The sequence below is a fragment of the Macaca nemestrina genome, chromosome 15 (genome assembly GCF_043159975.1).
Source record: "Macaca nemestrina isolate mMacNem1 chromosome 15, mMacNem.hap1, whole genome shotgun sequence".
NCBI classification, from domain to species: domain Eukaryota; kingdom Metazoa; phylum Chordata; class Mammalia; order Primates; family Cercopithecidae; genus Macaca; species Macaca nemestrina.
Genome location: NC_092139.1, coordinates 39,406,621 through 39,550,799, shown reverse-complemented (window position 1 = coordinate 39,550,799; position 144,179 = coordinate 39,406,621). Strand labels below are relative to the sequence as shown.

General features: G+C 43.2%; 1 protein-coding gene and 1 non-coding gene across 6 annotated transcripts; both read right to left on the bottom strand.

Moving 5' to 3' along the window:
- Positions 1-932: 932 nt before the first annotated feature.
- LOC112426638 (U1 spliceosomal RNA) lies at positions 933-1,094 on the bottom strand. The gene has a single exon (XR_003018012.2). It is a non-coding gene; the product is annotated as a U1 spliceosomal RNA (small nuclear RNA).
- Positions 1,095-26,858: 25,764 nt separating this feature from the next.
- SHLD1 (shieldin complex subunit 1) lies at positions 26,859-139,834 on the bottom strand. 5 transcript variants are annotated; one of them, XM_071079641.1, is made up of 5 exons: positions 139,727-139,816; positions 139,527-139,643; positions 137,030-137,075; positions 119,605-119,786; positions 26,859-27,777 (listed from the first exon to the last, which is right to left on the bottom strand). In XM_071079641.1, the coding sequence occupies exons 3-5, from the start codon at positions 137,053-137,055 to the stop codon at positions 27,338-27,340; spliced, it is 648 nt and encodes a 215-aa protein (XP_070935742.1). In that variant the 5' UTR covers positions 137,056-137,075; positions 139,527-139,643; positions 139,727-139,816; the 3' UTR covers positions 26,859-27,337. The 5 variants fall into 5 exon arrangements, with proteins under 5 accessions (XP_070935742.1, XP_070935743.1, XP_070935741.1 ...); XM_071079642.1 differs by lacking the exon at positions 137,030-137,075; XM_071079640.1 differs by lacking the exons at positions 137,030-137,075; positions 139,527-139,643 and having other exon boundaries at positions 139,727-139,833.
- Positions 139,835-144,179: the final 4,345 nt, after the last annotated feature.

Sequence of the window (144,179 nt, the reverse complement as noted above, 5' to 3'; positions counted from 1 at the left end):
CATGCCACTGCACTACAGCCTGGGCTATAGAGCCAGACTCAGTCTCAAAACAAACAAACAAACAAAAATGTTAAATCCGTAATAATGAGTAAGTAACTTCTGATTTCTCATTTCCAAGTTCTAAGTATTAATATTTATTGAGAATTTGAAAACACTACAAAGAATGAGAATATAAAAAGGTGAGAAAGAGTCTGTTTTGAAACTTTGCCTCAGGCCAATCTTGTTCCTGGAGGAAAAATATTGGTCTCCAGGAGGCAAGGGTTTCTACCAGGAAGCAAAGTTATTGAGTAAATGTCACAGGCTAAAGAAGCCACAGGGATTTGCTCTTGTTTGTCTATCCCCCGTGTTCTCAATTTCATCTAGAAACATCACTTGACTTTTGCCTTGGCTGACAAATCAACTCATGTACCTAAGGAAGCTTAACTGAACGTGGCAACCTGAGCTGCTGTTTTGGTCATGGAATCAGATGTCTTTTGCTATTCTGAGACCCAAAGAGCCCAGCCTGAAATAACAGTATCTGCGGCTTCCCATGTGTCAACTGCATGTTTTCCAGCCCAGACCAGTTCCGGTGGAACAAGATGTGATCAACCATATCAGGTTCTCCAAGTGCAGTGATTGCTCTTTTGAGAAGAAACTATTCCTTATCACCATTGTGATGAATTGTGAGACAAGTGTCTCTGCATCTGATGCCCTCTCATCCTGAGAGGCTGGCAAGCAAAGACAGAGCAGGAATGAAATTTCACATGTTTCACTTCTCACTTCAACCCAGATCAAAATGGAAGCCTCCTTGGTTGCTTATCAAAGCCCATAAGCCAACAATATTGAGGTGTTTGCAAGCAATAACAGAGTCGGAAAAGAGCTCGTGCTTCTTATACTTCAGGGAGTATAGTAGACAACGATTGGCCTCTGTTCTACTCCCTTTTTAAAAAAAACAGGGAATAGTGAGAACATAGTTCCCACTGCCACAAATTATGCAATTGAGTTTCCCACATTTGGGGAAATCACAGGGTCAGCACGTCTGGAGTGCAATGGATAAACCTCACCCTGGGAAAACCGCCTTCAAGATCATGGTATCTCCCCTGCCAGGTAAGGATCCGTTCCACTTACGTTTTATGTGTGAGGCCAGGGGAGGGAAAAATTAAAATTAAAATTTCCTTCTAGTCTAAAAGGACCACTCATTTTGATATAACAAACATGTGTTGATTGTCATATCATGTATATAATTAGATATAGATGTGCATGCAAAGTTTAGATCCTGTAGATGTGGATGATGTAGGTGGAGTGAATGATGTCAATGTAGTTGACATAGATATTGTAGATGCTGTCGAGGTAGCCGTCAATTACGTAGATGCCAATGTAGAGTGGATGGTGTAGATATATACACAGATATAGATAGAGTAGATGCAAATATAGATGCAGATGTGCATGGTATAACTGTAAATATGGATGCAGATGAGGAAGGTGATGTAGATTAGGGTTTCTCAACCTCAGCACTATTGATATTTTAGGCTGAATATATCTTTGTTGTCAAAGACTATCCTGTGCATTGCAGGATTTAGCAGCATCCCTGGGATTTAGCAGCATCCCTGGCCCAGATGCTGAGGGCATTTCTCCCCCCAACCCTGAGCTGTAACAATAAGAAGTCTTTCTGGAAGTTGCCAAATGTCCCTGGGCAAAGCTGCCCCAGTTGAGAACCACTGGTACAGATGGTGTAGATCAAAATGTTGATGTAGATATTGATGTAATGTAAGCATAGGTATAGGTGATGCAGATAGTAAAGATGAAAATGGGGCTGGAGATGATAAAGTTGTGAACACAGATGTAGGTGGAGTATGTGTAAATATAGAGGCAAATGATGTTATAAGATATAGCCTATAGATAAATGATATAGCTGTAAACATAGACGTAGATGACATATTTGATATAAATAAGATAGATGCTGTAAACTTTATGATCTGGGCAGAAAAATACAGGTGCTAATAATGCAAATGGCATTTCTTTGACCCCTCTTTTGTTTTGTTTTGTTTTGAGACGAAGTCTCGCTCTGTCACCCAGGCTTGAGTGCAGTGGCGCGATCTCAGCTCACTGCAACCGCTGCCTCCCGGGTTCAAGCAATTCTCCTGCCTCAGCCTCCCGAGTAGCTGGGATTACAGGTGTGTGCCACCATGCCTGGCTAATTTTTGTATTTTTAGTAGAGATAGGGTTTCACCATGTTGGCCAGGCTGGTCTGGCATGAGCCACTGCACCCAGCCTGACCCCACTTTTGGAAAAATGTCCAGACTGTGGATAAGCAGTGTCCTGTTAGGAATAGTTTAAGCATGGTGTAGCCTGGAGACTGAGGGGCTACCCAGGTGACCTATTAAGGTCCTTTTTGATGAAACCACCTGATCCTGAGCTATCACAATTTCTATTAAAGACTGATACTCAGGGTGAAAAAGAAAAAAAAATGAATGATGAAAACCAGCAAGACATGAGACTCAAATATATCCCTTCATTAATATAAGATCACATGGCAAACCCCAGATGGTCTTTCAATTCCTTCAATAAATCTTAGTAGGATGTTCATACACCAGACAAAACTAAGTGTTTCTGCTTTCACCAACGACCCAGCCTCTCACAGACACCCCCAAGTTGCAACTCACAGCTAGCTGACCCACAGTTTAAGCAAATTCTATCCATAGTGCTGAAGGAACCCGACCTATGTCCCAGAGAAGAGAAACGTTCTATTCTCCCAAAGTCATGGTTCTCTACCAATCCCAGACTCAACACATTTAGCAAATTGTAAACCTCTCCAAATCATTTTTCAGGACCTGTTGAAAGTGCATTGGCTGTGAACTGTGGCATTTCCAAATATCCAGGACATTTACTGAATGGAAGGACATGAGAGTGAGTCAATTGGTCAGCATTTGTTCAGTTATGCCAGGGCTGTGGTCAGGGTCTGTGGGCTGCTGATGAGTTTTCTGGTAGGGCTGAAAGAAGATTAAACCCGAGTGACTGTAACACGGGTGGAGAGTTACTGAGCAGCAAATAGTGAGATAAGCAACCTGTACCAATTAGAAATCTGGTTTTGTGGATACTGGAGGATATGCACCTCCCGATTGATTCTGGGAAGAGTTTTTTCTTTTTTCTTTTTTTTTTTTTTTTTGAGACAGAGTTTGTTGCCCAGGCTGAAGTGCGATGGTACGATATTGGCTTACTGTAACATCCGCCTCCCAAGTTCAAGCGATTCTCCTGCCTCAGCCTCCAGAGTAGCTGGGATCAGGCATGCACCACCAAGCCAGGCTAATTTTGTGTTTTTAGTAGAGACAGATTTTCTTCATGTTGATCAGGCTGGTCTCGAACTCCTGACCTCAGGTGATCCATCCACCTCGGCCTCCCAACCTGCTGGGATTACAGGCGTGAGCTACCATGCCTGGATGATTCTGGGAAGATTTATGCTGCACTTTGAATGAGTGATGAACAGGAAGTTTGTCCACAGTCTGGAGGATGAGAGTGGACACAGTACAGCAGATGCTTTGGGTGCCCTGCCCATGCCCCCTCGGGCCTTAGCATTTTGTGGCACAGCACCTGACTTATAACAGCCGGCATCTGCCTCTTTGCCCGAGGGCTTTGTCTGGTGACCAGAGCTTGCTTTGCCCATTCACACAGCAAGCTGGAAGCGCTGGGAAATTAGTGCCCTCCCAGTCTCAGCCTTCAACCAAAGACGGATGGGGACCGATGTTTAAATACCCCAGCTGCCTTACTCCTTGTACAGGATAACCTTGAGGCTTCCAGTCTGCGCTGGCTCCAGTAGGATTAAGTTCCAGGTGCCCACAGTGGTAAGTTGCTTGATAACGTACCTTTTACTGCTTTTTTTTCCCTCTCCTGTCTCAGTTCCTTGCTTTCCCACTCAAATAAACTCCTTGCACTTGAATTTGTGCCTGAGAGTCTATTTCTGGGGAGAACCTAAGACACACAGGCCGTGGATAGATTCTCTGAAGGTCCTTCTGGCTCCTTATTTTCTATCTTGTAATCCATTAAGGCAATCAGAAAGCAGAGAAGGCAGGATCTGCCAAACTTTCTTACCTCAGCCCAGAAAATTCAAGGGCATCTTTTCCTGGCAACAAAGAAAACTCTGTGCCTTTGGGAGCAGCTGCCACAGTGTCAGCTCTGGCTTCATGTTACTTAACCACACACATCAACACCTCCCCTTGTGGAATTTGAGAGGCATCAGAAGTACACTGAAAGAACAATGGCAGAATCCTGGCTGTCACCTCAACACATCTCTCATGTTCCAGTTCATCTCTGTCCCAGTCTGATACGTGGCAGCATGACATACTTTAAAGTGCGCGTCTAATCACTAATGGAACCCTTGGAGAAGAAGTTTCAATGCCCCTGGAAGCTGATGTGCTGCACACTAAGCATCTGAGCAAAAGTCAAGTGGACAGATGGATCTTTAGTTTCCCCCCAGATATTGGGCCAGAAGGAGGCAATCAGTGAACTAGTGAGACAGAAGAAATTCTTTCCCCTGGCCGGGCGCGGTGGCTCACGCTTGTAATCCCAGCACTTTGGGAGGCCGAGGCGGGCGGATCACAAGGTCAGGAGATCGAGACCACGGTGAAACCCCGTCTCTACTAAAAATACAAAAAATTAGCCGGGCGCGGTTGTGGGCGCCTGTAGTCCCAGCTACTCGGGAGGCTGAGGCAGGAGAATGGCGTGAACCCGGGAGGCGGAGCTTGCAGTGAGCCGAGATGGCGCCACTGCACTCCAGCCTGGGCGACAGAGCGAGACTCCGTCTCAAAAAAAAAAAGAAATTCTTTCCCCTTCAGTGAGGTGAAAGCCTTTGCAAACTCAGCACTTAGAACAGTGCTTTTTGTGGGGGGTGTAACTCATTTGAGGAGTGACAGGAAATGCCTCCATATTTTGTAGAAATAAAGTAACTGCCGTGCACAGTGGCTCATGCCTCTAATCCTAGAATTTTGGGAGGCCGAGGTAGGAGAATTGCTTGAGCCCAGGAGTCCAAGACCAGGCTGGGCAACATCACAAGAGCTCGTCTCTACGGGAAATTAAAAAAATAAAAAACTAGCCAAGCATAATGGCTCATGCCTGTAGTCCCACGTACTCAGGAGGCTGAGGCTGGAGGATTGCTTGTTCCCAGGAGGCCAGAGGCTGCAGTGAGCCATGATAATGCCACTGCACTCCAGCCTGGGTGACAGAGTGAGACCCTGTCTCAAGAAAAACAAAGCAAAGACAAAACTGTTGGTGATGTCTATATGCTCACAGAAGTCCAAATGGGGAGGTGAAAAGTCATTTGCGGTTGTGGGGGTTACTTAGCATCCTAATGCCCTTCCCTCTGTGATGTGATCATGAAGGCCGGCAGGATCTACTTCTTACTATAGAAAGGAGCCAAGCCAGATGCCCTTTCCCTGGTCCCTGGTCACTAGAGGAGAGTCATATTATCTAGCCTCGGCCAATCAAATGCTCCCACCCAGGATGAAGGGTTGGCCGGCCTGCCCCTCCACACCTGTGGGTATATCTCGTCAGGTGGGACAAGAGACGGAGAAAAGAAATAAGACACAGAGCCAAAGTATACAGAAAGGACAGTGGGCCCAGGGGACTGGTGCTCAGCATATGGAGGACCTGCACCGGCACTGGTCTCTGAGTTCCCTCAGGTTTTATTGATTACTCTTTTCAGCAAGAGGAATGTGATAGGAGAGCAGGGTGATAATAGGGAGAAGGTCAGCAAGAAAACATGTGAGCAAAGGAATCTGTGTCACAAATAAGTTCAAGGGGAGGTCCTATGCCTGGATGTGCATGTAAGCCAGATTTATGCTTTTCTCCCCGCAAACATCTCAGTGGAGTAAAGAATAACAGCAGCATTGCTGCCAACATGTCTCGCCTCCCGCCACAGGGCGGTTTTTCTCCTATCTCAGAACAGAACAAATGTACAATCGGGTTTTATACCGAGACATTCAGTTTCCAGGGGCAGGCAGGAGACTGTGGCCTTCCTCTATCTCAACTGCAAGAGGCTTTCCTCTTTCACTAATCCTTCTCAGCACAGACCCTTCACGGGTGTCAGGCTGGGGGACAGTCAGGTCTTTCCCATCCCACGAGGCCATATTTCAGACTATCACATGGGGGGAAACCTTGGACAATATCTGGCTTTCCAGGGCAGAGGTCCCTGCGGCTTTCCGCAGTGCATTGTGCCCCTGGTTTACTGAGACTGGAGAATGGCAATGACTTTTACCAAGCACACTGCCTGTAAACATGTTGTTAACAAGGCACATCCTGCACAGCCCTAGATCCCTTAAACCTTGATTCCATACAACACATGTTCCTGTGAGCTCAAGGTTGGGGCAAAGTTACAGATTAACAGCATCTCAGGGCAAAACAATTATTCAGGGTACAGGTCAGAATGCAGTTTCTTATGTCTTCCCTTTCTACATAGACACAGTAACAGTCTGATCTCTCTTTCTTTTCCGTACACCAGGAGTTTTAAGTTAGACTCAGGGACAGTTTAGAATTTCAAGCAGCAGTGGCATCTGACTCTGGTGTTTAGCTGTGTTGATGTCCAGCAGCCAGAGTGGCAGCAGAGCCACAGTTAGGGACATCCTACCCAGACTGCCCCTGAAGCATGGCCTAGGCTGTGTCCTTGCTGCCCAGCCTCCCTCAGAGCCTGCCCAATTTCAAAACCTGGTTACCCATCCTGTCAATTCTGCTAGCCACCTACTATCCTCCTATTAAAGTCAGCCAGAATCGTTTTCTGTTATGTGCAACTGAGAACCCTGAGTGGCATAGAAATTGATATCCCATATACACAGAGCCTCCTCTGGAAGCCAGAGACCAGGGCTCTTGTCCAGGAGGCATCTAGATAGCTGTGGGGGCCTTTGTCTCCATCCCTTCAGGGGGCTTGACTGCATAGTTGCTCAGATTATTTTTCTGTTCTATGATTTTTCTATGATTCTTCCTGAAGTGTTGGCCAATGAAGACCCAAAGCTACCTGAGCTTCTGTAGCCTTAGTGGTGAGGGGTATGGAAAAAGATGTCATTGTGTGACAGCCACAGATGGATCTGGTCCAAATCAAATCACTTGAGTATCTCAAGTCATATTAAGCTCCTCACTTTCCCACTAGGCCCACTATATGTCTGCATAGGTCCCCAAAGAAATGAATGTACCTGGTAAACACTGCTTTGGCACATCAAGGGCAAGAATACCCATGGTTCATTTAATAACATTCACAGTATCTGCTGTATGAATGGACCCATTGGAGACAAAGAGAACCAGAGATGATAAGACAGCGAGAGTGACTGGCACTTTTTTAATATATGGTAATCTAAATCATTCTGGTGCCCTGGCGAAAAGTCTGGGGAATGTGAATGTGCCTCTAATAGGCATAGATAATGGGTATCTTTAGGGGGAGGAAGTAATTTGTTTTTAAGCCACAGCAAATGCATGGGAAACCACTGGAAGCATGATGGGTCAGGAAATTTTTATAGTTAATGGTAAACCAATCTATTTGGAGAATGGCTTAAAAACAGCTTTTAAAGGAGAGAGAGACTACTATAGTTTGGCTTAAAAGGTATGTCAACCAAATGCAAAGTCCTTGTTTGAATCCTGATTCCAACAAACCAACTGTAAGAAGGCATTTTTGAGATAATTGGGGAAAATTGAACATGGACTAAATATTAGGTGATGTTCAGGAATTATTGATTGTTTTCTTGGGAGTATTATATTCTGGTTGTTTTTAAAAGTGCAAGGCCGGGCACCGTGGCTCATGCCTATAATCCCAGCACTTTGGGAGGCCGAGGCAGGCAGATCACTTGAGCTCATGAGTTCAAGACCAGCTTGGGTAACAAGGTGAAATGCTTTCTCCACCAAAAATACAAAAAATTAGCTGGGCATGGTGTTGCATAACCTATAGTCTCAGCTACTCGGGAGGCTGAGGTGGGAGGATCACTTGAGCCCGGGAGGCAGAGGTTACAGTGAGCCAAGATCGCACCACTGCACTCCAGCCTGGGTGACACAGCAACAACAACAAAAACGTACTTATCCATTAGAGATACATGCTGAATTTACAGATGCAATAAAATAATGCCTTAGATTTGATTTTAAAATACTCTAGTGCAGTACTACTCAAAGTCTGAGGATTGGGGCTAGTTTGCAAATTGTGTGCTCTTGGTCTAATAAATGCAGAAATTGACAACAAGTATTTAGAAATGGCTATAGTACATTGACATTGCCAGGGCATCCAAGTAGTGATCAGTGGACTCTAATGAGAATAGAACTTAGTTTGGGTGTTGTCGAACCTGCTTGGTGTGTTATGTGTGGCTTGGGTGTGAGCTGTGTGCTGGTATTGGTCCATGGTAGAATGGAGATCTAACAAAAGAGTCCTTAGCTTGAGGAGCAGTGTCTTGGCACACACACACACACACACACACACACACACACACACATATACACAGACACACATACACACACATACACACACGCACACACACACAGGGAGGTGATGCTGGGATCTGCTGAAAAAGAATGGCAGAAAGCTGATGGCTGTTGAAGGTATGTGATCAGTACATGGAGTTCATAATACAATTCTCTCTTTTTGTGTATATTTGAAAATTTACATTATTTGATATATTGAAAAGTTTTAAAAATCAGCCTGTTGATGGAGATATTTAAAATATACACATTTTAAATGCATATATTTACATTGAAACATACCGTGTGTGTGTATTTCAAATAAAATAACATTGAAACGACACATAGAACACACAGCTCCCGGGGGATTATACGTATGATTCAAGTAAAACTTTCTTATTTTACAAAAGAAGCCTTAGGTAAACAAACAATGCCATTTGCTGGATCATGAGCTTGGTGAGCTTTTATTATATAATAAACTCTAATTACATAATAAACTTTTTGAAGCTATGGATCCGGTGAGATACAACTTCTGTGTCTCCATAGCACTCCACCCGTGATACTGCAGAATAAATAGTGCCTATTAAACATTGGTTGATAAACAAACTCAGGAAATGAACTGTTGTGGACAGCAGTTTAATTCTCCATGCAATAACTCCACACTGCTCAATTAATTTGAAAATTAGTTTCCCAAATCCACCCTCTTAGAGATTTGTCACAGAATGTTTAAGCCTGAGGAGGACTGGGAGCTTTGTTAATGTCCTCATTTGCAGACACGGAAATGAGATTCAGAGGAGGTAGATGAGCCTCACTGTACATCCTGCTTGTTAATGGAGGTGCTTTAGCCTCTCACACCTGCAACTGGACTCTTCCTTCCACCATGATGTCTTTCAGAAGGTACAATCTCATCTCCCACACTGGCCCCTTGCTCTTGGTTTTACAATTATAGTTTCAGTTGTAGGAAAGAGAAAGATGTTGTCAAGCTGGCTCCACCGGGAAGCTGAAAAGGAAGTGTGAATACAGGAAAACATTATGTCTTGGTTAGTATTTACCCAGCACTAGTCTGTGCCTGGTATGGGTGGTATAAGCTCTCCAGCCTTCAAGAACTTTCTGTCTATTCAAGGAAGACAGATGTATACATGTTAACAGTTAAAGGGCGGTCCTGCTATGCAGCAGTTAAAGTGCAAATGAGCAGTTGGGTAAAGCTGTGGGAGCTAGAGAAGGAATGGAATGGTTTGGCGGGTCCAGTCTCAGAAATGTGGAGAGGGCAGAACATCTGGGTTTGATCAGTGTGGACCTGTGGTGGGGCTTCCTTTTGTTGGCATTAAGGAGCTTTCTGTGGGGGATGAGATAGGATCCCCGCAGTGATTTGGGGAAATCAACGTGGTAGCAACAATGTGTGGAAGAGGCTGAAAAGGGGAGAACCGGCAGCAGGGAGAACCTTGAGGAGGTCCTTAAGGAGATGAAAATGATACAGGTGATGGTGTTGGGAAGAAAAAGAAAAGCCAGGTGTAAGAGGTTGTGAATCATGACTCACTGCACCCTCTATCTCCCAGGTTCAGGTGATTCTCCTACCTCAGCCTCCCAAATAGCTTGAACTATAGGCACTCACCTCCATGCCCAGCTAATTTTTGTAGTAGGATTCAAACCGGCTGGGTGGGGTGGCTCACACCTGTAATCCCAGCACTTTGGGAGGCTGAGGTGGGCAGATCACCTGAGGTCAGGAGTTCAAGACCAGCCTGACCAACATGGAGAAACCCCGTTACTACTTAAAATACAAAATTAGATGGGCATGCTGGCGCATGCCTGTAATCCCAGCTACTCGGGAGGCTGAGACAGGAGAATCGCTTGAACCCGGGAGGCGGAGGTTGCAGTGAGCCGAGATTGTGCCATTGCACTCCAGCCTGGGCAATAAGAGCAAAACTTCATCTCAAAACAAACAAACCAATTTAAAAAAAAACACTATATGCTAGGTGCTGTTCTGAATATTATGTAGATGTTCCTTGATTTAACATGAGGTTATATCCTGATAAACCCATCATAAATTGAAAATGTCTTAAGTCATTTGATTTAGAATATTTTCAATTTATGATAGGTTTATGAAGTTGTAATCCCATCAACGTTAAGGAGTATACTGAATGATTTTATGCCATTGTTAAGATAAAAAACCTTAAGTTGAGCCATACGTCAGGAACTGTCTGTAGAAATCTGAACTCATTTATGCCTCCTGAACTAAGCATTATTGACACTCCTGTTTTACAGTTGAGGAAACTGAGACACAGTAAGGTTAAATAACAGGCCCAAGAACATCTCTAATAAATGTCCAAGTCAAAATTCACACCCAGGCAGGCTGCCTCGTGTGTCTCAGCTCTTAACCACCACTTCTTGCTGTATACAGTGAGACATTTCGAAGTAAAAGTCATAATGAATCCACACTTCGTCAAGCCTGAGTGACTTAGAAAATGCTAGTGCCGTGGATAGATTAGAGACATCAAATGAGAATGTTAACTTGTGGGAAAGAGGATACATTTGATTTTCTATACATTTTCTTTAAAGTGACAAGGACACATATGAGTAGAATGTTCCATGGGAAATTATATAGGATAGAGACTTGGTAAAGACTTGAAAATTGGCAGATGGATAAAGTTGAAGTTTTGAGAAAAGATAAATTCAAAAGAATGATGATATGGTTTGGCTGTGTCCCCACCCAAATCTCGTCTTGAATTGTAGCTCCCACAATTCCCATGTGTAGTGAGAGGGACCAGGTCGAGATAATTTATTAATAGGGGCAGTTTCCCCCTTACTGTTCTCATGGTAGTGAATAAATCTCTTGAGATCTGATGGTTTTACAAATGGGAGTTCCCATGCACAAGCTCTCTTGCCTATCACCATGTAAGATGTGACTTTGCTCCTCATTTGCCTTCTGCCATGATTGTGAGGTCTCACCAACCATGTGGAACTGTGAGTCAATTAAGCCTCTTTTCTTTGTAAATTACCCAGTCTCAGGTATGTCTTCATTAGCAGATTGAGAACAGACTAATACAAATGGCAAGTGTGAAGTTGAAGACTATGGAATTGCTAGTTCTTGGCTATTTTGACCAACAAAAATAGTGGTTTCATATGGATCAAGCAGGGCTCAAGATTGCGCTTCAGGGAAAAATGAGAGGTTGAGGTCAGGAGAGAGAGGGACTGCTTGAGAGACAGACATTAAACAGGGATTGGGAAAGATTCAGATCACACCCTTTTACATTATTCATTTTTAAATTACATTTTTGTTTATTTTGAATAGGCAAGACTGACATATAACTGATAATTCAAAAAGAGATTTTTATCCACCAGCATTACCACCTGCAGACAACAGAATCCACTGTAAGGGTGAAGGGAATTTTTCTTCCCCCTGCTTCTGAAGGTTCAATAATTTGGGTCTATAAAACAAATGGACAATAGACAGATTAATAGGAGAAAAAGCATATAAATTTATTTACATGCCAATGCACAGAAGCCATACAAAGTATGATACTCAAAGAAGAGCCAGATGACTGAAGTTCTTATACCATATGGAAAGAAATAGGAGTTTGGGGCTCCTGGGGGTAGGTGGTAACAGGCTATAGGAGGGTGAGGGGAAGAAAGGCAAGTCAAGCAAAGCCTGTCTTACTATGCAGATGAAATCTCTCAGGTAGCAGTCCTGAGAACAAAATAGATGGCAGCCTGTGGTAAAGGTTTCTCTGTCAGACCTTTAAAAGTATCAGGCTGGGCATGGGGGCTCACACCTGTAATCCCAGTGCTTTGAGAGACTGAGGTGGGAGGATTGCTTGGGGCCAGATGTTCAAGACCAGCCTGGGCAACATAGCAAGACTCCATCTCTAAAATATTTAAAAGAAAATTAGCTGGGTTTGGTGCTGTGTGCCTATGATCCAAGCTTCTCAGGAGGCTGAGGTGGAAGGATCACTTGAGCCTAGGAGTTCAAGGTTGCAGGGAGCCATGATCATGCCACTGCACCCTAGCCTGGATGAGAAAGTGAGACCCTAATTAAATAAATAAATAAACAAAAATAAAAGTGTCAGACCATCAGTCTCATTTTCCTGTGAGTTACTCTTTCCTACATATGGATAAGAGAACCTCAGAGAAAGCCTGTGCCTGCATCTCCTGTTTGCTTTACTAATGTAGATAGATGTAAATTTCTTTTATAAGAGAATAGCTTTTTCAGAGCTATTCCCATCTGCAGCTTTTCTGAAAAACCAACCTGAAGTATGCCAAAGAAGTATATTTTGGGATGGCATATTTTGGTTTCCCACACCACTCCAGATAATTTAAGGAAGAGGGATTTGCTAGAAATGCACCAAAATGTTGAAAGGGCTAGAAGAAAAAGCTGTAGGCTGGGATTATAGCAACAACTTTCCAGCTCACACCACAGAACTAGAATGGCAAGGGAGATATGGCTGCTTTTGACTTCTGTACGAGGCTTCCTTCACCCTGGTCAGGAAACCACCCTCGCCCTCACTGAGCCCTGAATCACACTGCCTCTGCCACAGTCAAGAAGCTGTTGTTGCCACCCGTCCAGAAATATGCTATTTCCAATGCTTCAGCTTCAACAAAATGGATGCCCAGATGCCCTGCCTGTTTCTTCACAGGTCATCTCTGAGCCTCACCCTTGTGTCTGGTTGGCAGAGCCAAGTCCTGTGTGTGCAGCACTTTGACAAGGGAAGCTGGGAAAGGTGTATTCCCAAGGCTGGGCAATATCTAAATGTGGAAAGGTGTTTAAAAATATATGAGCAGGCTGGGCGCAATGGCCTGTAATCCCAGCACTTTGGGAGGCCGAGGCCGGCAGATCACCTGTGGTCGGGAGTTCAAGACCAGTCTGGCCAACGTGGCGAAACCCTGTCTCTACTAAAAAATACAAAAATTAGCTGGGCGTGGTGGTGGGCACCTGCAATCCCAGCTACTCAGGAGGCTAAGGTAGGGAGAATTGCTTGAACCTGGGAGGTGGAGGTTGCAGTGAGCCGAGATTGCGCCACTGCACTCCAGCCTGGGTGACAGAACAAGACTTCGTCTCAAAAAAAAAAAAAAAAGAAAAGAAAAAGAAAAAAGAAAAATATGTGACAGATCCAAGTGATAGATATCCATGAAGAAATATGATTGAAAAATATTCTCGGCCAGGCATGGTGGCTCATGTCTGTAATCCCAGCACTTTGGGACGCCGAGATGGGCAGATCACCTGAGGTCAGAAGGGAGGCCGAGGTGGGCAGATCACCTGAGGTCAGAAGTTCAAGACCAGACTGACCAACATGGAGAAACCCCGTCTCTACTAAACATACAGAATTAGCTGGGAGTGCTGGTGCATGGCTGTAATCCCAGCTACTCGGGAGGCTGAGGCAGGAGAATCGCTTGAACTGGGAGGTGGAGATTGCAGTGAGCCGAGATTGAGCCATTGCGCTCCAGCCTGGGCAACAAGACCAAAACTCTGTTAAAAAAAAAAAAAAAAAGAAAAGAAAAGAAAAAAGAAAGAAAGAAAAACATTCTCACCCTTTGTGGGAGATCATGTTAGAAATGGCTGCCGATGAATCATGTCTCTTGTGTTACGTGCCTGTGTGTAGTGATTTCCCATAATGACTCTGAGTATGGCCATGTGACTTGCTTTGGCCAATGGGGCATGTGATGTAAGTAGAGTCTTGAAGAGTGCTTGTGTGGTGGGATGTGCCCTCTAGGAACTCTACCTCCATGTAATGCCCCAGTCAACACCAGCCCTAACTACCAGAAATGCAAACAAGGCCATCTTGGAGCATTCAGCACAAGGTGATATACCAGATGACTGAAGCTACATGAGTGACCCCAACTGCTCAGATGAAACTGGCCCAACTTGTTGACCCTCAACATTTTAAAATTAAACTTTTTATTTTGAGACAAATGTTGATAAATGTGCAGTTGTAAAAACTGGCAGAGATCCTCTTTATCCTTTACCTAGTTTCCTTCAATGATATCATTATGCCAAACTGTAGTATAATGTCTACAACCATGATATTGCCGTTGATACTGATAGATCTTATGCCAGTTTCTCCATTTTGACTTGTACTCATTTGTGCATATTTAGTTCTATGCAATTTTGTCACATTCATTCACTATCATACAGAATAGTGATATTGGTGATTTTTAGTTTCTCTGTTTTTGAAGAACCACCTTTTGGTTTCATTGACTTTCTTCTTCTTCCTCTTCCTCTTCCTCTTCCTCCTCCTCCTCCTCCTCCTCCTTCTTCTTCTTCTTCCTCTTCCTCTTCCTCTTCCTCTTCTTCTTTTTGAGACAGAGTCTCACACTGTCAGCCAGGCTGGAGTATAGTGGTGCACATGTGGCTCACTGTAGCCTTGACCTCCTGAGTTCAAGCAATCCTCCCTCCTCCGCCTCTTACAGTGCGGAGATTACAGGTGTGAGCCATTTTGCCCTGCCTGATTTCCTGTATTGTTTTCTTTTCCTCACATTTGTTGATTTCTGCTCTTATTTTTATTATTTCCTACTTTCTGCTTACTTTGGATCTATTTTGCTCTGCTTTTTCTAATTTCTTGAACTAAGAACTTAAATTTGAATTTGTTTTCCTAATTTCTAATACAAGCATTTAGTGTTATAAATTTCCCACTCAGCACTACTTTAGCTGCGCCCTTCTTTAACATGATGCATTTTTTCATTTTAATTCATTTCTGTGTGTCTCCCCTACAACCCTTTCAGACTTCACCTTTGACTCTTGGGTTTAGAAGTTTGTGCATTTGTTTAGAAGTGTGTTATTTAATTTCCAAGTGTTTGAAGACATTCCTGTTATATTCTGTCATTGATTTCTATTTTGATTCCATTATGGTTGGAGAAAATCTCTGTATGATTTCAACTATTTTAAATTTATTGAGCTTTGTTTTATCATTCAGGTTATTGTCTGTCTTGCTGAATGCTTTTTGGAGACTTGTACAGAATGTATATTCTGCTACTGCTGGATAGAATATTCTATAAATATCAGTTAAATCTTGTTGATTGATGGTGTTGTTCATTTCTTCTATATATTTGCTAATTTTATGTCAAGGAGTTATATTAATTGCTGAGAGTGGGGTGCTAAAGTTCCCAAACTATAATTGTGGAGTGCTGTTGTTTGGCACATATACATTTAAGATTGCTTTGTCAGATTGATTGTTTCTTAATTGTATAATATGTTTTCTTTGCTTTGAAGTTCAATGTATATGATATCAATATAGCCACTCCTGCTTTTTAATTAATTATTTATTTATTTAGAAATAGGGTCTCACTCTGCCACTCAGGCTGGATTGCGGTGGTGCAATCATAGCTCACTGTAGCCTTGAACTCCTGGGCCCAAACAACCTTTCACCTCAGCCTCCCTAGTAGCTAGGACTAACAGGCATATGCCACTATGCCCAGCTGATTAAAAAAAAAATATTTTTTAAGAGACAGAGTCTGGCTTTGTTGCCCAGGCTAGTGTCAAACTCTTGGCTTCAAGCGATTCTCTCATCTTGGCCCCCCAAAGCACTGGGGTTACAGGCACCACTCCCACTTTTTTACAGTGAACCATTACTCCCATTTTTTTTTACAATTAATTAATGTTAGTATAATATATATTTTTCCATTCCCTTATTTTAAACCATCCTGTTGTTATATTTGAAGTTAGTTTCTTTGAGACAGTATATAGTAGGGTCGTGGTTTTTTGTTTTTTGCGGGAGGGGAGTATTCTGACAATATCTATACCGTAATTTACGTATTTGGACTGTATACATTTAATGTGATTATTGATATGTCAGGGCTTAAGTCTGCCATTTTAGTATTTCTTTAATCTGTTTTCTTTATTTGCCTTTCTAGGAGTCACTTGAACATTTTTAAGGGTGTCACCTTGGTGTTTTATTTATACGTGTTTGAATAAATCATTTTGTATAGTTTTTTTTTAAGTTGTTGCTCTAGGTGTTAAAATATACACACATATCTTACTGCAGCCTACTATTTGACATTTTATCACTCAGTGACATACTGAAACACTACTTCCATTTAGGTCCCTTTACCTGTGTGTTTGGGAGGAAAAAATAAACTGACTGCTTTCTCTTACTCTACGCTCATACTCAACACACTACACACTTCTGTGATCAGATACGAGAATGTTTTTCCTCATACCAAGCAATTCTCCAGCAGACACCGAGTATGCTACAATTTAACTCAATTCTGACACTATTTACCTAGAGATAGCATCAGATCCCATAGGTTAAGTGCCTAGTCACGCAACACTGACCCCCACTTCAGACACCAATCTCATGCCCCATGTTGTCACCTATACTTCTGGCTATGAATTGGGATTTCCAAAACCCCCTCTCTAGGTTTGATAATTCGGCAGCATGGCTCACAGAACTCAAGGAAACACTTTTATCTACTGGTTTATTATAAAGTATATGATAGACCGGGTGCAGTGGCTCATGCCTGTAAGTCCCAGCACTTTGGGAGGCCGAGGTGGGTGGATCACTTGAGGTCAGGAGTTTGAGACCAGCCTGGCCAACACGGTGAAACGCTGTCTTTACTAAAAATACAAAAATTGGCCGGGCGTGGTGGTGCGTGCCTGTAATCCCAGTGACTTGAGAGGCTGAGGCAGGACAAAATCGCTTGAATCCAGGAGGCAGAGGCTGCAGTGAGCTGGGATCATGCCACTGCACTCCAGCCTGAGCAACAGAGCGATACTCCATCTCAAAAAATAAAACAAAATAATATTAAAGTAAATGAAAATAAAGTATATGATAAAGAATATAGATCAGCAGCCAGATAAGAGAATAATAGGCAAAGTCTGTGAAAAGGGGTGTAGAGCTTCCCTGCCCGCTCTGGGTACATCGTTTTCCTTGCACCACCATGTGTTCAGCAGCCCAGAAACTCTCTGAACCCTGTAGTTCAGGGATTTTTATGGAAGCTGCATCATGTCTACATGATCTATTATTAACCCAATCTCCAGTTCCCCTCTCCTTCCCTGAGAATGGGAGGTGGGACTGAAAGTTTCAAGCTTCTACTTATAGCTCTGTCTTGCTGGTCACCAGCCTCCATCTAGGAATCCACCAAGAGTTGCCTCAATAAAACAAAGGACCCTCCCATCCCCCAGGAAACTCCAAGGTATTAGGAGATCTGTGTCAGGACCTGGGTTTAAAGACCAAATATTAGAACAAAAGACGCACTTATCATCCCTTTTGCTCAGGACTTTACAATGGTTTTAGCAGCTCCGTGCAAGAAACTAGAGCCAGAGACAAAATACGTATTTTTTATTACATCTCCATATCATAACCTGCCTCTCATTTTAAGTATAATTGCCTCGAGTATTTCCTCTGCATCTATTAAGCACCACAATTGATGTTATAATTTTTGCCTCAACTGTTAAATATGAGTTAAGAAACTCATAAGGAAAAGAATAGTTTATTATATATTCTTTTGTGCCTTGTGTTGTTCTTTCTTTTCTGAACTTCCAACCTTCTTTTAGCATTTCTTTTCTGTTTGGAGAGCTTCCTTTAGGCATTCTTTAAGCGTAGGACTGCTGGCCACACATTCTCTTATTTCTCCTTCATTCTTAAAATACGGTTTCACTGTATGTAGAATTCATGGTTGACAGTTCTTCTCTTCCAGCACTTGAAAAATGTTGAACCACTTCATTCTGGCCTCCCTGGTTTCAGATGAAAAATCTGTTCTCATTCAAATTGGTGTTTGCCTATAGATAATGTATTCCTCCTTGGTTGCTCTTAAGATTTTTTTCTTTCAGCTTCAGAAGTTTAATTATAATGTGTTTTGGTGAGGATTTCTTTTGATCGGTCCTATTTTGGGTTCACTCAGCTTTGTGAATCTGTAGGTTTCTGTCTTTCACCAAATTTGGGAAGTTTTCAGGCCTTATATTTTGAATACCTGTTTAGCCCTCAAATCTTTCTGGAGTCTTTCTGGGGCTCTGAATGTTAGGTCTTCTGTTATTGTCTCGTAGTTCCTTTCTTCTCCCCCTCCCCCTCATCTCTCTTCTCCCTGTTGATCAAATTGAATAAAATTCAATGAAATTGTCCTCAAGGTCAGTGACTTTATCTTTTATCATCTCCACGCTACCATTGAGCCCGCCCAGTGAGTTTTTAAATTTTGTTGCTGCACGTTTCAATTCTGTGATTCCCATTTGGTTTTTTTTGTAACTTCTATTTCTTTGCTGAGGTTTTCTATTTTTTCATATGTTTCAAAGGATTTTATAATTACTTACTGAAACTATGTTATGGTAGTTGTTTTAAAATCTTTGCCAAATAGTTCCACCATCTGATTCATCTCACTGTCAATGTCAGCTGATTGCCTTTTCTCACTCCAGTTGTGATTTTCCTGGTTCTTGGTATGACAAGTCATTTTCAGTTGTATCCTGGACATTTTGCACGTTATGTTACAAGAGTCTTGATTCTATATAAAGCTTCTATTTTAGCAGGTAGCCGCCCTGTTTAGGTTTATTGTGTCAGTTTTGCCTCGTTTTGTGGGCTATAGTTTTAATGTCAGTTGCGTTTTCTGAGCCTTCGCAATGCTATTCTGGTCTGCCTTGTTCTTGTGGCTCTGCTTAAGCTCCTACTGGGTTGCTACATATGGTGCCTACAGAGACAGGAGGCACTTCTCTAGGTTGACTGGAGTCATCATGTGGGTGTGGGGGATGCCCTAGGTCACCTTCTGCCTCTGCATGAACGGCTGAAAGATACCAGACCTGCCGGCACCGCTTGTGCAAGTGAAGGAGCCTACTGCTGTCACCTGGTGTGGAGCAGTAGATCACCTGGCCTGCATGCGTTTCACTGTTGCCACTGATACGGGCAGATTGAGCTCACTGCTGCTGGTGGGGATGGGATGTGAAGTGGGTTGGCCCGTTTGGATTCTTCTGTTGCCACTGCTGCAGGCATACTGGCCTGCTGCTGTCTGTGGCTGTGGAGTAGGGGAGTGGTTGGAAACTCATTTCTGCTGGTGCTAGTGCTGTGAGCAGATTGGGTCCACCATGCCACTGGGTGTGGATCTCCCCACTGAGTTCTCCCTTCCTGGTCCCTTAGCCAAAGAGAGAAGACCTCTCTCTCTCTCTCTCTCTCCCCTCTCTCTCTCCCTCTGTGTGTGTATGCGCACGCGTGCGTGTCTGTCTCTCTCTCTCCCCTCTCTCTCTCCCTCTGTGTGTGTGTGCGCACGCGTGCGTGTCTGTCTCTCCCCTCTCTCTCTCCCTCTGTGTGTGTGTGCGCACGCGTGCGTGTCTGTCTCTCTCTCCCTCTGTGTGTGTGTGCGCACGCGTGCGTGTCTGTCTCTCTCTCCCCTCTCTCTCTCCCTCTGTGTGTGTGTGCGCACGCGTGCGTGTCTTTCTCTCTCCCCTCTCTCTCCCCCTCTGTGTGTGTGTGCGCACGCGCGCGTGTCTCTCTCTCCCCTCTCTCTCTCCGTGTGTGTGTGCGCACGCGTGCGTGTCTCTCTCTCTCCCCCCCCTCCCTCTGTGTGTGTGTGCGCACGCGTGCGTGTCTGTCTCTCTCTCTCCCCTCTCTCTCTCCCTCTGTGTGTGTGTGCGCACGCGCGCGTGTCTGTCTCTCTCTCCCCTCTCTCTCCCTCTGTGTGTGTGTGCGCACGCGCGCGTGTCTGTCTCTCTCTCTTGCCTGCCTGCCTTCCTCCCTTCCTTCCTTCTTTCTTTCCCCCTTCTTCCTCTCCTCTCCCCTCCCCTCCCCTCCCCTCCTCTCCTCTCCTCTCTTTCTCTCTCCTGTACCTGTCCGTGGTTTCAAGCTGGCTGGTGCCCAGGATACGTGGAAGATAAAGAAAATCCAGAAAACCAACTGTTGTGTTATTCTTCGAGTCCTGAGTCCCTAGTCCGTCCATCTTCTTTGTGCTGTTCAGAGTCGTTTTATGATTGCTGAATTCTTTCCATAGTACTTGGTTGTGTTTAAAGAGAAGAAGCCAGCAAAAGTGAGTCTATATCATCTTCTCCTGAAACTGGAAGTTGCCTCACATTTTTACCAAATGCTTGTTGGTTTAAGCCAGAGATTCCCAACCTAGGTCTTCCCTGTCTCCAAATTCCAGCAGCTTCTTGTGTCTTAGCTGTGGGCCTAGAAGATGGGACCAAAGGGGACAGGAGAAGCTGAACAGAAGTAAACCATGATTAAATCAAGTTTTTGTAAGTGCATGGATGTGTGTGTGTGTGTGTGTACCATTTTTTTTTTTTTTTTTTTTTTTTTAATAATAGGCCAGGCGCGGTGGCTCAAGCCTGTAATCCCAGCACTTTGGGAGGCCGAGATGGGCGGATCACGAGGTCAGGAGATCGAGACCATCCTGGCTAACACGGTGAAACCCCGTCTCTACTAAAAAGTACAAACAACTAGCCGGGCGAGGTGGCGGGCGCCTGTAGTCCCTGCTACTCGGGAGGCTGAGGCAGGAGAATGGTGTGAACCCGGGAGGTGGAGCTTGCAGTGAGCTGAGATCCGGCCACTGCACTCCAGCCTGGGTGACAGAGCGAGACTCCGTCTCAAAAAAATAAATAAATAAAATAAAATAAAATAAAATAATGAAGACCTTTAGATATATGGTGAAAAAGAGAGAGGAAAAAGGAGAGGGTTTGAGGATATAAGACAGTGGGAAAATAATGTGAAAATCAGGACAGGGTTAGGCATTTTTGCATCCAGGGATTCTAACCAGAGCAACTGACAGTTGCACACCTGACATCCTAATGGTCCTCACACCTTCTGGAGAAACAATGTGACAATAATTAATCAGGATCCCAGGAGGAGCTTGTAAGGGCAACCAGAAAAGTCCCACAGTTTGAATACACATGAATTATCTTCTCATGAAATAATAATGTGTGCTTAAGGCATCTGACATTCAGCTGCAAATGCTGAAGGAAGAAGAGGAGAAAATAACAGAGGGCAGGAATGCTAAACCGTGTGCCTTCGTCAATGCACTGCCTACTGAGACAGCAGATGGAAAGGATTCACTTGGGAGGATTTGGAGAACTCTTGGTTCAGTTGCTGGTAAAACTGCTATCTCTGATGCACAGCTTTCAGGGATTTAAGAAAAAGGCAATGAGAGAATAAGGCCTTTGGGTGTTAAACAAGCAAACGGGCCTGGTCTGGTCCACAAGCACATTTGCAGATAGAGTCATCTATCCCAAAGGGGCCATCATTCAGATGGCCTTAATATGTTCTTTCTCTGACTGTGACCTAGCTCATGAGGACTGAGTTCTCAGATACACAGGGAGGGCGATTTTCCACTAGAGAAAGAAAGCAAAGTGAGAGAGAGCCATGCACTGTGAATTGACCTGAGAGAATGGAAATGGAGAGGGGAAAAGGAATAAACAAGTATTTTGAGACAAAAGGCACATGCCTATAATCCTAGCACTGTGGGAGACCAAAGCAGGATGATCACTTGAGGCCAGGAGTTCAAGATGAGCCAAGGCAACAAAGCTAGACCCTGTCTCTATTTAAAAAAAAAAAAAAAAATTAAAAAATTAGCAGGGTATGGTCGCATGCAGTTGTGGTCCCAGCTACTTGGGAGGCTGAGGCAGGAGGATTGCTTGGACCTGAGATCAAGGCTATAGTGAGCTGTGATCATGCCACTGCATTCCAGTCTGGGCAACAGAGTGAGACCTTGTCTCTAAATAAATAGTTTGAAAATTTCATACGTAGAAAAGTGGAAAGAATAGTGACCCTTCATATACTCGCCATCTGGATGTGATAACTTGTTAACATTTTGTCCTGTCTGCTTTATCTTGTTTCTGTTGAAATATATTTAAAGTAATTTACAGATGTTAAGATATTTTGCTCTAAATATTTCAGTATACATTTCTAAGAAATAAGGATATCTTCTCACAAAACCACAATGCTATTATCACATATTTATGATATCTTTCACTCTAAATTTCAAATTTGGCCAGGTGCAGTGGCTCAGACCTATAATCCCAACACTTGGGAGGCTGAGGCAGGAGAATCACTTGAGCCCAGGAGTTCAAGACCAGCCTGAGCAACACAGTGAAACCCTGATCTATTTAAAAAAATAAGTCTAAAATTTTTATGTAGTTAAAACTGTTGGCCGGGCATAGTGGCTCACGCTTGTGCAACCCCAGCATGTTGGGAGGTCGAGGCGGGTGAATCACCTGAGGTCAGGAGTTCAAGACCAGCCTGACCAATATGAGGAAACCCTGCCTCTACTAAAAAAAAAAAAAAAAAAAGCAAAAATTAGCCAGATGTGGTGGTATGCGCCTGTAATCCCGACTACTCAGGAGGCTGAGACAGGAGAATAAATTGAACCTGGGGAGGCAGAGGTTGCAGTGAGCTGAGATCTCACCACTGCACTCCAGCCGGGGCAGCAAGAGCGAAACTCCTTCTCAAAAAACAAAAAACTGTCAATCTTTTATTATTTTGCATTGCCATCTGTTTTAGGAAGGCCTTTCTCATGCAGGGCTATAAAAACACTTAGGTATATTGTCATCTGTAACTTTTATGGTGTTTTTTACTTTTACATATATATTCTTAACCACCTGTTCATGTCCTTTGTCAATGTTTCCATTAGTTGTTTTTCTAATAATTTTTTTGTACTACTTGTTTCTTGAAAAAGTTCTCTCTGTTAGATGTATTCTAAGTATTTTTCCTAGTTTTGATCTTGCATATGGCTAGGCAGTCATTTTCATCAAATTTGTCCTTTATGATTTTTAGGTTTTGTGTCAGTCTTAGAAAAATCTTCCCTGTTCCAATATATCTATACATAAATATCTCCATTTATATATCCATATCACCTGTGTTTTATTCTAGCATTTTTGTGATTTTTATCTTATTTTGAGTCTTTAATCCATCTAATATTCATTTTGATATGAAAAATAAGGTGGGGAATCCAGCCTTTTTCACTCTCCCTCCCCCAATGTGGGGAGCCAGTGTCTAACAGCAATTGCTAAAACCTCTACCTTTTCCTTATGGGTTTGCAATGTCACCTTCACCATATACTCAATTTCCATAGGCATTTATATCTATTTATGGACTATACGCTTTTCTTTTGATTTGTCTATGCCTTTTTTCCTGCTTTAATTACTATAGAAATAAAAATGTTTTCACATTTGAGAAGGCTACTTCCTTCTTTTAAATTTTTTGGCTATTCATGCATGTTTAGCTTTTTAAAAGAATTTGCTTTATGGTTCCAGGGTAAAGGGAGGCAAAAGTAGATATGGATTGACCAGAAGGAAGTTTCTTGCAGTATTCCAGGAGAGCAATGGTGGAGACTAATGGGGTATGATGGATCACCTATCCCACTTGATGTGGTTTGGCTGTGTATCCACTCACATCTCATCTTGAATTGTGGCTCTCATAATTCCCATGTGTCATGGGAGGATCCATGTGGGAGGTAATTGAATCACAGGGATGGGTCTTTCTCATGCTGTTCTCATGATAGTGAATAAGTCTCGCAAGATCTGATGGTTTTGTAAAGGTGAGTTCCTACACAAGCTCTCTTGCCTGCCACCATGTAAGACGTGACTTTGCTTCTCATTTGTTTTCAGTCATGATTATGAGGCCTCCCAGTCATGTGGAACTGTGAGTCAATTAAACATCTTTCCTTTATAAATTGCCCAGTCTCGGGTATGTCTTTATAAGCAACATGAGAACAGATTAATACACCACTTAATTCCAAACCTCAGTCATTTTCACATATACCACTTTTATACATTTGGACATATATGTTACCTGCACTATTGTTAATTTTTAAATTAATTCAGTCCAGTTTTAAATTTCAAATACTTGTATTAGATTTGTTCTATGCAATACATCTGAAAGCATGGACCAGATGTAGTAGTTCTATTTTTCTAACATTTTAAACTGAATAGATCACCAATTAAAATAAACATTGTTTTTCCTTGTAGTATCTAAAACTATTTGTGCTACCAGCAGTTTGAGAAACACTGGTCAGAGCAAACTGTTCTCATCAGTTCTCTACTTAAAAGGGGTTCTGGGCTGGTTGGTAATGTCTGTTGCTTGATCAGGATGCTGGCTACACAGGTCGGTTGTTTGTGAAAATCATCAAGGTGTTCACTTGTATGATATATGCATGTTTCTGTGTAATTATTATTATCCAATAAAAAGTTTTAAAAGCTTTAAAAAGTTAAAAAAACTGGCCAGGCACAGTGGCTCACACCTGTAATCCTAGCACTTTGGGAGGCCGATGTGGGAGGACTGCTTGAGGTCAAGAACTCAAGATCAACCTGGCCACCATAGCAAGATCCCATCTCTATTTTTTAAAATAAATTATTTAAAAATAAAAAAAGTATAGCTCTATTGTTTTGTGCTAATTACTGGTAATAAGATTTGTTACATGGGCTCTTACATAGGTTATGCAAAGAAATAGGCTAATGAAATGAGAAATAGCACACTAATTTAAGACATTGGTAGCAGTTCTCTTCTTTAGGGTTCTGATGTTTCTGCACTCTTAGTTCTGATGTCTCACAAAGACCTGAAAAGGGCCCCAGGTCTGAAACAGACCACAGATGATATCACAGGCCAGTCATGACATTCATGAGATGTTATAATGTTGGTGAATTTATCTGTAGGGCAGAATTAGACAATAATGCCAAAGGCCAAAGCCTCAATATCCTTATCTGTTAGTCTTTATTAAAGGTTCACAGAAATAAATGGAAAATGCCATCCTAACCTCACAGAGATCAAATTAAGCAGTGAGTTTGCAGGGAATCAAATATCTTGTATTGACCTGTCACAAACACTTATTCAGATGCAAGTAAACACATACCACACTCTTTTTAAACCTAAGGTGATTCTGGCTTTGAGACTTCTAAATTCTCTACTTTTGGGGTTAAACTCTCACTGGGCACCCTTGGCACACATATTAATAAAGGTTACGAAATGTTTGACACTAAAATCTCATTGCCAAATAGAAGTTGCTGCTTCCCAACATGAAGATTCAAACGGCTTGTATTTTTTGTCCTTTTAAAAACAACATAAAATAATCCAGTTTCCTCCTGCAGGTAGCCATGGAGACTAAGTGCAAACATTGCAGTGACTGAGTCATACTAAAAGTGATAGCATTCATCAAGGACATCTATTAATATGCTTCTCATTAAAAAACAATAAAGCTAACTACCTTAAAATTTAATTGTCAGGTTTTCAAGTATAAGTCCCCTTGGCTTCATGATTATTTGAGGGCCAGTTCAATAGGAAACGCCCACGGAGAAAGAAGCAGATGATTGCTTGTCAGAGGAAAACCTGAAGTCTTGTTTCCTCCAGTGTTTCTCAAAGACCTATTCATTTCCTGTTTCTACCATTTGGGTCTCCTTCCGGGGGATGCCCCTACACTTCAATCTGGAGCACTGTTTCTTACACTGAATCTCCCCAGCACTGGAAGTCTGAGTGTGAGTGTGTCATTCCTAACCTTTAAAAGGCTTTTCTCTCCATTCAGGAGTCCCCGGGAGACCTTCCTGAGATGGCACACTCACTCTCAATTTTAGGCCAACCCATTCGCATAATCTGCTTTCTGGAAAGCTTTTGGAATCTTAGGCCAATTAAATTGCACCTCAAGTGTCTCAAAATCTAATTGCTCAGGGCTGCCAGCTTCTTTTGTTGTTTCCCCCCACCCAAAAGCAATATAACCCTTTCTACCAATGCAATTTGCTGAAAGCACTGCTGAGGTAGGGATTAGCATGAGGCTTCCAATTGCAGCTTCAGAGATCCCGGTGCCAGGTGATGTAATTCTACCAACTGAGTCTCAAATGGGGGTTCAGGACATGACCCGCAGAGTGGAGCATCTGCCAGTGCAAACCTGCACTGGCTATTTAAAGAGCTCCCTGGTGAGGAAGGGCTCAGGCCTGGAGGACAGGGACAAGGTGGCCAAGAAGTCCTGCTCTGGACAAGCCTTTGCAAATGGAGCTCAGGGTATTGGAGGCAAGGACAGGGCAAGGGTGAGGGGCCAATCGTTCACAAGGTGACAGAGGGTGCAGGCAGGCAGAATACAAGAGGAAGTAGGGCCCCACCTGGGCAAAGGATTATTTATTCTCTTCAACTACAACTTGACAAGGCCACATGGCATCAGCCTAGCGTATCATAATAGTGCTTACATATACTGTGGTGGGTGATGCACGTTTGTTATCTTCTCACCTTTCACATTTGCAATCTAAAGACAATGAGATTTTTTTTTAAATTGTGAATTTTAGCTGTTATTTTAGATTGTCCAAATGTTCCCTCCACACTCAGTTAGTATGATAAAATACGGATTTCTAGTTTTGGAGAGGAGGCAAGGGTGTGATCAAGATGTGATATGCTTTTCTAAACTGTATTTCAATCTTTATATTATTTTAGGACATGTATTCTCACTTACTTGGTCTCAGTTTTACAACTTGATATAATTCCTTATACCTGATTCAGTGTAGAGCTTTGTATCCTTCTAAAACCTCATCTCACAGAAGTATGTTCTCTCAGGTTGAATTCTCCCAGAGGTAGACTCTGAGTCAAGGATTCAGATATAAGAGGTTTATTCAGGAAAGGCTCCCAGAGACACCAGTAAATAAATGGGAGGAGGATAGGGAAAGGGATTAAGCCCAGCAAGGGCGTGATTTCATGTAACGTCCCAGCCTCAGGCTGATCTCAAGGAAAGGGAGCTCTAGAGCATAAATTACACCTCAGAGAATGTCCTTCTCCTTGAGGCAAGGGAGCTGGGTTTTTGACTCATAGCCCAGTCAGTCAGTGGCCTTGGCCAAGGGGAGTGGTGGGTGGGGTGACCATGGGGACAGAGAACTCCCAGACCCTGCTGGCTCTCCATATGGGCTGACTGGCTCCAATACCAGGTCACAGGTGCCAGCCTTTAACCACAAAGCACTTAATTGGGATTGGGCACACAGAGCTGGCCAGAGACCCTAGGGGATCTGGGTGGCCACCAACAGTGCTGGCCATGGCGCAGCACCTCCATTACTAGCCTGCACACCGCCCGGCACCAGTTACAGGTCTTTCATTACATTCTGCTGCAAGAGGAAATGAATAATATCTTTTGACAGTCCTGGGTTTGGCTTTTCATCATTCAAAGATGTACTTCCTTCCTCCAGTGGATAGAAGTGGGTGTCCTTGGAATGCCTCTGTAAGACTGAGCAGCCATCCCGGTTGAAGATGACCCGGGCCATTTGAAAACTGCGGAGAGCATACTTTTGGCTCTCCTGGCCTCTTAGTTGAGTGATTTTCTGAGACAGGCACTTGCAGACAGATGCAGAGAGTGGGTTCGCAGAGCCTGGCTGTGGATGGCCAAACATTTCATAGAATCTATCCAGGGATTTCCGAAGCTCATCATCCTCTTCCTTCTCTGACTGGCCTTTCACAGCCGGGTCAAGCCAGAAGTTCTCAGAGGCCCAGGAGTTACTGTGTTCTGTATTTAGGTTACTGGTATCTGCAAGACAAAACATATTCCAATACTCAAACACACAATCAAAAATATCAGAAAGCAAGCCAGGAGCAGATGATGTCTATTTTCAGTTCCACATGCTTACTGCTCCTGAGTAACTGGCAATGGGAAGAATCAGCTGATTTCAAAACCTGTTCTCACCATCCGGAGGTTATGCCACTTGCTTGCTCGCAACAAGAACATATTACTTGTGTGGACCAAGGATTCTTAGCCCGATGTCCCTGTATAGAAATTCAGGGTGCCTGTGAACTTGGATGGAAAAAATATACACATGTATGTAGTTACTTTCACTAACCACAACCTGAAATGAAGCATTTCCTCCCACGATGAATGTAGGCCGCAAATCACAGTATTAATAGTAGTACCTGTAACTTTGTCACCAATAGATCTCAGCTGTTACAGGAAAAACTTGGGACTGTAGTGCCCACCCCCAAACTGGGAAGGTGTTGAAAGACCAAAGAATAACATGGACAAGTCCAGCTTGATGAGTAGATGAGTTTATTAGGACTTATAAACAGGGCACTCCTGGATGGCAGCAGGATAGCTCCAGAGATCCGTGCGTGTGCACGATGGGACTGTTTTCCTTGGTAGGTTCTCAGATTCTCTCCGGGATATGAGTTTTCAAGGACACCTACTCCTCAGCTGGGCACCATGGCCTTGGCTCACTGCCCAGTCTTCAGGGTTCAAGCAGCAGACATAGACTCTTAAGTAACCTGGTGGGGGACCCGTCACACTACAAAAACTATTTTCATATTATATAGTATGTCGAAGGCGTTTAAAAATATTTACACTATCACTATGCTATGGACTGAATTGTGTCCCCACAAAATTCACATGTTGAAGCTGTAACCCCTACCATGACTATATTTGGAGACAGGGCTTTTTAGGAGGTAATTAAAGTTAAATGAGGTCTATAGGTAGGATCCTAATCTGATAGGATTGGTAACCTTATAAAAGGAGAAAGAGAGAAGGAGATTTCTTTTTTATTTCTATTTGCAAGCACTAAGGAAGAGCCATGTGAGCACACAGGTGGCTGTCTGCAAGCCAGGAAAGGAGGCCTCACCAGAAGCTGACCATGACAGACCCTGATATAAGCTTTTGGACCTCCTGCTCTTGGACCTCCATGACAGACCCTGATATAAGCTTTTATGCATCACTAGCTTTGACATTTCCCTGCCCCTACGAACTCAATCAGTAGCTATAATACACATATCTGTACTTGCCAATGCTGAAGGAAGGTGCATGGTGCAGTGGGTGGAGCTTTAGGAAAGTAGGTAGGATTTTGGTTTGGGTGCTAATTTTGCTACTAGCTGGAAATGACACCTTGGACAAGTCATACAACCTTTCTGGGCTCCAACTTTCTGAACTTTAAAATGAGGATTTCACTAAACAATCTTTCTTCTAGAATGTCTATGGTAATATAAAGATCAGAGAAATGGATTATCCAAAAGTATCAGCACATTCTAAAAGAATATGGACATGTATTCTTTGAGTCACATGCAGGCCTACACATGGACAAGCACTCAACCATTCAACACATATTTACAGAAAGCTGATATCAACGCAACTCATTACAAGTTGTTGAAGATATACAGATGGATGCCGAAGACCATGTCCCTCATCTAAGGTACTTGGAACCTAAGTAGGAAGAAGAGACATTGTTACAGACATTACACAACTGAAATATAGTCACAGCATGTACATAGATATGAAATGATGTAGTGACATTAACTGGGACACTGTGGACTCAGTGGAGACATGCAGTGCAAGGGTACCAGAATGAGTGCATGCTCCCTGTTCGGAGGAGGTGTCCTGCAATCTTATTCTGAAAGGACCATGGCCATAGAGAAGCAGGGTTGATGAACAAAGGCCAAGTGGCAAGAAGAAATAGAAACTAAATTTCTCCATGGCTGGTTCCGGTTCTCCTCCTCTGCCAGCTGGCCTTTCTTCAGTAGCCTGAGACCCAGCCTAGAGGCTCAAGGAGAGAGAGAACTCAGAGTGGCCAGGGGGGACCCAAAACAGAGACCACACTTTGTAAAGAATTCGATAGCAGGGGCAGTATTTCCACTACACTAGTTTCCAGAAAGCTTAAGGCTATGTCCCAGGCCCCTCCTTTTTTTTTTTTTTTTTTTTTTTTTAAGGAATAGTAAAGAAACTTTTCTTGACCTTGCTATGCCCAGAGCTTCTGCCCAAGTTCTTCCCAACAACCCTATCACTAGACTGAAGCCTCCAGGATGGGTGGAAGGGGAGGGAGGCAGATGCTGGTCTCTTTCTGGTCCTGATGGCATAGAAGCAGCAGGAGAGGAGTTCTTGGCCTGTTCTCTTTAGAACTGCCAAGTTTGTGAAAACCAAGGAAGGACTGAGCTACTGTCCCAGACTGAAGTACGCTAAAAACAGCCATGACAGCCAAACACAAAAAAAATTTTTTTAAACTGCGTCTTTTCATTGTAAAGCACATTACTGGGGCAACTGGAGAGCTGTGAATGGGGTCCAAGGATTAGACAGTAGTAACGCATCACTGTTAATTTCTTGGTTTTGATGATTTTATTGTATTTTAGAAGAGAATGTCCTTGTTTGTAGAAAAATCAGGAGTGGTGGCCTTCAGGTGAGCAAATCTCAAATAATTCATGAAAAGGGGCTCTTTGTTTTAAAAAATTGTTGTAAAAAAATTAAAACAAACCTCTGCGGGGACAGATGTTAAAACTTCCTTTGGTGGCCTACTTTAATATCAAGCAACCAAATAGGAAGCCTTAGCTCGGGTAGTTGCCTAACAAATCATGTTGCTGTTAGAAAGCTGAAGGGAGAAGGAGAGGGAATGGGGTCCCGTGATGGCAGGATGACGGGTCCCTTCCTCCCTTCTTCCCCGCAGATGACCTTGTCCTGGGTAGGGGTTGGGGGGTAGTGGCTGGAAGACAGAAACTGGGAAGGGCCAATGGGGTGGGTGGGAGAGAGCAGGGGATCCCCAGAAGCAACACTGGGAAAGTTGAACCCCCGAAACTGTCCACGTATACAGAAAACGCCAAGCAACATGGCACGTACTTGTTAAGTAAATGGTCTTAAGTAAGTCCATTACTTACTTAATGACTTACTAAGTAAGCCATTACTTAAATGACCATTAAGTAAATGGTCAGTGTACTTTGATATGCAGGATTTTAAATTTTCATCTGTGTTTCATTTAATTTTAAAATTTTGAAATCCAGTGTCCACAAAAGAGCCTAAAAGCTACCTGTCTCCTATATTTTTCATGCACATGTCAGGCAGTCTGCCAGAGAAACAACCCTTTCCCTTCAGAAGACCAATGACATACAGGTTGAGTCATTTACTATGTCAGCTCTTTTGAACACTGACTGAAGTCCATTTCAGTCTTTGATTTCCTTTTAAAATTTGCTTTACTACCAACTATAAAGCCTCCTCTCTAATCATAAGGCTGTTGTAGCTTTTTGGATGTCACCTTTTCTTTGCCAGCTTTTCTTTGCCAGCAAATAGAGCTAATTGCTCTTCCTTTCCTGATGTGCCCATGTGTGGAAAGATGGGTACTAGTCAGTTCCTGCTCAGTGACGCAACCTCACAGCTACATTCAAACCCCACCTTCTTCTCTCTGTTGGTGCATTCCAACCTTGCAGAGCTGTCAAAGGGGGATAGCAATGTCTTCAGGGAGAGTCTAGGGATGCTTTTGTGTCAGGGATTGCAAAGTGCTACTTGCATTTAGTGAGTGGGGTCAAGGATGTAAACATTCCACAGTGCACAGGACAAAGAATGGTCCTTCTCCCAAATACCAATAATGTCCCCCCACCCCTCTTCCCTCCCCTGGCTCAAAGGATGGATCTTGAAAGGAGTGGGAACTCAATGTTGAATCCTGCTGCACTATAATATTTGATTTGCCTTGAGCTCCCTAAGAGATTTTGCTGTTCCCATTCCCTGCACAGCACCCTTCTTGCTGGTACCTATTCGAGTTACGCATTTACCCTTCTCAAACCTTGAGATGGCTTTTTTACCCCACAATGGTTGAGGGGAAAAACCACTGGCCCTGGTCCTAATGATTCCGGTATTATTTAAATTGAATGGAACTTCCCTTTTTATTTCAATATATTTTCCATCATGAGTAGGATTTCTTTAGAAATTAGAAGAAGAAAAAGAGGAGGGCAGGGCTTGATATTACAATGCTTTTGCATGCATCCAATTGTTAAATTTTCTCTTTGCCAACAAGAAAATAGATAACATATACACACTTCAGATTCCTTTTGAGGTGAAGTCTTATTCTGTTACCCAAGATGGAGTGCAGTGGCATGATCTCAACTCACTGCAGCCTCCACCTCCTGGGCTCAAATGATCCTGTCACCTCAGCCTCCTGAGTAGCTGGGACCACAGGTGCATGCCACTATGCCTGGCTAATTTTTTGTATTTTTGGTAGAGATGGGGTTTTGCCATGTTGGTCAGGCTGGTCTCGAACTCCTGGCCTCCAGTGATTTGCCCACCTTGGCCTCCCAAAGTGCTAGGATTATAGGCATGAGTCACCACGCTCAGCCTGATACTTGAGATTGTTATACACCTAAAAATATTTTTACATCTTTAGGAGTTGTAGGTGCTTATTTGAATTCAGAAGACAGTCAACTGGCATGGAGCACTTGAGATTAATGATTGTGTTCTGCGAGAGATGCCATTAGCCTTTGGAAACCCAGATATCTAATGAGGGATTCTTCCAGAGAACTTTCCATGGCTATTTCTGTGGTTCATAAATGCACAGCAGGGTTTCATCTCTGTGAAACATTTTTGCTTTCAACTGTAACAGGTTTCTACTAAATAGATTTGATACTTAGAATTCTGCCTTCTGCATGCATCTGAATCAATAGCCACCCACCCACGCTGCTTGATTTGTCCAGAGTTTCTTTTACTAGCAACTGCTCATTAAGAGGCCATATGTATGGTTTTAAGGATATTACAGAGCTGAAAGAAATCCAAGACTTTGTTTTGTTTTGTTTTGTTTTGTTTTGAGATGGAATCTCACTCTGTCGCCTAGGCTGGAGTGCAGTGGTGCGATCTTGGCTCACTGCAACCTCTGCCTCCGGGGTTCAAGCGATTCTCCTGCCTCAGCCTCCTGGCTAGCTGGGACTACAGGCGCCTGCCACCAAGCCTGGCTAATTTTTTGTATTTTCAGTAGAGACAGGGTTTCACTGTGTTAGCCAGGATGGTCTTGATCTCATGACCTTGTGATCCACCTGCCTTGGCCTCCCAAAATGTTAGAATTACAGGCGTGAGCCAGGGCACCTGGATTTTTTTTTTATTTTTTATTTTTTTTTAGATAGGGTTTTGCTCGTTGCCCCCAGGTTGGAGTGCCATGGCGCAACCAGAACTCATCGCCTGAGCCCGTCTCCTGGGCTCAGGCGGTCCTCCCACCTCAGTCTAGAGTAGCTGGGTCTACAGGCGCACGCCACCACATCCGGCTAACTTTTTTGTATTTTTTGTGGAGAGGGTTTCGCCACGTTGCCCAGGCTGGTCTGGTCTCAAACTCCTTAGCTCAAGTAATCTGCCGGCCTCAGCCTCCTGAAGTGCTGGGATTATAGGTGTGAGACACAGCACCTGGCCGAGACTTAAGTTTTTAAAAATGAAAAAGTATCAGGATTTAAGGAAAGAAGGAGTATGTGGCTTATTCGGTTTCCTTCTATGCTGCTTGGATGGGAAGCTGTCCCTTTTTCAGGGCCCTGCATGACACAATCCTAAATTCCCAGGCCCCGCTTCCTTGGTGGGTCTGTTGGAGGCTCCCTGGGCTTGTGTGGCTCTAAAAATAGTCATGAGTCCCCTTTAAACTAATGTTCATAATTGACTTATATGTTTAAAACATTTTAATTTGGCCGGGTGTGGTGGCTCAGCACTTTGGGAGGCCAAAGCAGGTGGATCACCTGAGGTCAGGAGTTAAGAGACCAGCCTGGCCAACATGGCGAAACCCTGTCTCTACTAAAAATACAAAAATCAGCTGGGTGTGGTGGTGGGCGCCTGTAGTCCCAGCTACTTGGTAGGCAGGAGAATCACTTGAACCCAGGAGGCAGAGGTTGCAGTGAGCCAAGATTGCACCACTGCACTCCAGCCTGGGTGACAGATGTCTCAAAAGAAACAAAACAAAAACAAAAAAACAAAACAAAACAAAACAAACAAAAACAAAAACAAAAAAAGCAAAAACAAACAAAACTTTAATTTACAAATTAAATTGCAAATGGGAACATAAGATTTGGTTTACACTTAGGTGAGTAGCAATACCAGTAAACTTAAATTACGTAACTTTTTGCAACCACAAATCCTGTAATACACTCTACTGGCATTATCAGTTGACTGTAAATATAAAATGCTTTTTCCAATTAAAAAATAAAATTAAAAGAAAAATTTTCTTTAAAGTCCCAGGCATTTGAAAAGAACAAGGTGAACAGGAAGTAGCAGGGGATGTCCTGGTCATCAATGATCACTTATCAGCAACTCTTGATGCACTATTCATCTTATGACAGAAGTTAGACTTCAGAAGCCTCACCATGCCCTGGATAAGGTGGCTTCATGGGGGACACTACCATTTTAAGTATACGAGGGGCCACGGGCCATGGATCTGGGCTAAGCTGCATCTTCCTGCTCCACACCTCACTTTTTTCTCCTTCATTCCTTCTTCTACCCCCTCACTACAGCCACCCATTTCACTCTCCATGGAGGAAAGGAGGAGGGAACAGAATCATTGGGTGAACAAAATTCAGTCCCACCTCCAGCCCAGCCCTAAGGGCTGCATGAAAGTCTGACTAGCACCTACCACTCTTGTCTGTTTCACTGCCTCCTTCATAAATCTGGCTTCTTTCCTGAGCCTTGAAACAAACTTCTCTTTAGAATCTTTGCACTTGCTGTTGCTCTGCCATCGAACATGCTTGCTCCACATATCACCTCCTCTAGGTCTCTGCTCAGATGTTACTTTCTCAGTGAGGGCTTCTCAGTCAGAATGGGCCAGGTTATGCTGCCTAACAAGTAAGCCCCAAATCTCAAGGGCATTAAACAGCAAAGGGTTACTTCTCAATACCCAGAGATCTGTGTCATACTACAAGTATACACATATATAAGTAGATCTGTTCATCCTCACCCTCACTCCAGAACCCAGACCAACAGAGCAGCTACTATCTCAACATTGCCTAGTGACTGTAGCAGAGGAAAGAGTATGGGGAAGCCAGCAGTGACTGGGAAAGCTCTATTACTTCTGTTCATATTTCACTGGCTAACGTGAAGTCATATGGCCAAGCCTGATTTCAAAAGGATGAGGATGAAAGATTATCCTGTAGGGAGAGGCAGAGAATATTGGGGAACAATAATTCAGTCTACCACACCTTTCCTGGGCACACTGTTTCAAATTGCATTTCTCATATTCACACTAGCCAAGAGTTAGAAGCAACCCAGCTATCAACAGATAAATGGATAAATAAAATGCGGTTGGCAGGCCAGGTGCGGCGGCTCATGTCTATAATCTCAGCACTTTGAGGGGCCAAGGAAAGTGGATCTCTTGAGCCCAGGAGTTCAAGACCAGCCTGGGCAACATGGTGAAACCCTCTATCTACTAAAAATATAAAAATTAACCAGGTGTGGTGACATGCACCTGTAGTCCCAGTTACTCAGGTGGCTGAGGCACAAGAATCTCTTGAATGTGGGAGGTGGAGGTTGCTGTGAGCCAAGATCATCCCCCTGTACTCCAGCCTAGGTGACAGAGCGAGACTCTGTCTCAAAAATAAAATAAAATGTGTAGGTATGTGCACACAATGAAGTATTATTCAGCCTTAAAAAGAAAGGATACTCTGACACATGCTACAACATGAATGAACCCTGAGGACATTATGCTAAGTGAAATAAGTCAGTCACAATAGGAAAATACTGTATGATTCCACTTAGATGAGATACCTAAAGTGGTCAGATTCATAGAGACAGGGTTGGGTGCCGTGGCTCACACCTGTAATCCCAGCACTTTAGGAGGCCAAGGCAGGAGGATCACCTGAAGCCAGGAGTTTGAGACCAACCTGGGCAACATAGCAAGATCCTGCCTCTACAAAAAAAATAAAAAATTTAGCCGCCATGGTGGTGAATGCCTGTAGTCCTAGCTACTTGGGAGGCTGAGCTGGGAGGATCACTTGAGTCCAGGAAATCAAGGCAGCAATGGACTGTGATCACGCCACTGCCACTGGACTCCAGCCTGGGTGGCTGCACAAGACCTGTCTCTTAAAAAGAAAAAAAAAAAGTCATAGAGACAGAAAGTAAAATGGTGGTTACCAGAAGCTGGGGAGAGGGGGAAAGGTGAAAATGCAGATTTAGTGTTTTTTTTTTTTTTTTTTGAGACGGAGTCTCACTCTGTCCCCCTTGCTGGAGTGCAGTGGCTGGATCTCAGCTCACTGCAAGCTCCGCCTTCCGGGTTCAGGCCATTCTCCTGCCTCAGCCTCCCGAGTAGCTGGGACTACAGGCGCCCGCCACCTCGCCCGGCTAGTTTTTTTGTATTTTTTAGTAGAGACGGGGTTTCACTGTGTTAGCCAGGATGGTCTCGATCTCCTGACCTCGTGATCCACCCGCCTCGGCCTCCCAAAGTGCTGGGATTACAGGCTTGAGCCACCGCGCCCGGCCGATTTAGTGTTTAATGGGTATAGAGTTTCAGTTTTACATGATGAGTTCTGGAGACTGGCTGACAACAATACAAATGAACTTAGTACTACAGAACTATGTGCTTCAAAATGATTAAGACTTCACGTTATGTGCATTTCATCACAATTTTTAAAAATTACCTTTCTCCCACTCCCCTGAGTCTTGGCTATCGCTCTCTCCCTTCCCTGCCCTATATTTCTCACAAAGCTAATATCTAGAGTCCCACTCATAGCTTGATTGCCTTTCTTGGGTTTCTGTATTATGCTAGTTTAAGGCCTTAGTAACTTAAGGAGGAATGCTTCTACCAAGGAACGCAATTTTATCATAGCAGAAGTGGAGGCTGGGCACTGTGGCTCACACCCGTAATCCCAGAACTTTGGGAGGCCAAGGTGGACAATCACTTGAGCTCAGGAGTTTGAGACCAGCTTGGGCAACATGGTAAAACCCTGTCTCTATCAAAAAAATACCAAAAAATATAAGGCCCGGCACGGTGACTTGTGCCTGTAATCCCCCACACTTTGGGAGGCCGAGGTGGGCAGATCACTGGAAGTCAGCAGTTTGACACAAGCCTGACCAACATGGTGAAACCCCGTCTCTACTAAAAATACAAAAATTAGCCAGGTGTGTTGGAATATGCCTGTAATCTCAGTTTCTTGGGAGGCTGAGGCAGGAGAATCGCTTGAACCCGGGAGGCAGAGGTTGCAGTGAGCTGAGATCACGCCACTGCAATACAGACTGGGCGACAGAGCCAGACCTTATCTCAAAAAAAAAAAAAAAAAAAAAAAAAAAGGAAGTAGAAGTGAAGACTTTGCTACTATGAACAGGCAAATAAAAGGAAATAAAAGGTGGTTGCAGTGCCGTGCCAGCTAGGGTGTTTATCAAAGATCACCCTGAGCAACAGAGGCAGGGGACATAGTCCAGGGAATCCCCAGGCAAACTTTCTGACGCTAAGGGGCAGGTTAGTAGATGACAGCAGCCCAACCCTGGCCACACTACTGAGGGTATACTTTACATGAGTAATAAAAGTTTGGATCACTCTGCCACCTAAACAACCCAATCAGTCAAAGCTTTAGATTAAGGAAAAAACAGATAACCGTGGCCTTGTGACTATTCTAATAAAAGGTCTTGAATGAAAAACAACAAACCTAATACCACCTAAATACACACACACACACGATTTGTTTATTATTTATTTATTTAGTTTTGAGATGGAGTCTTGCTCTGTTGCTTAGGCTGGAGTGCAGTGGCTTGATCTCAGCTTGCTGCAAGCTCCGCCTCCCAGGTTCACGCCATTCTCCTGCCTCAGCCTCCTGAGTAGCTGGGATTACAGGCGCCCAGCACCACACCTGGCTAATTTTTTGTATTTTTAGTAAAGACAGGGTTTCGTCATGTTGGCCAGGCTGGTCTCGAACTCCTGACCTCAAGTGATCCACCTGCCTCGGCCTCCCAAAGTGCTGGGATTACAGGCATGAGCCACTGTGCCCGGCCAATTTGTTTATTTTCTAACTTCTCCTACTCAAGGATTTTTGTCTCTCTTGTTACCTGCTGTTTCCCCAGGGCCTAACACAGTGTCTGGTATATTTGGCCTAACACAGATACCCAGCATATTTAAAAATTTGGATGTTTTTATTTGATGAGTTTTATTTTCATAGGCATAATAAACCTTTAATACACAATAGACCTCTTTCCTGTATGTTTAATAATTCCGGAGCCCAGGAACTTGGTACATTTGCGGAATGAATAAACAAATGAATGAATGAAACAAAGGTTAACCACTTCCAAATGAGAAACATAAGCAACAAAAGTTAAAAGTATGAGTAGCCAAACTCCTCTCTAGTCCCAACACACATACTACTCGGGGATATTTCCTAAAGACTGACATAGTTCAAGGATTAAAAAAAAGAACTTTATAATAGCAATAAAAGTAAGGAAGTCTACACAGTCTAACGAAAGTGATTTGAGGCCAGATGCAGTGGTTCACGCCTATAATCCCAGCACTTTGGGAGGCTGAGGCACACAGATCACTTGAGGTCAGGAGTTAGAGACAAGCCTGGCCAACGTGGAAAAACCCCATCTCTACTAAAAATACAAAAGTTAGCTGGGAGTGGTGGCATATACCTGTAATCCCAGCTACTCAGGAGGCTGAGGCAGGATACTCTCTTGAACCCAGGAGGTGGAGCTTGCAGATCACACCACTGCACTCCAGCCTGGGTGACAGGGCAATACTCTGTCTCAAAAACAAAAGAAAGAAAGAAAGAAGGAAGGAAGGAAGGAAGGAAGGAAGGGAGGGAGGGAGGGAGGGAGGGAGGGAGGGAGGGAGGGAGGGAGGAAGGAGAGAGAGAGAGAGAAAGAGAAAGAAGAAAGAAAAAAGAAAGAAAGAAAAAGAAAGAAAGAAAGAAAAGAAAGAAAGAAAGAGTGATTTGAGCAACATAATGCATCTAGTGCATCTAGATCTGTACTCTCCACTACAGCAGTCAGCCACTAGCCATGTGTAGCATTGGGCACTTGGAATGTAGCCAGTCTGAATGGATCCATAAGCAGAAAATCACACCAGATTTCAAAAACTTAGGATGAAAAAATAATATTGTATTAGCCTTTTCTTGTGTTGCTATAAATAAATACCCGAGATTGAGTAATTTATACAGAAAAGAGGTTTAATGGGCTCATAGTTCTGCAGGCTGTACAAGTATGGCGCTGGCATCTGCTAGGCTTCTAAGAAGGCCTCAGGAAGCTTTTATGAATGGTGGAAGGTGAAGCTGGAGCAGGCATGTCACACAGCCAAAGTAGGAGCAGGAGAGAGAGTTCTACACACTTAAACAGCCAGATCTCGTGAGAACTCACTCCCTATTTCGAGGACAGCACCAAACCATGAGGCATCCACCCTCATGGCCCAAGCACAATACTACTCAGGGATATTTCCTAAAGACTGACATAGTTTAAGGATTTTTTTAAAAAACTTTACAATAGCAATAAAAGTAACGAAGTCTACACAGTCAAATGAAAGTGATTTGAGGCTGGATGCGGTCCCAAATTAATTAATTTAATTTTAATTAAATTAAAAACGCCCCCCCCACCAGGCCCCACCTTCCAACACTGGGGATTACATTTCAACATGAGATTTAGGGGGGACAGACATCCAAATGATATCAAATATTTATCTCAATAATTTAAAAATATCAATTACATGCTAAAATGAAAATATGTTGGATATATTGAGTTAGATAAAACATATTATTAAAATTAATAGTTTAGGTTTTTATTTTTTCTTCTTTGTTTTATGTTTTAAACTGTAGCTTCTAGAACATTTAAAATGACCTGTGTAACTCACATAATATTTTTATTGGACAATGGCTGGTATAGACTTCTCTTTTCTTTCTTTCTTTTTTTTTTTTAAGAAGACAGGGGTCTCACTCTATTACCTAAGCTACAGTGCAGTGGCATGATCATAGCTCACTGTAGCCTCGAAGTCCTAGGTTCAAGGGATCCTCCCACCTGAGCCTCCTGAGTAGCTAGAACTATAGGCATGCACCACCATGGTGCCCGGCTAATATTTAAATTTTTTGTGTAGAGATGGGGTCTCACTGTGTTGGTCAGGCTGGCCTCAAATTCCTGGGCTTAAGTGATCCTCTGGCCTCAGGCTCCCAAGCAGCTGAGATTACAAGTGTGAGCCACCATGCCTGGCTAGACATTCTTTATAGTTGTGGTTTAAGAAAGCTTTGGTTTCAATAATCTTTCCTGAAGGTTTATGTTGAAGCTCTCAGAAATCAGGTGGCATTTGGATGGCAGCCATGTTGATTTATGCTGTGCTACGATGTCCCTCACTGTTAGAGAAGCACGAGATGTCCATACTGGTTGGTCTGTGTGCTGTATTGTCCTCCTTGGCCAGCTGCCCCTGGAGACCATGCCTGTGAAGAAGCAAGGACCAGTCTTCCAAAGTGGCCCAGTTGTCCCTCCCTTTCATACTCAATAATTACGGAGCATCCCACCAGCCAAGGCACAGGTTCAGCTCAGTGAAGGATGCCAAGTTCCGGGAGGCAATGCAGAGTAAAGCCGAATGAGAGGTAAAGCTGGGACTGGGCTCCGGGCGCAGTGGCTCATGCCTGTAATCCCAGCACTTTGGGAGGCCCAGGCAAGCAGATCATGAGGTCAGCAGTTTGAGACCAGTCTGACCAACATGGTGAAACCCCTGTCTCTACTAAAAATACAAAAATTAGCTGGGTGTGGTGGCGCACGCCTGTAATCCCAGCTACTTGGGAGGCTGAGGCAGGAGAATTGCTTGAACCCAGGAGGTGGAGGTTGCAGTGAGCCGAGATCTCGCCACTGCATTCCAACTTGGGCAACAGAGCAAGACTCCAACTCAAAAAAAAAAAAAAATTAAAATTAAAAAAAGCTGGGAGTGGGAAGGCAAGTCATCCTTAGACAGACCAGGCCGAGGAAGAAAGCTACTTCAGGGAGGGGAAGCCCAGTGCTAGATGCAGACATGAGAATGCCCAAGAGCCTAGTGAGAGGTGGTCTGGAAGGTGCAGAGAATCCTTACAAGAGAGGAAGAAATGGGGTAGGCTCTGGAGGGCTTGGGGGCTAGGCTAAGAAGCCAGGTAAACAATTCTGCTAACCTTTTAACTTCAGGCATTCCTTTCTATAAAAGTGTGCTCTTACTAGAGGGACTGGTACTCACTAGAGTGACTGGAAAGTTTGCCCAGGACAGTCCTGGTTTAGGCCTGTTGTCTCAGTTAATTATTATTATTATTACTATGATTATAGAGGCGGGGTCTCACTACGTTGCCCAGGCGGGTCTTGAATTCCTGGGCTCAAGTGATCCTTCTGCTCCGGCCTCCTAAAGTGCTGGGATTACAGGCATGAGCCATCACCCCACCCTCAATGAATTATTAATAGCACCACTTTTCACTTTCTAGAGGGCCCTTGATCACACAATTCATTACATGTATACATGCATGATGACACATTATGCAACCTGGTGCTGGAGGAGTGGGGCTGATATACCTGGGTTAACAGTGGAAAGTTCCTACCACACAGTTATGTCCCGGAGGGCTGAGATTTGATGCTGGAAATCATCCCAGTCCATGTTATAAACAATAAGGTGTCTACAGACTTTTGTTTTTGGCTAAACTTCCATGGATTTGTCCTATGACGCTCCAAGCCAATCCTCCTTTCCTTTTCCCTGTTTTCACTACTGGCATTTCTTCCACTTCCTAGCTGTACAAACCTTTTGGTTACTGTTCAGCAAGTGAGCTGGCCCTGATTCACTCCGACCCATCGGCACCTCGCTTGAGTTCTCTTTCTGGTCTAGTCTGGGTTTTCCCTACTGCGTAATAACACCAGAGTTGGAGTTCTAGGGCACCTTACATCCTACCTTATTAATCCCATAAAATTAGTGACAGAAAAACAATAAGCTTAAGCTTCCTTTTTCCTGATAGCAATCCTGCCATCCACGGTTCATATATTTTAGTATTTGTAACTGTTCCTCCAAAGGACAAAACCACATCCTCACAAAGTGAGAGTGTGTGGATATCACGATATTTAATCCAAATTAACATTTCAAAGGGATGGATGGTTTGGTCAGGTGCTTTTGAAACCACAGTTTCTGTGCTTGTTTATATCTGAAAGTTCAAACTGGATGAATCACCCAGAGGGCAAGTGGCATATGCTATCACCCTTCATCCTAATGACAAACAGATGCCATGAGCAGAGGACGGGGTCCTCTAAGAGGCCACCACGGAGGAATAAAATGAATGCCGGAAAAAAAAACAAAGACAGGTATGATTAGTAAATAGTTCTAAAAGTAGGTGCCAGGGCAATTTAATAAGACCAATGTTCTGATTTGTAAGCAATCTTCTACTTTGGCATTTTAAATTTTTCTTGAAAAATTCAAATGTTCTAAATACAGAGAACTATAACATCCAAGCTCACACCACTTCAAATTAGCAACTAACACATTGTCCTATTTGCTTCAAAACTTTCTTTTTATTAAACATTTAAATTAAAGTTGACTGCTTTTTCACAGATATTATAGGTTAGTGCAAAAGTAATTGTGGTTTTGACATTGACCAAAACTACAATTACTTTTGCATCAACCTAATAATTTGATTGCTTCTAGCCCCTCCCCCGCTTTTAAAAAATTAATCTCAGCTCATTGCAATCTCCGCCTCCCAAGTTCAAGTGATTCTTGTGCTTCAGCCACCTGAGTAGCTGGCACCCAGCTAATTTTTGTATTCTTAGTAGAGAGGGGGTTTTGCCATGTTGGCCAGGCTGTTCTCAAGCTCCTGGCCTCAAGTGATCTGCCTGCCTCAGCCTCCCAAAGTGCTGGGGTTATAGGCTTGAACCACCGTGCCCAGCCCCCAGCCCATTTTTCATCATATAAATATATACACACATACACGCACATATATATGTATCCATATGCAAGAGTGTTGCTTTGTGTGTGGTAGTCATTTTAACTTTCAATATGCAAAGTTTTGCATTTTGTTTTCAAAATACAAAGTTTTGCATGCTACTTTATGATTTTTTTACTTTTAGCCCTTGTTGATTACGTAAAACTATAGTATTCTAATATAGGAACATGCTACATTATTTTTCATCCATTCTCTTCCTGATAGATAGGTAGGCTGTATGTAATTTTTCACTATCACAAATAAGGCCTCAGTGAGCCTCCTGATACATACCGCCTTGTGCATATGTACCAGGAGGAGACTTTCTCCGGAAATACATCCAAAAGTAGAATTATGGAATCGAAGGGAGTGGGCATTTTCAACATGACTAGATCCTGCCAAATTGCTCTCCAAAGTGGTTGTACAATAACAATTACACCCCCACCAGCAGTGTTCAGGTTTTCCTGTTTCTCCACATCTTTGCCAAATTCTGATATTGTCAGACATTAAAGTTGTATCTCCACTTTGGGTTTGCATTTCCCTGGTACCTCGTATGGCGGGGATGCTTTTCATACAGTTACGGGCCACTTGCGTTTCCTTTTCTGTGAACTGCTTATTCATATTCTTCACCACTTTTCTACTTTGTTTTTTCACTATCTCTTTTTATCTTATTTCTTTTTTAATGGCATACAAAACGAATTACAAAGAAAACATTTTTGTCTGATTTCTCTTTGATTAATCTCACAATGAGATTATTCCCGTCTTTTTAATGACATACAAAATGAATTACAAAGAAAACATTTCTGTCTGATTTCTCTTTGATTAATGTCACAATTGGATTACTCCCATCTCTTACATGGAAAACGATGAAAAGAAGGTGAGAGTGGAACAAGGACCTCCTGAGAAGCCACAGGGTTTGTTTTGTTTTCTCAAGCAAAACAACCCTCACAGCGTCGGCTTATCGTTACCAAAAGGTGATACTGTTTTTCTATTCTATTTAATAAAGAATTCACGTACCAAGCTGGATCCAAGAGCACGGAAAATATCCGGCTCTACTGTGTCTTATTTTCCAGATAAGAAAATTGAGACCAAGACTAAGTCTCCAGAATCACTGGGTGAGGGGGTTGGCAATTAGAACACAGAAAAGGTTTATCTGCTCATTAATTTTCTTCATTAATATGATCTTCATACCAAAATATGCAATAATTAACAAAAAAGAAAAAAAACCTCTAATATGATCTTCATACGGCTATCATTTGACATCACTAGAACCAGTGCTAGTGATGATGGGCCAAGCAGGGGAGCTCGAGGGCTTCCCTAAAGGATTCAGATAGTACAAATTTAGGAACTACTGGCTTACAGCATAAAAATGATTAATAATCCTCTGTCTTCTTTTCCATGAAATTGAGGCTTGCCCTGAGGCTTGTTTTAAAACAGTGTGGTTTTGTATTTTGCTTAGGAAAAACCAAGTTAAAGGATCACTTTATAGCTAGAAAAGCCAGGGAGGATTATCTGGGTCAACTCTCCCACTTCCTGGACCTTGCAGCTTGATCAGCAATAAAACTATGATTCCCCTGATCCCGTCCACGTGTGGGGAACAGCTCTCAGGAGGCAAAGCTGTCAGACAAGAGAACCGGGGAGACAATTTCCTTCAGGAGTCATTTGGAGCCAGGAGCGTCACTGAAACACTTAAAACAATCATTCAAGAATGTTTTTCCCCAGCGGTTTTTAACTTTCATTTCACACAGGAGGTTTCAGCAGATTTGTTTCATATCCTTGCCTAGATGGTAAGCAGCACTTGTGAGCAGAGAGGAAAAGAAATTGAGTTGGATCTTGGTTGCTACGGCAACATCGCTATTTTGATTATGACTGTTTACTGCGGCCCAGTTACATTAAATGTGAGCAGCTAATTAAGATGATGCTTCAAACGTCAACCTTACCTGTAAGAAAAATATAAGCACTTTAAAAATGACACCAGAGTGTTGCTTGATGCATATTCAGCAGAGAGATAATTTCCCGTTTCCTGGGGAAGCAGAAACCTGATCCTTTTTCCTTCAAGAGGAGGCTGTGGGGCCTCCCACAATCTGTCCAAATCAACAAGTCAATATTTGGTAGTTTTAAGATTTAAAGAGAAACAGAACAAGATTCCTATCAAAACAGAGCCAGTTTTAGTGTTGACATTTGCAATAAGCCTTTCCCAGAGAAGGCAACATCTGTAACAGATGAGGAAAGTCTGGCACTTTTCTATATGCCATAGAATTTTTGTTAGATGTGGATTTTTGTAAACAGATTTCACTCCATATCAAGTCGACGTTTCAAGTCGACGTTAAGTATACCTATGAAGTCAGAGAATGGAGTGTATTTGTGTAAACAAATACACTAGAATATACTGATACAGCCGAGCGCTTCCCCTTTAAAGTGATCACTTAAAGGGCTGAGCTCTTATTTGTAAAATGACTTCGCTCAGAACCTGTTGGAGCCCCTTAGGAATCATCTTCACTCCCTCTGGAAGCTCCTTCTGAATGTCCTCATTGCTGACAAATCTCCATCCTCAGGGGACAGAATTTTCTTTTTAGAAACTGTCAAGAGGCATGAGGAGTGAAATCTGTAAATAAGGTAGGTGATCAAGCTGGATAACACAGCCTGGGGTGAAAAGCAAGGTTTGTCTACAAAATAAAATTGATTTCCTTATATTACACATGCTGGTTCTCAAAGCAGTTCTGGCAAAGGTATTCTAACATCAGTTCTGTGCAATGCAGGCAACATAGTTTTACTTTCAAATATGTTACCTTGTAAGGTAGGTTTAAGTTCTGGCCTTTGCAAAAATTCATTGCCATAGATCAGAAATCTGGTTTTATCCTAAGAGAAGAGATATCTGTGAGCATGGACTTGGGAAGAAGCCTTGAGTTTGAGTCCTAGCAAGCCCTTTACTGGCTATGTGATCCTGGGCAAGTTACTTTACATCTCTGAATCTCCATGTCCTCATCTATAAGATGGGGATAATAACAGCTCCTACCTCATAGGACTCTTGTAAGGATTAAATGATTTATTAGCATAAAGCCCAGCACATAGTAAGTGCTCCATAAATAAAAGATACTTTATAATTATTACCTTAGTAACAAGAATAGTACCCACAGCAGAGTTGTTACAGTATTCAAGTACTTGTTCTTTAACATCTGGGATTTTTCAAAGTGAATAGTGAATGCTTCTATTAATATGTCTGGCGGGGCGCGGCAGCTCACACCTGAAGCTCACCACTTTGGGAGGCCGAGGCAGGCAGATCTCCTGAGGTCAGGAGTTCGAGATCAGCCTGGCCAACATGGTGAAACCCCATCTCTACTAAAAATACAAAAAAAATTAGCCAGGCATGGTGGCGTGCATCTGTAGTCCCAGCTACTTGGGAGGCTGAGGCATGAGAATTGTTTGAACCCAGGAGGCGGAGGTTGCAGTGAGCTGAGATCGCACCACTACACTTCAGCTTAGGTGACAGAGTAAGACTCAATCTCAAATATATATATATATATATATGTATGTCTACTACACAGTGATAGACATTGTATTAAAAGGAAACTCCAGACAAACAAGCATTTATTTGTAACTGGAAGGAACATCAGCCTTACCAACAGCTACTGCCCCATCCTGGCATTAGAGCTGAAGGGATGAATCATAGTGAACATTACCCATCTCAAAGCAGGAGGACTATGACTATACAGAGGTCCCTGGTGCACCCTCTGCAAAGTAAATATGATCCTAGTGTGGGCCGAAACAGCAGGTGCCTCAGTGTGTGGGAGTGTCAAACACAGAAGCCCAGGCTGGTGGAGCCCTCCAGCCATCCCCAAACACATCCCTCCAAGGGGGACCAGCACCAGGATGTGGGTGGGACTGAAATGACTCAACCTCCAGAGAGCCTGATGGTGGTGGTGGTTTTTGTAAGTTGATGACAGCTATAAATCAAGCAAAGAGCTTCAGGAAAAGTTTGAGTTAGTAAATACACCGAAGAAGGAGAAACAGGCAGCATTAAATATAAAACAAGACTGTGAAAATAGGCGGAGAAGATCTAGGGTTCACAGAATGACTGCTAGTTGAGTCAGAATCGCAGTGCTGAATCAAACAGGCAAGACGAGAAGGAAACACAATGAAATCAGTTATAGGAGATCATTCTCAACACCCATACCTCCCATTTACACTTGAGTTTAAGGAGAGCAAAGCTTTGAGCCTTCTCTCCTGAAGCACATAACATTGGAGAACACAGAAAACTCACAGAAACTGGAAAAAAGCCACAAAATTTAAAATTTTCATAATACAACTTATGCAGAAAAGGAATATAGACAGAAGAGAGTGAAAACTGAGGCTAAGTGACAGAGAAAGGCGGGTTTGGGATGCATTTGTTTTGGGAGATTTTCTAACATGAGTTATTAAGGGCTAGAAGTGAGGCACATAGGAATTGAATTTCCACCTTCGCGAGGATACCTCTAGTGTGGTCACGGAAATAGTTACTTATTTTTGACAAAATAATATGGTGGACAAGATATTCTGAAAATCTTTCCTGTTACCAAACATGTAAAAATGCTGGATAAAATATTTTTGAAAAATCTTTTAAAATGAATGACTGAGCTGGTAACAAAGCAAGGAAAGCCCATAGAGACCAAAAGCAAAATGAGAATAGAAGTTCTGAGAGGTCAGCAAACCCTGAGCTGGTGTCTAGACCCAGCACGTCAGCTTCAATGTCCACATAGGTTCAGGACACAGAGCCTAGGGCCATGGCATGGTGGGGGTGCTTAACAAGAAAACACCCCATAAAGCCGAGAGCCCTGAAGTTAGGCCCCCAGAGAAAAAGTGAACTAGAAAAAAAAAAAAAAAAACACTTTGTAAAAGGTTATAGTAAAACAAAACAAAAAAAACTTGTCTTGGCCTTGGCTCTGGGTAGAGAGAGAGAAACAAAGAAATATCTGCCCCAAGATTTAACCTGATAAAAGAAAATAAAAGGAAAAAAAGAAAAAGACAATTTATCATGAGCCAGAACTCACATGTGTTTGTGCTCAAATTGGAACTATTTTTGTGGTCTAAAAACCTCCAAGCCAGGTTATTTATTTTAATATGGTTCCAGACTGACACGCCCTCATATGTCTAGTAAAAGCAAGTGTAAACCTTAGAGGGATGTACTTTCAACCAAACAACAAAAGAAACCCTCCACACAGGGTTCCATTGAACATGAGCTCAAAATGCATAGGAGAAAAAAAAAACCTACCGTTAGTGAGTGGGAGTAAGCAAACAAGACCCATAGAGGCTTCAGATATCGGCGTTAACGCAATCAGGATATAAGGCAAATATGCTTAATATGTTAAGGAAATAAAATAGGAAGTTGAAAGTTTGAGTAAGGAACAAGAGACTACAAGAAATGAACAGGTAAATGAGAAAAACAAACAAAAAGCACAATGGAAAAATGTTAAATTACAGGAAAAGAAAAATTACAGTAATAGGCATTTATACCTCAGCAAACAGGTAAAACAAGACTAGAGTCCAGTGGAAAGATAATTAGAAAATGAAATCAGAGTTGAAGATATTACTTATAATTTAGCATAGAGAGAGAGATGGAGAAAAAAAATAAGAGATATGGAAGTCAAAGTGAGATGGTCCAACATGCATGCAATTGGAATTTCAGAAAGAGCTAACAGAGAGAACGAAGGAAAGACAATGCACAATGAGACAATGAGTTAATGGGTGGAATTTCTCCGAACTGATAAAGCACAAACCCTCAAATTTATTAATCACAATGTTCTGTAAGCAAGAAGGCAATGAAACAAGACCTTCAAATTTCCAAGAAAATAATTACCAACTTGGGGACATGCAGTGCAGGCAATGGTGAGGGAGTTAAGACATCAGTCTGGCCAGATCAACCAAAATAATAAATGTCATAGCCAGATTGCCCTTATATCTAAAGCTCATTTTCTAAAAGTGCTTGAAATAGACAATATTCATAGCACTTAGGCTGATGTACAGTAATTTTATCTGAAGGTAGAGGAAGGAGCTACATAAAATTTCAAGGTTTTCTATTCCTTTGGTGACACGTCTGTTTAATTCACCAAGGTAGTCCAGCTGTCCTTGAAATAGTATTCCAATGCTAGACTTTGATCTCAAATCACATGTGATCATCTTAAAAGTACAGTTCACCTCGGTCGGGCGCGGTGGCTCACGCCTGTAATTCCAGAACTTTGGGAGGCCGAGGCGGGCGGATCACGAGGTCAGGAAATCGAGACCATCCTGGCTAACACGGTGAAACCCCGTCTCTACTAAAAATACAAAATATAAGCTGGGCGTAGTGGCAGGCGCCTGTGGTCTCAGCACTCAGGAGGCTGAGGCAGGAGAATGGCATGAACCCAGGAGGTGGAGCTTGCAGTGAGCCGAGATGGTGCCACTGCACTCCAGCCTGGGCTACAGAGCGAGACTCCATCTCAAAAAACAAAAAAAGTACAGTTCATTTCCATTCTACATTTTGTTTCTGAAAGTTTCATTCCATAATAAGCTAATTATGCAAAGTCATTCAACTTCAAAGTTGTTCTAGGTTGGTTTTATAAAAATTGTAAAGGCTATTAATGTTTTGTAGACAATGTTCTCTTTCTCCAGTCAACTATTTATTTCCATTTGCTTTTTAAGTAACTTTATCTTCCTAACTCAGCTCATGCGTGCTGCTCTAATAGCCTCTGCACTGCAATACTGCGTGTTCTGCCACTGGCCCACAAACGAAGATGTCTATCTCTTTTGGAAAAAAGGGAAAATAATTATTTCTACTCTTTCATGATATTCACTCTTTGAAGAGATCATGAGGAAGAAGCTGTTTAAGCTTAAAGCAGTTAAATGTTCTTTTAGTCAATAAATTATGCCAATCATAAGATAAACAGAGGCAGAAATTATGAGTCATGGAGTTATTACTGATAACATTTACTGCCTTATTAACATTTTAGAATTTTCTGTTATCTAAGGTTCTCCTTAAATTTCATTTCACATATAAATGCATAAACCTAAAGAGGAATACAAATTTGAAGGATGCTATGAAGAAGAAAAAGAAACAGAAAAATAACCTAATTAAACTGGTCTTTCTGGATGACTAAATTTTTTTGACGTCTAAGTGGCAAAACCTCAAATGTATTTGAAACTTTAGCTCCTAATGGGGCCCCCAAAACACCCATGCACACAATAAATCTTTCACGCAAATTTCTGTTTTTCTATATCTTGATCTAGGTAGCGGTTATGTGGGTATACACTCACATATGTGAAAATTCACCAAACTGTAACACATAAGATTTATGTACTTTACGTAAATTGTATTCCAATTAAAAATATGTGTATGCACATGCACGTGCACACACACACACACACACACACACATTCCCTGTTTTCAATAAGTTATGGATGTGGCATAGAAATTAAGTTTTTTCAAAAAGATTTCTAGATGGTTCTCAAGTCCAGCTAGGTTGGTATCCACTATCCTAAGGCCACTGAAGCATGCCTTGAATAGACATTCAGTAAATATTTGTTTCAGTTAATGGATAAATGAATGAATGAATGAATGAACAAACTAATAAATATTTTTTATTTATGGTTGTACGTGTTCCATTGACTAAAGCCAGAACAATCCCTAAGAATATTAAAAAAAAAAAAAAAAAAAAAAAAAAGAATAGCAATCCCGATAATGTTCTAAGCACTTTAAATGCCTTACCTTAATACATCTCACAAAAACCCTATTAGGTAAGTTGATTCTTCTGGGTTTTTAGTTACAAACAACATAAATCACTTTGGCTGCTTCAAGCAAAAAGACATATTAGGAAACATATAGTTGACATCATTGTTAGAAGGCTAAGAAGCGGACTTTAGGCCTAGCTTTTAGGAATTACTCCTCAGGCTGGACGCGGTGGCTCACATCTGTAATCTCAGCACTTTGGGAGGCCTAGGCGGGCGGATTGCCTGAGGTTAGGAGTTTCAGACCACCCTGACCAATATGGTGAAACCGCCATCTCCACTAAAAATACAAAAATTAGCCAGGCATGGTGGCGTGCATCTGTAGTCCCAGCTACTTAAGAGGCTGAGGCAGGAGAATTACTTGAACCTGGGGGGCGGAGGTTGCTGTGAGCTGAGATTGTAGCCTGGGCAACAGAGTGACACTCCGACTCAGAAAAAAAAAAAAAAAAAAAAAAAAAGAGGAATTACTCCTCAAACCACTCAGCAGAACTGAATGGCCAAAGGCGCTGTTGCCTTGATCACTATTAATAACCTAAAGAATTAGGAAGCTGCTGGTTCAGATATTGCTCCAAACTAACAATCTGGAAGCTTCCCAATAAAAAAGCTGACTGTTAAATCAGGACACTATCACTACAGTGACTAGTTCCAGAACCATGCTGCCTCTGCCACTATCCATACCAGCAAAAAATGAAGGTCCTATGTCCCATCTCTCATTCCACACAATCTGGTCTGAATTCAAAGGTTTATGGAAATGCATTTGGTTAACAAACCCTGAACACTAGCTTCAACGGATTCTGGAAATGGAAAATTTCTACTCTCTGTAAGATTTAAAAAAAAAAAAAAAAGTCATGCTAAAAGGGGATTGGAATAGGTATTGAGTGGACTAATCGATAGATTCACAAATTATGAAACTGAGGCACACAGATTAAGAAACTTGTTCAAAGACATGCAGCTAGCTAGTTAAGTGGCAGAACCAGGATTCGAACTCAAGAAGTATGGCTCCAAAGACTAATAAAGCATGTAAGAAAATAACAATATGGTGAACAGGCAAGCTCATGGGGATGAAGTCTCTAGTCATGCATACTTTTGCTCATAAATAGCAACTTCTAATTTACTGTACTCAATTATCCTGCTATCACCTCTAGGAATTAAAAGTCTCACAGTTTCTCATTTCAAAATGCAAACAGATGTCATTAATTTACTTGAGCATTTTATTCTGGTCTAGAAAGTGTTCTCAAGTATTGTGGGGGTACAGGGGCAACCTGAAAAACGTTCTTCCACCAAACAGTGACTGGAGACATCCATTCCCAGGCTTCGATAACCACCTCCAGCTCCCAGCTCCTCACATTAGTTCCATGGCACAAATGAAAAGAATACTTAAAAGTATCCTGAAGTTATTTTAGGACATCTTACTGGAACATCTTACTGGAACATCTTACTAATCCTACATCAACAAAGTTTGGGAAGCTATGTTGGATGCAATAGAATGACAGTTATGTAGCCTCTGCTTTCGAAAGCTGACCATTCTATAAGCTTTTATAGTCTAGGGGGCTTGAGACTAAAGCTTGTAGTGTATTCTGTGTTATCTGAACCTGTACTTCCACACATCTGTGGTATACTTTGGTCTGCTTTTCTATCTCTCTTTCTCTCTCTCTCTCTCATCTATCTAATTTATCCATTCATCCATTTCTCCATTTACCCATTCATCTCTCTATGACCCAGATATCAGAATAAAAACACTAAACTGTATCCAAAATAAATATATCAATATGTATAGGCTAAAGCTGGAGAGGAGTGAGAAGGGTCAGTTTCAATCACAGGATAGAAATGTTGAATGTTCCTCACAAAGGAGAATGTGACAGCTATTTTTTAAAAGATAATAATTTTCAGCAGAGATCCTTCTAGGGGCGAAGAAAAGAGAAGATGTTTCATCTGACATGACAAGTTATAAAATGCAAATCTGCCAGTTTTGGAAGGGTAAATATTTGCTGAAGATTAAGTACATGACAAAGGTACGTCATTAAATCTAAAGAAATTAAAAAGCTCAATTTAATATCACATGCATCTACTCCATTTTTAATAAGCATACAACCTCAACAAGCAGGAGCCACAGTCCAATCTATCTCCACGGTGTAGGAGGAAATGATAAATATCTTCAGCATGACTTCCAACAAGGTGAGTCTGAGTTAATTACTCCAGGAGCAAGTTAAAAGGGATTTAGTTAAACAAATGAGCCTGACAAGGACGTCAGCCACACGCTGGACAAAATTTAATATTAATCAAATGTACATCAAACTATCAGTGACATGTACACAGAAGCAGGGCTGCTTAAAATTTATCTTATTTATTTATTTATTTATTTAGATGGAGTCTCACTCTGTTGCCCAGGCTGGAGTGCGGTGGCACCATCTCGGCTCACTGTAAGCTCTGTCTCACTGCAACCTCCACCTCACAGGTTCAAGCAATTCTCCTGCCTCAGCCTCCCAAGTAGCTGGGATTATAGGCCTCTGCCACCACGCCCAGCTAATTTTTGTATTTTTAGTAGAGATGGGGTTTTGCCATGTTGGCCAGGCTGGTCTTGAACTCCTGACCTCAGGTGATCCGCCTGCCTCGGCCTCCCAAAGTGTTGGGATTATAGGCATGAGCCACTGCACCCTGCCAAAATTTATCTTTTAATTCATAACTAATTTTTACTTTTATCTACGTAATATATACTCACAGCTTTTAAAAGTCAGATGAGACTAAAAGTCTGACAGTGAAAAAAGAATAGTTTTCTATTCCTCCCATTCTCCTTTCCATTCCCCAGAATCTACCACTCCAACGTACTATTCCTTTTGGCTTTTAAAATCTTTATATGTCTAATTAATATGCTCATATATGATAATGTATCAGCTTTAGACATTATGTGTTGACATCCTATTACAACAGGTAAGAATTTAAGTCTCAGGCACACACATGCACACAAACTCATATACACACAGATACCCAGGTGCTTCCCTTGTCCCATTCTCTAAATATGCTCATATCCAATTTTCATCAGAGCAATATTCAGTGTTTATACTATTATAACGATACAAAGATTGATCACTACTAAATGTACTATGTTTCATTTATTGTACGACGTTATTGTTTCTGTGGTAAATAGGTATTTCTGTTCAGCCTTTGCCTGCTTTGTTTTGTAACTACAGCTGATCCTTGAACAACGTGGGTTTGAACTGTGCAGGTCCACTTATATGAGAATTCTTTTCAATAAATATATTGAAAAATGTTTGGAGATTTGCAACAATTTGAAAAAACTTGCAGACAAACTGCCTAAAAATATCAAAAAAATTAAGAAAAATTAGGTATGTCATGAATGTGTAAAATATATGTAGATACTACTCTTTATGTTGTTAATCCACTGTCATATTAGCTGTAAGGCCTCTGGTAAACAGTAGGCTATTAGTAGTTAAGGTTTCGGGGAGTCTATACAGCCATAAAAAGGAACGAGATCATGTCCTTTGCAGGGACATGGATAGAACTGGAAGCTATTATCCTCAGCGAACTAACGCAGGAACAGAAAACCAAACACCGCATGTTCTCACTTACAAGTGGGAGCTGAATGATGAGAACACATGGGCACATGGAGGGGAGCAACACACAGCGGGGCCTGTCGGAGGTAGCGGGTGGGTTGGGGGAGGGAGAACATCAGGAAGAATAGCTAATGGATGCTGGGCTTAATTCCTGGGTGATGGGATGACCTGTGCAGCAAATCACCATGACATACGTTTACCTATGTAACAAACTTGTACATCCTGCACATGTAACCCTGAGCTTACAATAAAAGTTAAAGACAAAAAAAGGTTTTGAGGAGTCAAAAATTATTGCAGGTGGTGGGTGGAGGGGAGGCCAATACTCCTAACCCCTGTGTTGTTCAAGAGTCAACTGTATCCTAATTTTACCCATATCCTCCAATAGCCTCTCAATACAAATTTCTGCATGTCAGCCTGTTGGGATAGTTCCTCAGGACCCCAGCCCTCCTGGTAATGTCCCCCTGAGAATCTTGTCCTATTGCTTCAGTTGGCCTGGCTGCCCTCCAGGCCTGCTCCATAGCCGCTGACTTGGGCCCCACTCGGTTCCACTCCTACATTTCTTGTATGATTTCTAGGATGCCTTCCTCTGCCCCATTGCCCCATTTTCCATTTTTTTGTTTTTTTTTATTTTTTATTTTTTTATTTTTTTATTTTTGCAGATTTCTCCTGCTCCATCCTTGTCTCTGTTTCTTTCAAGTGCTTTACTTATTAGTCTTGGTCTTTATATTTTTTAATAGAGGATTTCCTCAAATAGCTGGTGATTTTTGGCTGTTGAGTTCAGATCTAACGGTGAGGCATTAAAATGCTCATTGGAAGCTCTTGCTATGGGTAGGGCTTATGGTCTGGGGAGTTTCATATAGGATAACTGAAGTGTTTTTCCAGAGAGGGATCCTCTCACATCCTGACTGGCCAGTGACAAGTAAGGATGGTGTTTTAGACAGGAAGGTCCAGGAGGAGAAAGTAACATTGAATCAGAGACATAAATGCAAGGAGGGAGCAGGCAATGCGAATATCTGGGGCAGGCAGGTTCCAGGCAGAGGAAATGGCAAAGGCCATGAGATGGGAACAGCTTTGCAAGGATGAGAGACCACTGTGGCTAGAGCCATGGGAGCAAGGGGAAGTGCAGGAGGGAGGACGTGCACTTCTGGTATATGGAAACAACTTTCACACAGACCTTGTCAGGGACATTAAAAAGCAAAATATTAAAATATTCCATGATATTTTGTAAAAATGAATTGGAATCATTTTTTACAGTATTTGACATCAGACATGGAAAATCACTGCTGATTTGCCTTGGTTTGGTTAATCAGGCAGGCTAACAGTTTTGTGCAATTATCTACTCTGCTCAACACTGAAGATGCTGAAAAATAAAAAATCGGTATCTCATAAACATTTATACTAGAGACTCTCTGAATAAGACGTAAATCCATACACACGTCTCGGTTCAACCAAAGGAAGCAGCTCATGTTGTTGAGAAAAATCAACAGCTTAAAAAAAAAAAAAAAAGTTGTCAAGGCAACAAGGAAAAAAAGACAGAAAATAGTTTCTATCTCAACTACTGTAACATAGAGAAGCTGAATAACTCCTGGCTCTGCTTTGGAAGTTTTATTTAACCTCTGATCATTTTAGTAGATGAGGCATGAATGGAGAATCCAGGGGCCACTTGGTAGCGTGAAGCCACTTAGGAAAATGTGAGCTCTATGGTTTACAGGTGAAGACAGGAGAATGATTTTCTTTCTCTAACAATTTTTCTGCAACTTTTCCTGTATGACACAATTTTGCAGAGAATTTCCATTTATCAGCTAGATACCAAATGGTTATTGAGAGACCAGAAGGTCAAATAACTTGTTGGAGGATTTCCAGATCCTTCTCTTTGAATTTCTGTAATTTCAGAGAGTGACTCAGAGTTGACTTTAAAGGCCATCTGTGCTCCTCCACCAGCCCCCCTGCTGAAAGCCCTGGCACTCACATGCTGCCAAACACATTCTCAACTCTCCGTTTCCCTGTTTTCTTCACCTGGAGGACTCCACTGCTCCCTGGGGACACTGTGCCCATCCCCTCCCCTAGGAAGCCTTCCCCAGTTCCCCAGGTAGAGCTGGCCAGCCCCCACCCCAGCTCCTGTAGTGCTCAGTAGATGGTACTTGGCAGGTCTTACCTCCCATTGAATATCTGTGTTTGTCTGGTTTCCTATGGCTGGGACTTCCCAGAGGCAGGGACCCTGTTCTAGCTATGGTCTCCTGGCACAGTGTGATGGTAGGCATTTTTTAGTGATTGAGAATGAATGAATTAGTGTATAGCCCTAGCTTTGAATGGGAAAGAACAAGCCCAAATCACCATCAACACAACTAGTGGGAAGAATCTGGAAAGCTAGATAGTACAAAGGGGAGGCAAATCTGTCTGTTCCCGCCTCAACCCCTAGCCAGCAGTGTAGAGCTAGACTTCTCTTATTTCCCAAACTGTGTCTGCAGAATACCACCTATGTCCTCAGAGACGGTTGTGGGGGTTCCATGAAAAAAAGGGATTCCATTTTCTTTTTTTTTTTTTTTTTTTTTTTTTGAGACGGAGTCTTGCTCTGTCGCCCGGGCTGGAGTGCAGTGGCCGAATCTCAGCTCACTGCAAGCTCCGCCTCCCAGGTTTACGCCATTCTCCTGCCTCAGCCTCCCGAGTAGCTGGGACTACAGGCGCCCCACCTCGCCCGGCTAGTTTTTTGTATTTTTTAGTAGAGACGGGGTTTCACCGTGTTAGCCAGGATGGTCTCGATCTCCTGACCTCGTGATCCGCCCGTCTCGGCCTCCCAAAGTGCTGGGATTACAGGCTTGAGCCACCGCGCCCGGCCAGGGATTCCATTTTCTAATAAGCTTGAGAAGAGTGGCCTGCTATCATCTGAATGTGTTCCCCCATTCATATGTTGAAATCCTAACCGCCAAGGTGATGGTATTAAGAGGTAGGGCCACTGGGAGATGATTAGGTCACGACGGAGGAGCCCTCATGAATGGAACTCATAAAGGAGACCCCAGAAAGCCACCCTGCCCCTTCCACCATGTAAAGGCACAACTAGAAGGTGCCCTCTGTGAACCAGGAAGTGGTCTTCACCAGATGCTGAATCTGTTAGCACCCTGATCTTGGATTTTCCAGCCTCTAGAACTGTAAGAAATAATATTCTATTGCTTATAAGCCACGTTGTCTACAGTATTTTGTTATGGAAGCCCAAATAGACTAAGACACAGGGTGAAAAACATGGAACAGATCTTTATCAAAGACCTTTGCACAACAGTATCTAGCCCACAGAACTGTAAGAGGATGGGATGAAGCAATGCAGGCAAAGTGCTACTAAGCTTGAGTAATACTAACTACTGTTTTCATTACCATTACTCTTCTCCAACATCTATACTTTTGAAGACTGTTTTTTCACATTGAGGACAGAGTACTTTTAATTAAAAAAAAAACAAAAAAAGAATGTTACTTGACTCAGCTCATTCGTCAAATTAGAATGCAACCCAGCTGGATGAGTTTGTAACATTTTTTGCCTATATTATTATACGAATAATCTCTTTCCTAAGTTCCTCAGCATAAACGTCACACATGCTAATTTCTCTATTGAAAAAATTAACTTGGAAAAGTTATACTGGAAGAGAAGGACTCACAGGATAGGAGAACCCACTCCCGGAGGCAGGAAGCCTCTTCCACAAACCTTTCTCCTGGAGGGCAGGGAGCTCTGTTTCCGGCTGCGTCCTGACACCCTCCCGGCCTCCAGGAGAAGGCTCAGACAGGAAAGGTAGCTCCCAGTCTGCTTTCCCCAAAATTAAGCACTGTTCACTGACAATCAGCAGAACATAAATATCACCTTTACAAACTAGGCAGGTATCTGGATCGTAAGGGTCACAAAGCTGAAGGGAATTAAATGTAAATACCACTTGAAGTTTCGTCTCCTCAGTGCCAATGACAGAAGTATTATCTGAGATGAATGGGGTTCCAGGAGAGAGGGTTATAGGACCACTTTAGGTAACTGAATGTAGGCCAAGCGTTAGACCAAACGGAAATGACAAAGATGTGAATGTAAATTATGTTTCTTTTCTCTTTTCTGGACAACTATTTCACCCCTCGCCTGCCCCCTCTCTCTTTCTCTCTCTTTTTCTCCCTATCTCTGTCTAGACGTGAATCCAAATTATGTTTCTTTTCTCTTTTCTAGACAACTATTCTCTCTGTCTCTCTCTATTTCTTCCTGTCTCTGTCTCTCTGTCTCTCCCTCTCTCTGATTCTCCCTGTCTCTGTCTCTCTCTATCTCCCTCTTCCTACAGGCAGCAGGACACTAAGTTAGATGGACTCTGTTCAGGACAGACAGTAATTTATAGCAACATAATTAAGCAGAGGCCTAGAGAGATAATGCAAATGTCACATTGCCCTCAACCAGAGCAGAGCAGAGCAGAACAAACAAAACAATGTACCCATTAAGGTCTTTTAAAGGTCAGGAGAAACAGTCTGTCGGGGTTGCAGGAGTGATTTTTCTTCTTACCAATGAACAACCTCATCTAAATGAGTATTACTTCAATATTTCGGAAGTCCGAAATAATCTGTACACCAAACCCCTGAGTCATGAGTTTACCTATGTAACAAACCTGCACGTGTACCCCTCAACCTAAAATACAAGTTAAGATATTAAAAAACGAATAAATATTTCAGGAGTCTAAAGCAAAACTGGGGACAAGCTCAGAGGAGGCTAGAGGAAAAAAAAGTCAAAAAGGAGAGAAGCCGAGGAGTCTATTTTAGGACTGTTTCAGGAGTCTATTTTTAGGAGGAAAGAACAAGAGTACTAGCACTGTATGGTGTCTGCACCAGGAGCAGAGGACACGTCAGCCATGCAACACTGGCCAGGAACCACATGGTTCCAGAAACGTAAGCAACAGCAGAGCCTTGCACAACTGCTCAGATACCCTCTACCTGGAAAAGCAAATCTGTTATAACCTCAGGAGAGGACTAGGATTAACGGGATTTTTAGGTCTAAAATATGTTGGATACCTGCTTTTCCCCCCATTGTTTATTTATTATTTTGATTTCCAACTTCTAAGTTCAGGGGTACACATGCAGGGTGAGCAGGTTTGTACGATCCCTGCTTTCATGATGAGACTGAGGATGATTATGTGAGTAAACTGCATGGTTTTACCCCAGAAGAATACTACTTTTCGTGATTTGGAGCATAATGTATATACCAGCCAAACTAATCTTAAAAATTTAAGCAGTAGCTGGGTGTGATGACACATGTCTACAGTCCCAGCTATTCAGGAGACTGAGGCAGGTGGATCACTTGAGCCCAGGAGTTTGAGACCAACCTGGGCGACAGAGCAAGATCCTGTCTCTAAAAAAGAAAATTAAATAAATAAAATTTAAGTGGTGAATAAGAGGAGCTGAGTTACAAATTATGGCATACTAGTTTTCAGCAAGACATGAAAGCCCCGATCTTAATCCAAGTTACACCTTTGTATTTGGAGTAAAGAAAACCAAGGGGGCAACACGTGCAGTTCCACTCTGCACGAAGAGCTTTTAACAATGTGGAGAAGTTTGTCTCCTGGATTCACTTCCATTGTTCTCAAGAAATGAAGAGAGGCCTGGCGCAGAGGCTCGTGCCTGTAATCCCAGCACTTTGGGAAGCCAAGGCGGGCAGATCACTTGAGGCCAGGAGTTTGAGACCAGCCTGGCCAATATGGTGAAACCCTGTCTCTATTGAAAATACAAAAATTTGCCGGGCGTGGTGGTACACGCTTGTAATCCCAACTACTTGGGAGGCTGAGGTGGGAGGATCACTTGAACCAGGTAGGCGGAGGTTGCCAAGATAGCTCCACTGCATTCCAGCCTGGGCAAAAGAGCAAGGCTCCGTCTCCAAGAAAGAAATGAAAAGAAAGGGTGGGGAACAGGGGGCAGAGAGCATGAAAGCACATGTATTATAGGAAAAGCCAAAGAAGAAGAAGAAAAAATAATACAACAAAATAGTAAGACCTTCCCTCTGTAGAAGGATTATGAGTGTTTATCTTTTTCTTCTTTGTGCTTTTTTCACATTTCCTAATCTTCTACAATGAACTTGTAAACAAGAAAATTGAGAGAGAGAGATCAAAGGGATTTGAAAAGTTGAATGGAGACAACTCCAGGGAAACAACACAACTACTGTCACTTAAAAGCAAATCTTTGCTGCTGCCTCAGGTAGGGCCTCTGTTCATTTTCCTATTTCTTCAAGGCCACAGTCCATCACTTGTCCAGTATTTATTAAATGTTTTCCAAATGCTGGACCCTGAATGGAGACGTGAAAGGTGGGCTGTTGGCTTCAACAAACTTGCGGTCAAGGAATATTCAAAAGAAATACAATACCTGGAGGGCTATTAACTGCTAAACTATGTACTTTTGATGATGGCTGTAAATCAGAGCTTACAGAGAACAGAAGCTAGAGGTGCTATGAAGACTTCACTGAGCCAGGAAACCAGGTGACCCCCAAAGGAGGTGGGGAGTTGGATAAATGCTTACGGTTCTTCACAAAAAGACCATGGCTAGGCTGAAGTATCTCAATAGTTTCTTTTGGTAGGTAGTAAAGTTCTGCTTAAAGACAATTAAATAGTGGTGTGACCTTTAACCTTGGATCACTGTCATTTTAAATGGTGTACACTGCTATGGTGTTCTTTTTCTCATAAGTCAGCACAAAACACCCACCTAGGGGTGAAGCACAGAAGGATGGTGACCCACTCTTCCTTAAATTATCGCAATGCCTTATTTTCAAACTGATTTTTTTTTTTTACTTTTTATTAAATTATAACATGCATACATCAAAGTGCCTAATACATAAGGTAGTCTCTAAAAAATTCAATAAATAAAATTTAAGCAGTAATAAGAGGAGCTGAGTTACAAATCACGGTATATACTATTCATGGTATACTAAATCATAAGCTCTATCAATTTTCACAAACTGAGTATACCCAGTATAATCAGCACTGAGATCAAGAAACAGAATAGCACAGAACCCTAGAAGACCTCCTTGTGCCACCTTTCAACTATTACCTTCTAAGAGTTACCACCATTCTAACACCAAAATTGCTTTGCCCTTTTTTTTTTGAGACGGAGTTTTGCTCTTGTTACCCAGGCTGGAGTGCAGAGGCACGATCTCGGCTCACTGCAACCTCCGCCTCCCGGGTTCAAGCGATTCTCCTGCCTCAGTCTCCCGAGTAGCTGGGATTACAGGCATGCGCCACCATGCCCAGCTAATTTTTTTGTATTTTTACTAGAGACGGGGTTGGTCATATTGGTCCATGTTGGTCAGGCTGGTCTAGAACTCCCAACCTTAGGTGATCTGCCCGCCTTGGCCTCCCAAAGTGCCGGGATTACAGGCGTGAGCCACCGCGCCTGGCCACATTGCTTTGTCTTCTATATTTTATATAGATGGAATCATGCAGTATGTACTCTTTGCTATCTGGTTTCTTTCACTCAACCTTATATGCATACAGTGGCAGTCTGTTCATTTTCAGTGATGAATAATATTCCATGATGTGAACACACCACCATTAATTTATCTGATGTTGGGTATGTATATAGTTTCTAGTTAGGGCCGTTATAATGAGTGTTGCTGTGACTATTTCAGTGCATGTCTCTCCATGAACATACGGATGCATCTGAGGTACTTACCTGGGAGTAGAACTGCTGGGTTGCAGGGTATATATATGTTCGCCTTTGAAGATACTGCAAATAGGTATAACGGCTTATCCGAGAACTGAGGGCCCAGTTCTGCTTTTGCCTGCTTTTTGTCCTAATGATGGGGTTCTATACCATATCTGCACCAAATCTGATCTTCTATCACCCAGACAGAAAGACCCCCAAACCATTCTATTGCATCTACCTTAAAAATATTATCTTCACAGATATTGTCGATTTTTTTTTTTCCTAAAGAAGAGGCTGTTAACCAGGAAGGGTAGAATAAATTATACTGTAGTTCAAGGCAAATTCTATTATAAAGGACAAGCTCCCTAGCAAAACACAACTTATAATTACATTTAACTTCAAAATAAATCAAATTATTCATACAAACCCAAGCACTCACTGGTAAATTAATGAAAAACATGAGAGTACTGAGCTTTTAATTGCTTTTATACAAACCTCCAAACTTAAATTTAGGTTATTAAGGCCGAAAAGAGGCAATTAATTTGCAACAAATGCATCTGCAAAAACCTGTTACGACATGGCTACAGAGTATATCTTCTCCAAGTTTATAAAGACCATCTGCCCAATTTTTTGCAGGTTTTCCTTTAGATATCCTATTTAGACAGTCCCTCCAAACTAATTGCTTTTTTGCTTTTTGAGGGGAGAGGGAGATTAGTATCTTTTTCCAATATCTCCAGTATATAAGCTTCATAAGAGCTCTGTTATCTCAAATTCTGAGTTTAATTTCCTTTCCAGAACATATTTGTCAGAATATTAAACCTCAAATAAAAAGATTAGTGAGCAGTAGGTAGGGCTTAAATAAATTAAGGCTTGTAGGCTATGTTGCTACTTTCTGTTTCCAAAAGATAATCTTTTTCATGCTATTAAACATCATTTGTGACCTTTAAAAATAACTCCCTGAACTCATTAATTAATAATAAAATCTGGCCGGGCATGATGGCTCACACCTGTAATCCCAGCACTTTGGGAGGCCAAGGCGGGCAGACAGATTGAGCCCAGGAGTTGAGACCAGCCTGGGCAACATAGTGAGTCCCTGTCTCTACAAAAATAATTCAAAAAATGAGCCAGGCATGGTGGTGCATGCCTGTAGTCCCGGCAACTCGGGAGGCTGAGGTGGGAGAATCACCTGAGCCTGGGGATGTTGAGGCTGCAGTGAGCCAACATTGCACTGCTGCACTCCAGTCAGGGTAACAAAGCGAGACCCTGTCTCAAAATAATAATAATAATAATAGAATCTGGCTAGACTATCACATTAGTGAAATGATATAAAATGACATAAAATCATGCCAATTTTCAATTTTAAGACCTGATAATGCCTATTACACATTTTCAAAATTACTAAATCGATTTGAAATGGTACAAACTACAATCAAATATATTTTACTTGGCACCATCAATTTAAGAAACTGCAGATCAGCACAATAAGGACAGTGAAATGGGAAGCAAAATAATTGCAGAAAAAGAATAATTCCTCCAATATTACTATATTCCCTATGGTGACAGAAGGAAAAGGAAATTTGTTCTTCTTGGTGCAAGACCTACTTCCACACAAGTGGAAAGGCTGGCTGCTCTAATGATGGGGGAATGGGGTCCTCAAGAAATGACTCCTCCCAGCAGTAGGAAATGGTTTGAGAGGCATGGAAAGGAACGTCATAGGCCCTTCCATGGCACCTAGAGTCCCCACTCTACAGGCCTCTAAGGTTACGATATGTTATAACATATTATGACCGACATATTTATTCATTCAACAAACAGCTATGAAAGACCTATTACGTACTATACACTGTTCTAAGTTCTGGAGACTCTGTGATGACTAACACAGATATGGCCCCTGCCCTTATGGAGTTAAAGATCTAGAAGAGGAGGTAGAACCCAGGATAAATAATTATAGAGATAAATTCTAGTAAGTGACACAAAGAGTGTCCCCAGAGGAGACAACAGTGACTAAATCCAGATGTATGTTGGGGGAGGCATGTCAGGGAGTGACTTGGTTACACCACCTTTAACCAAGTAAATTATATTCATCGTATCCTTGCATCAGTCATTTCAATGCAACTAATTTTTTCAGCACTTGTTTTTATTTCAGCTACTTGGAGGTACCACAAAGGAATGCAGAGATGACCATGGTGTAGTTTCTGCCCACAAAGAGTGAATGCTCTGGTCTATAGAGGAAGCAGTCCACAAATAACTGGCAAGACCACGGCATGAAGTGCACCCTAGTGAAGTATGCACTGTAATGAAGTATGTGTCGAATCAGCCGTAAGGGAAGCTAACTGGAGGCAAGGAAAATCTGCAGAGAGCAAGGGGATTGGGCTGGATCCTAGGACTCTGTAGCATTTCTCCAGGCCTAGGACGGAAGGGCACTCCTGGGAAAGGGAAGAGGCGTGAAAAGTCGAAAAGAAGTGCAAAGGTCATTGTGTATTTGGTGAGCAGGCTGCAGACTGGCAGAATGGCAGGGGAGGAGGGTGTGGGGACAGAGATGGGGGGCCTGCGGGTGAAGGCAGGTGGGCCAGACTGCAGGCGGCCATGACTCCAGGCTGAGTGGCGGCTGCAGACCAGGGGTGCCATAGGGAACTGTGCAGCGCTCTTCCACTTGACCTCCGGTCTACATCCGCTCTCCCGGTCTCCACCCTGCTCTGCCCTTGGGAGGTGGACTACGTGGACTACGCTGATGGCTGCCCTTTCCCTCTGGCTTCAGGTTGGGAGCCAAGAGGAAGCCTGGCAGGAGGTGGAAGGAGGGAGGAAGGCAAGGTTGGACTATTTACGTCCCTGGCTCCCTTCCTGGGCTGGCGGCATCCCTCCAGCAGGCCCACAGTTCCCGTCAGGCAGCCCCTCCACACAGCTGCTGCCAGCACACACTCTCATGGTGGCGGGCTCCAGGCTCTGTGCTTTCCCTGTGGGTGCCCACACCCGCTCACACCTTCGTACAGAAGCTCTTCATTAAGCTCTCTTCGCTTTACCTGGTTGGACTGTTTTATCTCTTCTCTACCAGGACTTGAGCTGATACAGTCAGGCAGCAAGGAAATGGGGTGGGAGGGGGACTACTGAAGGCATTAGGGGCAAATGCAGAGAGGGAGGGTGTGGGAGAAGGAGGGGATTGGGGGATGGTAGGTGGTGATGTGGTGAAGCTGGGGATATGAGGGAGGGGCGATGACGGACTAGACACAGACCACAGCACTTATGTGAAACCTATGTGTGTCAGGCACTCTTCCCCAGGCTTTCACAGAACTCATTTAACCCATACAGATTCTGTATGAGACATCCTGTTTAACAGATGAGAAAACTGAGGCACAGAGAGGCCAAGTGACTTGGTCAACATCCCAAACCAGTAAGTGATGAAGCTCAGATTGAAACCGAGGCGAGTCCGGTACCAGAGTCATATTCTCAACTACTGCACTGAACTGACTACTCTGCTTGAGGTCAAGGAGGAGAAGGACTTCAGAGCTGGGGATGTTGGGGGAGGCAAGGGACTGTGATGGCAACTCCCAGGAGAGCCATCTGTGTGGACCGTCAAAAGAAAGCTACCTGGAGAAGATCTTGCTATCCTATACAAACTGCCCCAATGACAAGGCATAATCTTTTTCCTTTTTTTGACAGTGCATAATTTTGTACAGGTATCAGAATGGCAGTAATCTTCAACAATTTGGATCCTTGTATTCAAATACATTACAATTAGCTCTGCTATAATAACTATGTTCCTAAGAACCTCACATTTATTTAACAAATCATATAAATAGCTATTTCAATATGGGAAAAGGAGGGCTGTGGTTACAGAGTTGATAAAACTAGATAATTTTTTCCTACAGGAGCTTGAACAACAAACAACTTAATTATATTTGTTACCATCGGCAAATAATAAACGGCTTGATCAGACCAACAAAAGAGAACTAAAAGCAAAACCTGAACAGCACAGAAAAACAACCTGCAGTCACATTCACACCCACTGATGGTAGAGAACAGTGCTTGACGCCAGCTGGCCTCCCACCACTCATACAGTACCTCAGTGTGGCCCTGCACCCATGTGCAGCCCTTCCTTCCCGTGCGCCCAGGGACTCTCTGATGGCACTCACATCCCCACCCTGAGTGGTCCAGAAAATCCAAGCCCCACTCCTCATGTAGTCAGTTGCATAATACTCAGTTCTGAGAATGAAAACTTACACTGTCAGGAAAATATTGATCCATATCGTTTAAGGTCTCTTGCAGCAGATAAGATCATAAAAACAACCATGCTCTGGAAAATAAGGAGTGGTTTATACATGTAACCATAGCACAGCACACTCTGTTACTCTTTTCTTTTAGAGACAGGGTCCTGTTCTGTCACCCAGGCAGGAGCGCAATGGCACAGTCATAGCTCACTACAGCCTTGATCTCCTGGGCTTAAGCCCAGCCTCCCGCCTTGGCCTCCCAAAGCATTGGGTTTACAGGCATGAGCCACCGTGCCGGCCTTGTTATTTTAAGTAGGATATCACCATCTTAACTCAGGTTGTCTTACAGCCACATGCCAGCATGCCTATTAATGTCAGAAACTTCCACAGCAATCGCTTTCCTCTCTTTATGGAAAAAGACAGGAAGGGAAAATGCTCCCTAGTCAGACCTACGTATTTTTCATTTGCACTGCGGGCTGTTAAATGTGCTAGCTTAACCAAGACTGTAATGAGGACTCCATTAACCAGCTCTTAGAAACGTGGTCAGCTAGGAGCCTGCAGCTACCCAGTGGGCGTTCAATAACAGCTACCTACTGTATTGACTGGCCTCGACCTGATTCTGCTGTTTCTAAATAACCTCATGCTGGGTCCCACATATGTAAAGACAGGATGAGACAGAATGGTCCATTTCTGCAGCTGTTCACTCCACGGCAAAGGCAGGTTGCCGCGATTATATGTATGCTCATTTTTTACGTGCAAGAGGCAGTCGGCTGACGACACTTGTTAATCAATGATGTTCCATACCTTCAAAGTCATGGGAGCCAACAAAGGCTGACCCTATTTTGAATTATTGATTCTTTCAGGTTCCAACTGCTAATAAAGGAGTACACCTTCTCTTTGGGGTATAACAGGAGGGATTCAGTAAAGTAGTTTGGAAAGGACATGGTTTAGCTAAGCTATCCTGTGGTTTTGAAAAGGAAGCTTCTAGTGACCATAGCAGTCAAAGTACGTACAGAAGTCACAAGAATTCATCCACAACTTTAGATCTGAAAAACAATCTAAATGTTAGGATTTGGAAAAAGCAGTATGAATTTTAGGATCTTTGAATAAAACTGGGAAGACACAAACTTCAACCCACGTTGTAGAAAATTGGTTATTTTATCATAAAATTGTTCCTTGGGTACATTTTTTTTCCTTAAAAATGTAACCTTCATCACCTAAAGTTGAGGTTGGGAACCAGCTTTGTCTCAAAAAACAAACAAACAACAACCACAAAAAACATAGCTCTTCAATGATCATAGAAGAGAAATAATAGTTAATTATTCATCATTTTGCACAAATTTCCTGAGCAGCTACTGTGTGCCAGGTTTATTCTAGATGCTGGAGATACAGGAGTGAACAAGAGAGATAAGTTACTTGCTCTGTGGAGCTTATATTCCAGTGGTGAAACAGACAATAAACAAATAAATAAGGAATTTAACCACAGGCAGTGATAAATGCCATAATGAAAGATAAAATAGAGGAAGGGGATAGAGAGTGAGATGAATGGAGACCCAGGTTGGATGGGGAGGGCAAGAAGCTTTCTTGGAAGTCACATCTGAGCAGAGATCTGAAAGAAGTGAGGGAACAGGTCATGCTGTAGTGGAAGAACATTCCAGACTAAGGGACCAGCAAGTGCAAAATCCCGGAGGTGGGAGTAAGCTTGTATGTGAGGGCCAAAAGGAAGGCCAGTGTGGCTGGGAAGAGGTGGGAGGAGCGGTCATAGCTAGGCAGGGAGGAGCCAGATCCCGTGGGACCCAGAGAGCTGATGGAGCAGCTTTGATTATGTCCTAAGTGCACTGAAAGATTTTAAGCAGGTGGAAGTGACATTCTAGTGCTGCTGCTGGAAAGGAGACCAAGGAGGGCAAGCATGGGACTGGAGCCCAGGTACAAGGCTACTGCAGGAGTTGCGGAAGACGGTGGCTGGGGTTTGGGTGGAGTGGAGGAGGTGGTGAGACATTACTCTATTTGGAACACATTCTGGAGGTGGCCTATGGGGACAGATGCAGGCGGTGGAGCAAGCTTGCCCATGCAGCCCAGGATGGCTTTGAATGCAGCCCAACACAAATGTGTAAACTTTCTTAGAACATTATGAGATTTTTGGCTGGGCGCGGTGGCTCTTGCCCGTAATCCCAACAGTTTGGGAGGCTGAGTTGGGCAGATCACTTGAGGAGAGGAGTTCGAGACCAGCCTGGCCAACATGGTGAAACCCTGTCTCTACTAAAAATACAAAAATTAACTGGGTGTGGTGGTGGGCGCCTGTAATCCCAGCTACTAGGGAGGATGAGGCAGGAGAATCGCTTGAACCCGGGAAGCAGAGGTTGCAGTGAGTCAAGATCTGGCCACTGCACTCCAGCCTGAGTGGCAGAGTGAGACTCTGTCTCAAAAAAAAAAAAAAAAAAAAATAATAATAATAATAATCATTGAGATTTTTTTGTGATTTTTTTTTTTTTTTTTTTTTTTTTAGCTTACCAGCTGTCATCAGTGTTAGTGTATTCTATGTGTGGCCCAAGACAATTCTTCTTCCAATGTGGGCCATGGAAGCCAAAAGGACTGGACACCTCTGTGGTAGAGCGATGAGAAAGTTGTTTCGATTTCCACAGTAAAATAAGAAGCAGGAAGCCGGGTTATGAGCTCATAGGCTCAGGCTCTATGAGTTTAGAAAAGACAGAAACAACTGGCTCCTTCTAGACCCAGACAACAATGAACCCAGACTGGACGAGTGGGGGCGCTGGAGTCCACCGGCAGCCCAGCTCCCAGCGTGAGGCCTGCCACGCCCGTTTTTACAGAGAGTTGGGAGAAACTCTAGTTGGGAGAAACCTAGCACCAGAAGGACGCAAAACAAGGCAATCTCCCAAGAATCAGGACCAGGCAGAAAAATCTACTTACCTTTTCACAACACTTAAAAAACTAAAAATCCTAATCCCTTTGCTCTCAATTTACCGAGTAAATGCTTCCTACTCAATGAAAAAAAACTAATGTCCCAAAAGGAAAAATAGGCTAAGCATATTTACAGAGAACTCACAGGTAAAGAAATGTGAATAGCCAATACATATTTAAAAAAAAGTACTGCAGCTGGTCATGGTGGCTCATACGTGTAATCCCAGCACTTTGGGAGGTTGAGGCAGGAGGATCACTTGAGCCTAGAAGTTTGAGCCCAGCCCGGGCAACATAGCAAGGCCTCGTCTCTACAAAAAATACAAAAACTAGCCAGATGTGGTTGTGCGTGCCTGTAGTCCCAGCTACTTGGATGGCTGAGAATCACTTGAGCCTGAGAGACAGAGGTTGCAGTGAGCCAAGATCATGCCACTGCACTCCAGCCTGGGCAACACAGTGAGACTCTGTCTCAAAAAAAAAAAAAAAAAGTGCAGCATTTCATCCAGAGAGACACAAGGTAGAATGGCTGTTGCCAGGGGCTGGGGGATGGGGAATGGAGAATTAGTATTTAATGGGTACAAACAGAGTTTTAATCTGAGAAGGTGCAAAAGTTCTGGAGATGGATTATGGTGATGGCTACACAGCAACATGAACGTACTTAACACCACTGAACTGTATAGGTAAAATGGTTAATATAGTCAATTTTATGCAATGTATATTTTACCACAAATTTTTTAAATATTGCATTTCATTGGCAAAGAAATGCAAATTAAAACAATGAGGCTGGTTCAAAGATAATGACTTATCTCAACTGATTGTTCATAGCTACAGATCGAACTCCTTGTTCGACGCTTTCCTCCTTTCTCACTACTGCACTTGATTAGTCTAAAAAAAGTGTAAAAGAAAATTTTAAAGATAATAAAATGAGATGACACTTTATTCATACTGTATCCTCAATGAGGGCACACAGTGGACATCCATATCTGTGGAATGAGTGCATGTTACTCAGGGTGTGGGGAGATGAGCCCCCGCCCAGCCCGCTGAGTGGAGGCTAAGCCGGTGTCATCTTCCCAGAACCATAAGACTCAAATACTTTGACTCTATAATTAACTGTCAAGAGTCTATGTTAGGCTGGGTACGGTGGCTCATTCCTGTAATCCCAGCACTTTGGGAGGCTGAGGCGGGTGGATCACCTAAGGTCAGGAGTTTGAGACCAGCCTGGTCAACATGGTGAAACCCTGTCTCTACCAAAAATACAAAAATTAGCCAGGTGTGGTGGCGGGCGCCTGTAATCCCAGCTACTAGGAAGGCTAAGGCAGGAGAATCGCTTAAACCTGGGAGGCAGAGGTTACAGTGAGCCGAGGTCGCGCCATTGTATTCCAGCCTGGGTGACAACAGCAAAACTCCATCTCAAAAAACAACAAAAAAAGTCTGAGCACAGACCAGGCACTATGACTCATGCCTTTGGGAAGCCAAGTCAGGTGGATCACTTGAGGTCAGGAGTTTGAGACCCCACCATGGCAATACACCAAAATCCTGTCTCTACAAAAAAATACAAAAGGGACTGAAGGCAGAGGGGTGGAGGGAAGAGGCCTGAGGCCTGAGGTCAGTAAGAAGTGCCTTGAAGAGCCAGCACAGGAGGATGAGAAAGAGCAGCCAGCGAGGGCAGGAGGAGAAGCTGAGGGAGGGGTCCCAGGAGCCAAGGGAAGAACAGGTGTCTGGGAAGGGAGGGATCAACGGTATAAAACACTGCTGCTTGGTCAAATACAAAGGACTGGGAAGTGACCACTGGATTTGGAAAGACAAAAGACACCACAGTTCCATAACAATAGCAGTGGTGGAGTATATATGGGGGTGGGGGGGGTGGGGGAGGAAAAGCAAAAGCGTGACTGGAGTGGGTTGGAGATAAATCGGGAAGGGAAGAGGTGGAGAGAGTGAGTATAGACAAATAAGACACATCTTTCACCGCCTTCTGCTATAAAAAGGAACAGAGAAACAGGGCAGGATCTAAAGAGGAATCTGGGGTCATGGATTTTTTTTTAAGATGGGAAATATTACATCATCTTTGTATGTGGCCAAGAATGAGCCAGTCAAGAGAGAAAGATCAATAATGCAGGAGTGAGGGGTTAATGGTGGGTGTGATGTCCATGACTGGGAGAGATGAGATGAAGATTAAGTGGAGGGGCTGGCCTTAAGCAGGGCATAAACAATTCACCCACTCTAACAGTCCTCTTGGTGGCTGCTCCCTGCTTCTCAGGTACGATAAGGAACCACACAATTTGTCTCACTGCTGGGACTTAGGGACACACACACACACACACACACTCACACACATGCACACACAAAGCAAGATAGCTCTGAGCACTCATTTTATTCGTTTATTTATTTTTAATTAATTATTTTTTTTTTTCTTTTGAGATGGAGTCTCACTCTGTCACCCAGGCTGGAGTTTAATGGTGCGATCTTGGTTCACTGCAACCTTGCCTCCCAGGTTCAAGTGATTCTCCTGCCTCAGCCTCCCGAGTAGCTGGCACTACAGGCACCCGCCACCGCGCCCGGCTAATTTTTTGTATTTTTAGTAGAGATGGGGTTTCACCATGTTGGCCGGGCTGTTGTCAAACTCCTGACCTCAGGTGATCTGCCAGCCTTGGGCTCCCCAAGTGCTGAGATTACAGGCATGAGCCACCGTGCCTGGCCCTAAGCACTTACTTTAAATCTCTCAAGAAAATGACAACTGAACGAGTAAATGTTAGTTCACGTGAGTCAACACAAAGAACTTTTAGTTAACGAACTTTGCCTGGCCAATTGCCCATGAGGTAGCCAGCATCCAGGATGGCTGCCCACCTCCTGGCACTCACACCCTTGGGTGGCCCCTTGCATGTGGTCCCAGGGTTGGTCGGTGTGACTGTCGAGTGCAGCAGAGGTGATGGCCCATCATGTCTGAGATCAGATCATGAAACACCCCAGGGCTTCTGTTTGGCTGTCTCCCTCTCCCACGACTCACTGTGGGGAAGTTGACTGCCACAGTTCAAGGACACTCAGCAGCCCTGGGAGACCCCCATGTGGAGAACAACTGAAGACTCCAGCCAAGCGTCCGGCGGCAGTCTTCTCCAAAGCAGCTCTTCCAGTTCCAGGGGAGGTTTCACTTGGTGGCCACCTCATAACAGACCCTGAGCCAGAACTACCCTATTAAGCCCCTCCTGGATTTCTGACCCTCAGAAACTCTGAGACGATCGATGTTTGTTGTTTCAAGCCATTGAGTTTTCCAGAAATTTGTTATTACTCCCAGCTGATAACTAAACTCCCTATCCCTCAATATTCAGTATACTATAATGAAGTTTTTTGTTTTGTTTTGAGACAGAGTCATGCTCTGTCACCCAGGCTGGAGTATAGTGGTGCGATCTCGGCTCACTGCAACCTCCGCCTCCTGGTTCAAGTGATTCTCCTGCCTCAACCTCACGAGTAGTTGGGATTATAGGCGCACACCACCCCGCCCGGCTGATTTTTGTTTTTAGTAGAGACAGGGTTTCACCATGTTGGCCAGGCTGGTCTCGAACTCCTGACCTCAGGTGATCTGCCCACCTCAGCCTCCCAAAGTGCTGGGATTATAGGCATGAGCCACCACACCCAGCCTTAATAAGTTTTAACAAACTATATTTTATAGGCTAAAAAAATGTTGGTCACAGACTTCCAGGCAATTTTTCAAGTCTGTGTTTAATATATTTATCACGGATGGATCTGTAAAGTTTTATTTTCTCAGTTGATTAAGTACAGATATTAAAAGATTTTCCATGGGACTAGAAGGTGCCGCCCTAACATGCAATACTTAAGTAAACCGTGGATATCAAAGAAGAACGGGGAAGCTCTTTATTTTATGGGACTTTAGGGGAACTGCCTTCCCAGCAGGCTCTTCCTGAGCAGTCTGCTGGAAATTCTTTGTGTAGCTCTAAGACAGTCCAGATCTAGGACAATATGTCAGGTTTTTAGGTAACAGCCTGATTGGCTTTGTCATTCCTGGTCTCTTTCTTCAGAACACTGTAAATCAAAGGCCCAAGCTAAAGCTTGTACATCAAACCTAGAGACGAAAAGGAGAAAAGATCAAAGGAGACATAAATAAAACTTTTCCCTGCGAGACAGTATGGCAGCGGGCTAAGCCATCATTTAATATCAGTCTGAAATAACATTTTCCCTTCTTTACTTTGTGAACTTTGCCTGGTCTTTCACAACTATCCTTTTTTAAACCTTCTCATGTCAAATAACTCTGAGTTTGCCTGGTGAAAATGTCACTGTGGAAGAATTTCTTTTAACCTGAACCTCTTGGAGGCTGGTTTCTTGGGTGTTCTATCACTGGGTGGTGAACTTCAAGAGGGCAGACACTGCCTTTAATTCACACTTCATCCCCAGGGGCTAGCACAGTGCCTAGCACATAGCAGCTGCTCATTGAACTTTTGCTAAATAAATGCACTGCATTTGCTTTCCGTCTCTGAAGGTCTACCAGTCAGTCAATCAAAGAGTATCTGTTGAGTGTTGATTAGTGTAGCATGGTGCTAGGAGCCATCAGGAACATGAAGCTGAATGTGACATATATTTGAAGCACTTAAAAAGACTGGCTGGGCGTGGTGGCTCACGCCTGTAATCCCAGCACTTTGGGAGGCCGAGGTGGGCGGATCACCTGAGGTCAGGAGACAAGCCTGGACGACCAACATGGTGAAACCTTGTCTCTACTAAGAACAGAAAAATCAGCCAGGCATGGTGGCTGTAATCCCAGCTCCTGGGGAGGCTGAGGTGGGAGAATCACTTGAACCCGGGAGGTGGAGGTTGCAGTGAGCTGAGATCGCACCACTGCACGCCAGCCTTCCTGGGCGACAGAGCAATACTCCTTCTCAAAAAAATAAAGAAAGAAAAGAAAAAAAGACTGTCAAGTCCTCATTATGTATCCACCAGAACTCAGTAACTTTTTAGGCATCAACACAAAGGTGTGGCTGCCTTAGCAAGTTATATGATGATTTCATTGTTGTTGTTTTTAAGAGACGGGGTCTCACTCTGTCATGCGGGCTAGAGTGCAGTTGCACCATCATGACCCACACTGCAGCCTTGGCTTCCTGGGCTCAAGCACTCCTCCTGCCTCAACCTCCTGAGTAGCTAGGACTAAAGGTGTACTCCACCATGCCTGATTATTTTTTTTTAAAATTTTTTGTAGAAACAGGGTCTTGCTGTGTTGTCCAGGCTGGTCTTGAACTCCTGGCCTCAAAGGATCCTCCTGCCTCAGCCTCCCAAAGTGTTGGGATTACAGATGTGAACCACCATGACTGGCCTACTTGACATTTTAATATGACAATAGCCAACATGACAATAGTAGATATTGTTCCTGCAGTGCATGAAACCAGTAAGCATTCACTGAGTACTTCCTATATGTGATGAAAGTGAAGCAATTACAAAGGCAAACATTACAGTTAATAAGCAAAGTTTGGAATCAGAAATAACAGATAAGGGTAAGAGTGTGGCCACAGCAGATCAATCTGGTTCAACTTTCATGTCACAAAGTTGTGAGTTGTTTTTCAGTTGCCACGGACTCACAGGTCTCATAACCTGAGCAAGCCCAGAAGAACCAAGCGTGCAACCATGCTTAGTTCCACTAGGGGGAACCTAAGTGCTCAGACTGAGGAGTGGGACTGAATTAAGAAGTGGACATTGGCCAGGTGTGGTGGCTCACACCTGTAATCCTAGCACTTTGGGAGGCCGAGGGGGCAGATCACTTGAGGTCAGGGGTTCAAGACCAGCCTGGCCAACATGGAGAAACCTGTTTCTACTAAAAACACAAAAGTTAGCTGGGTGTAATGGCACACACCTGTAGCCCCAGCTACTTGGGAGGCTGAGACCCGAGAATCGCTTGAACCTAGGAGGCAGACATTGCAGTGAGCTGAGATCACAACACTGCACTCCAGCCTAGACGATGGAGGAAGACTCCATCTCAAAAAAACAAAACAAAACAAAACAAAACAAAAAAGAAGTGGACACTGCATGGCAGGATCCAGGATCCAGTCAGATTGAGCCCTGGAGTCACCCCATGGCAGAATCCAGTCAGATCATGACCCCCAACATCATCACCTTATTACAAGATCCCCCAAGATCAATCCAGTCACTTCATTCACACCTCATTACCCTATGCTTATAAACCCCAACCCAGGCCCCCATTTGGGGAGACAAATTTGAGCATTTCCTCCTATCTCCTTGCAAGGACCAAGAGTTCCTGGATCATACCTACCAACCAACCCAGCATGTGATTCCAAGCCTCTTATTTCTTGGCAACTCTGCATTATCTAACCTATAAAATGGGGGCAGGATCCCTGCCTTTACTTACTACAGAAAAATGTTAGAAGACAAATCTAAGTAAACAGACTCTGGCAATGGCAAAGTTAACTATACCAAATTTGCCTTTCTGCTATAAATGGCTAGAAAACTGGACAAAATGGCCAGGTGCAGTGGCTCATGCCTGTAATCCCAGCACTTTGGGAGGCTGTGATGGGCGGACCACTTGAGGTCAGGTGTTCTAGAGCAGCCTGGCCAACATGGTGAAACCCCATCTCTACTAAAAATACAAAAATGAGCCAGGCATGGTGGCGGGTGCCTGTAATCCCAGCTACTTGGGAGGCTGAGGCAGGAGAATCGCTTGAACCTGGGAGGCAGAGGTTGCAGTGAACTGAGATAGCTCTACTGCACTCCAACAGAGCAAGGTTGTGTCTCAAAAAAAAAAAAAAAAAAAAAAAAAAAAAAAAAAAAAAAGAAAAGAAAAGAAAAGAAAACTGGATAAAAAACAACTGCTTTCAGATCCTGGTCACAGTTAGTATAGGACTTTGATCACTGAGAGAAGGGACTCAAGATGTGCCTACAATTGCCCCCAGTGTTCTGCTGGAGGCACTTTCTAGACCACAGTGCAGGGAAGGGGAATCCAAACAGAGCACAGCAATCTCACTGCCTCACAGCAGTTTCCTCAGCAAAGAGACAGAGATCAGAGTTTCAGGTGCCTGGAATTTGTGAAGCAGGGTCCTGGAGATGAGGGAGCTAAACAGAGAAGGAGCTCCAGAAATCAGCATAGGGATTCTTTTGAGTCTTTCACAGTGAACACTAAGTCATAATGCCAGGCACAGCCAGGGGAGCTGTGAGCTGAACAACTTCCAGAACTCACACAGGGCTGGGAGACATGCATGTTCTGACAGCCAGAGTGAGATGACTGTTGAATGCCTGGGATATTCAGTACAGACCCAGAAAAGTTAAACCTTGGTAGCAAGCTAAACTAGCTATAGAGTACAGGCTATTCAAAAAATCTCCCTAGTGAGTTTAGGCTGGATGCAGTGGCTCATGCCTGTAATCCCAACAATTTGGGAGGCCAAGGTGGGAGGATCACTTGAGCCCAGAAGTTTGAGACCAGCCTGGGCAACATAGTGAGACCTCGTCTCTAACATTTAAAAAAAAAAAAATTAGAGAGAGAGAGAGAGAGAGAGGAAAATATCCCCAGTGAGCTTAAAACAAGTCTTGAAAGGATCAAGTTGATCAGCGAGTAATTTAACTGCCTGCCACAACAAACTTTGATGCTTTTTATAAAAAGGCAGCAAAATACAGATACTGATACAAAATACAGATACAAAAACAAATACTCTACAATGTAATATCCCTAAGTCCAGCATCTCATAATTAGTAGACATGGGAAGAAGCAGGAAAATGTTGTCTATAATCAGGAGAAAAATAGTCAACAGAAACAGATCTTGAAATGATAAAGATGATGGAATTAACGAACAAGGACATGAAAGCAGCTAATGTTATAAATATCCTCAAGGTTTTATTTTTATTTTATTTATTTATTTTTTGACATAGGGTCTCACTTTGTCACCCAGGCTGGAGTGCAGTGGCACAATCTTGGCTCACTGTAGCCTTGATCGCCTGAGCTCCAGTGATCCTCTTGCCTTAGCCCCCAAAATAGCTGGGGCTATAGGCATGCACCACCATGCCCAGCTATTTATTGGTATTTTTTGTAGAGACAGGGTTGCCATGTTGCCCAGGCTGGTCTCAAACTCCTGAGCTCAAGTGAACCACCCACCTTGGCCTCTGAAAGTGCTGAGATTACAGGTGTGAGCCACTGCACCCAGCCTGTCCTCAGGGTTTTAAAGGAAAACATAAATATAATGTATGACAAATAGGAATATCTGTGATAGTTTTTAAACTGGTCCTTTTATACTGTCAGGCATTTTAATAATAATATTAGTTCTTGAGTAGAATGCAGTATCACAGAAAAAATATGAACCAGAACCAAATCAGGAGAACAACTTCCAGTTCTCGTTCTGCCACTATTTTGCTATGGGTCCTCAGATTTTCACTTGCATTTTCCAAAGTTCAGTTTCCTCATCTGTGAAATGTAGATATTGACCTCAACAATTTTCCTCTTTTAAGACTCACACTGCCCCTTGTTTACCCACAAACAGTGAATCTCTCATGCACCAGAATTTATTCATTCAGCCTTTCGGTAGAAAGCAACCTTTTATTTTTCAAATTATTGTTGGCAAACCCTGAATATGCACAGTAGAACTTTACTATTTCTGAAGGGCAGTCTTCAGTGACTCTTGATTCTCTCTGTCCTGGCAATCTTTACTTAAAATAAAAATTAAAAAAAAACTGTCATTCAAGGAAAATGTGTCTTTTTGGAACTACATTTATAATAAAACCATAAAATAATTTTAAAAAAATATAGAGTTGAAATTCTAAAATATTTATATTTGCAGTTAATTTTATGACCAACAACTCATGGGCTGTGTATTCTACCAGTTTATGCCATTTCTTTTTCTTTCTTTCTTTTTTTTTTTTTTTTTTTCATTTTTTGAGGCAGAGTCTCATTCTATCACCCAGACTGGAGTGCAGTGGTACGATCTCAGCTCACTGCAACCTCGGCCTCCCACGTTCAAGTGATTCTCATGCCTCAGCCTCCAGAGTAGCTGGAATTACAGGCACACACCACCACACCTGGAAACTGTTTGTATTTTCTGTAGAGACAGGATTTGGCCACGTTGGCCAGGCTGCTTTCAAACTCCTGGCCTCAAGCAATCGGCCCATCATGGCTTCCCAAAGTGCTGGGATTATAGGCATGAGCCACTACACCCAAACCTCATTTCTTTTATATAAAAACAAATTCCTAAGTACGAGAATTCCTAAGACAAGGGGCTATAGGATCCAATAAAGTGGGATAATACTGAGAAGAGACTTTCAGTGGTTGTGGGGTACCTTATGAAGATAGATCATGGGTTAGCAAACTTTTTCTGTACAGGGCCACATAGTAAATACTTTAGACTTTGTGGATCTTCAATGTCCAGTTACATCTTCTTCTTTTTAAAAATAATCATTTTAAAATGTGAAAGCCATTATTAACTTGCAGGCTGTACAAAAACCGGCACAGGGTCAGAATTGGTCCACAAGCCAGAGGCTGCTGACTCCTGCTCTATGGTCTTACTTACACATCATTGGCCTCCACTTCACACTTCACTGAATTAGAATCTGTATTTGAATAGGATCCCTGGGTGGTTAATAGTCACATTACATTTTGAGAAGCACTGCTCTAAGGCAGTGGTTTTTCAGCATGGCTGCATATTAGAAGCACTTGAGCTTTTACAAAATCCTAATTCCCAGGCTGCCCTCTATACCAATTAAATCAGAGCTTCTGAAGATGAGTCCTGGGCATCAAGATCATTAAAGCTCGCAGGTGATGCCGATGTGCAGCCAAGGTTGAGCACAGTGGTTCAAGGGGCTCATTTAATGCAGTCCAACAAGCTCATCTGCTAAGGAGAGAAAGCAGCCCAATTCCCCACCAGGGCCGCTCTCTCTCAGGCATGAATGTCTCCTGGAACCACAGCAACCCCCAAGGAACATAAGTGATGAAAAAGAACACTGGATCAAATTCTGGATGTTTCCTTCCAATCCTCTGGTGGTGTGTGTCATTAGAAAAAGTAATTCTGGGGCCAGGCGGAGTGGTTCATGACTGTAATCCCAGCAATTTGGGAGGCTAAGGTGGGCAGATCTCTTGAGCCCAGGAGTTTAAGACCAGCCTGGGCAACATGATGAAACCCGTCTCTACAAAAATTACAAAAGATTAGTGGGCGTGGTGGCATGCGCCTGTGGTCCCAGCTACTCAGGAGGCTGAGATGAGAGGATCACTTGAGCCTGGGAGGCAGAGGTTGCAGTGAGCCGAGGAAATTGCACCACTGCACTGCAGCCTGGGTGACAGAGTGAGACCCTATCTCAAAAAAAAAAAAAAAAAAAAGAAGAAGAAGAAGAAGAAGAAAAAGAAAAAAAGTAATTCTGGAAATAAAGCTGTAATCTCAGCACTTTGGGAGGCCAAGGTGGGTGGATCGCTTGAGCTCAGGAGTTCAAGACCAGCCCTGGCAACATGGAGAAACCCGTCTCTACAAAAAAGTACAAAATTAGCCGGGCATGGTGGCACACACCAGTAGTCCCAGCTACTCTAGAGGCTGAGGTAGGAGAATCGCTTGAATCAGGGAGGCGGAGGTTGCAGTAAACTGAGATTGTGCCACTACACTCCAGCCTGGGAGACAGTGAGACCCTGTCTCAAAAAAAAAAAAAAAAAAAAAAGGCCAGGCGCGGTGGCTCAAACCTGTAATCCCAGCACTTTGGGAGGCCGAGATGGGCGGATCACGAGGTCAGGAGATCGAGACCATCCTGGCTAACACGTTGAAACCCCGTCTCTACTAAAAAAAATACAAAAAACTAGCCAGGCGACGTGGCGGGCGCCTGTAGTCCCAGCTACTCGGGAGGCTGAGGCAGGAGAATGGTGTAAACCCGGGAGGTGGAGCTTGCAGTGAGCTGAGATCCAGCCACTGCACTCCAGCCTGGGCGACAGAGCCAGACTCCGTCTCAAAAAATAAAATAAAATAAAATAAAATAAAAGGAAAAAAAAGAAAAAGAAAAAGGTGTTTGAGAAAAGCAGGCTCATGTCTTGGTTTAAAAGCCCAAACAAGCACTTAATTCAGTTTTTTGTTTGTTTCATTTTTGCTCTGTAAATGGAGGAAATAGTGCCATAAGTATGTTACTATTTCTCTTGCTCTTTTCCAATATTTGCATTTTCTCCTCTTCCACAGAAAGGTAATAGAAGAGGCACTTCATCAGATAATTAACTTTACAAGCAAAAGAAAAATGTATTAATTTACTCCTTTAATACCAAAATTCTTCCAGACTCTACACACACATCGCCTTATCAGAGAGGCCTATTCAGGCCACCATATTTTAATTACACCCTTCATCTCTAACACTGCTTTCCCTTCTTCACAGCACCAGCTGATACAGATTTCTTTTAGTGCCTATCTACCCCTTCTGCCCCTTCCAACCATGATCCTAAGAACTAGAATTATTTATTTATTTAGAGACATAGTCTCACTCTGTCACCCAAGCTGGAGTGCAGTGGCACAGTCTCGGCTCACCGCAACCTCCACCTCCCAGGTTCAAACAATTCTCCTGCCTCAGCCTCCTGAGTAGCTGGGACTACAGGCGCCTGCCACCATGCCTGGCTAATTATTTTGTATTTTTAGTAGAGACAGGGTTTCACCATGTTGGTCAGGCTGGTTTGGAACTCCTTAGCTCAGGTGATTCACCTCCCTCGGCCTCCCAAAATGCTGAGATTATAGACGTGAGCCACAGCACCCAGCCGAAGAACTAGAATTTAAAAAGCTCTTTAAAGACCAGGCATGGTGACTCACGCCTGTAATCCCAGCACTTTGGAAGGCCGAGGCGAGTGGATTACTTGAGCCCAGAAGTTTGAGACCAGCCAGGGCAACATGGTGAAACCCCATCTCTACTAAAAATAGAAAAAAATAGCCAGGCATGGTGGCACACATCTGTGGTCCCAGCTACTCAGGAGGCTGAGGTAGGAGTGTCACCTGAGCCTGGGAAGTTGAGGCTGCAGTAAGCCATGATTGTATCACTGCACTTCAGCCTGGGTGACAGAGTGAGACCCTGTCTCAACAAAAAAATAAAAACAAAAAGTCCCTTAAAGAAAGGTAGAGCCTATGTCTATTTTGTTCACTGTGTATCCCCAACCCTAGGAACAGGGCCTGCAGCATAGTACACACACAATAAGCATTTTGCTAATGACTGAATGGACAACATTCACAACCTTGCAAAGAAGCTAGTCATCAGGGGTTCAGGTAAACAATCCAACATAATACGGAGGAAACAGAAAAGAACTCTGCATTTGGTGAGGCATAATACCCGGTGAAAGTAATACACATGGCAAAGCTACTTCTCATTCATGATGATTTATTTTATAAAGCAAAGACATAATTCTACTGAGGTCCTGAGGACTTGTGGCTCTGTCGTCTTACAAGAGGCCACTCGTTCACTTGTTCAAAAATGGTTGGAATTTTTAGAAATGGAAAGAAGGACTCTAAAGTTTCATATATCAAAACCTCTAAGTGTCTGTTATTAATAATAGTTCTTACCATTTTCTGGTTGCCTGTTAAGCACTGAGCACAATAATCAGTGCATTGTATACTAGACACATAAAAGTTTTCCAAGCAGTGGCCTATGGATTCATGCTAGGCCGTGATGAAACTCTTACTAGTTCATGGATATGTGAGAAAAAAACACTAGGGACTACAGACAACTGATCTTTATTTTGGGATTAGGTCCTTCTTTCATTTTGGATGTTAAAATATCCTTTCGTTTATGAAATGATAATAGATTTGTGGAGATAGTGGTAGAGGTTGTTTTTAAGATTTTTTTCCTGGCAAAATAAAAGACTGGGTCCTCAAAAAAAAAAAAAAAAAAAAAAAGAAGAAGAAGAAGAAGAAAAAGAAGTTCCTGGACTAGGACTCACAGATACATATTATCCCACTTACCCTTCATAGCAATCCCACGAACTAAGTATTAGTAATCCCCATTTTACGGATGAGAAAATTAAGGCTTAAGAGAAAGTAACTCACCTTAGGTCATACAGCAGGCAGTAGTGGAGATGAAATTTAGTGCAGGTCTTCAACTTCACTTTTTTTTTTTTTTTTTTTTTTTGAGACACGGTTTCACCTTGTTGCCACACGGTGGCGCAATCATGGCTCACCGCAGCCTTGACCTCCTGGGCTCAAGTGCTCCTCCCACCTTAGTCTCCCAAATAGCTAGGACCAAAGGTGTGCACCATTGCACTTGTCTAATTTTTAAAATTTTTTTGTAGAGACACAGTCTCACTATGTTCCCCAGGCTGGTCTTGAACTCCTGGGCTCAAGCCATCCTCCCTCCTCAGTCTCCCAAACTGCGGGTTTTACAGGCGTGAGCCACCACGCCCAGCCTCAGGTCTCCAGCTTCAAAACACATGTTCTTTTGTCTACCATTCTATTGCCAGAAGAGACCAGTCTGGTCCTAATGCACTTAATGCCAGAGATACATTATTTAGAGAACTGGAAGAGAAGGGAATTAAAAAGCTGCCCTTTTTAGTTAAAACTCCTGAGGTTTGTGTCTATTTTGTGAGATTTCACCTTTCTGGGGGCATGTGTTTTCTAATCTGATAAGTAAAGTTTCCACTCTCAGTTGCTGGCTGTGGCTCCCCTATCCTATGACTTGGCAAGATCACAGAAGGAAGGTGCTCTCTCCAAGAATTAAGGGAGTCCTGGAAACATCTGCCCTGGGACTGTCACTTATGGAGTCATATGACCAGGGACACCTCTCTGAGCTGTGGTTTCTGGTATGTAATTTGGAGAGAATAAGCCTTTTCCTGCCTGGCTTCAGGATTACTATATGGATCAAATACTTGGCAGCGATCAGCCCTCACTAAATGTCTAATCAAAAGTAGATGTATGAATGAACTAATGCTGTATATTACTGCTGCTGGAAAAGGAAGTGTCACATGTGATATGTTATTATTAGGTCATCAGCACTTCTCAGCATTGGATGATCATACAGGATGATCTTAAAGCCAGGACATCTGCAGAGTTAACCAAGGATTATATAACAGAATTATGTCTTTTTTTTTTTGAGACAGAGTCTCGCTCTGGAGTGCAGTGGCATGATACCTGCTCATCGCAACCTCCACCTCCTGGGTTTAAGCCATTCTCCTGCCTCAGCTGCCCAAGTAGGTGGGATTACAGGCATGCACCACCATGCCTGGCTAATCTTGGCATTTTTTATGGAGACATGGTTTCACCACGTTGGCCAGTCTGGTCTCAAACTCTTAATCTCAAGTGATCTGACGACCTCAGCTTCCCAAAGTGCTGGGATTGTAGGTGTGAGCCACCGTGCCTGGCCTGCAGAAATACATCTATTGGTATGGGAAACAGAAAGAATCAATGGAACACCTGTATGTACCTGCTGTTCATCCTTATCCCACTTAAAAAATATATGTGCAATGGCAGAGTAACGGGATATTTTAAGACTTAGAGAGACTCTCGATAACTTAGGCAAATACTCTCATTTCACCAAAAGATAATTAAATGGCTCGGAAGGTCCCATAGCTGATTAGAGGCAATAATGAGATTAGAACACCTATCTCCTAATTGCCACCTAGCCTAATGCTAACATCACTCTACCACAGTATCAGTCCCCTTAGTTACTCGATGTCTAAGGTGGTCTATTCTTGAACAATATAATTTTTTTTTTTTTTTCCCCTGAGACAGAGTCTTGCTTTGTCACCCAGGCTGAAGTGCAGTGGCACAATCTTGGCTCACTGCAACCTCCACCACCCAGGTTCAAGCAATTCTCCTCCCTCAGCCCCCTGAGTAGCTGGGATTACAGGCGCGCACCACTATGCCTGGCTAATTTTTGTATTTTTAGTAGAGATGGGGTCTCACCATGTTGGCCAGGCTGGTCTCGAACTCCTGAATTCATGATCTGCCCACCTCGGCCTCCCAAAGTGCTGGGATTACAGGCGTGAGCCACCGCTCCTGGCCGAACAATCCAATTTTTGACAAAGGTGCAGTATGTGATAAACTAGATATGCCAGAAAACTGAAATAACAATGAGACCTCAGTATGTGACATCACTGTGTACATTAGGGTTTCATACCCTCAGCACTAGATAATTCTTTGTTGGGTGGGGGAACTATTCTGTGCATTGCAGGATATTCAGAAGCATCCCTGGCCTCTCCCAACTAGATGCCAGTAGCATCCTATGGCTGTAACAACCAAAAATGTCTCCAAACTCCGCCAAATGTCCCCTGGTGGTGGCCGCACAGGGCAGTTGCCGCTGGTTGAGAACCAATGGTGTGGCCGGGCGCGGTGGCTCAAGCCTGTAATCCCAGCACTTTGGGAGGCCAAGACGGGCGGATCATGAGGTCAGGAGATTGAGACCATTCTGGCTAACATGGTGAAACCCCGTCTCTACTTTAAAAATACAAAAAACTACCCGGGCGAGGTGGCGGGCGCCTATAGTCCCAGCTACTCGGGAGGCTGAGGCAGGAGAATGGCGTAAACCCGGGAGGCGGAGCTTGCAGTGAGCTGAGATTCGGCCACTGTACTCCAGCCTGGGCGACAGAGCGAGACTCCGTCTCAAAAAAAAAAAAAAAAAAAGAGAACCAATGGTGTAGAGGAAATATTTAAGTTGTCTATACAACTGACGAAGGATGGATGCAGTTGTACAATGTGGGGTAACAGTGGTTAGAAGAAAATTCATCCAGCTGGAGCTGGAGCTGCTGAGCTTTGACTGTATTGGGTTGTTTTTGGTGGCAGAGTGACAGTAACCTCCAGAGCAAGCTGGACTGCGGAACTGGGGGCCCACTTCATGGGAGACAGCCGGCATTTCCTTTCAGGATGCTGCTAATCAGACACTTGACAGTAGAGGTGTGACACAAGGGGAAATGAGGATTTAACTGTAAGCTCAGAGCAAATACATCTAATTCTAAGAGTCTATTTAGGGAGAGCCATATCTATGAATGCTATCAAAATTCACTCTAAACCACAGCTAGTATTTGTTTCATGGAATTAAAATGAGTTTCTTATTTTTGTGCAAACATGTACGTTAAGATCCTTTCCACTATTTAGTCATACATTTAGTTCTTTGGTGATTTTTAAAAGCTGTCCTTTTCATCACTTAATGAGCATGGTTTTAGAAAGAAAATCCACCCCCAACATTTCTCACCTCCTCTTATGAGAAATTATTCTTTTTTAGTTCTACCTCTGGAAGTACATTCTCATGATGTATGTGCCACAACTCTGTATCTGCCACTATGGCAACTCATAAAAAATGCCACCCCCTTAAATTCCTTCATGGCATATTAATTTGATGTTCTAAAACAAACATTTTACTGTGAATTAACTCTTAACTGATAATACTAACCCAACTAAACTGGCTTCTATAACACTTTCACCATCCATAAATATGTCTCTTGTACAAATAAAGGTGATCTTTTGTTACTTAGCCATTCAATTTCATTAAAAATATTTTCTGCTAAAATCTACTAAATCACTAATATTCAAAATACAATATAGTCACCAAGTTTGACTGCATGAATGAGAATATTCATTCACCAAAGGCATTAGGTAAGCTATGTAAGAGGAGATTCCCCGCAAGATTGTTTATGAGTAAAAACATGGGTCGATCTAAACATCCATAAACAGACATCTCATTAAATAAATTATGATCCAACCGTACAATGGGATATTATGCAGACATTAAAAATATGAGAGAGCTACATGTACCAACACGGCAAACTGCCTTATTATAGCAGTGAGTGAAAAAACGGCAAGATACAAGATGATATTATGGTAAAATTCCATTGGTATTTAGAAAAAAAGATATACGTGCTGTTTGTGTGTGTACAATACACACATGTATATGCATATGTGTGTCTATGTATATTTATGTATATAGATCTGTAGGTATGTATATGGAAGGATATGCAAAGCATATCTACAATAATTACCTCTGGGGAGAAGCATGAAGACCTAGGACTTTTACTTTTTTCTTTTTGAGACAGAGTCTTGTTCTGTCACCCAGGCTGGAGTGCAGTGGCGTGTTGACTCACTGCAACCTCCGCGTCCCAGGTTCAAAGGATTCTCCTACCTCAGCCTCCCGAGTAGCTGGGATTACAGGTGTGCATCACTACATCCATCTAATTTTTGTATTTGTTGGGAAAACCTGAGTGCTGGGAGAAGCTGAGGCACGGCTTGCTTGTCTGATATAATGTAAGTCTTGGAACATGCCTGGGGTCCAGGGTCTAAAAACCCCTTGTGGCCTTTGGAACATGGTGCTAAGAGGTGGAAGGCTCCCCTGATACACCATGATCTAAGCCCAGGGCATAAAATCCCTCGTGGCTTGGATAGAATTCAGGGCTCGTGGCTCTGGAATGTGTCTAGACTTGCTGGCTCCTTGCTCCTTGCTCTCCCAGGATCGACTGTATCTTGAGTTAGAAGAACCTGCTCTGCATTATCTCAAGTAGTAGAACATGTTCCTTATAAATGCTAAACCATCACAGCTGTAGACCATGCACCTGCCCTTTCGACCTCCACATTCTCACCACCTGTTTCTTTGTTGGATTACCAATAAATAGCGTGGGCTCCCAGAGCTCAGGGCCTTCACAGCCTCCATATACTAGTGATGGCCTCCTGGTCCCAGCTTTTCTCTCTCAAACTGTCTTTTTCTCAATCCTTTGACTCCATCGGACTTTGTCACCCCCACAACCTGGTGTTAGGTCTGATCACCCCAACAGTATTTTTAGTAGAGACAGGGTTTCACCATGTTGGCCAGGCTGGTCTCGAACTCCTAGCCTCGCGATCCACCCACCCTGGCCTCCAAAGTTCTGGGATTACAGGTATGAGCCACCGAGCCTGCCCTTACATTTCATTTTATACTCATTTGTACTATTTATTTTTATAATTTTAAAAGAAAAGAATGACTAGTGCTTTATCATTAAAAATAGACTAACCTTATCACAAGTGTCACAACTATGATACATATACCCAACTGGGGACCTTCATCCAAAGACTAGTAGCAGTAAGTCTACAAAAAGAAGAGAGATTTCCTCTTTCTAGCTCATTGCTTGAAATCACTTCTTGTTTCTAGGGAGCATACATTCTGAGGCCATATTCTCCAAAAGGAAGAAGGGTACCACTTTTCCAACAGTGTTAAAGGCATTCTAGCGTTAATGTCTTGCCAAATTGGGAGATTCCACGGAAATATGTCCCAGTGACTCAGGAGGCTGAGGTGGGAGATCACTTTAGCCTGGAAGTTTGCAACCAGCCTGGGAAACACGGCAAGACCTCATCTCTACAAAAACATTAAAAAACTTAGCCAAGCATGGTGGAACACACCTACAGTCCCAGCTACGCAGGAGGCTGAGGCAGGAGGATGGCCTGAGCCCAGGAGTTCAAGGCTGCAGTGAGCTATGATCACATTACCAAAAGAGAGCAACATCCCCAATTCAAAAAAAAAGGAAAAAAAGAGAAAAAGAAAGAAAAGAAGGAAAGAAGGAAGGAAAGGAAGGAAGGAAGAAGGAAGGAATGAGAAGAAAAGAAGGGAAAAATAAATATGGTTGGTAACTTACGAAACTGCTTTGAAAACTGGGATGGGTACTATGAGAAATTTTCAGAAGTTAGGAATTTATACTACATTTTCAGGTTTTTAAAAAATTAGGATATAATTGTGCCAATTTTGAATCACAATTTGAGCATAATCATACATGGCCAAGAGCTGCCCTCAGCCCAGCACAAGAGAGGCGTACCAGGCAAAGGTCACCCAGGAGGGCACAGCCCTGCAAGGCTCCAGCTGAAAGCAGTGGGCAAGGGCCTGGCTCACAGCTACCAGCCAGCTGATTTCTAAGCCATTGCATTGAGGAATAAAATGAGAATTCAAGGCCAAGATTGCAGGTACAGGTTACAAGACCACTCACTCAGTCTTCAGTGCTAATATCAAGTCCTTCAGTGGAAATACATAATACATGGCATTCTAATGGAGAGGGTGGTGACAGAGGGCTGGCAACCATCACTGCCACCACTCTGCACCATCCCCCACCCCAGATTACTCTGTTCACATCCCTTGGGTGCACAGAAACAACAACACAGGATGTAAATAAGAAATGTTGGTATCTTAACTGATCAGCACATCACAGGCAGCCAGGGTGATTAACAAAGCCAACTCTCCCTTTATTCTGCAATGACATGGTGATGCTGAATCTCTATGTCCATGGCCAGAAGCAGGCGCCACTGCCGTCAACAGGTCCTGGGACAACACTGTAGGCCTCTGCTCCACTTCTATCAAAATTCTATTGTTTGGTTTATTTTAGGTTAAGCCTAATTTATTCAGAACTTGGGAGGTAGTTTATCAAAACGGCATGCCTGACTGGTAGGAGAGGAAATGAACACAAAGCATTGATTGCAGATAATCCACTTCCCCACAGTAGTATAGGAAAATGATCAGTGCTTCAAACCATCACAAAGGATGGCGTAAGTGACAGAGGGAAAGGAGACAAGCAAACGTTCTAGTTTTCAAATGGAAGGAAGAAGACACAATCCACAAATCCATATACTGTGGACCATTAGCATGATGCTTAAGCAACAGTTTTAAAGTTTGGGGGTGGAGATTCTCACTTATGTCACCAACTATGTGTCCACTCGTCAGGTAGATATTATTGTCCCCATAAAACAGATAAAGAAACACCAAGTAAAAAATTATAAAGCAGCCAGGTGTGGTGGCTCACACCTATTATCCCAACATTCTGGGAGGCTGACGCAGGAGAATCACTTGAGCCTAGGAGTTCAAAACTAGCCTGGGTAACACAGCAAGGCCCCATTTCTAAAAAATATTTTAAAATTTAAATTAAACAAAATTTTTAAAGTGATAATGCCCTTCAAACCCCAAAGGCCGTGCTTTCTCCCCATTCAATAGAGAAATGGAGGTCACCAGATCCAGCCATCACTCCTGCCATATTAAACACAAATTTAGGCTGGGCACAGTGGCTCATACCTATGATTCCAGCACTTTGGGAGGCCAAGGAGGGCAGATCACCTGAGGCTGGGTGTTTGAGACTAGCCTGGCCAAAATGGTGAAACCCTGTCTCTACCAAAAATACAAAAATTAGCTGGGTGTGGTGGCGCATGCGTATAATCCCAGCTACTTGGGAGGCTGAGGCATGAGAATCACTTGAACCCAGGAGGCAGAGGTTGCAGTGAGCCGAGATCATGTCACTGCACTCCAGCCTGGGAGACAGGGTAAGACTCTGGCTCAAAAAGCAAAGCAAAGCAAAGCAAAGCAAAACAAAACAAAACAACACACAAATATAGTCAACAGTTGAAGCATTTACATTCCTATTTTGTTGTCTGCCCCAAATAATTTACCTTTCTCTTTTTTAAGAAATTGAAAAATGTACCACTTATAGAATGGCCTAATTTCATAATTTAAACAAACAAACAAAAAGGGTTAGGGGCCCTTTTAGGAGCACAGTGGCTCACACCTGTAATCCCAGCACTTTGGAAGGCCGAGGTGGGCGGATCACCTGAGATTGGGAGTTCAAGAGCAGCCTGACCAACATGGAGAAACCCCATCTCTACTAAAAATACAAAATTAGCCGGGCATGGTGGTGCATGCCTGTAATCCCAGCTACTCAGGAGGCTGAGGCAGGAGAATCGCTTGAACCCAGAAGGCGGATGTTGTGGTGAGCCAAGATCACGCCATTGCCCTCCAGCCTGGGCAACAAGAGCAAAACTCCATCTCAAAAAAACAAAACAAAACAAAACAAACGAACAAACAACAACACCCAAAGGATTAAGGCATTGATTGATAAAGAAGATTAAGGAGAGGAACACAGCATGTTACCGCAGCTTCATGACTGTTAGACCAAGAGTTGAGCATGAAGGTATAACCCTCCTAGGCCAAGATAGTATTATTCTTCTGGGAGACAAAAAGGGCATTTGGGGTTAGTATTGTAAATTCTTGTTTTTCCGTCAGCTGGTCACCGTGGAATGCTGCCAGGCCTCCTGTTGCCTGGACTCCAAGATTTCCTGTTCAGGGCAAAGGCTTTATTTTGCCACCAGCACACAGTTCTGTGTTTGGTAAACAAACTGCTGGAGTCTTTGAATATGTAGAATCTCTTGGGTTGATTTGCTTTCTCCCTTGCCTTCAAACACTTCAAGTTTTCCAAGTCAACAGGAAACATCTCATGCAAAATTGAACAAGAGGCTCCTTCTTCACGTAAACTTCTGTTTGATGCACAGGCATAACTTTCCATGCCAGTCCTGAAATGGAAAGTGGCACTGGCATTCATGATTAGGTGACAAAAATGAATGATGGCCACCTTTATCAAGTACGATTTCTGCAATGGAATTTCTGGAGTACATATTATGTACATATTATGTTAGGCCATAACTGAAATGTTCTTGTACGGTCACATATCCAGTCAAAGATAATGAAAGATCACAGGATGTGGCAAACCCTGAACAAATAAAATTAGCCTTCAGGTGCCACAAGGTCATGTAAAAAACACATGGGAGCTAGATTTTCTTTTTTGTGTTTTTTCTAGATTTTTTTTACAGTATACTAATGTCTTATAGTAACTGTGTATATATAGTTTTTTTGCAATATATAAATGTCTTACAGTAACTATATATACATATATAGATCTATAGTAAGTTACTATATATAGTAAGTTATTCTCTCTATATAGTAAGTCACCCTATATATAGTAACTTACTATATATAGTAAGTTATATATAGTATAGTGTATAGTTATATATCATATATAGAGTATATAGAGTATATATACTATGTAGTATATAGAGTATATATGTATATATAGTAACATATATAGTAACTATATATAGTAACTTATATAGTAACTTACTATATATATACTATATACTATATATACACTATATATACACTATATATACAGTATCTATACTATATATAGTATATATACTATATAACAGATTACTCTGTTCTATATACTGTATATACTATAGTGTATATATAGTATATATAGTATGTATAGTATATGTGTATATATAGTAACTATATATACACTATATATGTACACTACATACAGTATATATAGTATATATACGATATACAGTATATATAGCATATATATAGCATAGTATATATAGTATATATGGTATACTATATAGTATATATAGTGGTATACTATATACTATATAGTATATATGGTGTACTATATACTGTATATAGTATATACTATAGTATATATAGTGTACATATATAGTGTATATAGTTACTATATATAGTATATATACTATGGTGTATATATAGTAGATATCATGTATATATAGTAACTTACTATATAAGTAAGTTACTCTATATATAGAGAGAGAAAGTCCAGCTCATTGCAACCTCTGCCTCCTGGGTTCAAATGATTCTCATACCTCAGCCTCCCAAGTAGCTAGGATTACAGGCATATGCCACCATGCCCAGCTAATTTTTTTTTGTATTTTTAGTAGAGACGAGGTTTTGTTGTGTTGGCCAGGCTGGTCTCAAACTCCTGGCCTCAAGTGATCTGCCCGCCTCGGCATCTCAAAGTGCTAGGATTACAGGTGTGAGCCACCGCATCCAGCCATACAGTAATGATATTGATCTAGCCATAAGACTGAATAACTTCCTTAATGACCAAAGGGGCAGAAGACAGGCCCTCAACCTCCAAATAGCAAGCCCACACCACCTGTTCTTTCTCATTCTTGGTTGTTTTTTTTTGTTTTTTGTTTTTTATCTTTTTTATTTTTTTGAAGCAGTCTCGCTCTGTGGCTGGGCTGGAGTGCAGTGACACGATCTCGGCTCACTGCAACCTCCACCTCCCGGGTTCAAGCAATTCTCCTGCCTCAGCCTCCTGAGTAGCTGGGACTACAGGTGTGTGCCACCACGCCCAGCTAATTTTTTTTTTTTTTAATTTTAGTAGAGATGGGTTTTCACCATGTTGGCCAGGATGGTCTCGATCTCTTGACCTTGTGATCCGCCCCTTCAGCCTCCCGAAGTGCTGGGATTACAGGTGTGTGCCACCGCAACTGGCCCTTGTTTTTTTTTAAATGTTAAATCTAATGCCTAGAATTCTGGAGACTCCCCTGAAGCCACAGGCTCCCACATTTGGGAAAGCTTTCATTCTTTCTATCAGATTTTCAAAAGGATCTACAAACTGGGCTTGGTGGCTCATGCCTATAATCCCAATGCTTCAGGAGGCTGAGACGGAAGGATCACTTGAGGCCAGGAGTTCAAGACCAGCCTGTGCAACATAGTGAGCCCTTGTCTCTACAAAAGAAATTTTCTAAAAAATTAGCCAGGCATGGTGGTATTCATCTGAAGTCCCGACTACTTGGGAGGCTAAGGTAGGTCAGATAGAGCCCAGGAGTTCAAAGCTGCAGTGAGTTATGATCACGCCACTACACTCTAACCTGGGTAACAGAGCAAAACTTTGTCTCAAAAAAAGAAAAAGAAAAAGAAAAAAGATCTGCAATCAAATAAGGTGAAGAACAAATGTGTTCACAAGGCCCCCTGGTCTTCAGGAATGCTGGATTGAAATACGGCCCCTCTTGAGTTGCTTATTGACTGTATATTAAAGGCAAGCATAAGCCCAGGACAGCGAGAAGGTAAGGCCGGGACTGGTAATCAAGCCAGATGGAAGCCAGAGCAAGATGGAATCCATTTAACACTTTGTCTTGGTCCTGGCCCTGCAGTGAGTGACAGAGAATTCTTGGTATAATCATTAAAAGAAAGCTCAAGAGGCCGGGCACAGTAGCTCATGCCAGGAATCTCAGCACTTTAGGAGACCGAGGTGGACAAATTTCTTGAGACACTGGGCAATGTGGCAAAACCCTGTCTCTACAAAATATACAAAAATTAGCCAGGCAGGATGGTGCACGCCTGTAGTCCCAGTTACCCAGGAGGCTGAGGTGGGAGGATCACCTGAGCCCAGAGGTCTAGGCTGCAGTGAGCCATGATCATGCCACTGCACTCCGGCCTGGGCAACAGAGACCCTGTCCAAAAAAAAAAAGGAAAAGCAAAAGAAAAATAGAAAGGAAGAAAGGAAGAGAGGAAGGAAAGAAGAAAAGAAAGAAGGAAAGAAAAAAGAAAAGAAAACCTTAAGAACCTTAAGTTCTCTTTTTGCCTCTATAAGGCAGTAGCAACATTCAAGATTGGTGGCTGGGCCAGGCGCGGTGGCTCATGCCTCTAATCCCAGCACTTTGGGAGGCCGAGGTGGGTGGAGCACTTGAGGTAAGGGGTTTGAGACCAGTCTGACCAACATGGTGAAACTCCATCTCTACTAAAAATACAAAATTAGCTGGCCTGGTGGCACACACCTGTAATCCCAGCTATTTGGGAGGCTGAGGCAGGAAAATCGCTTGAACCTGGGAGGTGGAGGTTGCAGTGAGCCAAGATCGCACCACTGCACTCCAGCCTGGGTGACAAGAGTGAAACTCTGTCTCAAAAAAAAAAAAAAAAAAAAGACGGTGGCTGTTAGGTCCCTAAACAACTAGCCCTCTGACAGCCCAAATAATGAATGAGAAATAGACTATAGTTTTTTTAAACAACTTCAATTTGGGAGTTGTTTGTTACCATAGCATAATTCAGCCTTCCCTGACGCACAGTCTTTCAACGATGCTCAAAATTTCTGATCCATAGTGATCACCTCTTCTTCTTTTTCAGGAGATATAGACACAGACACAGACACACACACAGACACAGACACACACACACACACACACACACACACACACACAGGTATAGATACAGATAAAGATGGATTTATACACAGATGTAACTTTTTTCTTGTCATTTCTTAGAGTTTGAGGTAGGAGAAAAACGATGGAACTGGTGTGCCCTACAAGTCACCTTGATCCAATCTCTGTATATAAATTCTTTTTTTTTTTTTTTTTTTTTTTTTTTTTTTTTGAGACAGAGTCTCGCTCTGTCGCCCAGGCTGGAGTACAGTGGCCGGATCTCAGCTCACTGCAAGCTCCGCCTCCCAGGTTCACGCCATTCTCCTGCCTCAGCCTCCCGAGTAGCTGGGACTACAGGCGCCCGCCACCTCGCCCAGCTAATTTTTTTGTATTTTTTAGTAGAGACGGGGTTTCACTGTGCTAGCCAGGATGGTCTCGATCTCCTGACCTCGTGATCCGCCCGTCTCGGCCTCCCAAAGTGCTGGGATTACAGGCGTGAGCCACCGCGCCCAGCCTATAAATTCTTTTTTTTTTTTTCAAGATGGAGTCTCAGTCTGTCGCCCAGGCTGGAGTGCAGTGGCGCAGTCTCGGCTCACTGCAACCTCCACCCCAGGTTCAAGCGATTCTCCTGTCTCAGCCTCCCGAATAGTTGGAATTACAGGTGTCTGCCACCATACCCAGCTAATTTTTGTATTTTTAGTAGAGGGTGGGTTTCACCATGTTGGCCAAGTTGGTCTCGAGCTCCTTACCTCAAGTGATCCACCCACCTCGGCCTCCCAAAGTGCTGGGATTGCAGGCGTGAGCCACTGTGCCCGGCCCTATAAATTATTTAAATACAAAAAATAAATAGAAGTTGTAAAGAGCCTTTAGAGAAATCTCACAATTTGAATTTGGAAATATACAGAGAGAAAAGGTTTTTGTAGGAAAAGAGGCACAAATGATGTATTGGAGTATAAAAAGCAATGTGCTTTGTATGAACTTCCAAGACAGCATGGGAAGAATCTTCGCAGTCGCTCAGGGTTTCTCAGCCTTGAAACGATTGACATGTTTGGGCTGGAATTCTGTGTTGTGGGAGAGGGCTGTGCCGTGCATTGTATCATGCTTAGCTTCATCTCTGGCCTTTATGCACTACATGCCAGTAACACTGCCCCCTACCCAGTTGCAACAACCAAAAATGTCTCCAGACATTGCCAAATACCCCCTGAAGGACAAAATCCCTTTCATTTGAGAACTACTGCTCTAGCAATAATCACGTATGGACTTAAACCCTCTCTTACAGAATTGGGTCACATTTTTCATTCATAAGAGATTAGCTGTTTCATGTTTATGTACTGACACAAGTTTTGTTCCAATGCCATACAACTGTGTCCAAGACAAATCAGTCCAGGTTCTAATGTTTAGGTCAATGATATCTTACCACCTTTTCCAGAATTACTTCTAGGGCATGAATCTTGAGTTTGTAAGTATCCTTTTAAAAGACTTACACTTCGTGAAGGCAAATTGAAAGGAATATGGTACTGACCCTATAGTAAGAAAGCCATTCTCTATATGAACATGTCAATCTCTCATCCAGACCTGAGTTAATTCCTTCCCTCTTTGAATTTGAGCTGGCCTATAACAGAAGGCTGGGCGCGGTGGCTCACACCTGTAATCCCAGCACTTTGGGAGGTCAAGGTGAGCAGATTGCTTGAGCTCAGGAGTTTTAAGACCCGCCTGGGCAACATGGCAAAACCTTGTCTCTACAAAAAAAAAAAAAAAAAAAAAAAAAAAAAAAAAAAAAAAAAGAGCCAGGCGTGGTGGTGCATGTCTGTAGTCTCAGCTACTTGGGGGCCCAAGATAGGATTGCTTGAACCTGAGAGGTTGAGGCTGCAGTGAGCCAAGAGGTGCCAATGCACTACAGCCTGAGGGACAAAGTGAGACCTTGGCTCAAAAAGAAAGACAGAAAAAAAAAAAAGAATACAACAGACGTGAGGCTAGCCTTTGATTTTTTATTTATTTATTTATTTAATTAATTAATTTATTTTCTGAGACAGAGTCTCGCTCAGTCATCCAGGCTGGAGTGCAGTGGTGCGATCACGACTCACTGCAACCTCCGCCTCCCAGGCTCAGGTGATCCTCCCACCTCAGCCTTCTGAGTAGCTGGGACTACAGGTGCACACCACCATGCCTGGCTAATTTTTGTATTTGTATTTTTTTGTAGAGACGGGGTTTCCCCATGTTGCACAGGCTGGTCTCAAACTCCTGGGCTCAAGCGATCCACCCACCTTGGCCTTCCAAAGTGTGGGGATTACAGGCAGGAGCCCCCACAACCGGCTGAGGCTAGCCTTTAAGAGAACTGAGAGTTTCTACTTTTCTTCTCTTGGAAGGCTCACCCTTGCGACTTTCCCTCTCAGAACTCAGCCACCATGTTGTCAGAAGCCTGAGCCACATGGGCATGGAGAGACCATAGGTGGCCACTTCAGCTGACAGCCCAGCTGGGCTCCCAGCTGATGACTAGCATCAACTATCAGCCACGTGAAGGAGCAGCCTTGAACATTCCAGACCATTCAAGCCCCCAAGTGACTGCAGCCCCAGTCAACATCACATGGACCATAAGAACCACTCAGCTGAAGCACATCAACCCACAAAATTGTGAGAGATAACATAATGGTTGTTGTTCCACACCACTAAATTTTGTAGTTAGGCAGTAAGAGATAACCAAAACAAGGCCTCTGATTCAACCTCTGTTGATGACAGAGAACAGAGGGTCATATCTATATGTGTAACAGGCATACAGCCTAAGCAGTAGCCCAGGAAATAGTGAACAAAGAAGCCTGGGACACTGGCAAGCCTAGGACTGCAGATATCAGTGACACCAAGTGACTGGATGTTCATGAGTAGCAAAGGCATTATAATGTGACTTGTTAAACAAGTTAGACATGTCTCCAGTCAAATATGATTCCCTAAAACATACAATTTTACATGCCCATCACTGTGGCAGATATTATAATACTGTGTCTAATAGGTAAGGGACAGTGTGCTGGGACTGGGACTGTATGGGACTTCACATGTATTCTTCTTCTTCTTTTTTGAGATGGCGTCTAGCTCTGTCACTCAGACTGGAGTACAGTGGTGTGTTGATAGCTTACTTGCAGCCTTGACCTCCAGGACTCAAGCAATCCTCCCACCTCAGCCTCCTGAGTAGCTGGGACCACAGGCATGTGTCACCACGCCCAGCTAATTTTGTTTATATTTTGCAGAGACGGGGTCTCACTATGTTGCCCAGGCTGATCTTGAACTCCAGAGCTCAAGCCATCCTCCTACCTCAGCCTCCCAAAGTGCTGGGATTACAGGCATGAGCCACTGTGCCCGGCCCACATACATTATTCTTAACCCTCACGAGAGTATAAAATGTAAGCATACTAGTCACTCCCTCGTTCCCCTCTCCCTCTTTCCTTTCCTAGCTCCTTTCCTTCCCCCTTCTTTCCTTTTTGATTTTCTTTATTTTATCAAGAAGGGTAGTTTTAAATTTTTTAAATCACAGCATACATTGTTAGATGAATAAAGCTTCCTATCATTACTTTGGAGCAAAAAATAGAATCCAGGGCTCTGTGTCTGTTTTTCTTCCAATTCTTCCTAATATGCTGAGAGATATTCAATAATACTTCTCATTTTCCTGGCTAGTTACAAACAACTTCAGCTTCTCGTGCCTGTTGAAGGTTGAGTTAATGTTTGAAAAGTGATATGCTGATTTACAGTCTAAAACTGTAGACTGTAAAACTGCAGCCAATTATCCTTTAACTCACCCTCTCCACCTTTTTTTTTTTTGTTTTTTTTTTGAGACAGGGTCTTGTCCTGTTGTCCAGGCTGGAGTGCAGTGGCGCAATTATGGCTCACTGCAACCTCTGCCTCTTGGGCTCAAGCAATCCTTCTACCTCCCTCCAGAGTAGCTGGCACTACATGCACACGCCACTCTGCCTGGCTAATTTTTCGTATTTTTTTGTAGAGACAGGGTTTCTCCATGTTTCCCAGGCTGGTCTCAAACTCCCAGACTCAAGTGATCCACCCGCCTTAGCCTCCCAAAGAGCTGGGATTACAGGTGTGAGCCACTGCGCCTGGCCTCGTCTCCCCCTTTCTAGCTCACCCTGAAAATGTTCCAAATTCAAAGTTAGGGAATTAGCTATGGGTTTTAAAGCAAAGAAAAGTCAATGGAAAATCATAGGGTGCCCTTCATATATACCACAAAAGAAAAAACTCTAGAGGGGCAACGCAAATCATACTTTAGCAATGATCTGTTTCTTATTATGATTTCTCTCTGCCTTTTTATAATAATATATTAATAATATTAATAACTATGACCAATAGTTCAATTAAAAATACTTTAATTTTGAGAGTGCTCACAGTAAGAAAACTCTGAGGTCTTGTAATAAACAGCTATAAAAATGTTTCCTCTAAGATCTGATTAAAATTTGGATTATTGCTTTTGCTTTGGTAAATATATAACAACATTCTAATTTCTCTTCCTTAAGTAATGATTTCTAGCACCACCCAGAATGTAATAGCTTCAACAGCTAATCTTTACATAGAGAATTCTGACATGGAGAAATAAGTAGATATCTGCTCTTCCCTGAATAGATGATATTTTCTTTCTTTTTTTTTTTTTTGTGACAGAATCTTGTTCTGTCACCCAGGCTGGAGTACAGTGGTGCAATCTCGGCTCACTGCAAGCTCTGCCTCCTGGGTTCATGCCATTCTCCTGCCTCAGCCTCCCGAGTAGCTGGGACTACAGGCGCCCGCCACCATGCCTGACTAATTATTTTGTATTTTTAGTAGAGACAGGGTTTCACCATGTTGGCCAGACTGGTCTCGAACTCCTGACCTCAGGTGATCTGCCTGCCTTGGCTTCCCAAGGTGCTGGGATTACAGGTGTGAGACACCAAGCTTGGCCATCACTTTGTATTTTAAGTTTACATATCGTATTTTCCCAACTAGACCATCAACTCCATGAGCACAGGAATCCTGTGTTCTCACTGATTTATATCACCCTCAATCTGTAGCATGGTACAGAGAAGACAATTTTAAAAATAGTCTCATTCATTTCACTGATTAGACGCCTCATAAACATGATATCTAATACAGTCTCACAAACATGGCTTTGCTTAAAGACATCCCAGATTAACAGGGATCCTTCATCATAACATTAATTGTAAAAGACAACATAGGAACACCTTTCAAATACAAATCAAAGCACTTTGCAAATAAGAAGGCATCTGTTGACAAATATACATGACATTCACAATGAAGAGATTATGTAAGAACAGGTTTCGATAATTTGCCTAAAATTATATCCAAAGTTAGCAGAAAACACATATTTTCATAGCAAATGCTAAGAAGTAATTCCATAGATACTTTTGGTCAGTGTTAATACGAGTAACTTCTCTGTAAGAGGCCTGTCCCAGGAAAGGTCACTTTTTTGCCTCGTACTGAGCAACATAAAGAAGTGGAAGTCTTAGACTCCTGAAAAGAACTCAAGAAAGTGAATCCAGAAAGCAACCCCAGTAGCAGCACTAGTTGTAACAGCAACGGTTATAATGACAGCTAGCCTTTGCTAAGTATACTCAGCTCCAGGTGTCTCACTCAATCCTCATGACAGCCTACGAAGCAGAGAGTGTTATTGTGCTCATCTTATAGATGAGGAAACTAAGTAAGAGTGCAGTGCAGTCACTTGCTCACGGTCAGAAAGCTAGCAGGTTTAGCTAGCTATAGAATCAACATCAAAACTCAGATCAGTCAGACTCCAAAACAAACAAACGAACAAACAGAAAATGCAGAATGTAATTTTTTTTTTTTTTTTTTTTTAAGTGAGGGAACATCTAAAACCAGAGAGAGAGGGGCCTGGCATGGTGGCTCACCCCTGTAATTCCAGCACTTTGGGAGGCCAGTGTGGGCAGATCACCTGAAGTCAGGAGTTTAAGACCAGCCTGGCCAACATGGTGAAACCTTGTCTCTACTAAAAATACAAAAAAATTAGCCAGGCATGGTGGTGTGTACTTATAATCCCATCTACTCAGGAAGATGAGGCAGAGAATCACTTGAACCTGGGACGAAGGCTGCAGTGAGCCAAGATCGTGTCATTGAACTCCAGCCTGGGCAATAAGAGCAAAAGAGAAAAGAAAAACAAAATACCGGAGAGAAAGGAACACAATGATCAAATAAATAACACTGAGACAACTGGCTTCCATTTGGAAAACAATAAAGCGATCATCTTGTTTCATACTTTACCCTAAAATAAAGACTTCAAAGTTGAAAATTAAACTTTTAAAAATACTAAGAGGTAGAGGTGCCTATTTATATAATCTTGGCAAGCAAGAATGATTTTCCTAATATTATGCTAAAGCAGAAGCATTGATTGATAAACCTGACTATATAGGAATCTAAAATCTCTATACATCAAAAAAACCTACAATGTAAGCCACTGTGCCTGGCCTAATGTGGAATTTTAAAAGGCAAGTTGCAGAACAGCATGTTTTTATTACAGGTTTTTTGTTGTTAAAATCTATGCATAAACAAATGTACTGAAATACATAAATTTACATGCACATATTTATCCACACTAAAATATATTTATGGGTACATCAAAAAAGAATACACACAGACCTCCAAACAGCAAAAACAATTCCGAGGAAAAAAAAAGTTGGAGGACTAACACTTCCTGATTTCAAAACATAGCTACAGTAATCAAAACAGTGTGGCACTGTCATAAAGACAGACGTGTGGACCAGTGGAACAGGACAAAGACCCAGAAATAAACCCTCATGTGTATGCTCAAATGATCTTTGACAAGGACGCCAAGACTACTCAGTAGGGAAAAGAGGGTCTCTCCAACAAATGGTGAGGGGAAAACTGCATATCCACACGCAAAAGAACAAAGTCAAGGCCAGGCGTGGTGGCTCACGCCTGTAATCTCAGCACTTTGGGAGGCCGAGGCGGGCAGATCACTTGACATCGGGAGTTCGAGACCAGTCTGGCCAACATGGTGAAACCCCATCTCTACTAAAAATACAAAAAATCAGCCAGGTATGTTGGTGCACACCAGTAGTCCCAGCTACTTGGGAGGCTGAGGCACATGAATCTCTTGAAACCGGGAGCCAGAGGCTACAGTGAACCGAGATCATGCCACTGTACTCTAGCCTGGGCAACAGACCGAGACTCTTTAATTAAAAAAAAAAAAAAAAAGATAAAAAGAACAAAGTCAAAACCTTATCTTACACAATATACAAAAATTAATTCAAAAATGGATTAAAGACCTAAACATAAGCCCTAAAACTATAAAACTCCTAGAAGAAAGCACAGAGGAAAATCTTCATGACATTGGACTTGGCAATGATTTCTTGGATATGACACCAAAAGTACAGGAAACAAAAGCAAAAATGGGCAAATAGTACAATAATCAAACTCAAAAACTTTTGCGCATCAAAGGACACAATCAACAGAGTGAAAAGGCAATCTACAAAAAGGGAGAAAATATTTGCAAATCACCTATCTGATAAGAAGTTAATATCTAGAATACATAAAGAACTCCTACAAGTCAGTAACAAAAAAAATCAACCCAATTTTAAAAATAGGCAAAAGATTTCAATAGACGTTTCTTCAAAGATGGTATGCAAATGGCCAATGAACATGTGGAAAATATGTTCAATGTTACTAACCATCAGAAAAATGCAAGTCAAAACCACAGTGAGATATCACCTCACACCCATTAGGATGGTCACTATCAAAAAAGTAGAAAATAAGTGTTGGCAAGGACGTGGAGAAACTGAATTGTGTATTGACTTCTAAAAGTGAACTGTATCTTTTTTTTTGAGAGTCGAGTTTTGAGAGTTCTTTACATATTGTAGAAACTAGTTCTTTGTCAGGTATGGGATTTGCAAATATTTTCTCCCAGTCTGTGGCCTGTCTTTTCATTCTCTTCACATGGGCTTTTGCAAAGCAAAAGTTTTTAATTTTTATGAGGTCCAATTTATCAATGTTTGGCTATTTTTCGATTCTATCATTTATATTTCCTTTTGCTTTTTTTTTTTTTTTGAGACAAGGTCTTGCTCTGTGGTCCAGGCTGGAGTGCAGTGGTGCAATTATGGCTCACTGCAGCCTCGACCTCCAGGACAATAGTGATTCCCCCAGCTCAGTCCCCCAAGTAGCTGGGACTACATTAGCACACCACCACATCCAGCTAATTTTTATATTTTTTGTAGAGACAAGGTTTTGCCATGTTACCCAGGCTTGTCTTGAACTCCTGGGCTCAAGTGTTCTACCTGCCTCGGCCTCCCAGACCGCTAGGATTACCGGTGGGAGCCACTGCGCCCAGCGGACTTGCTGCTTTTTATAACTTTTATTTATTTGCTAAGATTTTCTGTTTTTTCATTGTTTCAAGAGAACTTATAATTGATTGTTAAGGCATCTTTATAATGGCTACTTTAAAATTCTTGTCAAATAAAGTATTTCTCTGTTGCCCAAGATGGAGTATAGTGGCACAATCATAGCCCACTGCAACTTTGAACTCCTGGGCTCAGGCGATCCTCTTGCCTCAGCCTCCCAAGTAGCTAGGACAAAAAGTGCGTGCCACCCTGCCTGGCAATTTTTTTTTTATTTTTTGTAGAGACAGGGTCTTACTATATCTTCTAACGTGGTCTCAAACTCCTGGCCTCAAAGTGCTAGGAGTACAGGCACGAGCCACTGCACCCAGCTGTGACTGTCTTTTTTTCATTCAAGCTGTAATATTTTGGTTCTTAGTATGACAAGTGATCTTTGGTTGTATCTAAACATTTCGTCTATTACATTTAGAGAATTTTGGTCCTATTGAAATCCTTTATTTTGGCCAGGTGTGGTGGCTCACGCCTGTAATCCCAGCACTTTGGGAGGCCGAGGTGGGTGAATCCCCTGAGGTCAGGAGTTCAAGACCAGCCTGGCCAACAGGGTGAAACCTCGTCTCTACTAAAAATACAAAAAATAGCCAGGCATGGTGGCAGTGCCTGTAATCCCAGCTTCTTGGGAGGCTGAGGCAGGAGAATAGCTTGAACCCAGGAGGCGGAGTTTGCAGCGAGAGAGATCGCGCCATTGCACTCCAGCCTTGGCGACAGAGCGAGACTCCATCTCCAAAAAAAAAAAAAAGAAAGAAATCGTTTATTTTAGCATGCAGGTCCTGGCCTACTGTTGCAATTGTGGTTTCAATGAAAGTTTAATTTTCAGTGTTTTTGCTGCTTTTTTTGGTCTGTTTCATTTATCTGGAACTGCTGAGGTTTCTACAGGCCCCTGCTGGTGCTGCCTGAAGGAATGGAAGATGTTTCCCCAGGCCTCATCCTCAGGGTATGGGAATCTCTTGAGGAAGAAGGAAGTTTCAGGCTCCCTGGGAGGAGGAAGGTCCCTGGGTTGGGCTGTCTGATGTAGTGGGATCCCCTCTGCCAGTGCCCCCACAGCTCCCCAGTGAATATAGGCAGGCGAGGGAGGCTCTGGCCCAGGGGAACAAAGAGGCTTCCCGGGCCAGATCATTTGTTGAACTGGCAGAATCCTCCCACATGTGCGTGCTTGCCACAGAGCTATCACTCAGCAGGGGAAGGAAGTCCCAGGCCCTCTGAAGGTGAGCACTTCCTCTGGCTACTTAGTGGTCTCCTATTAATCTCCCCCTCCCGGGGGCTGGGCTTTCCTGGTCATGTTGGATAGATAACCTGTCAGTCCTGGGGAGAAGGTACTGGGCCACCTTCTTGTTGCTAGGTTGCAGGTTAGGATGCACTGGGTCTGGGTCACCTTCTTCAGTTGTGTAGGAGGACAGAAGACACTCAGACACCATATTTTTCCTCCAGTCCTGGGACCCCAAACCAATTCACCTTTTTACTAAATCTCCAAGTTCTCCTTTGGTTGCCTCTTGCATTTCCAGGGTTCATAGTTGCTTGGCATGGAAGAACAAGGAGAAATAGTTTCATGCCATCTTATCAGATTACAAGTCCCAAAAGTTTTTTTTTTTTTTTCAATTTTGTGATTATCCTTTTTTTTTCTTCTTTTTTCTTTTTTTTTTTTTTTGAGATCAAGTTTTGCTCTTGTCGCCCAGACTGGAATGCAATGGTACAATCTCAGCTCACTGCAACCTCCATCTCCTGGGTTCAAGCGATTCTTCTGCCTCAGCCTCCCTAGTAGCTGGGATTATAGGTGCCCACCACCACGCCCAGATAGTTTTTGTATTTTTAGTAGAGATGGGGTTTCACCATGTTGGACAGGCTGGTGTCGAACTCTTGACCTTTGGTGATCTGCCCAGCTTGGCCTCCCAAAGTCTTGAGATTACAGGTATGAGCCACTGCACCTGGTCAATTATCCTTAAATGGTACTATAATTTCATCAAAAAAAGTAAAATTTAAATCCTTCGGTCTTTGCCAAAAAAAAAAAGAAAAAAAATCACAACGTTTATTGGCAAATGTATAAAGAAAAATCAGACATCACTTTTTTTTTTCTTTTTCTTTTTTTTTGAAACGGTCTCACTCTGTCTCCCAGGCTGGAGGGCAGTGCCTCAATCTCAGCTCACTGCAACATTCGCCTCCCAAGTTCAAGTGAATCTCATGCCTCAGCCTCCCAAGTAGCTGGGATTACAGGTGCGTGCCACTATGCCCAGCTATTTTTTTTTTTTTTGTATTTTTAGTAGAGACAGGGTTTTTACCATGTCGGCCAATCTGGTCTCAAACTCCTGATCTCAAGTGATCCACCTGCCTCAGCCTCTCAAAGTGCTGGGATTACAGGCGTGAGCCACTGAGCCTAGCCAAAATATTAGACATCACTATTCATGTGTGTATTTTAGCCTGAAATCAACCCAGCTGGATAAATGAAAAAAGATCTCAAATTATATAATGCATGTGCAGTGACTACACCTAACAGTGGTGACCTTAAGAGAAATTACCTTCTTGGATTTCAGTTGAGTAAAATAATCTCTGAGAACTTTTAATTCTAGCTCAAGTAGGCACAGAACTCTGCAAAGAATAAATGAGAAAGGTTTAACACACATCTGGTACGTTTAAATTCTTTTTCTCAGTAAGGCGCAGGAAAGTATAAAAGGTAGCCACCAGAGGGCAGTAGACTCAAACACTGCTTGATCCAAGAAATTGCCAGGCACCACCTCCAGGCCTAGGCTCAGAGCAGCTCTCTGTGTATTATTGGCTAAAAACATGCAATATTATTTTAACCAATTTTTCCTCAAACTCTACTTCTAAAATGGTGTTGGTCCGTGGGTCATTTCCTCATCTTATTTATACTGCACTTAACAATCCCTAATATTTTCCAAGAGTTCTTTGTAAAAGAAAATTCTGGACAAAACAACTACTGAATATATTACGAAGAAATAGGGGTATATCCATTTGCTTGTTTTTTATAATTTATTTATTTAAAGTATTTAATTTATTAAATATTATTTTTAATTTATTAAATGAATTATTTTATAATTATAAATAATTTATTAAGTAAATTATTATTAATTTAAATTTGCCCCTCAATTGTATTATTTTTAAGAAGGAAAAAATCTCACATGCTTAAAATACAGAATACAGTTTTCTTAAGAAAATAGCTTTGAAACCAATTTAGGGGTATTCTTAAAGCCGTAATTCCATGCATGGTCATTACAGAAATATTTGCTAGAAAAAGAAACAACTTCACTAGGAACATGCTTTCTTCCTGATGGGGAAACGTAGGAATAGTATTCTATTCTCAGTACCATTATATCTCCTTACAGTTGTTCTTTTCTCTACTGTTTTCTTTTCAAGGAAAAAAAGCCAGGGGCTTTTAAGAGAGACTAGTTGACTTTCCAATCAAGAGTTACACAAATCTGCAGCGCTTATATAATAATACATGCTTTTAAACTTAGAAATGTTATCATATTATCCTACACAGATCACACACGGCTTTAAATTTTATGATAATGTTACAAATGGATGAGCAAGGCGCTGTGATAAATACTTGATCTCCATTTTTAAACCGTATCTAGTTTCACTTATATGTGTTTTTCATGTGTTCATTCACCAGCCTTTACTGAGCACCTACCATATGCTAGGCACTGACTGATCCTTATTCTCTACTCACACCAGGGTCTATGTGTAGCAGGCAGCTGTTGCAGGCAGAGGGCAAAACATGAACCTGGCCAGTCAAGCATGGGGGACCCAGGAATCCACATAAAAGCCTTTATCCTTAAAAGTTAAGTTCTAATAAGCTGGGTGTTTGTAACTTCAAGCACGTTACCAAAAACCAACTATCAAAAACTCCAGGGAGCTAAAAGGTTGGCCAAGGGCAGCCACTCAGCTGACAAACAGCAACTTCAGGGCAAAGAGCCAAGAATCAGAAGAGTTCTGGCACCAGATGAGAAAACTTCTTCTGGGTAGAAAAGGTGATCAAGGGCTTCATTTATTCCAGCAAAGACAGTTAAAATTCCTGACTTGTTTTCTTCCCTGGGTTTTCACATAAGAAGTTGTATCCTACCTGGTGTGAGAAATTTAACTGAGAAGGCAATGCCTTTGTAGGGACCAAGGCCCTTGGCCCCTGGAGGTTTGTTGAAAATCACTGACATGGGGCAGATTGATTGATGGGAGAAAGGCATACAAATTTATTTAATGTGTATACACCGAAGGCTTCAGACTGAAAACTCAAAGACATAGGGGAAATTGTCCATTTTTATGCTTAGGTTCAATAAACGATGGACTTTGTTGTAGAAATATGATTTTCATATTTCTGCAACATATGTAGAAATATGACTTTCATATTTCTATAACAGCAGAAATAGCAGTGTGGCCAGCAGGCACACACGAGAGGATCCTGCCAATTCAACAAATGATCTGGCCTAAGAAGCCTCTTAGTCTTCCCGGGCCAGAGATTCCCTTCCCCTGCCCTGCCCACATTCACTGGGGCAGCTGGGGGACGCTGGCAAAGGCAACCCCACTACATCAAAATGTAGAAATATGATTGAACACAAAAGGAAAGATCTGATGTTAATAGATTCAGTGGGGAGCCCCGCAAGGCCTGCTCTCTGAGCAGCACTCCTTCCTTCCGGGTGTGGGTCAGGACCTTCTCTGAAATGGGGGTCTTATGGCCTAGAGTCAAACAAGGCAGGTCAGATAATTTTTCTTTCATTTTTTTTTTAATTTAAAAGAGATGAGGTCTCATTCTGTCACCCAGGTTAAAGTGCAGTGGCACGACTATAGCTTACTGTAGCCCCAACCTCCTGGGCTCAAGCAATCCTCCCACCTCAGCCTCCTAAGTACCTGGGATTGCAGGTGCCTATTACCATGCCCAGTTAATTTATTTTATTTTAGAGATGGGGTCTTGCTATGTTGGCGAGGCTGGTTTCGAACTCCTGGCTTCAAGCAAACCTCCTGTCTCGGCTTCCCAAAGTGCTGGGATCACAAGGGTGAGCCACTGCACCCAGCCAGACAATTTCTTTATGGCCAAGTTTTACCCAGAAAAGCAGAGGAAAAATTAGAGTAATATTTTTAGGTTCTATGGCTAGCTTTGGAGAAAGGGGGTTCTGGTTTCTATGACCCGCCTTGGGGAAGAGGAATTCTAGCTTCTATGTCTGGCCCTGGGGGGAGAATGAGACTGAGATACAAGAGGGCAGATAAAGGTCAAAGGAAAACTTTTGCTTCTGAGGCTGCTGCAGAGACCTTTGTTTTGGGATATTGCTTTCTGAGCCCCAACACCTTCTCTCCAATTAGTGCACAGGTAGTTCGAGCTTCTTCCACAACAGGAAGATGGGAAAAATGGAAGGGACAGCTCAGTGGACAGTGGACACAACGGTGGTCCAGGGGACCAGGAGTCACAGTCATCCCGACAGGGTACTGACATCGGCCGGCTTGAAGATACTGAGTTAGTAGAAAGATGCTAGCGCAGACTTAAAGAAGTAACTGCAAATATTTAAAGCTTAATTCCTTTTTTTTTTTTGAGACGGAGTCTCGCTCTGTTGCCCAGGCTGGAGTGCAGTGGCATGATCTTGGCTCACTGCAACCTCTGTCTGCCAGGTCTAAGCAATTCTCCTCTCTTAGCCTCCCGAGTAGCTGAGACTATTGGTATGCACCACCACGTCCAGCTAATTTTTGTATTTTTAGTAGAGATGGTGTTTCACAGAGTTGGCCAGGCTGGTCTCAAACTCCTGACCTCAGGTGATCCGCCCACTTCAGCCTCCCAAAGTGCTGGGATTACAGGTGTGAGACACTGCGCCTGGCCTAAAGCTTAATTCTTAATGCATAGTATGGAATCATACCTAGATGTTAGCATTTCTTTAAAGTTCTGCCTTTGCAATCAACCTGACGCAGGTTTGAGTCTCAGCTTTCCACCAATCTGTGGGTAACATTAATATGAAACAAGCCTCTCTGAAGCTCTGTTTCCTCATGGGTAACAAAGAGATCATAACAGGATTTACTTATTAGGTGTGGCTGTGAGAATCAAAAGAACAACATACGTAAAATGCACAGCACAGTGCCTGAAATGTAAGTGCACAACAAATGGAAAAACCATCCATCTTTTGGTCTTCCCTTGTGTATAGTCTTTATCTTATAAATATACAACAGTGAATGAAACTAGAGACGGTGTCTGTTTGAAATGGGGGTCTTATGACCTACAGTCTTTGGGATTGACTATTGTAATCGAGTTTTTTTCTTGTATTTTAAAAAGACACAGCTGAGTAAAAAGTCAGATGAACGCTTACATGAAAAAGCCCTTGAGGGGAGTTATCAGGCCAGAACATGAGGTCACACCTCTGTGCACCCGGACTTGGCAGATAAGTGCCCTGGAGGTGTGGCTTGACACAGTAACATGGCCAGTTTTTCAACTCAGTTGGGATTTCTGTTTAAAACTGTGACTGCAGGCAAAGTACACAGAAGTAAATAAGCCTTGTCCCCCATAGCACGTGCCCTTGAAACTTAAAAGTGAGGAACAACGAGAGATGTCACAGGTGGCAGATAACATTCTTGAGCTTTTAAAAATAATTCTATTATCATCCTCTCCAATGACTATTTAATGTGATACATAATTTAGCAGTATGTATTGAAAGTTATAGAGAACTATACTTTTTTAGTTTTAAAGAAGGGATAGAGAAGTTACAGTTAGAAAAGTCTGCACAGAGGGTCACCCAGAAAATAGGAGTTGCCAGGTTACTACACGACCTTGGGTGATTTTCTTCATTATGCTGGGATTCGACTTCCCCATGTGGAAAATGAGAGTATTAGCTGAGCTCAGTGGTTTTCTTTCTTTCTTTTTTTTTTCTACTTTTTTTTTTTTTTTTTTTTTGGACAGTCTCGCTTTGTTGCCCGGGCTGGAGTGCCCCTGGCGCCATCTCGGCTCACTGCAACCTCCGCCTCCTGGGTTCAAGCGATTCTCCTGCCTCAGCCTCCTGAGTAGCTGGAATTACAGGCTCATAACACCACATCTGGCCATTTTTTTGTATTTTTAGTACAGATGGGGTTTTGCCATGTTAACCAGGCTGGTCTCGAACTCCTGGCCTCAAGTGATCCACATGCCTCAGCCTCCCAAAGTGCTGGGATTACAGGTTTGAGCTACCGCACCCGGCCACTCAGTGGTTTTCGAACTCCTCCTGGTCCTGGCACCCTTTCTTTGGATGAATGCTTGCCTGGATGCATAAGGTAGAGCATCCAGGGCCCCACAAGCTCATGACCCCACTCAATCTCAAACTTGTAGTTCCTAAAGAGCTGTGTGGAACCACCAGCTCAGAGACTGTAACCTTCTCTAACTCTATGAGCCTTCGTCATATATGCTTACGGTTTATCCTTCACACCCCAGGCCATACAATTAAAATTCACTGCTGCCTTCTAACAGCAGCATGCAAAGAGCTCAAAATCCGATTTTGGAGCTGAAAATTCAGTCTAGATAGCTGAATCTACATAACTCAATCTAGGAGGCTGGGCTTGGTGGCTCTCGCCTATAATCCCAGCACTTTGGGAGGCCAAGGCAGGTGGATCAACTGGGGTCAGGGGTTTGAGACCAGCCTGGCCAACATGGCAAAACTTTGCCTCTATTAAAAAATACAAAAATTAGCCGGGTGTGGTGGCAGGCTCCTGTAGTCCCGGCTACTCAGGGGGCTGAGGCAGGAGAATCCCTTGAAACTGAGAGGTGGAGGTTGCAGTGAGCCGAGATCTCACCACTGCACTCCAGCCTGGGTGACGGAGAGAGACTCTGTCTCAAAAAAAACCAAAAACAACAACAACAAAAAACCCCACATCTAGGAAGAGGCAACAAAAGCAGAGAAGCACTGCCACACAGAACACCCAAACCTTCCAAATAAAGCCCATCCAGTTAGTATCTGCTAAAATGTACCCCACTGTGTCCTCAGTTATTTCTCAGGGAATTGGCTCAATAACCATTGTTCCCTTCTTTCCTTTCCTCTCCGAATCTTAGGTCCAGTCTAGTGACTGGGTATTAGCCACTAGGTTGGATATCACTTAATGCACCTATAAAATGTCTTTCACATTATATATATATCTAAAATACACCCTGACTCCTATTTTAAAACTATAACCACAACACATCAGGAATTCAACAACCAGTATATAAATTTTATTTTGAGTTTTTTTAATCTAAGAGCTTATAATTCATTCCTTTTGGAAATAAAATTTTATAGAATTACAAAGAAATATGAATTATAGAGAGGAAGACAACAAACTTTTTTTTACTCTTAAAGATTAAATTCCTTGGATGAAATGCCTAAATACATAAGTTATAAAATGAGCTTTGAAGACTGGGATGTTGACAGATTCCCAGAATAAGACTAAAGGTGCATTAAATCACTATTTACTTTAAACTTATAGCTGCCTGCCAGCTATGGCCTTTAATCATCACAGACTTATTGTGTTTAACATTCAATTTGCTGTATACATGCAACCAATTTCCCCGACACTGCTCTTGGGCAGAAGTTCAAGTTTGAGGAAAGGGCTGATATTTCCTACATCTGTATTGTTAATGTCTAACAATGACTTCAGAGAAACTCCTTGTCCTATTTTAGAAAGTACCTTGGATGCTCTCCAGGACAAAGGTTCCAGAGGGCGCAGGTGAGATATGCCACATGAGCTACCCAGAGTTTATCAAGCTCCAGCAGTACACACTGGGCCTTCGAGTGACCTTTGTGATCTTGCTTTTGAGAGGTTTAACCAAGATCATGTTTCTTAACTCAGCTCTTCCATTCTGCATACCCTATGCTTCCCTTGAGCCAATCAGCAAAGGAGAAAGAAAACAAGTATCTAACAGGCGGCGTGTTCAAGTCCAGCAACAAGTCTGTACCTGGGACTAATTAATGGATTCAATTCAGCCATCTCTGGAGTAGACTGGAGTTGACCAGGGAGGAGGGGGCACATTCCAGAGAGGGGAACAATACAGCTAAGACATTAACAGTTGGCTCAGCCTAAAAGCAAGCCCGACAGGACTGGCAGGCCTGTGTTAATGTGCAGTTGGACAGCAGCAGGGGCCTCTATTCAGCTCGTGTGCACCTGTACAGCCGTGCCAGTTGCTGAAATACTGCAATACTGCTGTATGGTTGTTAAATATTTTGAACAAATATCCCAGGCAGCAGATTACACAGAGTCCCGAAAACAAGGCAGAGGAGCTTTTTGATTGGAGCTGGCAGGAAAGAAGTAGTGTAAGATTGGCCAGGTGTGGTAGCTCACGCCTGTAGTCCCAACACTTCGGGAGGCCAAGGTGGATGGATGACTTGAGGTCAGGAGTTCAAGACCAGCCTGGCCAACATGGTGAAACCCTGTCTCTACTAAAAATACAAAACATAGCTGGGCGTGGTGGTGGGTGCCTGTAATCCCAGCTACTCTGGAGGCTGAGGCAGGAGAATCGCTTGAACCCAGGAGGCGGAGGTTACAGTGAGCCAAGATTGCACCACTGTACTCCAGCCTGGACAACAGAGCGAGACTCAGTCTAAAAACAGAAGTAGTGTAATACGACATCTCAAAGGGACCTAAACAGAAGAATGTTATGGAAAAGGTGTTCCAGGAACACTCTATATTTTTCTTTCTTTAGAAAGAGGGTCTCACTCTGTCCCCCAGGCTAGAGTGCAGTGGTACGATCATAGCTCACTGTAGCCTCGAACTCCTGGGCTCAAGTAATCCTTCCACCTTTACCTCCCAAAGTGCTGGGATTATAGGCATGAGCCTCTGCACCTGCCCTCCAGAAGACCTGTTTGGCAGCAGCAGGTCTTCTGCCATAGCTCACTAGGAAGGGCTGAGGGGAGGATTTCATAATCCCACACCTCTCTTAAGTGAAAAGTTGTTAATTTTACCGGCATTTCATGAGGAGTGGCTGGGTGGGAACTTCAGGCCAGATGGACTCTGTCTTTATTGGATATATATAGCCTCGTTTTACCCATTTTTGCATACTCAGACTGGAATGACTAAGGCTTTTGAGGTTTTTCTAACACTCTCAGATTCTTATCAACCCAACAGTTTTCTGGAAAGTGCTCTTAAGTCTCATGTCCTTGCTACTAATTCGCTCCTCCAGGGCATGAACAGTGATGCGGCAGTTGGGCACATAGCATAAGGACAGAGAAGCGTCCATCCAGTTTGGCTCCTCCTCGGGACGATCACTGGCATCTGAGTAAGGGCAGGCTTAGACCAGAGGGGAATGGAGGTAGAGGCCACGTGCCTGGGAATGAGGAACAATCCTGAGATGAAGAAGTGAGAAGGAGGAAGGCAGGCAGCCCCTTCGAAACGCCTGGCTGGGAAAAGCGGGGCAGGGATAGGCCCAGAGTCAGAGGCAGCTGCAAGGTGAAATGGGGAATCCCGTACCCAGGTTAAGCTTAAGCTGGGCCCATGTTCTTGTAACTGGGTTTTGCTGTGGTCCTTGTTGCATCCTAAATCTAAGGTCACCCTTCCTTGGCCTACTACTCTTCCAGGGGTTAGAACTGTGACACTGACTCCAGCCTGGAAGCTGGGACCTTGCCACCCACCGAGAAGCCACCTGCACACTGCCTGCCACCTGCCTGGATTTCTGGGTATTCTCTCCAGCGTGCCTGTTGCTGGGCTGTGCTGTGCCACCAGAAGACTACACCACTCCTCCATTGTGAACCCCAATGCCTTGCCAACTGTGTGTCTGGATTTTGACTGAAGAGTTTGACAACAGATGATATGACTGAACTCTTATGGTCAAGCCAGGTGCAGTGGCTCGCACCTGTAATTCAGCACTTTGGGAGGCTGAGGTGGGCAGATCATTTGAGGCCAGGAGTTTGAGACCAGCCTGGCCAACATGGCAAAATTTTGTCTCCACTAAAAATACAAAAATTAGCTGGGCATAGTAGTGCACACCTGTAATCCCAGCTACTAGGGAGGCTGAGGCATGAGTATCGCTTGAGCCTGGGAAGCAGAGGTTGCAGTGAGCTGAGATTGCACCACTGTACTCCAGCCTGGGTGACAGAGCAAGACTCTGTCTCAAAAAAACAAAAAACAAAAAACAAAAAAAACCATAAATTGTAAAAACTATACCAAGTTAATGAATCCTAATGATCAAAGCTTGGCTCTATTTCACCCAGTAGCTGGGGAAGCCAGGTCCCAAGTTCACCCTTAGATCCCCATTCAGCCGTAAGCAACCTGCCATACTCTGCCAGTTCTTGAGATAGTCAACTCTATTTTGAGCCCAGCACAAGCTACATGAAGGTAGCCAACAGTGTGTGCCTCACTGAGTAAATACCAGGATGGGCAGAAACCAATGCTGAGTCACCCTGAATGACCCTCCAGCTGGAAACCTTGGCTATATTTACCTATCCGTGGAAGATCAACTTCCTTACGACACATAACAGCAAGTAAGCAAACCAAGAACATCAGACTGGCTTGGGAACTGGTGGTGTTAAGAATCCGAGTGAGAATGGTGGCCAGCAGTACCCCAGTAGAGATTAGTGTAAAGGTGGGCATGTCTCTGAGCAAGCAATAAATCCAGAGTTATCAGAATTAGATTAAAATGTCGGCAAGAGCCTGCTGAAGGGCCATGGGGAGAGAACCCGTAACTACAGCTACCTATGAACAAGAGGTATGGCTGGGAGGCCGAGGTGGGCGGATCACGAGGTCAGGAGATCGAGACCATCCTGGCTAACATGGTGAAACCCCGTCTCTACTAAAAATACAAAAAACTAGCCGGGCATGGTGGCGGGCACCTGTAGTCCCAGCTACTTGGGAGGCTGAGGCAGGAGAATGGCACGAACCCGGGAGGCGGAGCTTGCAGTGAGCTGAGATTGTACCACTGCACTCCAGCCTGGGGGACAGAGCAAGACTCTGCCTCAAAAAGAAAAAAAAAGGGGATCCTCCTGCCTCAGCCTCATAACATGCCAGACAACAGGTGTGAGTCACACCGCTCACAGCCCTGGTCCTTTTTAAAAACAAACCTAGTGGTTATTGTGACATAACATACAAAAGTACTATAGAATGACAGAGTACACAGCAAAACAAAAATTGTTTTAAAATGTTTAAGTTTCAATAAAATAGTATCAAAAAGTTAATATTTCTCTGTAAAACTCCCTCCAACTCTCCAAAATGTTTGTTCTAGCAAGCTAACAAAACTAGCCTAAATTTATTTACAGCAGTTCCTTTTCTCAGTGGTATCATCCTCTTGGTCACTTCCCAGGTTAGAAGAAGCTTTCTTTCTTTCCAATAAAATGTGATTTTAGCTAGGTATGGTGGCTCATGCCTGTAATACCAACACTGAGAGGTTGAGGCAGGAGGATCACTTGAGGCCCAGGAGTTCAAGACCAGCCTGGGCAACATAGTCAGACCCCATCTCTAAACAAAAAAACAAAAAAATTGTTTTTAAATTACTTAGGCAGGATCATGCACACCTATAGTCTTAACTACTTCAGACGCTGAGAAGGCAAGATTGCTTGAGCCCAGGGGTCCACAATACTGCACTTCAGCCTGGGCAACAAAGCAAGATCATACCTTGAAAAAGAAACAAACAAAAAAAATGAGATGAAACATTTCCTTTGGATTCAGCCAGCTCTGTCATTTGCTAAGTGACACTGGGAAAATTTCCTAACTTTTCCAAGTTTATTTCCTCACTTATAAAATGGGAATGATTTCCACTTCTCAGGTTTGTGATAAGAATTAAAAGTGGTGATGTTTAGGCAAGGTGTGGTGGCTCACGGCTGTAATCCCAGCACTTCGGGAGGCTGAGGCAGGTGGATCACTTGAGGTCAGGAGTTCAAGATCAGCCTGGCCAACATGGTGAAACCCCATCTCTACTAAAAATATAAAAATTAGCCGGGCATGGTGGTGCACGCCTGTAATCCCAGCTACTCGGGAGGCTGAGGCAGGAGAATTGCTTGAACCAGGAGGTGGAGGTTGTAGTGAGCCGAGATCATGCCACTGCACTCCAGCCTGGGCGACAGAGTGAGACTCCTTGTCGAAATGAAAAAAAAAAAAAAAATGATAATGTTTGTGAAGTATTTAGCATGGAGCCTGACAATATAAAACCTGACAAGTAGTAAATGCTCAGTAAATGGGAGTGATCACTATTAATGTGCCCTAAAACACTGCAGTGTGGAGTATACAGAGAACAATAATCACATCCAGAGCCTTCCATGGGGTAGGATGAGTAAACCAATGTGTTTTTTTATGTTTATTTATTTATTATTATTATTATTATTATTATTTTTGAGACGGCATTGTGCTCTGTTGCCCAGGCTGGAGTACAATGGCGCCATCTTGGCTCACTACAACCTCTGCCTCCTGGGTTCAAGTGATTCTCCTGCCTCAGCCCTCCGAGTAGCTGGGATTATAGGCACCCACCACCACACCCAGCTAATTTTTGTAATTTTATTAGAGGCAGGGTTTCACCATGCTGGTCAGGCTGGTCTCGAACTCCTGACCTCAGGTGATCAATCTGCCTTGGCCTCCCAAAGTGCTGGGATTACAGGCATGAGCCACTTCACCCAGCCAATTATTATTGTTTTTTGAGACAGGGTCTCACTCTGTCACCAGGCTTGAGTGCAGTGGTGCAATCTCAGCTCACTGCAACCTCCGCTTCCTGGGTTCAAGAAATTCTCATGTCTCAGCCTCCCTTGTAACTGGGATTACAGGCACATGCCACCACGCCCAGCTAATTTTTGTGGGGTTTGTTTGTTTGTTTATTGAGAGAAAGTCTCACTCTTGTCCCCCAGGCTGGAGTGCAATGGCGCGATCTTGGCTCACTGCAACCTCTGCCTCCTGGGTTCAAGCAATTCTCCTGCCTCATTCCCCTGAGTAGCTGGGATTATAGGCACCTGCTACCACGCCCGGCTAATTTTTGTATTTGTGTTAGAGACGTGGTTTTACCATGTTGGCCAGGCTGGTCTAGAACTCCTGACCTCAGGTGATCCACCCACCTTGGCCTCCCAAAGTGCTGGGATTACAGGCGTGAGCCACTGTGCCCGGCCAGAGGTAATTAAGTTTTGAGGGTGGAAGCTTCATGATGGCATTAGTGCCCTTATAAGACACCTGAGAAAGAGGATCTCTCTCTAGGCCATGTGAGGAACACAGGAAGACGGTGGCTGTCTACAAATCAAGAATGGGGGCAGCACCGGGCACCAAATCTGCTGGCACCTTGACCTTAGACTTTCCAGCCTCTGGAGCTGTGAGAAGTCACCCAGTGTATGGTATTTGTGATAAAAGCCTGAGTTGGCTGGGCGCAGTGGCTCATGCCTGTAATCCCAGAGCAGTGGCTCATGCCTGTAATCCCAGCACTTTGGAAGGCCACGGCAGGTGGATCACTTTAGGTCAGGAGTTCGAGACCAGCCTGGCCAACATGGTGAAACCCCAGCTCTACTAAAACCACAAAAATTAGCCGGGTGTGGTTGTGCTCACCTATAATTCCAACTACTTGGGAGGCTGAGGCAGGAGAATTGCCTGAACCTGGGAGGCAGAGGTTGCAGTGAGCCGAGATCACGCCAATGTGCTCTAGCCTGGGTGACAGAGAGAGACTCCATCTCAAAAAAAAAAAAAAAAAAAAAAAAAAAGCCTGAGCTGACCAGACAGTACTGCAGTGTGCTGAGCACCCCAGCTGATAAGGAATTGGATCTCATCCGTCCACTCTGTGCCACACACTATGCCTCGTGCACTGAATTGTACAGCCTTATGACCTTATGACCTCCCCAACAAGGAGGTGCTGTTATCATCTCCATTTTACAAATAAGGAGATAGGTACAGAGAGGCTAGCTAAGTGGCTCGTCCAAAGTCAAACCAGGGGAAGAAGCAGAACCAGAATTCCAACCAGACTGTATAACCCAGTACGACTGCCACTAATACCATGTAAAATGGCTGTCTTAGCGTTTGAGTACCCCTTCTCATGTTTAGACATGGGTTCCCCAAACAACTATTTTGGCATAGAATATCCATATTTTTAACAAACACCCCTACGTAAATATTTCAACATGCTCCTTATTTTCAGAGCTGTCAACCAATTCCAATTAATAACAGTTGCTTTTCGACAGATTAGTCAACTAACAGGAAATAAAAAATAAAAACCGAGTCCACACTGAATTCCCTAAGGGAACAGAGCCATTGCCTCAAAGTATTTCAACGTGCTAATACTTCTAAAGTTCTGTTCAAACTGGGTATGGTGGCTCACTCCCATTATCCCAGCACTTTGGGAGGCCATGGTGGGAGGATCACTTGAGGCCAAGAGTTTGAGACTTGCGTGGGCAACAAAGCGAGACCCTGTCACTACAAAATATTTTTAAAAATTAAAAAAAAAAAAAAAAAAAAAAGCCAGGTATGGTGATGTGAGCCTGTAATCCCAACTACTTGAGAGGCTGAGGCAGGAGGATAGCTTCAGCTCAGGAGTTCAAGGCTGCAGTGAGCTGTGATGGTGCCACGGTACTCCAGCCTAGGCACAGAGCAAGATCCTGTCTCTAAATAAATAAATAAATAAATAAATAAATAAATACACAAACAAAGTTCTGTTCAACTGCCTCCATTCACTCATTCTAAGAAATGCTGTTGCTACCCAGGGATGATGAAAAAATCCATTTTAGGGACAGAAAGTCATGTAGAGGCAGCAGGATGGCAGGGAAAAAAGGGAAGGTCAAAGGAACTAAGATGTTAAGTCTAGAAAGGAAAAGGATAAAGAATTATCTAATTCTTGGTCAGTGATATGGTTTGGATTTGTGTCCCTGCCCAAATGTCATGTGGAATTGTCATCCCCAGTGTTGGAGGTGGTGCCTGGTGGGAGGTGATTGGTTCATGGGGCAGTTCCTCCTAAATGATTTATAGCACCATCCCCTTGGTGCTGGGGTCTCATGAGATCTGGTTGTTTAAAAGTGTGTAGCACCTTCCCCCACTTTCTTCCTCCCGCTCCAGCCACGTGAAGTGCCAGCTTCCCCTTCACCTTCCACCCTGATTGATGCCCAGTAGGTGCTGCTATGCTTCCTGTACAGCCTTCAGAACTGTGAGTCAATTAAACCTCTTTTCTCTATAAATTACCCAGTCTCAGGCATCTCTTTATAGCAGTGTGAGAACAAACTAACACAGTCAGGTACTAAATTAAACAGGAGACTTACTGATCCTGATTACTCTATGTCCTGAAAATCAGAAGAGAATCCCAAAAGAGTTTAAACATATTTCTCCATAGAATTCTTGAAGGCAATGACAGTTACACATCCTACCTATAGTCATCACTGAACTCATCATCATTAAAGGCTACATTTCCTTAGTACCCACAATGAGTTGTTTCTAAAAATATATATTTGGATTTTGTTGTTGTTGTTGTTTGTTTTTTGTTTTGAGACAGGGTTTTGCTCTTTCGCCCAGACTGGAGTGAAGTGGCGCGATCTCAGCTCACTGCAACCTCCGCCTCCCGGGTTCAAGTGATTCTCCTGCTTCAGCCTCCTGAGTAGCTGGGATTACAGGCGCCCACCACCACACCTGGCTAATTTTTGTATTTTCAGTAGAGACAGGGTTTCGCCATGTTGGCCAAGGTGGTCTTGAACTCCTGACCTTAGGTGATCCACCCGTCTACCCTTCCAAAGTATTAGGATTACAGGCATGAGACACCAGGCCTGGCCATATGGATTTCTTAATATTAACAACAACAGCATCGACTGAGCACCCATCGATGGCAGAAAAACCATGCTAAGTACCTTGCAGGTTTACCTTAAGTTAAACCTGACTAGGTGGAGCAAGCATTCTGATCGCCCTTTTGTAGCTGGCTCTGGAGCACAGAGGGGTTAAGGAGCATGCCCCAAGTCACACAGCCAGTAAGTGGCAGAGCTGAACTTCAAATCCAGGTCTGTGTGATAAACCCAGGGGATTAACCAAAACTAACGAGAAATAAATGAATAAATAAATAAATCCAGGTCTGTGGACCTCCAGACTCAGATCAGGTAATTAATATGAAAGAGAGGGCTTTACAGTTACTAAAGACAGTCACTACCTACGTCAGGGAATTAGCATTAGCTTAAATAATAGGCATTTCGGCAATCTAGTCAGGAAACCTTGTAGAAAGGTTGTTACTTAAATCAAGAGTATACTTCATACAAGGAATGCTAAAGTCTCTATTTTTACTACTCATCACATATAACAGGCCCACATTGCTATTTTCAGAGTTTTTTTTTTTTTTTTTTTTTTTTTTTTTTTTTTTGAGACGGAGTCTTGCTCTGTCCCCTGTGCTGGAGTGCAGTGGCCAGATCTCAGCTCACTGCAAGCTCCGCCTCCCAGGTTCACGCCATTCTCCTGCCTCAGCTTCCCATGTAGCTGGGACTACAGGCGCCCGCCACCTTATTTTCTGAGTTTTAAAAGAACAAAACAAAAAAAACCAATTCCACTCTCTGTTGAACCAAATATTCCCCTGCTTCTGAACTCATTTTGAGGTAGATTAGAAAGAGACCTGAGATTAACAGCAACAATAACAAAAAGACTCCAGGAAACAGCTCCTTGTCATTGCTGTGCCAGGGAAGCTGTCCTTTGAAGTTCCTCCTGACAGCTTTGCTTAGGTAAGATGTTTTTCTGCCTAAGACAATGAAGCCTTCTCAGAAATCTGCTATTGGAAGACAGCGAAACAAACTATCACACACCCGTATAGCTGCTGGTTGTTTTTAAGTTAGTTTGTTTTAAACTCTGCTTATTACCTGGATCCACATCAGAAGAACAAGGAAGAGAATGGAATTCTAAAGAACTGAAAGCCTCGCTGTTGGCTTCTTGGCTGGGTCTCTGCAGGACATAATCTCTTATGTCACACACTGATGGCAGGTCCAAAGCACTGCTCTCCTCTGACAAGCTGCCTGAAGTGGCGTCCCTGGCTGCCATAGTCCTGCCATGGAAAAAATAAAACAATTCAATAAAAAACGCACCACATAGCAGGATCCTTCACTGGAGACAGAGCTTGAAGAATTTTATTTGTTTTTCTTATTTTTATTTTTGTAGAGATCAGGTCTCACTAAGTTGCCCAGGTTGGTCTTGAACTCCTGGGCTTAAGCAATCTTCCCACCTCACCTCCCAAAGTGATGGGATTATGGGTGTGAGCCACCACACCCACCCAAAAAATTTTAAAGGTCAAACAACAGTGAAATCAGAATGATTTACAGTAGTCCCCCCTCATGTGTGATTTTGCTCTCTGCAGTTTCAGTTAATCTCACTCAACCATGGTTCAAAAATACTACATGGAAAACTCCAGAAACAAACAATTGGTAAGTTTGCAATTGTGCACCATTCTGAGTATTGTGATGAAATCGCGTGCTGTCCTACTCCGTCCCACCTGGGACATTAATTACCCCTCCGTCCAGTGTATCTGAACTATACATGCTACCTGCCCCTTAGTCATTCAGTAGCCTTCTCAGTTATGAGATTGACGGTTGTGGTATCACAGTGCTTGTGTTCAAGTAACTCTTATTTTACTTATCAATGGCCCCAAAACACAAGAGTAGTGATGCCGGCAAGTCAGATATGCCAAAGATAGGCTACAAAGTACTTTCTTTAGGCAAAAAGGTAAAGTTGACTGGGCGCACTGGCTCACACCGGTAATCCCAGCACTTTGGGAGGCTGAGGCGGGTGGATCACCTGAGGTCAGGAGTTCAAGACTAGCCTAGCCAACATGGTGAAACCCGTCTCTACTAAAAATACAAAAATTAGCCAGGCGTGGTGGTAGGCACCTATAATCCCAGCTACTTGGGAGTCAGAGGCAAGAGAATCCCTTGAACCTGTGAAGTGAAGGTTGCAGTGAGCCGAGACCATGCCATTGCACTCCAGCCTGGGCAAACTCCATCTCAAAAAAAAAAAAAAAAAAAAAAAAAAGGTAAAAGTTCTCAACTCAATAAGGAAAGAAAAAATCATATGCCTAGGTTACTAAGATCTACTGTAACAAGGAATCTTCTATCCATGAAATTGTGAAGAAGGAAAAAAAAAAATTCATGTCAGTCTTGATGACACACCTCAAACTGCAAAAGTTACAGCCACACGGAGGTTGCAGTGAGCCGAGATCGCACCACTGCACACCAGCCTGGGCTACAGAGCAAGACTCTGTCTCAAAAAAAAAAAAAAAAAAAAAAGTTATGGAGTTACGACCACAGTACGTAAGTGCTTAGTTAAGATGGAAAAGGCATTACATTTGTGGGTAGAAGACATGAACAGAAAGGTGTTCTGACAGCAATGTGTTGTACCAGAAAGCACGGAGCCTACACAAAGACATCAGCAAGGATCCCCTGAAACAAGTGACACCCAGCCATTTACCGCAAGTAAGGGACCGTTATACAGATTCAAGAATAGGTTTGGACTGAAAAGCATAAAAACTACTAAAGAGGTTGCATTTGCCAGTGAAGAAGCTGCTGCCACATTTTCGGCAGACTTGAAGAAGTAGATTAAGGAGAAAAGATATCATACACAGCAAGTCTTCAATTGCAATAAGACCGGCCTCTTCTGGAAGAAGATGACCAACAGAACCTAAATTCATAAAAGTGCAAAGGAAGCACCAGGGCATAAAGCACGGAAAGACAGATTAACTCTCGTACTGTGTGGCAACGCTGCAGGGCATATGATAAAGCCAAGCAAGGTGTACAGAGCAAAGAACCCATGTGCCCTCAAAAGCAAAACCAAAACTTATTTATGCTTGTGTTCTGGCCATATAATCAGAAAGTATGAGTGACAGCTGTCTTGTTTATAGAATGGTTCCACCAATGCATCAATGGTTCCCAGAAGTGAAAAAATATTTGAAAGAGGAAGGGTTGGAATTTAAGGACCTATTAATAATAGATAATGTACCCAGCCATCCTGAATCTGTTTGCCATGAACATGAAAATGCTGAGGTTGTATTTTTATCTGCAAATACAACCTTTTTCTTCAGCCGCTTGACTAGGACATCATTCATTTTCCCAAGGCCACATACATCTGCCTGGTATTTCATCACATTCAATCAGCAATTGATGCAGATCGTAAACTGGAAATAATGTAGTGCTGGAAATCATTCACTATTGCTGATGCAATAGCACTCATCAAAGTTGCAATGGATGAATTAAATCACAAACTAAATGCCTGCTGGAAGGACTGATGGAGTGGCAGTTGTGAATGATTTTAAAGCCTTCCCTGAAATTGATAGAGAAGTTGGGAAAATCATCCATGCAACAAGACAAGTTGATGGAGAAGGATTTGCTGATATGCTTGATGAAGTAGAAGGACATACTGAAGGCCATTGAGAAGTGTTAACAAATGAGGAACTGGAAGAACTTGTCATGTCCTCTATAGAGGAAGAGGAAGATGAAGAAGAAGAAACTAAAGCAGAACCAGCCATGTGGACATTACTAAAATTTGCTGAAGTGTTTCAAACTGCACAGACATGAAAACATAAAATTATGGCATACGATCCTCAGATGGAACGCAGCATTAAAATCACCCGTATGATCACAGATAGTCTACAACTTCGCAGCAACACTTTTATGGAGTTACAAAGAAAGGCAACAACCTCTGATTACAATGTTCTTCCAAAAGTTTTCAGCAAAAAACACTATCAAGGATCCCCAAGCATCGAGATCTTCATGGCTCAATGATCCAGGATTGCCCGAAGCAGAGGATCCTCCTTCTGATGTAACCTCAGTAGCCGAACACTACATCGCAGTGCCTGCGCCATTCACCTCCCTTCATCTCATCACATAGGTATTTTCTTTTTTTTTTTTTTTTTTTTTTTGAGACGGAGTTTCACTTGTTGCCCAGGCTGGAGTGCAATGGCGCGATCTCGGCTCACTACAACCTCCACCTCCCAGGTTCAAGCGATTCTCCTGCCTCAGCCTCTCAAGTAGCTGGGATTACAGGCATGCGCCACCAGGCCTAGCTAATTTTTGTATTTTTAGTAGAGATGGACTTTTGCCATGTTGGCCAGGCTGGTCTCGAACTCCTGACCTCAGATGATCCACCCGTCTCAGCCTCCTAAAGTGCTGGGATTACAGGTATGAGCCACCGTGCCCAGCCACGTAGGCATTTCATCATCTCACATCACCACAGAAAGAAGGGTGAATATAGTACAATAAGATATTTTGAGAGAGAGACCACATTCACATAACTTATATTACAGTACACTCTAATAGCTGTTCTATTTTATTATTAGTTTTGCTGTTCATCTCCTATTGTGCCTAATTTATAAATTAACCTTTATCATAGGTATGTATGTATGCATAGGAAAAAACATAGTACATACTGGGTTCAGTACCATCTGCCATTTCAGGCATCCCTTGGGGGGGGTCCGTAGTCCACCTCAAGGGTAAGGCAGGACTGCTGCACTTTTCCTTGCTATTGATGGTCTTTAATTCAGTATTTGTTTACCATTTTCTTCATGATGAGAAAGAAATGCTCTCAGCAGAAAAGAAACATTAATAATTTCAGCTGGAAAATAAATTGCATGTCTGAAAAGGGAAGGGTTCAATCAGAGAGCACTCTCTCAGTGAAACATTACACAGCACCACAATTCAAGGCCTACAAGAATATTTGATAAGGCTGGGCGCAGTGGCTCACGCCTGTAATTCCAGCACTTTGGGAGTCCAAGGCAGAAGCATCGCTTGAGCCCAGGAGTTGAAGACCAGCCTGGGCAACATAGCAAGACCCCATTTTTACAAAAAATTTTTAAAATTAGCCAAGTATGGTGGCATGTGCCTGTAGTCCCAGCTACTCAGGAGGCAGAGTTGGGAGAATCACTTGAGCCTGGGAGGTCAAGGCTGCAGTGAGCTGTGATTGTGCCAATGCACTCCAGCCCAAGAGAGAGTGAGACCCGTGTTTTACCAAAAAAAAAAAAAAAAAAAAAAAAGAAGAAGAAGATTAGATGAGAAGGGGAACTGTCCATGATACATTAAATGTGGTGAGCATAGCTGCCTTCCAAGCAGTTGACCTGGGTTTGATTTCCGGCCAATGTGCCCACATGCATACATACACACGATACATTAAATGTAAAAAGGTTCTAAACATTAAGGAGGGTTTGGTCCAGATTATATAAAATAAAATGCCATGTGTAGGATGTGTGTGTGAGAAATACCATTAGATAAAGCTAGGAGGAAAAATGTCTAGAAGGGCATATCCAGTGAATTAATTTCACTAGTTATCTGGGTAATATGATTACAGGTGATTTGCATTTTCCTCTATGGGTCACTCAAACATGCAGTCAGTCAATTATTTAATATGATGGGCCTGGTGTCAGGCACTGGGAACACAAAGGTGAATGTCACAGACGCTTCCCTCCTAGTTTGGAGTGATCCAAACACAGACACGTATCTTGTTAACACAGTGAGTCAAGACAGAAGAGCCCAGGAGGGGCAGGAGGTTTTCTGGAAGAGGTTTTGCCCAAGCGTGGGGCAGGCCAGCCATGGCCAGAGGAAAGTGTGAACTCAGGAAGAACCAGCTCGGACAAGCACAGTGCCACAGGGTATCAGGGGGTTTAAAGTGAGTGTCGAGAATTGGCTGGGGGTTGTGGCTCAAATGCTGTAATCCCAGCACTTTGGGAGGCCAAGGCAGGCAGATCACCTGAGGTCAGGAGTTCGAGACCAGTCTGGCCAACATGGTGAAACTCCGTCTCTACTAAAAATATAAAATTAGCTGGGCATGGTGGCATGCACCTGTAATCCCAGCTACTCGGGAGGTGGAGGCCTGAGAATCGCTTGAACCCAGGAGGCAAAGGTTGCAGTCAGCCGAGATCACACCACTGCACTCTAGCCTGGGTGAGAGAGTGAGACGCCGTCTCAAAAAAAAAAAAAAAAAAAAAAAAAAAAAAAAAAAAAGAATTGATCACTCAGTGAGTAAATGGGAAAGGACAAACTCTGTGGTCTCAGCTGGATGGCTACAGAGCCCTTCTCCTCCTGTACCCAGCTCTGGGAAGGCCTGGCTGCTATCAGCAACTTGGATACAAAGACTCTTTAGCTGAGCTCTGGAAGCCTCCAAGGTGGCTTAGTGGAGTCAGCATTTGGACATTTCACTAGGTGTTCCCTACCCCTCCATTACTCTCTGACTCAGAAGCTGCTGTCATCGATAACTCTTATGATAGCTGGCACCAGGTGTCATGAGTGCCATGGGCCACCGTGTATATGCAGAGCAGTTATCGGGTCAGATTTGCAGATTTGGCAGCTGGGTAGCAGGTGAACTTGTCACACTTAATCCTGGTGGCAGGCAATCTCATGAACAAGAATTCACTCACCTGCAGTGGTCCAGGTGGGAGAGGAGGAGCACATGAATGAGGTCAGGGCCCCATGGGTCAAGAAGAGATTAAGAGAGATTAAGAATAGATTTACAAACTGAAATGAGAGCACAACTTAATAAGTGAACAAAGAGGCCGGGTGCGGTGGTTACCACTTTGGGAGGCGGAGGTAGGAGGATTGCTGCTCAAGAGTTTGAGACCAGCCTGGGCAACATAGCAAGACCTTGTATCTACTAAAAATTTTTTAAAAGTATGTAGCCAGGCAGAGTGGTGCATGCCTGTAGTCCCAGCTACTCAGGAGGCTGAGATGGGAAGATCGCTTGAGCCAGGCGGTCGGGGATACAGTAACGCGAGATTGTGCCACTGCACTCCAGCTTGGGCGATGGAGTGAGACCCTGTCTCAAAAAAAAAAAAAAAAAAAAGAAAAGAAAAGACAAAGTGAATGGAGAAATGTGTCAAAGAGGAGCTGAGAGTCAACAAGGAGTGACAGTTTCAGTGATTCGGCTTTTTTATTAACTGGGTTAGAGGTGACAGGAAAAGACAGTTTTCAGAGGAGGCAATATCCAAATTATGGCATCCTATGCAGCTGTTAAAATGACAGTCAGAACTTCAAAGATCTCAAAAACCTATGTTTGAATGAAAGAAGTAATTTCAGGCTGGGCGTGGTGGCTCAAGCCTATAATCCTAGTACTTTGGGAGGCAGAAGTGGCAGGACTGTTTGAGGCCAAGAGTTCAAGACCAACCTGGCCAAGATAGCCAGACCTCAACTCTATAAGAAGAGAAAAAATATAATTAATTTAAAAAAGAAGTAATTTAAGAATAACATGAGCAGCGTAATCATAAGAGTAGTTCCCATTTACTGAATGCTTGTTAGAGGCCAGGCATTGTGCTAAGAGCTTCATCTGTCACTATGAGGCAGGTACTCCTATCAGTACCCTCATTAACAGTCAGACCCAGACACAGAGAGAAGTAAAGTCACTTGCCCAGGGAAACACATCTCAAAAGCAGCTAAGCTAGGATGAATGCAGCCAAAAGTCCTCCCAGCATCCTGTGTCTGCACAGCCCCAGTGCTGCAGCCTAAACTACCATGTGATTAGGCAAAGATAGGAGGTATATTAAAACAAATCAACAGTGAGACCTGGCAAGATCTTTTTGTTTGAGGACACCCAGTCACATGCTGTTGTGCACATTCACTCAGGCAGAGAGTGAGCCAAGCTATCAGCTGATTGCTCCTGAAAGGAATGGAGTGATCAAGGTTCCTAAAGAAGCAAGAACATCCTGTCTTTTCACAGGTTCTATATTAGCCAACCAAGCCTGAAGCTTCAGCAAACACCTCCGCACCAGGCAACTTTGTCTCCCCCTTCTCCCTTCATGTTACCTAACACTCTGCTCTGGAGGCTTCTGGAAGGGGAACAAACAGGTCAGTGAATGATGCTGGCATATCCTGCCTGCCTGCAAAGGTGCCTTGAAATCAACCATCAACTGAGAGTGGCAACAGTGATATGAAATGAATGGAATCCTTTTTGAAAACAAATAGCACATTGATGTGATACCTGTATTTTCTTTGTTTTCAAAATCACTTAAATGCCAAATACATCACAAACTGGGAACTGGACCATAAAAAGAAGACATGTCGGCTGGGTACAGTAGCTGACGTCTGTAATCCCAGCACTTTGGGACCCCGAGATGGATCATGGGGTGGATCACGTGAGGTCAGGAGTTTGAGACCAGCCTGGCCAACATATTGAGACCCTGTCTCCACTAAAAATAAAAATAAAAATAAAAAATTAGCTGGGTGTGGTGGTGCACGCCTGTAGTCCCAGCTACTTGGGAGGCTGAGGCAGGAGAATCACTTGAATCTGGGAGGCAGAAGTTGCATTGAGCCAAGATTGCGCCACTGCACTCCAGCCTGTATGACAGAGCAAGACTCCATCTCAAAAAAAAAAAAAATGACCAGGCACGGTGGCTGACACCTGTAATCCCAGCACTTTGGGAGGCCGAGGCAAGCAGATACCTGAGGTCAGAAGTTTGAGACCAGCCTGGCCAACATGGTGAAACTCTGTCTCTACTTAAAAAAAAAAAAAGAAGGAAAAAAAAGGATTTGTGCATATAAAATACATTATTTGGGACTCAGTGAAGTTGCACAGAAGTGAAAAACAAGCAGTGGAGGCAGATTAAACCCTTCTTGTGGTGTGAACAACCTTGGGCTGGCAAGCAGAATGCAATGATTATCCTTTGTCCCAAACCTTTTGATAATGTGGTTCAACTTCCTTCTCTAGAAGTGCTTATTTTCGTCTCTTAAGGGTGATTTAATTACATGGCCTGGCACGGTGGCTCACACCTGTAATCCCAGCACTTTGGGATGCCAAGGTGGGTGGATCACAAAGTCAGGAGTTTGAGACCACCCTGGCCAACATGGTGAAACCCCATCTCTACTAAAATTACAAAAAAAATTAGCCAGGCGTGGTGAGGTGCGCATCTGTAGTCTCAGCTACTTTAGAGGCTCAGGCGAAAGGATCACTTGAACCCGGGAGGTGGAGGTTGCAGTGAGCTGAGATCGTGCCACTGCACTCCAGTTTGAGTAACAGAGTGAGACTCTGTCTCAAAAATTAAATAAATAAACAAATATGAAAAAAGTTATTGAACTATGCAATCTAAATATTCTTTTTTTTTTTTTTTTTCTGGGCACAGTGGCTCACACCTGTAGTCCCAGCACTTTGGGAGGCCAAGTTGGGAGGATCGCTTGAGGCTAGGAGTTCAAGACCAGCCTGGGCAATATAGCAAGACCTTGTCTATAAAAAAAATTAAAATAATAAATAAATAAACATTCTTTTTCAATACTGGAGAGTCCAGGATGCCCTGGGTTGCAGGCACAAGAAATCTTTAAGTATAGTGCATACAAACCTGTTTACCAGGAGGAAACAGCCATTCTTCTATTACTCTACAGATTCTCACAGACCTACAAATACAAGTCAATCAAGGTGCACACAGAAGAAGTGATTTAACTTCACTTATTTATCTTCCATTCAGCCACTTACCTCCAAATATTTTACACGAAAAGTTTCAGACATCCATAGAGCTACCCCCAGACTCTTACTATGATTTGCTTCATCACACAACTATCCATCTATCCAACTTTCTATCTACTCATCAATTCATCATATTTTTAAAACACATATTTCCATTTATATCTTAATTAAAGCTCTGATGCCCAGGCTGGAGTGCAGTGGCATGATCATAGCTGATTACAGCCTAAACCTCCTGGGCTCAAGTGATCCTCCCATCTCAGCTTCCTGAGTAGTTGGGACTGCAGGCATGAGACACCACATTTGGCTTTTTTTTTTTTTTTTTTTTTTTTTTTTTTGAGACAAGGTCTCACTATATTGCCCAGGCTGGTCTTGAATTCCTGGACTCAGGCCAGCCATCTTCCCACTCTGGCTTCCCAAGTGCTGGAATTACAGGCATGAGCCACCTTGCCTGGCCTTTACAATCTGCATTTTTGAACACCCACTCTGTTAGCTGAAGGAAGCATGAATTGGAGAACCATACTCATTTGTGGAGTTAAAGAGAATGGGTTTGAACCCCTGCTGTCACTTTTTAGCTGTGTCACCTTGGACAAGTCACTTAACCTGTTCTATAAATAGACAAGGAAATATATATACATATATATATTTTGAGACAGAGTCTTGTTCTGTCACCCAGGCTGGAGTGCAGTGGCACGATCTCGGCTCACTGCGACCTCCGCCTCCTGGGTTCAAGCAATTATCCTGCCTCACCCTCCTGAGTAGCTGGCATTACAGGTGCATGCCACCATGCCCAGTCAATTTTTCTATTTTTTTTAGTAAAGATGGGTTTCACCGTGTTGGCCAAGCTGATCTCGAACTCCTGACCTCAAGTGATCCGCCCACCTTGGCCTCTCAAAGTGCTGGGATTGTGGGTGTGAGCCATTGCACCCCGCCAGTTTCCTTGTCTATAAAATGGCTTGATGATGTAAACCAAAAAGTATCTGAGACAAGTCTCAATCAATTTAGAAGTTTATTTTGCTGAGGCTAAGGACATGCCCAGAAGAAATAAAGACAGAATCACAGAAACTGTCTGTGGTCTGTGCCCTTTCTTCAAAGATGAATTTGAGGGCTTCAATATTTAAAGGGGAAAAGTGGGCTAAGGGGAAAGAGGGAGGGTATGGTCATCCATGTGTCACAAGAGAAAAGGAGCAGGCAGGAGAATCGTCAATTACACACTGGTCTCATGCTCAGTAAATGGACACTTTACAGAAGATAAGATGAACATACAGTAGCTACCTGTGGAGATATTTAACCTTTTAACTGTAGTATTCTGCTTAGGAACAAAAGGAAAGACAGCTTCTTGTATGACTCGGCTTTCAGCTTAATTTTTTCCTCTGGCAGAGTGAACTGGAGTCCTGAGTTTTTATTTTCCTTTTACAATGATAATACTTATCTTACAGGCACACTTCTTTTTCTCTCTCTCTCTTTTTTTTTTTTTTTTTTTTGAGATGGAGTGTCGCTCTTGTTGCCTAGGCTGGAGTGCAATGGCGCAACCTCCGCCTCCCGGGTTCAAGCGATTCTCCTGCGTCAACCTCCCGAGTAGCTGGGATTATAGGCACACGCCACCACGCCTGGCTAATTTTGTGTTTTTAGTAGAGATGGGGTTTCTGCATGTTGGTCAGGCTGGTCTCAAACTCCCGACCTCAGGTGATCCACCCACCTCGGCCTTCCAAAGTGCTGGGATTATAGGAGTGAGCCACTGTGTCCAGCCACAGATACACTTCTTCGTGGCATGAGGTGCTATTCTTTTTTATTTTTATTTTTATTTTGAGATGGGGTCTCACTCTGTCTCCAGGCTTGAGTACAGTGGCGCAATCTTGGCTCACTGCAACCTCTGCCTCCCGGGTTCAAGTGATTCCCTTGCCTCAGCCTCCCAAGTAGCTGGGACTACAGGTGCGCACTACCACGCCCAGCTAATTTTTTGTGTTTTAGTAGAGACGGGCTTTCACCATGTTAGCCAGGATGGTCTCAATCTCCTGACCTCGTGATCCACCCGCCTCAGCCTCCCAAAGTGCTGGGATTACAGAAGTGAGCCACCGCACCCGGCCTGTGGTGCTATTTTTCTTTCTCTTTCACAGCCTGCTGCCTTCATATGGCAGGAAATGACAAGTGCCTCCCCCACAATAGCCAAGGGACTCAGCAAGTACCCAAAAAGTGTTGAGCAGGCACTGGTCCCCAAACCCTGCAGGCGAGAAAGCAAACATTTTTGTTATTAAATGTACCTGCTGGTTTGCTCACTTTATTTCTGCCATCGGCCAAATGTTCACCCCTCTACATCATTACCCACTCCGACAGTATGGCTGGACTCCTAGATCCAGTGGGCCTGTGGGGTTAATTTGGGCTAGGGTGAGTTTAGAAGTGACTTAGGAATCAGTTTGCTATTTATTTATTTCTAATTCCCTTCCTTTAAATGCATGTTGTGAAAAATCTAAAGAGAGAAGGTATTTCTAAACCAAAACTGGTGTCAATAAATAAAAGTTGGTTGTTTTTTTTTTTTTCTGAGACAGAGTCTCACTCTGTCACTCAGGCTGTGGTGTGATCTTGGCTCACTGCAACCTCTGCCTCCCAGGTTCAAGCAATTCTCTTGCCTCAGCCTCCCGAGTAGCTGGGATTACAGGTGCCCACCACCACACCCAGCTAAATTTTGTATTTTTAGTAGAGATGAGGTTTCACCATGTTGGTCAGTCTGGTCTTGAACTCCTGACCTCAGGTGATCCACCCACCTCAGCCTCCCAAAGTGCTAGGATTACAGGTGTGAGCCACCGTAATTTTTAGTGGAAAAAAAAAAAATACTTACCTTCTAGAGTTATCATAAGAATTATAAGAAATTAATACATGAGGCCAGGCACAGTGGCTCATGCCTATAATTTCAGCACTTTGGTAGGCCAAGGTGGGCAGATCACTTGAGGTCTGTAGTTCAAGACAAGCCTGGCCAACATGGTGAAACCCCATCTCTACTAAAAATACAAAAATTAGCCGGTAGCGGTGGCGTGCACCTGTAATCCCAGCTACTCGGGTGGCTGAGGCAGGAGAATCACTTGAACCTGGGAAGCGGAGGTTGCAGTGAGCCGATATCACACCACTGCACTCCAGCCTGGGTGACAAAGCGAGACTCCATCTCACAACAAAACAAAAAAAAAAGAAATTAATACATGAAAAATATTTAGTACAGTATCTGTGGCTCACTAATGGCTAGCTCAGATAAGTAAAATAGTAATCATTAAGAAACAAAGTATAGGCTCCTATCTTCTCAGCCTGCCTGTAGTTCACTTGCTCCTCTGTTTCCCATCCCGTGGCCACTTTGCTTCTTTCATCCTTTTTTATTTTTATTTTTATTTTTAATTTTACTTTAAGTCCTGGGATACATGTGCAGAAGGTGCAGGTTTGTTACGTAGGTATACATGTGCCATGGTGGTTTACTACACCTACCAACCCGTCATCTAGGTTTTAAGCCCTGCATGCATTAGATATTTGTCTTAATGCTCTCTTTCCCCTTGACCCCAACCCCGAACAGGCCCCCATGTGTGTTGTTCCCCTCCCTGTGTCCATGTGTTCTCATTGTTCAACTCCCACTTATGAGTGAGAACATGTGGTGTTTGGTTTTCTGTTCTGTGTTAGTTTGTTGAGAATGATGGCTTCCAGCTTCATCCATGTCCCTGCAAAGGACATGAACTCATTCTTTTTTATGGCTGCAGCTTCTTTCATCCTTATCTAGTATGTTCTATGATCCAAAATCTTGTTAGTGTCCTAAACTTCCCTCCCCTTCCCCATTTTGTCTTTTCATCACACCCCTTTGGCAAAACCCCAGCCTAGATAAACTCAACCACCTCCCCACTCTCCATGTGAGTCACCAAACAGGGCAGATTGGCTGTGCTCTAGATGAATGAGTGTCAACCTGAAACAGGCTGTCTCACTAAATGAATACTAAAATCCTTATCTCATAACTGTCTCTTCTCTTCTCCTTGACCACTTCATGTTTTCTTCACTCTTCTTCAATGCAGACCCTCCTCCAACACTCACATATCTTCCTCCTCTTTTTCATAATCACTTTGGTGGTTGTTTTTGTTTTTGTTTTTGCACCCAGGCTGGAGTGCAGTGGCACAATCTCAGCTCACTACAACCTTCTCCTCCCAGGCTCAAGCAATTCTCCTGCCTCAGTCTCCCAGGTAGCTGGGACTACAGGTGCACGCCACTATACCCGGCTAATTTTTGTATTTTTAGTAGAGACGGGGTTTTGCCATGTTGGTCAGGCTGGTCTTGAACTCCTGACCTTAGGTGATCCACCTGTCTCGGCCTCTCAAAGTGTTGGGATTACAGGTGTGAGCCACCGAGCCCAGCCTCATCTTGGTTCTTAATCCACACACAAAAAAGCCAGCAGAGAGGAACTTCCTAACCTCCCCTACCAAACATAACAAAGGCTCCCACACCTGCACTCCACTTCACCTCTCCTTGCAACTGCAGAGCTGACCCTCCCCTAGCAAAGGCCCCCTCACACACACACCCCTGGGTTTTACATCCCACTCTCTGGACCTTTCCAGAAGCCTTCAGCAACAACAATCCTTTCTCTCTTTTCTGTTCGACTAGACTTTTCACTTAAACCCTTCTACATACCCAAATCTCCCCCATTTTCAACAAAAAAGAGGACGTTCATTGGAAATGCCACTGAAATATTTAAAGATAAGGAGACATGATATCTGCAATATACTGTCAAATATAGATGTGCATGTATGTGTGTGTGTGTATAAAAATAAAGAGACAGAGAATGATAAAGTAAATGGTTAAATGGTGCAAGTGTAGATAACTGGCGAATCTGGAAAACATTATTTGGGAATTCGTTGTACTAGTCATGAATTTTTTTTAAGATATAAAATTATATTAAAATAAAAAGTTGGCTGGGCACAGTGGCTCATGCCTTCAATCCTAGCAATTTGGGAAACCAAGGCAAGTAGATTGCTTAAGCCCAAGAATTTGAGACCAGCCTAGGCAACATGGTGAAACCCCATCTCTACAAAAAAAAAAAAAAAAAGGCATGCACCTGTACTCCCAGCTACTCAGATTCAGGAGGCTGAGGTGGGAGGATCACTCGAGCTCAGGAAGTCGAGGCTACAGTCAGCTGTGATTATGCCACTGTACTCCGGCCTGAGTAGCAGAGCTACACCCTATCTAAAAAATTTTTAGACCATGATCCCAGCACTTTGGGAGGCCAAGGTGGATGGATCACTTGGGGCCAGAAGTTCAAGACCAGCCTTGCCAACATGGCGAAATCCCATCTCTACTAAAAATACAAAAAATTATCTGGGCGTGGTGGTGCACGCCCGTAATCCCAGCTACTGAAAAGGCTGAGGCACGAGAATCACTTGAAGCCAGGAGGCAGAGGTTGCAGTGAGCTGAGATTGCACCATTGCATTCCAGCCTGGGCAATAGAGCAAGACTCTTTCAAAAAAAAAAAAATTTAATTAAAAAAAGTTGTCAGCCGGCTGCGGTGGCTCATGCCTATAATCCCAGCACTTTGGGAGGCCGAGGAGGGCAGATCACGAGGTCAAGAGTTTGAGACCAGCCTGGCCAACATAGTGGAACCCCGACTCTACTAAAAATACCAAAAATTAGCTGGGTATGGTGGCAGGCACCTGCAATCCCAGCTACTTGGGAGGCTGAGGCAGGAGAATCACTTGAAGCCGGGAGGTGGAGGTTGCAGTGAGCTGAGATCACGCCACTGCACTCCAGCCCGGCGGACAGTGCAAGACTCCATCTCAAAAAAAAAAAAAAAAGTGTCAAGACAGATGAGAAAGAAAGAAAAAAAAAATTTGACATCTGCTCTCCTCACAGCCAGTCTCCTCTCCTCTCCACAAACATCGCAAAAGACCCCACAATTGGCTCATTTCCTCAACTCATAACTTCTAGATACTTCTTTTCTTTTCAGGATGACCTTCCCCAAACCGTCCTCCCACCTCTTTGCCTGTTTCTATCCTCCATCTCAAAATGGACTTCCTTAAGACATGGCCTGAGGCTGGGCGCTGTGGGCACCTGTAATCCCAGCACTTTGGGAGGCCGAGGTTGGTGGATCACGAGGTCAGCAGTTCGAGACCAGCCTGACCAAGAGGGTGAAACCCCGTCTCTACTAAAAATACAAAAATTAGCCAGGCATGGTGGTGGGCACCTGTAATCCCAGCTACTCGGGAGGCTGAGGCAGGAGAATGGCTTGAACCCAGGGGGTGGAGGTTGCAGTGAGCCGAGATCGTGCCATTGCACTCCAATCTCGGCAACAGAGCAAGACTCCGTCTCACAATAAAAATTAAAATAAAATACTTGGCCCAAAGCTCACTCCTTTCCTTTCCTTTCCTTCTCTGAGACATTAATTACCACCAAGAAACATCTCTAGCCCAAATCCCTCCGCCTTAGCTTGTACCTCGGACCCCCTCACTGACCCTGCATCTGACATAATGGATTTCCTTCAGGTTCTCCAATATACCCTGGTTCCTCCCACCACTGCACTTGTCCTTTCTTCCAGCAGAAGTGCATCTCCCTCTCCTGGATAACGCTTCTAACATATGGAAGAGGAGGGAATGCTTCTCAATTCACTCTGTGCATCCTGTATTACCCTGACATCAAAACCAGAAAAAGATAGCGCAAGAAATCAAATCTAGCAACATATAAGAGGATCATATTCTATGACTACATAGACCTAATCCCAGAAATTCAAAGTTGTTTTAACATTTGAAAATCCTCAGGGATTGAGGACCCCTGTCTTAGTAGGTCTCATCCAGAAGACTCTTTTAAGGCCTCCTAAGACATATTTAGCACCTATTCTCTCTAAAGCCTGCTACTTAGAGGCTTCATCTATACAACAGGAACCTTGGCTTCCACAACCCCCCTTATCTTAACTCAAGCATTTCTTTTCTTTTTCTTTTTTCTTTCTTTTTTTTTTTTTTTTTTTTTTGAGACAGGGTCTCGCTCTGTTACCCAGGCTGTAGTGCAGTGGTGTGATCTCAGCTCACTGCAACCTCTGCCTCCCAGGTTTAACCGATTCTCCTGCCTCAGCCTCCCGAGTAGCTGGAATTACAGGCATGTATCACCACGCCCAGCTAATTTTTGTATTTTTAGTAGAGATGGGGTTTCACCATGTTGGCCAGGCTGGTCTTGAACTTCTGACCTCAGGTGATCCGCCCACCTTGGCCTCCCAAAGTGCTGGGATTACAGGTGTGAGCCACCGTGCCCCGCCCAACTCAAACATTTCTTTATGCTGACTTCAACACTTCAGGCAAAGCAACCAATTTCCAATCAGTTTGAATTCACCTATGAACTGAAACCCTCTCCCCAAATATTTATACATTTTGAGGCCTAAAATGTATAAAACCAAGCTGTAATCTAACTACCTTGGGCACAAGTTCTCAGGACCTCCCGATGCTGTGTTACGGGCTATGGTCATTCATATTTGGCTCAGAATAAACCTCTTTAAATTTTTTACAGAGTTTGGCTTCTTTCATCAACAATGGGAAAGGAGGTTAGACATACCTCGTTATACCCACCTCTTTTTGGAGTTCAGGCAGAACAGCTGACCAACATGAATGTTAAAATAGAGATCATGGTCAGGTGCAGGGGCTGACATCTCTAGTCCCAGCACTTTGGGAGGCTGAGGCAGGAAGATCACTTAAGCCCAGGAGTTCAAGACCAGCCTGGGCAACATGGTGAAAACCTGACTCTACAAAAAATACAAAAACTAGCCAGGCATGGTGGTGCATGCCTGTAGTCCCAGCTACTCAGAAGGCTGAGATGGGAGGATTGCTTGAGCCCAGGAGGTTGGGGCTGCAGTGAGCTGAGGTCACACCACTGCATTCCAGCCTGGGTGACAGAGCGAGACCCTGTCTCAAGAAAAAAAAAAAAAAAAATCATATGACTGACCAAACGGACTCTCTGTGGCAATAAGATACCAAACTATGCCTAGGTGTGGTGGCTGACGCCTGTAATCCCAACACTTCTGAAGTGGCATTGCTTGTCTGGGGTAATACCCGAGGTTCATTGTCTCATGCCAAGGAAATCAAAGACATGAACACACAAGGAGTGTGTTTAAGAGAGGAAAGTTTAATAGGCAAAAGAGAAAAGCTCTCCCATGCAGCGGGGCGGGGGGTTCCGAACGGATCTCCCCCGTTTGGGGCAAGATGAGGTTGGTTGTAGAGATGAGCTTGAGGAGCCAGTATCTGATTTACATGGGGCACAGAGGGTTGGTTGGACCAGGTGCGCCTTTTACAAAGCATGCGAAGAGGCTAGACATCCCACCCTAATCTTTTATTATACAAATAGTTTTAACCTGGCCAGTGCCATGTTGCTTGTACATGTGGCGACAAAGAAAAGGGAAGAGGAAACCTCCATGTTGAATATACCTGGCATCCAGCCCTTTTCTATTGGCACAGCTGCCGGCATTTACCCACGCAAGCTTCCAGCTTGTTCATCTATGCTTGCAGCTTGATTTTTCAGGCTGCTTTTTTTAAGAAATTATTTGGGGGCTGCTTTTTATTAAAAAGAAAACTTTACCAAGGATTTGCTAACCCTCGCTAACTGCCTAATTCGTTTCTTTTAGCTTCTGTATCACTTTGGGAGGCCGAGGTGAGAGGATCATTTGAGACCAAGAATTCGACACCAGCCTGGGCCACATGGCAAGACCTTGTCTCTATGTTTTATATTTATATATACAGCTAACAAAGATACCAAATTATAAACAAGACCTAGGCCATGCAAGACATAGGTTAGGATACACCCTACAGACTATAACATTTTGTTAAACGGGTTTTTTATTTTTTATTTTTTTTATTAAACTGGTATAATGTTGCTTACCTTCCAACCTGACACTGGTATAGCATCACATGACAGATATCAAACCCTGAAGGAAATAAAAATATTTTATGTAGGCCGGGTGTGGTGGCTCACGCCTGTAATCCCAGCACTTTGGGAGGCAGAGGTGGGTGAATCACTTGAGGTCAGGAGTTTGAGACCAGCCTGGCCAACATGGTGAAACACCGTCTCTATTGAAAATACAAAAAATTAGCTGGGCATGGCGATGCGTGCCTGTAATCCCAGCTACTCGGTAGGCTGAGGCAGGAGAATCGCTTGAACTCAGGAGGTGGAGGTTGCAGTGAGCTGAGATTGTGCCACTGCACTACAGCCTAGGTGACAGGGCAAGACTCCGTCTCAAAAACAAACAAACAAACAAAATACAAAAATTAGTCAGGCGTGGTGGCGCGCACCTGTAATCCCAGCTGCTCCAGAGGCTGAGGTGGAGAACTGCTTGAACCCAGGAAGTAGAGGGTGCAGTGAGCTGAGATCGCGCTACTGAACTCCAGTATGGTTGACAGAGCAAGACTCTGTCTCAAAAAAAAAGCCCAAAATATATTTCTTTGACATATTTTGAAATGGCCCTACAAAGCTACAAAGCTGTCTTTTGTAACAGAAATTTGCATCTACAGAGACTCTCCATTAATGCAGCCAGGATTTCCCTTTCTAGGCCTTTCCCATATCCAGGAAAGATTAATTCTGACACTTAACTTTCCAAAAAGAGACATTTACTGTCTATTCTCTTTTCTTTTTTTTTTTTTTTTTTTTTTGAGATGGAGTCTCACTCTGTCATCCAGGCTAGAGTGCAGTAGCATGATCTTGGCTCACTGCAACCTTTGTCTCCTCAAGAATTGTCCAAGCAATTCTTGTGCCTCAGCCTCCCAAGTAGCTGGATTACAGGCGCATGCCACCGTGCCTGGCTAATTTTTGTATTTTTAGTAGAGATGGTGTTTCACCATGTTGGCCAGGCTGGTCTTGAACTCCTGACCTCAAGTGATTGGCCTGCCTCAGCCTGACAAAGTGTTGAGATTAGAGGCGTGAGCCTTGGAGCCCAGCCCATCTATTCACCGCGCCTGGCCCATCTATTCTCTGAGGCTGCTACTCACGCTTCAACTGCGTAACAAGGACCTTGAACAACACAACTCCCTTATCTTAGTTCAAGCATTCTTTTCTACTGACTTCAAGTCTTTAGACAAAGCTTAACTCTCTCAAGCAACTGTCAGCTAAAGAATCCCTAAAATCCACCTATGACTTCTAAGACCACCCATTGAGATATCCGCCTTTTTGGGTCTAACCAATGTATACCTTCCATGTATTGATTTATGTCTTTGCCTGTAACTCCTGTCTCCCTAAAATGTAAAAAAACAAACTATAACCCAACTGCCTCGGGATCACTTACTCAAGGCTTTTTGGGTTTGTGTTTTCTCTCTGGGCCAAGGTAACTCATACTGGCTCAGAATAAACTGCTTTAAAATAGTTTACAGAGTTTTATTTATCCGCTAACAGTCTGACAGATGCTGCAAAGACAAGCTTTGAAAATATTATACATAGTATAAGAAGATAGTCGGCCGGGCATAGTGGCTCTCACCTGTAATCTCAGCACTTTGGGAGGCTGAGGCAGGTTGATCAAGAGCTGAGAAGTTCAAGACCAGCCTGGCCAAGATGGTGAAACCTCGTCTCTACTAAAAATCCAAAAATTAGCCGAACGTGGTGGCAGGCGCCTGTAGTTCCAGCTACTCGGGAGACTGAGGCAGGAGACTAGCTTGAACCCGGGCGGCAGAGGATGCAGTGAGCCAAGATCCTGACACTGCACTCCAGCCTGGGAGTGAGTCCAGCCTGAGTGAGACTCATGAGACTGATTCAAAAAAAAAAAGTCATGAAATAAGCTAGTCACTAAAACGTTGATATTATACTTAATGAAAGAAGCCAGTCACACTGTTGATTTCATTTATATCAAACGTGCAAAGTGGCAAAGCCATACACACAGAAAGTATACTAGCAATTGTCTAGGACTTGGGGTGGAGTGGACGTGGTGAATGTAGAATGACTGCTACTGGAGGCAGAATTTTTCTTTGGGGTGATGATTCTAAAATGAGATCACAGTAATAAATGCACAATTCTCTCAACAACAACAAAAAAACTCTTAATGTTACACTTTATTATTTATTTTTAGGTACGTTGTCTTGCTCTGTCTCCCAGGCTGGAGTGCAGTGGCGCGATCTCGGCTCACTGCAGCCTGGAACTCTGGGGCACAAGCGATCCTCCCACCTCAGTCTCCTGAGCAGTTGGGACTACAGGCGAATGCCACTATGCTCGGCTTTGATTTTTTTTTTACGCTTTAAATGGGCAAACTTTACATGGTATGTGAATATACATTTCCCAAGAAAGCTGGGGGTTTTTTGTTTGTTTGTTTGTTTGTTTTTTTAGCAGAACCTCCTGAAGTGGCAAGTCACTGAAAAAAAATTTTTGTTTTTTAAAAAAGAAGCTTATCCATACTTACTACCCACAAATTTCCACGATTCCCCAAAGCAGAGGCTGCAGAGACCGTGTGTTGGGGCGGAAGGGGCGGAGAGCTAACAGGAAATCCTGATATGCCAAGGAAAGCCTCCATAACTTCCTAATTGAGAGATAACGATCAGAGGCATTGCTGTGACCCCTACCCCCACCACTCCAACCCCCCCACCCCCACCTCCTGCTTACCTCTCTCCAAAGCACTTCAGAAAACTGACGAGAAAAGCCGCCAAGCCCCCCAATACACTCACCATCCGCAACCGGAACGCGGAAGCAATGGCGCCATCTTTGTTATGGGAAATGTGAGGTTCGAAGGAAGTCACCGGAGCCATCCTTACTGAGGGCAGCGAAGGGCAATGGAAGCCCTTCGCGGCCATGTTGACTGAGGCTTTTGTCCTGACAACGAGGCTTGCCACGTGTGGTTATGTTGGGCAGTTTTCCTGAAGAGGCTTGTCGATAAATGTGCTTGGTAAACACTAAGGGAACAGAAAAAATATTCAAAAATTTAAATGTTGGCCGGGCGCGGTGGCTCATGCCTGTAGTTCCAGCACTTTGGGAGGCTGAGACTGATCACTTGAGGCCAGGAGTTCGAGACCAGCCTGGGCAACGTAGGGAGACCCTGTCTCTACAAGAAAAAAAATTTTTTTAATTAGCCAGGCATGGTGGCACATGCCTGTAGGTCCAGGTAGTTGGGGGGCTGAGGTGGGAGAATTGCTTGAGCCTGAGAGGTCAAGGCTGCAGTTAGCCATGTTCTCGCCACTGCACTCTAACCTGGGCGACAGAGCTAGACCCTGTCTTTGAAAAAAAAAAAAAAAAAATTCGGCTGGGCTCTGTGACTCACGCCTGTAATCCCAGCACTTTGGGAGGCCAAGGCAGGAGGATCACCCGAGGTTGAGCATGGTGGTGCAGCCTGTAATCGCAGCTACTCGGGAGACTGAGGCAGGAGAATCACTTGAACCCAGAAGGCGGAGGTTGTGGTGAGCCGAGATCATGCCATTGCACTCCAGCCTGGGCAACGAGAGCAAAACTCCGTCTCAAAAAAAAAAAAAAAAAAAAAATTCAATGTCTTGGAGAGGGTGGGGTTGCATGCCCTTGTAATCCCACTGCTTTGGGAGGCCAAGATGAGAGGATTACTTGAGGCAAGGAGTTCAAGACCCACCTAGGCAACACAGTGGAGACCTTGTCTCTACCAAACAGTTTTAATAAATAAATAAATAAACTTAAATGCCTACATTTTAAAAATATGAAAAGTAGAAATTAGAGATGAGGATGAAAATATTTTAATATTCTGATGCATGCAGATAACTACATAACTGCCACAACTGCAGGACCACAAAAAAGAGACTATAAAGACAAAATTACAAAATTAAGATTTAGCTTAAAGATCTAATTGGCTTTTGTTTATAATTCTAGAATCGGGCAACATCTCATTCTATAAAATTGAATGTTCCAATGAGCTGAGCAGACAATGTTGGCTTCGTAGGCAGAAAAGGAGCTAAATAATGCAGAAAGAATAAAAAGCAAATTGATGGTTCCTTTTTTTTTTTTTTCTGAGACAATCTTACTCTGTTGTCCAGGCTGGAGTGCCCTGGTGCAATCTCAACTTCCACCTCCCGAGTTAAAGCAATTCTTGTGTGTCAGCCTCCCTAGTACCTGGATCACAGGTGTGCACCACCATGCCCGGCTAATTTTTGTATTTCTAGTAGAGACAGGGTTTTGCCATGTTGGCCAGGCTAGTCTTGAACGCCTGACCTCAAGTGATTTTCCTGCCTGGGTCTCCCAAAGTGCTGTGATTACAGCCATGAGCCACCGCACCCGGCCCTGCAAATTGATCATTTCAAAGTTACTTTCCTTGTAGAGTTAAAACAGAGGAGACTTCCTTATTATATTTACTTAGATTGACAGGAATCTCCCGTTTTCTGGAAGATGGGCTTGTTTCAAAGTTCAGTCTGATTATGTGGCACTTAGCACAAGTAACTCAGTTCTGATTTGGCCTGGCCTGCTGGGGCCTACTGCAGGAGGTCAGACCAAATCAATGACCTCCTATAAAATTTAACAAAACTGAAGGCTATTTTCCCCTTTCACCATTTTCTTGAAAGAGTAGTGTATACTCATAGCCTCTTATCGATGCCTACACTGGAATAATAACCCATAAATTAGGAGTCCTGGACTTAAGGTGATTATTTTACCTATACACTGTTTTCTTTTCTTTTCTTTGTGTTTTCTTTTTTAGAGGGAGTCTCACTCTGTTACCCAGGTTAGAGTGCAGTGGCACGATCTCAGCTCACTGCAACCTCTGCCTCCCGGCTGCCTCAGCCTCCTGAGCAGCTGGGATTACAGGCATGCGCCACCATGCCCAGCTAATTTTTTTTATTTTTAGTAGAGATGGGTTTTCACCGTGTTGGTCAGGCTGGTTTCGAACTCCAGACCTCAGGTGATCCGCCCGCCTTGCCCTCCCAAAGTGCTGGGATTACAGGTGTGAACCACCATGCCCAGACTTTCTTCTCCTTAAATACTCCATGCTTACACTCTCTCAATTCTGAGCTTTTCCCCCGTGCAATTTCTTCCCTTATGAACACTCTTCCCTCACGAACACTCTTCCCTCTTCCTTGATGTTTGTCATCCTTACAATTTCAGCTTTAGCCAATTTTTCCTCCAGGAACCTTCTCTGACTTATCTGAAAGGAGTTAGTTGTCCCTTGCAGGGATGCTCACTTTCCTTTGTTTACCCAGATTACTCTAAATTCCTTTGTCCTTCCTACTTTTCCCACCAAAATGTAAGTATCTCAAAGGCAAAGACCGTGTTTATCTTTTTTTCTGCTTGTATTTCAGAGCCCAGCTCAGTGACTCATATGTAAGTACTCAGAAATCATTGTTATATGCACAAATAAATAAATCTCTTCCCAGGTCTCCCCTGTTCCCCACTCCTCATTCACACCCCACTCAACCTTATATCCTCCAAGAAATCTCAGAAACATGACTTCTTCATGGCTTGTTATCAGTGAAACAAACCTTAAAGGCTTTGCTAGTGTCAACCTTTGCTTGAAAAAAAAGTCTGGGTATAAATTAACTCTTATTTATTCTGTTGTGGCTTTTCCATGATGAGACTTATCTTTCTATGGGCTTCTGTTGCAAATTTCTGAAGTCGATAGTGACTTTCTTTGCCATATAAGTGTAACCACCCGATGGATTCTTCTTGCCCGCTGCCTAGACAGAGCCGATTTATCAAGGCATGGGAATTGCAATAGATAAAGAGTTTAATAAATGCGGAGCCAGCTGCATAGGAAACCAGAGTTTATTATTACTCAAATCAGTCACCCTGAAACTCAGGTATCGAGTTTTTTAAGGATAATTTGGTGGGTAGGGGATCGGAAAGTGGGGAGTGCTGATTGATCAAGTCAGAGATGAAATCATAGGGAGTCGAAACTGTCCTCTTGCACTCAGTCAATTCCTGGGTGGGGGCCACAAGACCAGATGAGCCTGTTTATTGATCTGGGTGATGCCAGCTAATCCATCAAGTGCAAGGTCTGGAAAATATCTCAAGCACTGGTCTTAGTTTATTGTTGTTGCTGTTGTTGTTATGGAGTCTTGCTTTGTCACCCAGGCTGGAGTGCACTGGTGCTATCTTGGCTCACTGCAACCTCCGCCTCAGGGGTTCAAGCGATTCTCCTGCCTTAGTCTCCCAAGTAGCTGGGACTACAGGTGCATGCCACTATATCCGGCTAATTTTTGTATTTTTAGTAGAGATGGGGTTTCACCAAGTTTGCTAGGCTGGTCTTGAACTCCTGACCTCAGATTTCCCCCCGCACCCCCTGCCAGCCAGCTGCATGAACCCTAAACCATGATTTCTAACCTTGAGGCTTATTTACTAGGCCTGCAAAGGCAGTCTAGTCCCCAGGAAAGGGATTTGTTTTGGGGAAGGGTTGTTATCTTCTTTTTTCAAAGTTAAGCCATAAACTCCCAAAGTTAGCTCAGCCTACACCCAGGAATGAACAAGGACAGCTTGGAGGTTAGAAGCAAGATGGAGTCAGGTCAGATCTCTTTCACCATCATAATTTTCTCAGTTGTAATTTTTGCAAAGGCAGTTTCATAAGCATGCCTCTGACCATACTGTCTTGCCACTTTTAGTTAGTCCATGCATAAGAAATGAAAGCTACTTGAAATAAGCATCACAACAAAATCTTGCCAGCGACAACAAAGGAGTTTATTGCATTCCCAAAGTAAATTATAAATTGTTTTAGAGTCCCTTCTGTTTTGCCATTGATTATATAATGACTGCATAAATTGAGTGATGCCACAATTTTATGAAACTCTTCATATTTTGTTGATTTTCTGCCATCAGCTGAGCCAGCTACATCAGCCAAATTTCTTTCAACAGAAAAAAGTCATTTTAGTTGAAAGACCAAAATAGCTCTTTCAAAGTAGGATGATGTTATTTGCAATTATCTTATCTCTCTTTGCCATTCTGAACCTTGATCTAATTACTTTCTCATCTAGGGACTTGGCTTTAAGAAAGTGGTAAGGAAATGTCACAAAAGTTCAAGGGTTAAGTATAATAATTAATGAGCCTCAAGGCTTTCTTTTTTTTTTTTTTTTGAGTCAGAGTCTGGCTCTGTTGCCGATGTTGGAGTGCAGTGGCACAA

Bases quoted from the DNA above. Each gene is read 5' to 3' on its own strand.
- SHLD1 (XM_071079640.1), bottom strand. From the start codon at position 139,791: ATGGTGAGTGTATTGGGGGGCTTGGCGGCTTTTCTCGTCAGTTTTCTG. The intron at 119,787-139,726 runs GTAAGCAGGAGG...TTTCCATGGCAG, and splicing joins CTGAAGTGCTTTGGAGAGAG to GACTATGGCAGCCAGGGACG. The intron at 27,778-119,604 runs GTAATAAGCAGA...TTTGTCTTGCAG, and splicing joins TTCTTCTGATGTGGATCCAG to ATACCAGTAACCTAAATACA.